This window comes from Ambystoma mexicanum, chromosome 14, assembly GCF_040938575.1.
Source record: "Ambystoma mexicanum isolate Mex_15411 chromosome 14, UKY_AmexF1_1, whole genome shotgun sequence".
Lineage (NCBI taxonomy): Eukaryota > Metazoa > Chordata > Amphibia > Caudata > Ambystomatidae > Ambystoma > Ambystoma mexicanum.
The window spans coordinates 607,547,327-607,674,284 of record NC_090940.1 but is presented as its reverse complement, the minus strand read 5'-3'; the positions used below and the strand labels follow the sequence as shown (position 1 = coordinate 607,674,284).

The following is a 126,958-nucleotide window of genomic DNA, read 5'->3' as shown; positions in this document are numbered from 1 at the left end:
AAGGGGCTATGGAGTGCAGATCCGATTTTCTTGAGGGCTGATGCTTGTTATCTTTGACTAAGGTATAGCCTAGATGTTTAAAATGCTCTCGTGCTCCCACACAATTTCCCACACCAATTGAGAGGGAATAACCAATCTGAATGTATCCAGATCATGATCGTCAAGAAACTCACCCTGCCCATTGTCACTTAATTGGATGGCCCTTAGGCCTGTGATAGTTGCCATTAGCCTTAGAATGTTGGTTCCATTTAGAATTGGTTTATCTTCTTGCCATCCTTTCATATACAGATATAAGCAATGATTTTCATTAATTTTTGACCGGCGGGCCTGGCTTAGCCCCTGCATTTTATTTGAGGAGACAATCAATCCTTCTTAGTTTATGTTCATACAAATCCCTAGGGCTTTCCGTTGAGGAGTCTCTTCTCTTTCCATGTCCTGTATTTAATATCTCATGCTTATCTGAACCCAAATGACCAGCATCATTACATAATCTATATCCTCTATCTGATCCTGGAGTATGCGATGCCTTTTTTGTTCTAATGTATAGAACTTTCCTGTGAGTTTCTCATTGTCCTTTAAATTTTCCTATTTAAGAATTTCCATATTGACAATCCAAAACAGGTTCTTGATGGGCTGAGATAAATAATAGGGTCTACATTAATTAAATCATTAGACTTTCAATCAGTGTACGATTCAATAAATCAACCTCCTGAAATGAAATCTCTCCTAAATCAATGTTACTCTGATTGGTCTCCAAGTTGCTATTTGTCCCCTCGTTCAAGACTTCTAACGAGTTCTGTTTTCTTTTTTTGTCTAGCTTGTTTGCCAGTTTTCTTTTTCTGTTTAGAGTATCCTTGGACGTGGAGAGGAGTAGCTAATACTCTTAGGACCTTTCTTGAACCAAACATTGTTGATTTCATTAACAAAGCTTGGTTCTTTGATTTCTTTTTATTCAAACACTGGGTAGGTTTTAAAGACACTCTCTGGTTGGCAAATATTTTAAATAGAGGCTCTTGTATTTCTAGCAGAATGTCCTTAATGTCTTGTCATCGATCTTGCTGCCTTGAGTTATTTCCTTCATCAATAATAGTTGCCTCCTGGACAAGTAAAGGAATATCGTCTTCCATAGGAAACACCTCTTCAGTCGGGGATCTGGTCTGAATCACTAGCGGTATCAAAGGATTTAATGTAGATGTATTTCCCTCCTGATGATGTGCCCTACAGGCGGTATGCCTTAATGCCATTTGTATATTATGCTCTTCAATATGGCTTATGTTTCCTAAAAGTGTAGTCCACAAAATTGTCTGGTTATCTCATTTTTTTTTCTATAGTTTCAAATAATTTTGTTAATGCCAAAATCCCATTATTCATAGCTGTTAATGTTACTTCCAGTAACGGGTTAGCCACTGGATTCAGACCAAATGACCGTCTTGTGGTAGGTTTAGCAAAAGATATGGAGCAATTTTTTGCGGAAGAGGACTCTGGATATAATATGGGCAATCCCGATAGATTTAATGGATGCACCGGTGCCCCCTCCATGGGTTGAGTTTCTTGTACCAGGACTTGTCCTAGCAAAGAGGGTGGAGATAAAGGCGTGATCGGGGAAAATAAATCCAAGTCCTGAGCAATTAGAATTTTTCCCAGTTATTTGATCCCTAATGGAGGACTTGGGTGTCATAGTTGAATCTTGAGAATAGAGTTCTCTTTGAAATGGACCCGGACTTCCGTGATCGCCGACTTGCGTGATAGACACCTAATCTCCTCATTCCCATTCCCCGGGATTATGTCTCTTAACAGTGTTTCTTTTCCCCTGCTATTTCGAATATTCTTTTCAACATGGTCCATTTGACTAGCTTACGTGAACAAAGCCGAGTCGGGTATTTCTTCAAAATTTATCAAAAGTACCTCAATGTCTCCAGCAAATAAAGGATGCTGTGGAGAGGTGGATGAGAGTACCTCTTTCGTTAAAGGAGCAGGCAGTTTTCTCTCTTCCCTTGGGTCAATAGCCTCCATTATCACAGGTCAGAGATTTACTCCAGAGCTCCAATAGCTCCGGTTTAAGTTGTGAGAGTAACTGTTTCCTGGAATTTTGCATATTCGCCACGGAAGCATTTGCCTTAGAGTGCCCTCTAGTGCCATGAGGGTCCCTTTGCGGCATCCCTGACTTTAATGTGTAGGCATATGACTTTATTCAGAACTCAGTTTAACACCTCACATAAACGTTCAACTGCACAGTATAAAACAACAATGAAAACTTGGCAATATAATAGTTTACGGCCATCCCAATCTCGACCACTTATGTACAAACGTAGTACTTGCAAAGTACTTTTTCACCCCAATACCAAACGATACAAGATCAGCTGCAAACACTCACGGAGTATGAATAGTAAATATGTACATGTTAGGTGCACGCTGAACAGCACTCATGGTTGCACTCCAGGGTGCGTACAAGTGTCTGCTTATGTACATTACGGCCAGCGGGAGCCTTGGCTACCAGTTCAATCGAGTGCAAATCCACAGATAATGTCCAAAACTGAATTAAATCTGTGATAATAATTAGAACAACATTCAAAGATGAATACATCCACGTCACAGTAGCGCTAGTTGAAGTAGTAGAAACATTCAGTTATATCGTACCTCACTGGACTTGGATAGAGAGTCTCCCAGCAGAACATCACTCGTGGTTGCACTCCAAGGTGCGCGCATTCCTATTCAAAGTAAACTACAGCATTATCCTTGAAGTGGAATTGCAGCATTTCTGTTCAAAGAGGACAGAAGGCATTACTACTTTACCAGGAGAACCATGTTGTTTGATGGTGGAAGGTATGGCAGTATTGCTTGATGGTGAACAGTGACATTAAGTCTCGAAGGTGGTCAGGCAGTGTTATTGGTCAAAGTAAAGTGGCTGCATTATTGTTCGGCTGGGCGTACAGCGTTATTCTTTAAAAGGAAGTGGCAGCATTATTGCTGGATAGGGAAGGGAAACATTATTGTTCAAAATAGTGGGGAGAGGCAAGCACAATCATTTTATTTGGGTCAAATATAGTTATTAAACCCGGCACAGGAGGGAAGGACGTCATCATCATCATACCTCGAAAAGAAGGTATCAGGTAATAATGTCCCCATACAAAATGTCACCGGGAAAAGCAATTTTTTGCGGGGACATTATTACATGGAACCAAAAAGAAGGGGGGGGGGGTGGCATAATTAAAACTCAGAGGGGAGGTCACCACAACCAATGGAAGATGTAGGGCCCATCATATAGAACTCTTAAGTTTCCCATGGGAGAATAGGTCATCCTGCCCTGATTGTTCCTTGCATTCTGGGACATGCAGTACTTAAGTTGGGGGGGCGTCATCGTTACATGCAAATGTCAGGAGTGCATCATTCTCATTCAACCCAGGGGTGGGAGGCTTCTTCCCACCAGAGGATGGGTGGCAACAGTGAACAGGGGGTTGGGTGGGAGACAATCAACACCTTTGGTCTGCTTTTACTAGCCCTCACAAGCTTGTGTTTTCACTGGAACAGAGGAGGGGGCAGGACAATGGCAGATGCCATGCTATAACACTCACATGGACTAACATACCTCACTGCTGGACCACTTTTCCACTGTCCTGACAAAACTCTCCACTCTACTGACAAAACTCTCCACTCATCCACCCTATCTATTCACTCACTGGGCACCTCATGGCACTTGGCCATATCCCTATTCCTTTGTCCCACTTATTTTATTTATTTATTGTGCATTTGTAAGGCGCTTATACATCAAGTAAATTGTGTTTCAAAGCGCCCACAGGCCAACGGGGATGGAACATGGGAATGAAAGACAGATATAATAACAATGAGAAAGAGAGTGGCAGTCCTATTAGGCCTTGTGAGCATTCAGAACGTGCAAGTGCAAAGAGAGAGAAGGGATGAGGGAGTGGGGGAAAGTGCTAGAAGTACCACAGAGGGAATTGCAAGGAAGTAAGATGCAGGCAGCTTTTAAGTGCCTGGCAGAGATCTCTTGGTAAGAGTGATCATCTGCCAATACAATAAGTGCAGGCCTGTGAGATAACACAGGCACGTGGGCGCCCAAAGGCAAAGTGCTGGGAGTGAGCAGAGGTTGTACGCTATTTGGGAGGGTGGGAGCCAGGACCCAGAAGGACACATAAGGGTCCTGGTTCCAATCTCAGCAACTGTGCTGTTTAGCGAGGGAGGCAGAGGGGGAGGAGGAGGTGAAAAGGAAAGTCTTGAGGAGATCCAGCTCAAGACGTAAAGGAAGGGGGAGGCTGCTCCAGAGGAGGGAGCCAGCCTAGGAGAGAGAAAGCTCGCCCACCAGTTTGCTGTTTAGATATGGAGGAAGAGTATTTGGTGAGAACAAGTTGTAGCTAGCGTGGTCCCTGGCCCAAGACAGCCTTATGGATGATGCATAGGGATTTGAATTTTATCCCTGCAACAATCGTTTTAGGGTTGGAGAGATGCAGTCCCTGGACTTGAGGCCAAGGATAAGTCTTGCAGCCCTATTCTGGAGAAGCTAGAGGGGACGTAGATAGGAAGAGGGTAGATTAAGAAAGACTGTTGCAGTAGAGACATTGAGTTTCTGGGGGAAAGTGGTGTAAGGAAGGATTCCTTTGAGGAGGTGGAGTTGAAAGTGGGCCTGCTTGGCAAGATCCTGGATGTGAGAATAGAAGGAAAGAGGAGAGTCAAAGATGACTCCCCGGTTTCTGGCATCAGATGAAAGAGAAGGGGGGAGAGCCCATAGAGGGTGGTCAGAGTGAAGGGAAGAAAGAGGTAGCAGGAGTCCCAATGGGAAGGATCTCAGTCTTGCGGACATTGAGGCAGAGATCATTGGAGGCACACCAGGACTGGATGGCAGATAGTCAGGAATGATGGAGGAAGTAAGGAGAGGATCAGAGGGAAGTTTGGAGAAGAGTTGTGTCTCATCTGCATAACACTGGAAGGGGAGAAAGTGGAAATTAGGAATTTAAGTGGAACAAGATAGATGTTAAAGAGCCAGGGAGAAAGGCTCAAACTCTGTGGGAACACCACAGGTGGAGATAGAGGTGGGAGAGGAGAATGAGCCCAGCATAACCTGGGAGGGACGGTTAGTGAGGAAGGAAGTCAGACAGTCCAGTGCCTGCTGTGAGATACCAAGGCTATTGTGGAGCCGTGTTATGAAGATCGAGAGGTTGACCGTATCAAATGCAGAGGAGAGATCAAGTAGAATGAGAACAGCTGGAGAGTCAGAATCAAGCTATTTGAGCAGTTCTTCATGGGTGTTCAGGAGAGCAGTTTCCGTGCCACAGGATGCTCCGAATCCAGATTGATGGTTGTGTAGGCAACCAACGAGCTCAGTGTGCTGGGTCAGACCAGCTTCTCCAAGAGTTTCCCAAGGAAGTGGGTGATAGAGATGGGGTCCGAAGCTGGCCGAACACAAGGGGTCAGCGGAAGGTTTTTTCTGGGAGGGGGCGCACAAGAGAGTGCTTGAGGGAGAAGGGGAAAGACCCAGTAGCAAAAGAGTGACTGCAATAAATCAGGGGCAAGAGAGCCGATATTGTCCTTAAAGGTTCTGAAAGAGCAGGGGGAGACCTGTTTGGAAGAGACCTTCATAGAGCGGACAACTCTAGTGACCTCATTGGATGGGAGAGGAGGAGGAGGAGGAGAGGCCACAGGTGGCAGGGGGATCGGGGGAGGAGAGTGGGCAAAGGAAGCAAGAGTACCCAGTGTTGTTGCAGTTTAGTGTGTGGCCAATGCATTGCAGAAGGCCTGAGAAGAAGAAGGTGAGGTGGAGACTGCGGAACGGTTGACTAGTTCCTAGCAGATTTTTAAAAAGTTCAGCCGTGTTGTTGGATGCACCAGAGACGCAGGGCTGGATGTGGGCCCTTTTCTTGGACCGAATGGGGAACCAGTATAGTCTTTGGAGAAGGCGACAGGCCAGTTTGCCAGAGGATGAACTTGAGGACTGCCACATTCCTTCTAAAGCTCTGCACTTGCGTTTTAGGACTGCAAGTTCAGAATCCTACCAGGTGTTACGCTTGCTGGCATGTTTCAGGCGGGGATCCTCATGACTGGGGCAAGAATGTCAAGAGTGTTAGAGATGGCAAGATGGAGGTTGCTGAGAGCAGAGTCTGAGGTAGAGTTTGCAGTGGGGTGGGGGGCGGTGAAAGTGGATGCGAAGGCAGCAGCTGTCACTCGTTTCATCGGACGGTTGTCCGAGAACACGGTTGGCAGAGCTGGGCGAGGTGCGGTCAAACTGCAGAGAAGACCCAGGCAACAGGAGAGAAGGGAGTGGTCCGACAAGGAGAGTGGGGTGGTGAGTGGGAGGAGAGCGATAGATCAGTGTGGATTAAAGCATAGAGAGGGTGTCCAGCTGAGTGGGTGGGACCAGAGGGGAGAATGAAGAGGGAGAGCGAGGTGCAGAGGTCATGGAAGACAGTGGATGCCGTGATTGAGCCAAGGTGGATGTTGAAGTCACCCAGGAGGAGTTTAGAGGTAGATGTGAGGAGTGAGGAGAAACCAGCCCATTCCGAGAGGAACAGGGTGAATGAGCCTGGTGACCTGTAGATAGTGGCAATGGTCAGGTAGGAGGTAGGAGAGTTTTGGCTCCCACCCACTATCCTAACTTCTTTACTCATCTGACCAACCTTGCTAGTCCCGTGGCCACCACGCTTTTTCCCCAGGCCCACTTCCATTCTGCATCACTCTAATAGGAGATGAGGGGTGGGGCCTTATTACACATGCAGTGGAGATATTAAGAGCATCATCGAACTAGGAATGTGGGTGGCGTCACTGCACAAGGAGAATAGCATTACACTGGAAAACACGCAGAGTGGTGGTCAACATTACAGGAGACAATAGAGGCTTGCAAAGTCTGATTCAATCAGGAGCTTTGCGAGGGCTTCATTACACCAGTGGAATCAATTACAAAGGTAGAGGGAGGTATAATTAATTGCATTAGGGAAGTGGGTAGCATCTTTGTACTAATGCATGGGGCAGTCTTATTGCACAATGGGAGAAAAAAATGGTACACACTACAGGGGGTGGGGAAAGTCGGCATTATTGTTAAGTAACAAAGGATGGCAATTATTATTCTACGAAGAGGGGGGCATTGTTAAATGGGGAGAGACAGTATTTTTGTTCAAAGGGTAGGGGCAGCACACCCCAGCTTCTGTCCATGACAAGGCATAACACGCAGGCCCACATTGGGCCCAGACACGTCAGATAAGAAGCCTACAAGAAGCCAAGTACTAGAGACAGTGAATCACGGTGATGCAATGGAAGTGTGGGGGACAATAAGCTCCCCCACGATTCAGAGTGACTGTGAATTGATAGTCTGTGCCTGGGAGGGAACTTCGATTGAGATTCCCAATCTAAAAGATTTGAACAATTAGGAGCAAGAAGGGGGGGACAGCTCAGAGGCAACATGTTTAAGTAGCAAGAGAACACTAAGCAACATGGGTTCGATACCCGGATCGCATTTAGAGGCTAGACTCCTGCATTAAGCGTGAAATAAAAGCCCAATTTAAACAAAACATAGTAAAACAAGAAGAAGCCATCCGGTTGTTGTCACTCAAGTTTTAAGTTACTTTTTTTCTGACTGGACATAGCCCTCTAACTAGCTCTTATAAACCTTTGTTAAACTATAACCTCTTGTGCCTGCTTTGTGCTGATCAGGCAGACTCACGACACACCTCTCCCAAAATGCTTTGTCATGCTGTCAGAGGACCTCAATGGGACACAAAGTCCACGTTAGCCTCAGGGAACATGGGTGATATAACGTCCCCGAAAATTATGTTAACACAAGGACTACTGTGGTATCCAATTGTATTATTATTTATTTTTTGTACATTTGTATGGCGCCTATACACAAGTGTTTACAGGCACCACAAGACAAGATGGGGGGGGAATTCTAACAAAAACGGTTATATTGGCCATGTGACAATCCTAGCATGCAAGTGCTTGAGAAGGTGGTAAGTGCACAGGGTCAGGGGGTATAGGGAGAGGTGCAGGAGTGGGGTGCCCCCAGGCAAGGGGGCAGGGAAGTGCTGGGGGGGCCCAAGAAGGTAAATGCCAGGGGAAAAGGTTAGGATGAGTGCGGTGGGCAGGGTAGACCAAGATGAGCAAGTCTGGGAAAGGGAGCATGAGGGCAAGTGCTGGCAAAGGATGCAGGGAGACTGGTGGGGGTTGGTCGGGCCACTGTATCACTCTGAAGGGACCAGTCCCCAGTCGTAGCGGCAGAGGGAGAGTTAGTACGGGACGGGGAGAGGGAAGGAAGAGGAAAAAAAAAGGAAAGTCTAGAGACGTTTCCGGAACTTTAGATGATCCGGCTCAAGTAGGAGGGGGCAAGGAAGGCCATACCAGAGGTAGAACCCTTCACAGAAATTGATCTACCTCTCACTCTCTGCTTGGAAAATGTTTGACCGCAGGAGTTGGAGCCGGAGGGCTGAAGGACTCTGGTCGGGAGGTATTTAGGGAGGGAGAGGGATATAAATAGGTCCCATGCCCCAGACAGCCTTGTAGATGATGGAGAGGGTCTTGAATTTAATCATTGCGGTCACCGGGAGCCAGAGGAAAGAGTTTACGGCAGGAGAGATGCAGTCACTGGGCTTGAGGTCAAGGAGAAGTGTTGCAGTGCCATTCTGGATTAGTTGGAGGGGGCGGAGGAAAGAACGGGGCCGATTGAGAAAGAGGCTATTGCAGTAGTCAAGCCTAGAAAGAACTAGGGCTCTGGAGAGGTTGAGCTTCTGGGGGAAGGCGAGGAAAGGTACAATGCCACTGAGAAGTTGGACTTCTTAGCAAGGTCCAAGATGTGTGGAGAGAAAGAGAGAGAGAGGAGTCAAAGATGATCCCAAGGTTTTTTTGCTTTCAGGTGGCCAGAGAGGCGGGAAAACAAGGAGCAGGCACCACGGCGAGTAGAATCTCTGTCGTACTGGCATTAAGGCAGAGATCATTGGCAGAGCACCATGCCTGAATAGCCGTGAGACAATCGGGTATGAGGAGGTGGTTGAGGATGGCAGCTTGAAGGAGAGCTGTGTGTCATCTGCATAACATTGCAAATGAGGTGCGAGTGTGGAGATCGGGTAGGCCAGAGGGGCCAGGTTGATGTTGAAGCCATGGCAATAGAATGGAGCCCTGGAAACGCTGCAGGTAGAGAGTATGGTGGATGAGAGAAAAGGACCCATTTTCACTTGGGAGGGTCTGTTTGAAATGAAGGAGGTAAGCCACGTCAGTGCCCTGTCTATAATGCCTAGGGTATTACAGAGACCGTTTACGAGGATGGAGTAGTTGACAGCGCCAAAGGCAGAAGAGAGATCGAAGAGGATCAGAACAGAGGTAGAGTTGGAATGCAGGCTGGAGAGTAGGTCTTCGCAGGTGTTTAGGAGAGCAGTTTCCGTGCCTCTGGCAGCCCTAAAATTGGACTGGTGATCGTGGATGCAGCCAGTTCAGTGTGGAGGGCCCATTGGGGGATGACCAGTTTCTCCAAGAGTTTTCCCAAGAAAGGGTTGATGGAGGTAGGGGCGATAGTCGGGCAAGAAGGGTCAACAGACAGCTTTTTTCGGAGAAGGTGCACAAGACAGTGCTTGAGGGGTTGGGGGAAAGAGCCAGTGGCAAATGAGTGGTTGCAGAGGTCAGCCAAGGCTGGAGGGAGAGATGTAATGTTGTCCTTGATAGTTCTGGAGGAGCAGGGGAGCACTTGTTTAGAGGAGGCTTTCATAGAGCAGACGGCTCTAGAGATCTCATCTGGCGCAATGGGAGAGAAAGAGGAGAGTATGGGGAGGGGAAGGAGGAGGAGGGGGGTGAGCGCAAAAGACAGAGGACAGGAGGTCCAGAGTTTTGGAGAAGTGGGTGGCCAGTGCAGAGCAGAGGGCATGGGAGGGGGAAATTGGGGGGGTAGAGGAGACTGCGGTAGGATCGGCAAGTTCTTTGCATATTTGAAAGAGGTCAGCTGTGTTGTTGGTGGCTCCAGATACAGGACTGGAAATGAGCCCTCCTTTTAAAGCAGATGGAGAGGCAGCATTGCTTCTGAAGGGTATACAGTCTTTATAACGAACATTGTATGTATACATGCACATATAAAGAAACTTTTATAACGAAAATGTATGTGGGGTGGTGTAAAGGGTTAAATCTAGTGGGGAAATGGTTGGGGTGGATAACAGGAGGTTGGGGGGACCCCCGTTATAAATGTTTCAGTATATGTGCATTCTACATAAAAATGTGTCGTTAAAAACATGTAACCCCTTTGGAGTAGGCGGCAGGCCAGTTTGTCAGAGGATGAGCTAGATGCCAGCCACTTCCGCCCTGCAGCTTTGCACTTGCGTTTCAAAGCAGCCAAGTCGGAGTCGTACCAAGAGTTGCATTTGGAGGCAGGTTTCATGCAGATCCTCATGACAGGGGAAATGATGTCCAGGGTGTTGGAGATAGAGAGGTGGAGGTTAGCAAGGACAGAGTCAGGGGGAGGAGGAGGGATGAGGGAAGAGGCAAATGCAGCAGCTAACACACGCTTCATCGGTCGAATGATGGAGAAGGAGACTGGCAGTGCTGGTGGAGGTGTCAATGGCTGCCGTCTTTGCTGCTAGCTTTCTAGGCAAGGGGATCACTGGCAGCGAAGAGTGAAATGGCATCCAAGGAAATAGTAAGAGGGCAGTCAAAGCCCCCCCTTACTCTGTCCATGGTAAAATAATGCAGCGTACTAAAGAATACCACTGAGAGGAGATAGTGGTTGCCACCTTCAGATAGAGCTGCTAGGGGACCCACCAATTAAGCATCTGTCTGTAGGAGAAAATCTCTCTAAAAATGTGGACCGTCATGGCAGATTCAGAAAATATGCAGTCTTATGAAAGGTAGAACAGGGCAAATACACCCTGTTTAGCTCAATGGAGTAGAAATTCAGTTTTACAGTACATGGTTGCCGTGCCTTTACAGCTGAAAGTGTCTTTAGAATTCAACTGTACAGACACAGCAGCCATCTCCTGTATAGCTGAATGTATACTTCCATCCAGCTAAACATGGCAAGTGTGCAGTTGTTTTATAATTTTCAAAAGACTGTGCAGTCTTATGAAAGGTATAACACCGCAGTGTGTGAACGTTAAAGATTCACTGCCCTGAGGGCAGTAAACAAATACGAGCTTCATCTAGCACACTGACGGGGGCTGGTGTTTGAGTAGTGCTGCCAGGGCAGTGAATGCAACAAACACACACACACGTCACAAAATGGATGCCTTCAAGATTTTCAGAATTAGGTCTTTAGAGCAAATTTAGTTCATTTTACATAAAAAAAATAATTGTAAAGAGTTGCATTTTTCTGGTGCAGCTATAGTTTACACCAATAACAAGCTAGAGTGCCCCCCACTTTTAATATGTGGCTTGGTTAATTCAGAGGCAATCCCCTTTACTGATGGTGGTACGTCTTGTTCTATATGTTTTTGAGCCTGCAGCCCTATTGGACTTTTCCTTAGTAATATGACCTCTCTTCTTAACTTCTAATCAACTTCTCAATTGTTTTTTTTTTAAAGGGGTTGTGTGCTTTAACATACTCGGATTAGTGTCTCAATTAACACAGTGCCAGGAGCTCAGAGAGTCTAAGCTTATCCTCAGTTATCTCTGCTGTTTGGACAACAAACCCCCTGGATGGGTAACCTCAGTTTAGTGCAATCTCTAGTCATGGGAAGCGTAGCAGGATTTTTAACATCACTCAAGAGTCAAAGCGATGAAAGGCTTGGGTGATGCAGACATCACCAAGGGAGTGTATGAGATTCCCACTGCCGCTCAATCCTCTCCACCACAGGCACTGCAGTCTTGAGCTAGGTTCCCAGCCTGATAGCCCAGTTACAGAGACTTCAAAGCCCAACTCAAAATACATAACGAATTTACAACACCAATCCTCGCAGTGCCTAATAAAATGGAGGTGTACTAAATCCATAAATGTACTCTCCACTTCAATACATTCCCCACATGTATCTTCACCAGGGTTCTTAATTAATTGTACTGCTCATGCGCCCCAGGCGGTGCATTCTACTGCCCAATCTGATCCCAGCTTTGTGGACCCCTTGGTGCAGATCTGGTGTCTATTTCACATAAACCATATACGTACAGGTGATTCGGCAAAAGGTATTTGAGAAACCTGTGTGCTATACTGGCGCTCTGTGTGATGGATGTTTGCCCGGTTACTTTTCATGTTATCATTTGTCGCGGTAGGGTAGCATTTAGTGCTGATGCTGCACATATTCTGCGCATTGAAAGTGTTGAGGTGAAGCCTGAGATGTGTGGGGGAAAGCTTGAACTTCTGCAAGTGCTGCATCCCTTTTCTCTAGTGCTGCGAGTGTTGACCGTTATGATGCGCTTGGCAGTGAATGTAGACGCATGTGATGTAAGGCGGTATGTTATGGTGCGAGTGAGGCAATGCTTGTGGTGAGGGGTCTCAGCCCAGGCAGCTGGAGAGCCCCTGCCTGGGTGATGGGAGCCAGTGGCTGTTCCTTGTAACTGTTCCTGATAAGCTTCCCTGATGCAAATATAAGAAGATGTAATAAAGCTAATGGAACTTACCCGCAGCCTAAGGAAGTCACTTTGTTACATTGACTTTATCTGTTTAAGAGAAGCTTGCATGCTCTACTGCTATTCGCGTTGAACTTGGTAAATTGCCTGAATGAACTTTATAAAGGCCATGTGCATACATGCTGTGTGCACTCGGTCAGGCCTATATAGCAATGCCCGAACCGCAGGACCAGCATTCTATTGTGGACTCGTTTTTTTGGTCAAAGTGGGACAGTTTGATGAGTTACTTCACTGTGCAGTTAGCAGTCTTGACCAGTGTTAATCAACACACATTCTTTAAAATGCACAATTTGCAACACATTCTACCAAAAACTCCCCTTTGGGTACTGCTCAACAATTTGTGACAATAACCACAACATTGAATTTTCATTGGTGGCTTAACCAATTCTAAGCCCCAGCCCAACCAATGGGAAGCATGCAAACACCCCTACCCCCAAAACATTTCCATCACACGCTTTCTAAAATGAAAACACTCGGAATTAACATTTTTTATTTTCAAACAGCCAAGTCTAGAACCAAAAATAAAAAAATAAAGCCAGACAAAAATCACAAAACCTATTCCAAACATAAATATGCAGTGACACTAGTAACAGTGGTCATTCTATAAATATATATCAAAACTCTTTTAAAAGTGTTCGTGAGACCATAAAAAAACATTCAGTTTGACATCAGATTAAATAAAACGTATGTATTCATAAGTCTATAATTATGTACAGGACTTGACACAATGCATAAGCAGCTATTTCACACTCAAGAGGCACAGGGAACATCACTCGTGGCTTCCTGCAGGGAACAGTACAAAGGGGAGCACAATACAGCACCTGCAATGAAAACGAGGGCACACAGACTATAGAAAAATAAAAAGTGTTCTCCCTCGGACCCTGTTGTGTATTTACGGCTTCTTTATAAAATGGCTTTAGCGGTTTGGACACACATTGAACACAGAACTTGCATTAAACGAAACACAGATTTCCTCTATACATGTGTGCTTGGTGGCCTGGGTACATAGATCCCAGTGATTGGTGCACATATTAAAATTCTATTTATAGATATACTGGCCTTCTCTCTATTTGAAGCATTAATTTAAATATAAGACACTAATAGCATAATAAGTAATCTGTATACTCAATACCAGGGTTGCCTAAAGATAAACAGCTGAGCTCCCCTATAGAAAATGAACATTACCAAAAGCCAACCTCTCCCTCTAGCCTTTCAACGGGAGCCCCCCCCCCCATGGCAAATGGCAAAAGGCAAATGCAGGTGGTGTGGACGTGGAAACAGTTTTTTAAGAAAGGCCCCTTGACATAGCTACAGACCTTTTCCATGGCCAATCACTGATTAGAGACAGACTGATCTACTCAAAGGTAGGGAAATTGACAAGAGAATGTTACATACGTTTTGAAAGGCTGTTTGCTTGGGATCAAATAAGACATTACTAGTCCAACCTCAGTACAGCAACTTACTATTGCATTCCTATTAACCTTTCAGAGGTACTGGTCTATTGGGAAGACTCTCCATACACCTATGGGCCCAGTCGGCCAGCAAGGCACCCCGACAAGTACAGTTACTGTAATTGCTCATAAACCCCTAGTTGTATTGACTTCCTTTCTTCTGAATTCTTGGGCAACCCCACAGTATGAGACCGGTATGAAGGACTTTGCACAGCAAACAGCAGAACAAGTATTAGAAAGCCTGAAGTCTTGGCATTGCCCCGTAGGTGCCCTGAACCCTACCCAAAGGTTTGACCGTTTACCATGGCCTCAGCTCTTCTAACCAATCCTACAGTACCAGAGACACTGATAGAGAGATGCGTTCAGTATGGCTGATGGATCGTCTCGAAGACGGAAGGCTGAACTGAAGAACTCATTGAATACAGGGTGGGGGCTGGGTGGAGAGAATTTAAGCGTGCAAAACCCAAATAGGAGGGTGAGCTGGGCAATTCTAAGAGATTGACTTTCAGAGGTAACAGGTTTGAAGGTTCCAGCGCTAGTTCCAGGGAGTGTAGAGGACTAAAATCTGTTGGACCGCCTGGGTGTCTACAGACATGGAAGGCCGACCGGGACCTACCAACTATTTAGCAGAATATGGAGATCAAGGGAACTGCAAGGCGAGCATGAGAGACATGGAACTCCTCCAAAGGCTCAAGAAGACATCCAGGGAGCTAGATACCAGTCTCTTTACAGATGGTCAGTACCTTCTATGGTGGGCCAAGAGGACATTTGCCATTGAAAGGTGTGCATCCATTTACCATTGCACACAGGAGCAGGTCAGCCAGGTCTGTCTGCAAATCGCGATTCCCTAGGCCATACTCCCGGCCACATGTCCCTCTAACACAAAGTGAAGATAGTTTAGTTTCTGGCAATTTTTCAGAAACATCTCAACAAATCTAATGGAAGGGGTTCTTGCAATTTCTCGATTTTCCTTTTCCACATTTGCAGACTGCAGCATTTCAAGGCTGCAAAATCTTGGGATAAACGTACAGAAGTGTTCACGCAGAACTCCAAGGCCCAGAAATCCACATATTTGCCCTTTTTGTCTAGATGGTAAAGACCTTGAACCTGGCCTTGTCACAGTGACCTCGACAACATACTACTGTTGGGGAGTGACGCACACTGCCTCTTCCAATATTCTTGTTTAGTAGTTATGTTTTACAGCCACTCCACTGTGTTGAAGATGTTGCTTTGCACTGGGACATATGACCCCTGGCAAGACCTTCTGAAAAACAAAAGTCAGAAACACATCTTTGGTTAGCAAATGATCCACCAATCCCAGGGTCATTGTGTCATCTAAAAGAAAATGAGGTCAACGCAAGTGCCTGTGCCCACTCCCCAAGGCAAAGAGTGAGGACACCTGGGGATTCATCCAAACCCTGGAAATGGAACATGGCTCAGATCCTGCTGGGCCTGAATTTAAGGCATAGTCTGCCACATTGGAACCCCTGAAAGGCACCCTTGTAGCAGCTGCCCTCGCTGGGTTGGAAATCAGATGCTACAAGAAAGTAAGAGCGGCAATCCGAACACAGATTCATTGCCACATCCCCCTGGCAGACTTGAACATGTGGGATAGAGGGGCAGAAAAGAATCCGGAGGAAACCCTCTTGGTGCCACTCATCTATGAGAGTCATATGAAAAGTTCCCTTCTTGATCACTTGGAGGAGATGAAGACTGGAATTCCAGATACACCAAGTGCTTAGAAACCAAAGTTCAGCCCTCCTTGGGATTAAAGAAACCAAGACTCCGGCGATTAAGTCCTCCAGGTTTTTGGAGAGGCGGGCCCTGGAAACCTTCTCCACTTTAGAAGAATCTTTTACGGCAAGCTTTACCAAGGGGGTGGGACAAGACTTATCTATGTATAAATAACATACTCCTCACAGAATAACTCTCATAGGAGGCCAACATACCAATTCAGTAATGCAGGATCAGAGATCTGGGTTTCAGTTCATTCTGCTGGATGGCCAAGTACCATTATCCCAGAATGACCCAGGTGCTGGTTTGCATTTGTATCACCAGGAACTGCCACCAATTCCATCAAGAGAATTACACTCAGACAGTAATATGGCTACATGCTTTTTAGGCCGTGACCCCACCATGGAGCAGATTTTGGTGTTAGGTTGTCTGGCAATCCTTGGTGAGCCTTGCTGCCATGTGACAAGGACTGCTCAGGACAATGCCCAGTGTTAGGCCTGGACAACGACTCAGGCCATCCAAGCACTTGTGTGTCTGGTGCATTCTGCTCAGGAATCCTTTAATGGTTGTGTATGGCTATCTGGGGAGGGGGGCAGATAAAGGGACTTTGTGATTGCTTAAATAGAGGCAATTTCATCACTTCACAGTGATGAAATCTCACAAATACCACGGAATACCAATTCCCAAGAGGCAGGCCACTGATGCAGATATTCTTTCAGAGTCCTGGATGAAAGAGGGCGATTGTATTTGTTATTTTAAGTTTTTTGTCACACACTAATGAGCCTGAAGGATGCTTTTCAGTGGGGAGCAAGTACATGAGCTAACGAGAAATGAAAGATTAAGAAACCAACGCAATGCCCAAGTGAGAAGGGAGAAGACAAACACATGGATCTTGAGTGCATCTTTAACTTTAGAAGATCCAATCCAAGGCCAGGTAGAGAGCCCCAGCTGCAGGAGCAAAGCTTATTCGAAGATCTACCACTAAATCCTGAGAGTCAGCTCGCAGCCTGCCTAAAGTGTTTAGGGTTTCTAGCCTTACATGTCTGGTAAGGAGGGAAACCTCTGTGGTGATCGTTTTCTGGAAGGTCAAGGTAAGCTTTGTGGGCCACCACTGACCTGTAAGGTAGATATACAGACTATCAGCCTCTATTAGGCTGAAGACGGGGCCGATTCTATGCTTCTCCATTTGGTATATAGATTTGCCCGGTGGCCTGGTAAAGCACTACTGAAATATTCATGGATAGTAAGGCCGACTGCTAGAACCAGCCCAAGCTTGTCAGGCATAAGCAGAAAGGCCCAGCACTTATTGGCAGCATTGATTTGCAGCATGGAGAAAAAGTCTGGATCAAAGATTACTCTTAGGTGGTGAGACAGCTTTCAAGGGCTCAGAAAGACTACAACAAAGTGCCCATGGGAATGATGGTCGGGCAGGAACTAGGGAGTCGAAATGCAGGAGCCCACACTTAGAGTGTTGAAGCAGAGGCTGCTTGCATACTTCCATGCCTGAATAAGAAAGGGACATTTTCAATGGGGCACCAACCCTTCTCCAGAAGCTCGAGATGCAATTCATTGCAGTCTGAATACTTGTCATAGCTGGCTGCAACAATGCATACGTGTAGATCTCAGGTACTTTTAGATGACTACCAAGCATCATCTACGACAAATGGAATAGTGAGGACCATAACATTGCAGATCTGGAAAATAAGTGAGAGCAATGGATTGAATTGAAGGAAGTCAACTGACATATACAATGACTGCCTTAAAGTTCTCTGTACCAAGAGGAAACTTCTTTAAGTGAGGAGAACACATTGTGTAAAACTATATTTAATCTCCATGAGCACAGAGAAAGGGCTGCAATCAGTAGAGGCAGTCAGGTGGGTTGGGCTATTCATGCACAAGGGCCTCCACACTGGTATTCTGCCTTTTTGCTGTGAGCATGTGCACCTATGCTTACCAGCAACAGGAGGGAATCCCATTAGTCTAGCAGTGAGGGTATTAGGCAACAGAGTAATACCTTCTACACACCATGATGCAACACATGATATAATGGCAGGAGTTCCAGGAGTGCATATTTCATTGTAGCTTTTCTTGTACTCTTTCCTAAAAGCAAAAATATAGAAAGTTTGATGGGTCATATTGAAAATAAAGCAAACACCATATCAGGCCTCGCAAAATCTACTCGACCACTAGCATAGTCGAGGGGTTTTTATGAAGGTCGGGGATGTTCGAAACAAACTGTTTGCAGTAAATGTCAAGTACAAGTTTCATTGTGCGTGGCTGGCCTCTGGGTGGAAGCCAGCCACGCATTGCACCAAATATGAAGTGGGTTTATGGGGACCTCTGCCATTTTGTATAAAGCGCTGGTAACATTTTTGTCACCCACAGTCAAGGATCGGGTGCATTTCTCTACAGCAAGTTAAAAGTTAAAATCGACCTGCTGGTCTAGCAGCATTTTAAAGAATGTACGCAGCCAGCATTTCCAAAACGTTTTCAATAACCCTGACAGTTCTACGGTCTGAGGTGCACTCGTTCACTGTTTTACAAGACCATAAAATCCCTTCTGAATCACTTACAGGGGACCCAATGTGATCAGGGCAACACCCCATCATTGTTCACCCCGAATTTACCTTAGCCCCACAGGCACTATGCATGTGAGACCCTATACATCAGGGAATGCCACATTACAAAATGCAAGCCTACCACAGAAACTAGCATCTCCAACAAAAACAAGGTCGTGGCTGCAAATTGCCATGACATTTCTGTTCTTCCCACATTTCCAGTGGTCATCCACATTGAGCTAAAGCTTTGTGTTCATTGGGGATAGCTCCCATTTTAAATCTTCTCCGAATGCTCCACTTCGGTTAAGGCTGGTGGTGCAGACGGCCCAAAGATGGTCCATGACACTACTGTTTTGCATGCTTGGCAAATAGTGTTTTATGGTCATAGATAGTTGATGCAAGAGTTTAGCCTCCATGTTGCCTTGCAGAAGTGCTTGTGTCCCAAAAACTAAACAGAGGCAAAACACCATAATCCGGCCTTGCGCCACTGCCTCTGAAAATATGCATCACCGCTAGCCACATGCTAGCGATAACGGACTCTTGATGAATACGAACAGGTTCTGCTTTGTGGATGTGCAGAATGGAAGGGGGCGAGTACATTTCCATGCCCGAGTAGTGGCATGCCACTTGGAATTTTGACTCCTGCTACTATCCTAGCATAAAGAGGCAGACACAGCTTCACCTTGAGAAACCCATTTACAACAAACAAGTGCACAGAGTCTTGTACTGATATCACAGCAATATTAAATGGGATAAACTGGATGTATGGCAATGCAGCGCAACATCATCATCAAAGGGAAAATACATCTGGAAAAATGGAAACCCTACGCACAGGTGAGGCAACACAATCCAACCAACGACGCCATATATTAGAGCACGATGCCTCACACATCAGTCCTATCTCACTGTCCATACCGCAAGATAGAGCAGTGTTGGCGAGTGGGATTACCTGGGCGAAGGGTGTATGGATGACCTAAAGTACACTTTGCTAATATCTCGACGGATCGGTCCAACGTTCATGCGTACTTTGTAACAGCCCAATGTAAACTAATATACAAAAACGGGCAGAGAGTAGTCCAAATGAATGTCCTAAAGTTGGTACCTAGAGTGACGTGGCACCACAAAGCTTCTGAAACCTTGCCCTTAGTTACGAAGACGCTATTAGCCTTTCTCATGTTAGGATGCATGACACAATCCGACAAGCAATGAAGACCTTACACGTTTGCTTGCGAGAAACATTATCACCAAAGTTTTTCTCTTAAAAAAAGCTATCGGAAGATGCAATGTCTTTTCTGTACTCAAAGTAGTATCTGAGAGTCTTGCACACTTTCAATTCATTCTTCTCTTGCTTCAAGGAAAGGTGCAGGAAATAAGGAAGGCAGAAGAAATTGTTGATTGACATCAAACTAATAAAAGCTTGGACATAAAAGGAAAGATCAATCAAAAGCACACATTTTTCCTTTTTAAATATTGCAGTGAGCTCACAAGGGAAAGAGGCACGAACATGCCTAATCCTACAGATGGCGATAACAGCAAGCAGAATAAAAAGCGCAGCTCACCAAGTTAAGATCTATGGTACTCCCTGAATTAAAAGTGTTATTAAGCAAACAGAGAAACGCACACGTGTGAGGAGACAAACATATCCATCCTCATTAAGTGTGACACGGAACTCGACCCACTTGCCTAGAAAAGAAGCACAAAGGTAGCTGACTAAAAGAGAAATCGCTGTTGGTCCCTCCGTGCGCTGAGACCTATGGATCCAGGTAGCCTGGACATTCCTAGAAAAGCATGCACGCTTGCTTGCTTGCTTACCATGCTGCTTTCTTGCTGACATGCCCCTGCAAAGCGGCCAAAGCTGCTTGAACTCTTACTAAGTGCTTGTGCAACCCTATAGAAGAATTATGCCTCAGTATAAAGCCCTCCAGGATGCAAGAGGCGACCCCACACATTCTGGCAGATGTAAAAGATTTGGCGCCAGGAGTAGCACGTAGGTGCTTTCACTGATTTGCCTTCTTTTGTCTGATAAGGGTGGCAGTCGGCGGTGCCTTTACCTTGATCACTCTTGTAATGAACAGAATAAAAATGCCTAAACAGGGTCCGAGAGTCCCAACGGAGATGAACTGCATCCTCCAGAAGCTCACTACCACATCCTCCGGAGGGCTACTGGTTGTATTTCTGGAATGCGCAGTGTGCCAAAATGATTATGGGACTGCCCCAACACCTGATCATCTTTTGCCTAAGTGCGACAGCCGAGTGTATCTGCCCAGATGGAGGGTGCACCTACTAAGTCAGCAGCTATTGTGAAAATACGATGAATAACCCAAGGGTGTTTAACCTCAGGGGTACCCTCAACATAGCTTTCGCAAGGCTTGAAAATTCATGGTGTAAGTTGCTAGCCAAGCATATAAAGTCCCCTGCCCGCACAATTCTATGCATACACACAGCACACAGTTTCTTACTCGCCAACCATCAATTATTACTACCTAGCTGCTAGTAGTGAGTACATATTCTTATTTCTCAGCCAGAGCTAGTAATCAACACCCCTTGATCGGTTCTAAAAAGGCAACAAGAACCAGAAAGATGATATGACATCAGTACCTTGAGGAGGGTGAGACACTTGTTCGCATACTCCAAACATCATGTGCCTGAAAAGGCCTCATTGTGCCTCTCAGTCACCACTAGTTTAGATTAATATTTCTCATGCACATCCCAGCCAAAGGGGCTAGGCGATCACAAGAGCACCAGAGTGCCAGAACCATGTGATACAGAAGAGCATTATTCTTGCAGATGTCTGTGCAGTTAAAGTTCTGGACAAGTTTCTGAGAGTAAAGGCTAATGTCCAGGCTCGTGGTGGGCAGGATTATGCTATGATGGCGTCTCGCATCAGACCAACGTACGTAATGTAGCCTCAGAGTGTGAGCTGGGGTGGACCGATTTTAAAAATGACTGACAGTTCAAAAGACAAGAATATGGTTCAAGGAGCCAAGGAGGACTTCTTTGCTTCTTGAGTTCCCATGAGCCAGTCATCGCCGTACAGATACATGTGTAGATGCATGTTCCACTGAAGCAAAAGAAGGTCGCCATTACCTTGGTGATGACTTTTGGCAAGATTTGAGACAGGGGAGATTTTGGAATGGAAGCACTGATCCATTCTAGCAAATCTAAAGAACCATGCATCGACAACCATTTCAGTAGGCTGCTAGCAGGATCCATTCCAAACGTTAGTGATTAGCCAATCCTGGGTTTTGCTTGGTCTTCTGGTAGCTCTAGTTTTATTATGAGGAAGGTAGAGCTTCAAGGCAGACAAGGCAAATAAAACAGGACTGGACAAACGCCTGCAGATTGGAAGGGGTCATGTAGGCAAGTAGATATCAGGATACGTATATATGCATTCTGCAAGCCTAGGGTTCAATACCGTCCTATCCCCAAGAGAGGTGATCTGAGCAAGGCTGACCACCTCGAACCTCTCGATTGGAAGGTGGTGGATGGTTTATGAGACCGCTTTGTCCTTCTTCAAGATTGCAAAAAAGCACAAGATAGTCCCTGTAAAACATTGGATGGAGGAATAATTTCCATTATGTTATTATAGAACAGTTTGGTCATTTCTGCCAATTCAATGAAAGGGGCTGAGGCATAGAGTGGGGAATAGGGCACTATTGTAGAGAAGGAAATAGACCTGTGAGTATTGCCAGGGCTTCCAAAATGAGACCATCCTGCCTCCTACAGTCCATGCAAGGCAACATGGACTGCAGTTTTGGAGGAGTTGCCTTTTGCTTTTGTAGGCCTTTTCAATGTACTACAGAACTATAGTCCGTTCTTTCAACTGCGGTGGCGTCTGCAACACGTGAACTCCAGTTTATGGAGATTGCCTGAGGCTGGCTGGGAAAGGCACGATTTTGAAGTTAAACTTAAGTGAACGTCTCCCAGCTTGGGGGATGCTGCAAAACGAGATAACCCTGCTGGACACTCAGGTCTCTCGCTTTCCTTCCCTATTAAGTAATTTGGTTAGTCTTTGTTATCAAGAAAAGTTAACATACCCCCTTCTTCAGAGGCACAGGCAGATTACAACCAAACTGTCTATGCATAGGGTTGGTCAGAGGAAGTCCAATGAATTGAGGACTTAAGTGCAACCTGGGACTGCGGCGAAAGAGGGTTTAAGTTGGAGTGGCCGAGAAGCTCTGGTTTTAGTTTGTCTACCTACTGCTCGTCATCTATTGAATAAACCCGTTTGCAGTTGAGTCCTCAGTCTGATGTGCCATCTGGCTAAGGTGGGATAGAGGGGAGAGGAAGGCCTAAGAGAACATTTTTTGGCAAACACACACCATAGGTTCTACAATGTTTGCTCGAGAAAATTAGTTAGAGGCCCATTTGCTCAAATTCATTTTTTACACATTTCATAGCAAAAAAGTGGGGGCAGGTGGTTCCACGTAACCTCCCCCACCTTAATATATACCTACACCTAGCCCCTCTCCCCAATCTACTTTTGAGTCAAAGTTTGCAACAAAAAAACCTCAAGCAAATGGGCCTGTGGGCAAATGAGTTAGTACCACACCGTACAGACCAAGACCCACATAGGCAAGCCGCTAGTCAACTAGTTACCAGGGGACATCGGAGATAGCTCCAACAATGGAAAGATACCAGGAACGTGCCATGGTGACAATTCCATTGTCTCCTAGAAGTGTCCAGTGAATGAGAAATCTGATCCAAGAGAGTTGCCTTAAGTTGAAGCAACAAAATGCATCTATGTGGTCCTCGTTCGCTTTCTAGGTTGGAGCCAGAAGACTCATCACACCAATCCTGGAGGTTACTAGGTTCTGGTTTGGAAGCCAAAAAAACTCCCAAAAGGAGAAACCTAGCACTTCTTTCTGTGACGTAGAAGAGGAAGGCTTCTAGTTCGCGAAAGCCTTCAGAGATTTCCCTGTCTTAGTAATACCCTTCTATTGAAAAACTTTTTCTGTAGATGAACAGAAAGGCTCTAGTACTGGGGTCTGCAACCTTTGGCTCTCCAGATGATTTGGACTACAAATCCCATGGCCTCTCCCTATTGACTATGCTAGCTGTGGCTCATGGACCATGCAGTCTGAAACATCTGGAGAGCCGAAGGTTGCAGACTCCTGCTCTAGTGCATCAAATGGGAAGACTGTCCACCTTGTTTTAAGAGATGAGATTTGTACTTTTGGACTGGAAAGTGGTTCTGATAATTTACAGTACCTTTCTTAATGACAGTTTTTCTAGCACCTATTTCTTAAGATCTTGCCCTCCATCAAATTGAGACAAATTAAAAAGTGATTCTAACAGGGTGCTGAAGGCTGAAATATCCAGAAGTAAATTACCTCTCTTAGTGCCAAATATATGCCCTAACCACCTGTGTCAAATACACTACTTTGTGCATCGCAGTGATTTCAGGAACACAGTAAATAAACGGGCAGCGTTACATTTTCCTTAAGCGTGGACTCTGGGAAACTGGCACATTTACAGCGATTCTACTGCTTGGTACTTATATATTTTTTTGTTTAAGGGTTAAAAAAGAAATAATCTTGTACATATTAGCACTTTACGTAGGTGATTAAAATGCAGTTTGGCCTTCATTGATTTGCAGTACAGGCTTCGGATTTAACTTTGTGAGAAGTTCAACCAACCTGTTCGCCAAAGAAACAAGGCAATAATGTAATCCTGCTGCTTTAAACAATTCAGAATGGGATTAAGATTGTTCTCGGAGTCATGGGGTATTTAGGATTGATCATCTTGAATGTTACTGCCAAGTGAGTACTTGGCTAGCAATGGAAAATCTGAATATTATGCCAAGCACCTAAAGGGGAGGCATATCATTTTAATGTCAAATGAGGTTTCTGCATCAAATGACACAGAAAGATACTCCACTGGCAAGAGAGATTTCTAAAGGCCTCTTACTGTTGACTGATGTGGTTTTTCATGTTGCTTTATCAGCAATCTGAGCATTTGGGATCTTTAGCTCTTGGACGTCGCTGGTATTCAGAGGCTACCTTCCTGGAACAGTCGCAGCATGTGAAAAAGTATTGATAACTTTACTTTGAGAAAACCCCTCAAAAATAAGGAAAACATCCACAGAATAAAAGTAATTTATGTAAAATAAAGTTTGGCAGATTAGCAGAAAAGGCAAACATTATTTCATAAGTGCCCATCAGAAAATAAAGAGGGACAATCAGAACTCAAGAAAAAAAACAACGAAGTATCCTAAATCCCAAGAATACAAATTCCCTCTAGAGGAGTCAAGAACGTCGGTGTTCAGAACTTCTTTGTGCCCGTGAAATGAGAACATAAGAAACCTAAGAAAGCACCTTAATGAGTGGGCTTCTACACACTTTGCCAAGTTATTAAAATTAATTGCACGTTTGCTCGCCTGGAAGCTAGAGCATCATTCAATCAAAATGAGTCTATAAGGAAGGATTGTAGAACTATTTAACAGTGTATTGTTGGATCGCACTGGCTCTGCCCAATGAGTATAGGCCTCAACCACTCTCTTGAACAGTGATAGCGTTCATGCAGATCGACTTCTAAGCCCTACGATAATCGGTGTTCCTATTATTACCCGTTTGTTGTACTCAATATATTGACCTTGGGGAAATGAAGTGCTGAGGTGCCTGAAAGTGGTATCAGACCCAAGTCATATGGCATTGTCCTGCTTCCATGGCAATATCTGCCAGGCTTACTCCAAAAATACAGACAGTCATTCAGCTAAGAGGCGCTCTTGATTATTACTATTCTGTTAATTTTGGAGCATCACAAGATTTTAAGTGACTTAAGAAACCTTACTGACCATCACTGAGTCAAATGTAAAATAATACAGGAAATTCACACTCACTTCTGTAAATAATTCTTTGACTTTTAGTGCTAGGAACATCACATTCTCAGGGTTAACGGGGCAGGGGTGGGTTCTGTGGTGGGGGAAAGAGTTCTGTTTGGGTCAGTCTTATTGAACAGAGGCAAAGTGGCTCACAGAGACATCTAGTTTGCTGACAGACTGGGGACATTGGCACAGTGATAGGTGGAATATGTCGAATCCCTATGGCTTCACCCATAACATGCTAGAGCTACTGAGAAATCTGAATTTTTCTACATGCCAGACAGTATGTTTGCCCTACTCCTTTAGATTCTAATACGAGTGATAAAAAGGTGAGGTTCTCTACGAGAACCCCTTAGGCAATGATCTAACTATTTGGAGGCGTCAAGAGTTCAACCCAAAAGGGGTATCTAAAACAAAAATCGCGTCTCCTCATCAAATTACAGATGGCTGCTGCAGGATTCATAAGCTTATACAAATAACTGAGTCATGCGTTTAAAGGATTGTGGGAGTTTTCGTTCTACCCCACTACCAATCAGAACTACAAGACTCAGAGGTACATAGACGGGCAATCACAAAGTCTTGTTCTACTGGAGGAGTGACCCGACAACATATTTTCCCGACTTCAAATCTGCAGATGGGATTTTTTTCTGCTACAATTTAAGCATCCATTGTCTTTTAGAAGAAGTAAATGCTCCACATTCTTCACATTTTGAAATAAATCATAGATGTAATTTCCTTCAAAAATCAAGTGAAAATGGTCTGCTTTTTCAGCATCATTCATTAGCCTGCATTTGTCAGGTAGAAAACCTGAGTAACCGGCCACCAAGAGAAGCTCTGCTGAAGGAGCCACAGAACAGCAGTGTCAAGTACAATTCTTACAATACACATAGATACAGAAAAGGTTTTAGCCAGTTCCTAAACAGAAACACGGATGAAGGGGTAATGTGGTAACAAAGGCGAATATATAAATCACACATAAAACAAAGAGAAAATATTCCGCCTTATTTTCACCTGAATTTCCTCCACAAGGCATTCCATAAAAGATCTATGAACGTGTAAATAACGTTAAAGGACCAAGAAGGCCCAAGAGCAGCTAGTGCCAAAATGGCAATGGGCATGTGGGGGTCAGGGGAGTGCAAGGGGTGGGTTTTTGGCGTGTAGAAGAAACCTGATTATGCAGATGCTATCATCAGCTCAGGTGCATGTGTCGCTCTCAATCACTTGTTGGATATCAGTGACATATCTTTCTGCCAAAAATATTTCAGGCAAAACTGAAGATTGAAGGGGAGCGGACTTTCAAAATGAACTCGCTCAAGAGTGATGGCTATTTTTCCCCCACATGGTATGCCACATTTGAGTTGCTACAGTGTTGCGGTGTGGGGCAGAGGGGGGGGGGCTTGTAAAGTACTGTGCAATCTCTGCACCATTACTACCACACTAGTTGGCTCATTTGAGCACGGGGCTGCTCCCAGAATCAACCTACCAACCCCCGAAAACTCCATGCAATCTGTAAGCTATGTGTGCAGTGTGCAAATGATGGTCCTGGCACAGCATGCCAAAGATCTAAACTGGCTCTTGGCTGGGCAGGCCCCATGTAGGTGCAGCACTCTCAGATTGGATGTCAGTGGTGGATTGGTAGGGAGGTTTGTGATTCTTGGGAAGAGGGTCTTCTTTTTATAGGTGACAGGAGACAGCCTGGACCCTGTGGCACTGAAGATGCCATTTCACCAGCCAAGGCTTCAGCTGAGCCAGTTTTCATTCTACCCCACTGTTGTGTGAGCTCTCATATTATTCCTATGCTCCCTAGAAAGTGAGGGCATAGCCAAGCCAAATGGTGGCGTGGGGTGCGGCAGAGAGGGCATGGTGTAAGATACTGTTATCAGCTTTCATTACAAACCAGGGCTTAAGTGAGTGATAGCCTCAGTTCTGTGTTGCCAGAAAGCAATGCAAAACCTTCAGCCTAAGGTGGCTGTTCTCTGTGAAACTTTGCAGTCCCTGCTTTATCCACCTTCACAACACCCTACTCCTATCGTCACGAAGGTGCCGGCCTCAGCTGGTGTAATACACATGGAAGTAGAGCACCTTGTTGCGCAGGAGTGAGTATGAGTTGTCAAGCTTCAGCAAGTATATTCCTTCACCAGGGTAGTCGTGGCTCCCGGCCTGCACTTCACGGTGACTGTCACGGCGATATACTGGCATGATCTCACCGTAGCGATTACGTAGGCGACTCTTCGAGCCTCTTTCTACATCTCCAACAGGAACATGCCCTGTGTCAGAGGAAAAAAAAAAAAAAAAAAGGAGGGCAGGTAAGAGGGGTGTGAAGCCAAATGCGCTGGGCAGAAAAGTGAACAGTGGAGCACTGCAATGAAGGAAGGAGAACGAGAAAACAGGGCCATCAAGTGGAGAGGCCAGCAAGAGTAGGGGGAAGGCAAGTGAGATGACAGAAGGAATACACACATGCTACTTGTGTAAATACAGACGCAGAGGATAACATTTTTTTATTTTAAACTCATATTGTGCGATTATGTTCAAATGCTTTAAGATCCAGGACAATAAACGAACAAATATTAAATCAATCAGCAACAAAAAACAAATGTATAAAAAAGCTGACAAACTGGGATCCCATCAAAGTGCAAAAGCCAATGCAAGCAACGCTCGTTTAAAAATGGACAGGAATGACATTTCAATGGAGACCAGGGATTTGAATTGCACTTTTGGCTCACAAATGCAAGGTTTAGAAAAGCAGATTAGAAGAGTGATTGGTGCATAACGCAAAAACACAAGCCAGTCATCAGCATGTCATCTTTAACAGGAAATCACAACTGCAAAAAGCAGGGTTGTGTCGCGCAAGGGATTAAGGCAGACCAGTCACTCTATACAAACCCCCTTGACCATCGCTCCACATCACACTGAATGTCTTCTAGAATGCCCGGACTGTGCTAAGGGCATTATGAACCATTTGCTTCAGTCCTCTAGTGCCCAATGCCATAATGCAACTCTATGCTCACTCTGGCACATATTTTTTAAATTTTAAATTTATTTAACATGATTTAAATGGTTATAGAACCAACAACCTTTAATCACAAATCTATCTTTTGTTACGAAAAGCAAGAAAAAACAAGTACAATGTTTAACAGAAATTCATCCATCATCAACTAACTTTTCCTGGATCACAATTAACAATTTCACCAAAGCCAGAGTTATTGGTATTTTGTCACCCGACAGGATCATCTTCCACCATACGTCCCTGGGTCTATACCCGTACTTGTTTACTACATCAGTCATTAGAAGCTCTCTTTGTGATGACCAAGCCATAAAATCTATTACCAAATGTTGCAAGTTTTCAATCCAGCCATCTTCTTTGCATAGTCTACATCTGAGGGGACCTGCCTCAAGGGCCCGTTGCAACAAGGTTTCCTTCGTCTTTAATACGTTCAATCGAAATCTAAAGAATTGGTCCCTAAAAAACCAGTGAGGAAATAATCGGAGATAGCTCGGTAATGAGTTTGGTTTTCTACTATCCTCCCACGATTTCCCATATGCCGTGTAAACAAGTCTATCCTCCTCTGTTCTAAACCAATCCTGAGAGTATAGTTTCTTTTTTACATTGTCAGGATTGTTAATCAGAGTATCAGATGATGCCCCCAAATTGTCTTGAAGATTTTGGCACTTTACTTCCCACTGAATCAATCCAGGTTCCCTAAATTTACTTAAAGCTTTTTTCAAACACACAGACCCCCCCCTTGGGCAGTTCATCTATACGTTTTCTTTTCTTTTTTAATTTGTATTTGGCTCAACATTAAGCCTTTACAATGTCTAAATTGGAATGACAAGAGAAAAAAAAAGAGACAGTTTGTTTTTATATATTCTTAAATAAACATTTTTCCTTTAACTCAACAAGCACAACACTTAAAAGGGGAAATGAGATTAAAAAAAAAGAGGAAAAGCAATATACCAGCAAGATATGTTTCCCTCGAACTACAAATAAATAAAATGACCCTTGCTCGAAATTTGATCTCTAACCCTTATATTTTTAACTTCTTTAAGTTTCAAATGGTTATTTCACACATTTTTAGCACTCGAACCACTGCTGATGTCAATGTGGCGTTATGTCCCAAGATCAGCCTTTGCCAAAAGGATTCTGAGAGGAGATCTTCCTCATGTCGCACATATTTCCTGAAAAGTGCCAGCCGCAAGTTCCACGTACCTTCACATTCCATCAGTAAGTCCCCAAGTGATTGCTTTGCTGGAACAGCACATACTTTACAAAGTTGTTTAGCTCTGTCTCCCTGCTTCCGTCTTACTAGTACTTCTCTACAGTGTGCCAAGTTTAGTCTGATCCTTAGGAAGTTCTTGCGTATCATTCTGTCCGGGAATTTCATGAGGCACAGAGCGACAACAGAGTTTCTTCTCACCCTGTAAAAAGGGATTTTTAGAAGAAGACATTCTAACCTTCTCAATTGTCTCTATTCAGACCAGTTTCCAATTTCTTTTTAACGTTTAATGGATTACATATTAGGGTATATTCATCTAGGTAAACCTTGTGCAGAGACTCACTTACTCTGCTTTGTAGTACTGCCAAGATGGCCAACCTAGAATGCACCATGTGACACCTGATGTCCCCGTAAAGAGTGGACTTATTTCCAATAACGATCTCCCGGTATAGCAAAATTATCTTCCAATTTGCCATACATCCCAAGGATTTAAGACTAAGTTCGAACCTGAGGCTCCAACTTGGAGTACAAGCAGGGAGACCTAGTGCCTTCTTTCATAGCTGAGCTTCAAATATGTTCCAATTAATAGACCAAAGCTGCGGTTTAGCTTGCAATACATACAGGATTACAGGGACTATTTTTAGTAAGTAAAATGTAACCAGCGGCAGAATCGAAAACTTACAAAATTTGAAATTCAGTTTGAGCATTTGGGCAGCACTCTGTGCTATTTGTAGCAACCTCGGCCTCAAATTTATAATGGGCAGGGGGGGGGGGCATAGATATTATATCCCAAGTATTTCACCACCTCTACCCTTTGAATCCTTTGGCCATCTCGGAAACAGTTTGAATATTTGATTTTTTTTTAGGTTGTCTCAAAACCACGATTCTTGATTTGATGGGATTTATTGAAAGCTTGTTTGTTCCTGCATACTCAGCCAAGTTGGTTAATAATCGCTGGAGCCCAATTTCTGTTCTTTCCAACACCACAATATCATCTGCATAGGCCAGCCAAAAGATCTTTCTTCCATTTAACACAGGGCTGGCCAATACAGACGATACTAAGGAGACACCCATATCCGCTAAGAAGAGGTTAAAGAAAAGGGGGGCACCCAGACACCTTTTTCTGATCCCCCTTTCTACCTCAATAGTTTCTGAGAGATGCCTTTGTTCGTCCAGACAGACTCTTAACTTTGGTTTCTCTATGAAGTTCCACCAGCATCCCCAACAAAGTTTCGGGCAGTTTGCTCCAAAGGAGAGCTCTCTCCACCTGGTCAAAAGCTTGCGAGAGGTTGACCCACGCTCCATACATGGATAATGACCCTTTTCCCCTCTGTCTGTTCACTTACTAGACTAAGAATCAGACCATTCAGAGTTGTTGACACATCCTTTCGAAAGCCTGTCTGAAAGTGGGGCAGGATGTTTTGCCTTTCTATCCATAGAGTCACTTCATTCAACAAGAGTTTCATAAAGATCTTACTTTCTATGTCGAGCAGGGCGATTGGACGATAATTCGCTGCTGTTCGACGATCCCCACTCTTGCAGAAAGGAATGACCAGGGTGACTTTCCAAGGTGGTGAAAAGGTTTGCCTTAAAAGGATTGCCCCGAATAACCGATATAGTGTGACCACATCTTGGGCTAATTGTTAAGGACTTGATATGTCAAACCGTTGGGGCCGACTGCTTTAGATGTTGAGTATTTAATAATTATTTCTTCAATATCCCCATCTTTGAAGTTCAATGGCCATGGTATGTTGGGCCTAACTTCAAACTGAGATCCATTGGAGTCTTTAAAAAAGGAAAGCATCTTCTATTCATCTATTGCCGCCAGGGAGGTCAGGCCCAATTCCATTCTAACAGCCTTTATGGGGGTGTCTTTATGCAATCTCAATGTCCTTTTCCAGAAACTACCCTCCAGCTTTCACCAGTTCTTCATTTCAAAGTTCAGAGAAGTTTCCACCCCATATGTTAGGATCGGAATAACATTGGATTTATAAAATTTGATCAAAGGAATTAGGCTAAACACAAGCTTGCCAAGTTTATAGCTTTTTTTGCTAGGACTTGATATCTTGGGATGTCCACCATACTCGTATTCAGGCAAACCCCCAGATATACAAGTGAATGAACCACTGGAATTTTTACCCCAAACAAGTACCAGTTCAACTTTTTGGCTCTCACTTGCCCTTTTTGAACACCCAGGGGCATTATGACAGATTTGTTTTGATTGATGGTAAGTCTGTTTTTGCTTGTATAGGCCTGTAGGGCATCTAATTGTCTCTGAAGGCCCACTGGGGTCTGGTCTATAAGGACCACATTATCCGCGCATATGAGTCTTCCTAATTTCATATCTGCTAATGACGGAGGGAAACATCTAATATCCACAAATGCTGAATCTACATCGGAGATGAAAAGATTAAATAGTTCTGGTGCCATCGGACACCCCTACTTTAGGCCTTTATTAGTAGATCTTGCTCTGGTTAGAAATCTTGCGTTATTGAGTCGTATTTTCACAGTTGTATCTTGATGGAAGTCCTTGATTGGTGCCAATAAAAGAAAAATAAAAAAAATAAAAAAAAAAAAAATCAGACACTCCCAATGTGAGTTTACACCATAATAAGGGATGCAAGATGGTATCAAATGCGTGCGATCGATAAACGCAATGTAGATTTTCTGATCTTTTCTCCTTTCAGTACGACTCTTTAATAGGTTTAAGATGAAAATGTTAAGAGCAGTCCCAATCCCTTTCACAAACCCTGATTGCCAACGGGTCCAAGTGGCCAGAAGATTCCGCCCATGCCCATAAAGATTTTAATATTAGAGTTCCAAAGAATTTTCCCACAACATCCAACAGGGCAATGAGAATCATTTGATGGTTCCATCCGACTTGCCTTTTTGTGAATGGGGATGATTATAGACTCTTTCCATGAGCAAGGGATCTTGTGAGATTTAGAGATGTAGGCAAAGAGAATTGACAGAAACCTGGCCCATTGCACTATATCCTTTTTCAAGGTCATGTTATTAAGTCCATTTGGGCAACAGGCTCTCGACCGGGACTATTTTTGGATAATATCTACAACTGCTTCCACAGAGGTGTCTATTAGCCCCCACTCCACATTAGAGGTACCTGATGTCGAAACTCTTTCTGCTGGATCAAAAAAAGAGCCAAAGTGAGAAATCCAAACCTCAGGTAAAATAGGAGTCATCATTAGTGTGTCCTTGGGAGTATCCAACTGGTTTATCAATTTCCACATCTCCGACATATTCGAGCTTCTCAATGTTACCAACATCTTCTCTGCATCGTGCCTCCCTTGCATCTTTTTGTGGCGGCGTAGCCAATTATGGTAATACTGCCATATTTTTTTCTTTTGTAATGTCGCTGAGTGGGAGCAATCGTATTTAGGATGTTGAGTTGTTGCCTCTTGAGCTTCTTTTGATGGGCAACCTGGCCATCCATACGCATGACGGTGAGATAAATTTCCCAACCCAGATCAACTGGTTTTCGCATCAAAAGATTTAAAGAGGCTCAAATAATTAATTGTTCCGACTGCCCCCCCCACCTGAAGATGCCTCACCGAGGAAATCAAGCCGTTAATCAACCCGGTCAATTTTGGAGGAGGAATTCTTAATCGATTCCTCCCTATCGTTACTTCCATTGTCCCCAAGTCAGTGTAGCTAAAAGGTATTTCAAACTGGCCTCAAGGTAACAGAAAGTAGGTTATGGTCGCTGTCATTCATATGTTCCACTACCATCTTATTTGTTGGGGAAATCATCTCCTCCGAAATACATATGTATTCCAACACTTGACCTCCTCCACGATGTTTCCTTGTTATTTTTGCAGGAATCTCTCCCAATGTGGTACCATTGAGGATGTGCAGATATTTGGCTTACGCAGTTGCAATCCATTGGTACCCTCTTTTTTCAGCTGGTGTGGCTGTGACAGTCACAATTAAGGTGCTCTCCCCCTTTATCAAAGCAGTTAGAATTCAGGACTCCACATATCACACACCAGGGGTCAGGCCATTCTAGCCTGCAATGGTCAATCCATTTTTCCACCTGGTCTGGAAATCTTAAGCTTTCCATGCTTCCAGGATTCCAATAAAGATTAAAGATGACAAATGTCTTATGGGTTATGGCCTTGTTGGTTTCTCATCTTCCCACTAAGATTTGAATTAGACGGGTCGGGTTTAATTCCTCCACTATTATGATCTGTAATTGATTTTTGATAAGAATTAAGAGACTTGACATCGGTCTTCCTTTATCACCCTTGACTGCCGGATTTAAAGGGCTAGAATCTCCCTCCACAATTGGAGGATCACGCAACCAGGTTTCCTGTAGACAAAATATGTCATGCTCTTTGATTTTATAACCCCCTTAAGTAAAGAGGTGAGTAAAGCCCCTTGTATTCCACGATGCAATTGTCAGAGGCTTTACTGCAGTCGAGGTCGTGGCCTATGGCATTTTAATCTTATCCGCCACCAGGCCCCTCAGCTACTTCCAATTTTCTTCTGTGCCCTTTGACGACAACCTCTGATCTTCCCTTCTTGGTGAGTTTCTAGTCACATCTTCCCTTTAAAGACGGCCTCTGATCTTCCCTTCTTGGTGAGTTTCTAGTCAGATCTTCCCTTTAAAGACGGCCTCTGTTCTTCCCTTCTTGGCGGGCTCCTGTATCAGTCAGTTCTTCCAGTATCAGGGGTTCGTCGCGAATAGTGGTGCAACCCTTCCCTCCCTTCCTTCTTGTGGGAACGCCTCTCATGAACTTTGCTTTGCTTCAATTCTCTTTCACTAGGATTTCTCCTTGGCGACCACCTACGTCTATTGATAGGGCTTGTGTTTTTCAAATATTTATAGTCCGCCCTTGTTGGTACATATAGAGGTTTAGACAAACTAGGTGGAATTGTGGGCTGTGTAAGATCAAATCCCAATGATCTTAATTGGGTTACTTCTCGTTTTAACAGCAGCGTTATTAGCAGAGTCATTGGATAGATCAATACTCTAGCCCTCTCCTTTAACATCTCGCCTGGTCGCGGATTCATGATTTCCAACTCCACACCAGGCTCCACAGCACCTGTTCGAAGATCCACTAAGGTAGGCCGCCCTCTACCGCTCCGAACAGGTCACCACTGCTGGATTGGGTGGCAAATATTTTCCAACAGTTAGTTAAACGAACCACGCCGTCCCGCTGTTGTTCTCCACTTCGGCCGGACACTCGGCAAAACACTCCGCCACGCTGCGCTGGTGGCAAGTGTTTTGTTCAGCTGGCTTCTCCTTTCCTTGTGGACAGAGTTAACAGACTCTGCAGCAGGACTCCCACACAGGACGCAGGTTGCAGCACCAGAATCAAAGACTAAGCCACACTCAGCCAAACAGTCCGCCACTCTGGCAATATCCTTACAACCTCTCCCTGCCCTACAGCGAAGACTTGTCCTACGGGCCTTACACTCCCAAGAGGCTTTACCGCACCCCTCATGTTTCCCTCAGAGGTGCCAATGCTCATTCGCTAGACGATGCAGAGAGGTGTTACCTGAGAGAGAAACTGCCAAGTCCCTCTCTTAATACTAGTCAGTCACTTCAAAGACATGTGCAAGGGCCATTTCATGTGTTGCATGTATTACAAACTGAATGGCTTCTAGGTGCTTTTGCAAAAGGATGTAGCACTTGTGAAAGGTGGCAGGCGGACAACACTGTTCCTTTACAGCAGTGCAAGATTCTCACCCTGCTGACCAATATCTTTGAGTCCTCGCCAGCTAAACTGATCACCTCCTTTTTGAGTGCGCAAACTCGGGTTGGGGTGGGGGGGTTTTGGTGTGTGTGTGCGCGCAAACTCGGGTTGGGTGTGTGTGTGTGTGTGTGCGCGCAAACTCGGGTTGGTGATATGAACAGATTAGGTTTCGTCATATTGATAATGCACTAGAATAAATCCTCTTCAGTTTGTTAGAGTTGAACATAGCGGGCTACCATAGGTGCTTGAATATTTTTAGTGCAGATTTTGGAACGCGGGACGGGTGGTCAAGCCAATATAGGGTTTCTGGCATGGACAAAGAATGACGTAAATGTTGTTCTTATTCTGTCCGTTGGGGAGATTTTTCAATTGCCATTTAAATGTGCCAATTGTAATTTCTGGTTGCCCTGCAGTAAAAAAAACGCACACACGCACACTACCCCCGGGGAAGATCCTGAAGAGGATTTATTCTAATGCATTATCAATATGAAGAAACCTAATCTGTTCAACTTGCCAACCAGTGTACGATTACAGAAACTTGAACAACATTGGCTACAGAGGACCAGTCATATTGTCAGACAGAATGACAAGGATGAACAGTCAATGTTGACATACCACTGTCACGATACATCCCGATTGTGTACAATGTGTTGTCATGCGAGTTCACTTTCATCTTCTATTATTTCCACGCAAAAATCACCATCTGGTAATAGTTGTGTTGTCGAGACTTTACTAGGAGCCTCCTAGTAAATACACCTCCCTCGAATTGTAGTTCTGCACTGGAACTACACTTCCCAATAACACAGGCATACAAGGTAATTATGTCACGATATTCTGAACGTCCTTTTACACACGCCAATGTATTCCCATCGCCTTGATCCCTCGTACTTGAATGCCAAAGCGTTGCTGAATCTTTCAAGTGCAACGCGGAATGACAGGACTGCCACCGAAGTGATATTGAACTTCTAGAAGAGGAATTTCTTTACTCTGCAGACTCTCTAAGTTACAATGGGTACTGTGACGATTCACATGGTGTCGTCACTTCTCCCCTAAGGGGATCCCCTTCATTTGAGGCTAGGGAGGTGAGGCTGCTACCAAATAGTCCCCATAGGGGTGGTTTGATGCAGGAGGATCTCATGGGGAGAGACCCCCTCCTTGGGGAGGAGGACGACCATCTTGGGGTTAGTACCAGGGCATAACAAAACACCTCCAAATGCTCTAGACCACCCTTCCATCCCCAACCTTCTTGTTGAAAGTAGAACCATTTACTACTGTAATGCAAAAGAAACAAATGGCCTCGAAAAGGAAGAACACATAGAACACAAAGACTGTTCCCAAAGCAGGTACTAAGACGAGGTAGCCCTGAGGAGGCATAGAGCTCAATCTGTCAAAAGTAACAAAGGCCTTTGACAGCCCCCCCCCTCAAGAACGGGCTGCATTATAGAAAAATGGACAATGGGCTAGCAGTCGTCAACCCAGGAGCTTAGCTCCTTCTGGGAGAAGCAATAGACGTGGAGAGCGTTCGGCGCATGAAATCCAAAAACTGGCTGCAGACCCGAATAAAAGAATGACCGAGGATGCTGGCGGTCAGCCGCTTAAGTCCTCACAGGGTTCCGCTGGAGCAGGCACATGCATAACACTAAGGACAAGAAGAGTTGAGCGGCCCAGCAGTCGAAGACGCAGTAGAGCCACAGAAGCAGACAGGGACAGCTCAGACAGCCGAGAAGACAGACCCCCCCCCCCATCCCTGGAAGCCCCGGTGATGTACCAATGCCGAATGCAGGTAAAGGGTGGTACGAAAGACCCAGAGGGGACGCAGGCAGGAGACGCACAAGCAATCCCTACCTGGCTTCATACAAGGCATACCGATGACAGACTCCCGAAGGGTCAATAATGCATCCATCCGCCTCCTCCTCGTACCAGCGGGGTAGAGAAGCCCACTGGACACCGGGGAAGGGTCTGGGACCCTGTCCACCATAACAGTGGAAAAGAGGAGAACGCTGGCCATAGAAGAAGGGTATGGACCCCAACAGAAGTAAACCAAACCGTTGAGGAAGTCATCCTCATTATAGTGGCGAAGATAAGTCTACTAGTTACAAGAGACGGGTCCAAACTGAAGGAGTGAAATTCATGAGGGATTCCTCCTCGTCACAGTGGTAAAGAGGAAACTACTAGAACCCAGAGAAGGATCTGGGACATTGTTGAAAACAAGTCACAGAGACAAAGTGAATATCAAGCTGAAAGCAGTAAGAAGAAACTATCAAGCTATACTAGAAGGGAGTCGCTCTTCTGGTACCAAAACATAAGTTGTGATAGAGATACCAGGGGAAAGGAGTCAATTCCCCCTGGCTTTGTGTTGAACTGTGTAAAAGCAGACCAAGAGACGGGAGGCATTCTCTTCGTCCTGATCCTAGAGTTGCGGCGAAGAAGCCAGCGGAAGGGAGTCATACCCCCTATCCTTGTTGCAATTTGTACAAAGCCACACAAGGGGAAAGAAGTAATTCCCCATGGTTCTATTGGAAATTGTGCAAAGCCACAACTGGAGAGGGGGACATTCTACTGGAGAGACCATTGTGTAAAGACTGCCTGAAACCTGTTAGCAAGGGAAAGTGAGTAATTCCCCCCGTGGTATATTTGTTTTGAAGGAACATTCCGATAAACCCCATCCAAGAAGCAGGAAAAGGGAGCCATTCTCCTTAAAGAAGGAACGTTCTCTTAGTCATCTTTCTAGCTGTAGTGTGAGGGAGAGAAGTAGGTTTTTGACAAAGGACGGCGGAAGTTACTTTGACAGACATTCGGACAGAAACCTTTAGTGTTAGTTTTGAGGCAGGGAAACCCCTCTTAGAAGTTAGGGATAGTAAGGATCCTTTGCTTTAAAAATAAAAGTCTATAACCAAAATCATGCCACCTTTGCATCACCCCTTTCTTCGACACCCTTACAGTACTCAGTGATGATTGTCATTACTGAAATCGGTTTGAAACAGTTATTCTTAGTCTAGTGCTTTTTCTAGTTTACTATCAGCTAAGAAAAAAGCGATTCCTGTGACAGGAAAAGCAGGTCTTGGCTGTATTTCTATTAAATTACACTGGCTTTCAGATAAAAGGTATTTTACGTTTATTTGAAATTCACATGGCTGACTATTACTTACCTTATGCTACCATTACCACAGGTGATTTCCTGCTCATTGACAAGCATGTACATAATCCTATTTTTCTACTAACAGGTCTTCTGTTAGGATTCTAATCAGCCGACAGATCAGGGGTGTATCGGGAACTTTTACTCCCTAAAAATAGGCAAATGCTCCCAAAAAATTAAAATAGTGAGTATAATGCCCCCAACAAAAAATAGGAAACAGACCTTGTGCCCCTGCTTTCACCCACACAGCTACATGGATATGTTTGGACCACTAGTGTACCTAGTACCACAGGAAGAAACTGCTATTATTACTGATTGGAAGAAATAAACTTGTAACTTTGAATGTCCATGAACAACTATTGCAAAGGAATTATTGCAAAAATATTTTCATTTTCCAATTAAAACATTTTTACTCGCTTATAAAATACTCCCATTTGGAAATGATCTTCCATTTTTACGCCCTAAAAAATCATTTTACTCCCAACTTTAAAAAATAGGGAGTAAAATACTCCCACTTCAAAATCTTATCTGGAACACTTATTGTAATGGTCTGTATACCAGATGGGGTTAGTACATTAGTAAATATCAAGACGAAATTAGTGAAGAGGTTGCATCAAGGGCGAGGATCGTCGAAGATTCCAGAAGGCCATCGGGCCTATTTCACGCCCTCCAGCCATGAGGGAGGAGAGGGAGGAGGGAAGGTCCCTCTTCACACCCTGCACCAAGTGCGGGCTATGGAATGTGCTTGTAGAAGATGAACACCTGCAATGCTACTGCTGCCTGCCCCCAGACCATAAGGAGGTGGAGTGCAAAAAGGTCAGGCACAGTAGACTGGCGGCGGGCCTTAACGCTAAGGCCTCTGCACTGTGCTCCGAGCAGGGTCATGCCTCACCCAGGACTGGCCGTATGAGGAGCAGTCTTCTAAGTCCTTTGAGGGTGCCTCATCCGTGGGGGCCCCAAGACAAAGCCAAGAACCGCAAGTCCGGGTTCTCCGCGGAAATGGGTCCCAAGGTGGACAGGGCACAATCGGCATCACCCTCCGCCTCCACTGCCAGCCGGCAATCGAGCTCCTCGTCAAAAGGAAATCATCTAACCCGGCTAAAATGCGGGAAAAATCCAAGAAGCCACGGACAGAGGAGAAGAAGGCCGAACAGCCCAAACAGGCCCAATCGGCACAGGCTAAGACTTAGTCGACGACAGAGTTGGTGGCAGCTGCTATCATGACTGGTAAGGGAGCCGACTCTGGGAAGGTATCCCCCGCAGCACAGAAGGTATCCCTGCCCCCAAGGCGCGACACTGGCACAGTGACTGGCAAAGTCTGCTGGCATGCCAGAAGGAGTGAAACCAACTGGGGCCCCGGTTCAATCCCCGCAGGGGAGGGGTGGTGGGGAGGGAGAGGGGGTGCGGAGGCCCCGAAACAGGCCACCCAGGCTGTGGCCCAAGCCATGGAGGTCTTGTCCACGGACGACAAGGACCAGGAGTCCTTGCACACGGTCCACAAGGACATGGAAGAGGAGGGAGACAGGCCTAGTTTTCCAATCCCGCCAGCTCAGCCGAGGGATGTGTCCCTGGACATTCTGTAGACCCTTCACACCTTGGTGTCAGAGATCCAGAAGAGGATGCCACCGGGCCCGGTTCCAGTAGTCCTCCAGACCCCTGTTCAGCCTCCAACGAAGAAGAGGAAGCATCATCCGACACCCCTGTTTCAGCCTCCACATCAGGCCCCTTCTCCCCCAGCGAACACGGGGACGGATATGGCCACGACTACAGATGACAAGGATATCATTGCAGCAGACGGCGAGTCTCTGCATTTGGATACACCCCCTAGGGCGTCCCCACCGGACGAGGTGAGGTCATTCCACTCCACGATCGCCAGAGCTGAGAGCTATTTCAGCTTGTGCCTGAAGAAACCAGGAAGGAGGGCTTCTTGTACCAGAGGAGCAAGGCCAAGAGGAAGACGATCATGGTGGTGCCCTTTCTAGACAACGTGTGGGGAAGAGGCCCTGACCCTCATGAAGAACCCTTGCACGGCGCCAGCCAAAACGGGATATGCTGGAGAAGTAGTATCAGGTGCCAGACTCTGCACTTAAGTGCCTGAGGTCGCAACCATCACCGGACTCGGTGGTATCGGCGGCCGCGAGGAAACGGTCGGCTAACCTGTCCTTGTCATCTTCGATCCTTCAGCGCGGGGGAGGAAGATGGACGCCATAGGAAGGAAGGCGATTTACACCTCGGGGCCCACTATCAAGGCAATCCAGGTACGACAGGGAGCTGTGGTACAAGCTAGGGGCTTATTCTGGAGTTCCTCCCAGACGATAAGAGGATGGAGGCAATCGCTCTTTTCCAGGAGGAGGGAAGTAGCATCTGATCACGCCATTACGGTGGCGTTGGACGTCGCCGACACTGGGTTCCAGCAGATGGGGAACAGTGTCTGGCTTCGTCGACAAGGCTGGATGAAGGTCACACATTTCCGGCAGGGGGTCCAGGCGAAGGTGTTGGACATGCCCTTTGACTGAGAGAACTTGTTCAGGAAGGTCGTCGACGAGTCCCTCCAGGCCATCAAGGGGGATACGGAGACGTCCCATTACCTGGGCACTCTACAGCAGCGCTCTTCTGTTCGCTCCTCCAGGGGAAAGTCGAGCAGGTCTTCCAAAGGTTTCTCCTCTTTGTACCGCCAACCCTCCAGATCCACGACTCAGGAAGCCTACAGAGGCGGTTCCCAGGCCTATGGTAGAGGAGGACAGCGTCGCCATCGCCCGCAGAACGTCGCCCGGGACGTTGGGCCCCAACGCGTGCACCCCGGTGGGCAGCCGACTGAGGAGGTTCGTCGGCAAGTGGAGGAAGATTACCACTGACAGATGGGTGTTGGACGCTCTTGCCCAGGGAGAACACCCCGGGGTTTCAACGCAGGTTTCCGCAGATCCCTCTGATTACCGTCAGGAACAGCACATCCCTCAGCTCCTGGAAGAGGTACGGGCCATGATGTGAAAAGGGCGATAGAGCTACTTCTCCAATGGCTACGGGGCTCCCGAGTCTATTCCAGGTACTTTCTGGTCAGAAAGAAGACAGGGGGCTGGATGTCCATCCTAGCACGTGCTCGGCCAACTGGAGGAAGGAGATTTCTTGACGTCGCTGGACCTGGAGGACACATATTTCCACTCCCCATTCACAAGAAACATCAAAGGTTTCTGTGTTTCGTAGTGCAGGGTCAGCACTACCAGTTCAATGCTCTGCCTTTTGGATTGAAGTCGGCCCCCAGAGTGTTCACAAAATGCCTGGCACCGGTGTTGGCCCATACATGTATACCTGTACCTTGATGGCTGGCTCATCCAGTCCCGCTCGTGAGAGTTGGCCGTCGGACACACGGAGGCGACCGTCCAGCTACAGACAGATCTGGGATTCTCCATCTCCATCAACTATCCAAAGTCCTGCTTAACACCAAAGCAGAATGCACCATTGCTAGGAGCCAGACTCAATATGGTGTGCTGCCTGGCATCGCCCTCTGAGAGGGTAGCAGCAATTCAAGGAAAGGTGCAGCGGCTGTAGGCGATGAAGACAGCCACGGTGTGGACCATCAAGTCGTCGTTCGGCATGATGTTGTCCTGCATCTACCTCATATGGCTCTGCAGATTGCAAATGCAACCTCTAGTTTCTGGACGCTCGCTGGATACAAGGCTAGGGCGTCATCGACTTTCAAGGGTTACGGGCACAAGTGGCACCGTTTCGAGACTTGGTGCCGTCTCCGAAGATTACCCTGCTGAGGGTCACATCCCCGCTGATTCTTCCATACTTGCTATCCTTGGCCAAGGCTGGACTGGCGCACGCCTCTATCAAAGTACATCTGGTCGCTATCTCTCGCTACACCAGGTCTCCAGGTATGTCTTCACTTTGGTCTCATCGACTCGTCAAGGAGTTCCTCAAAGGATTTTTTCTATCGTTCCCGCTGGTGAAGGCTCCTGCCCTGGCGTGGGAGCCAAACGTGGTTCTGATGGAGTTTATGGGGGCGCCCTTTGAGCCTATGCATCAGGCCCCTCTCAAGTTCCTCTCATGGAAAATGGCTGTCATTGTGGCCACCACCTCCGCCAGGAGTGTGGGTGAGATCCAGGCCTTATCTTGCAAACAACCATACCTGACTTTCCACTAATCAAGGGTGGTGCTGCGGATGCATCACTCTTTCGTGCCGAAGTTTCCGTCGGAATTCCACCTCAACGAGCCCTTGGTGTTACCTGTTTTTTCCCTGAAGCCTTCGTCACCGGCTGAAAAGGCCTTGCACTCACTTGACGTTGCTTGTGCCTTGAAGTTCTACGTGACACGCAAGAAGAGTTTTTGGAAGACTTCACAGCGGTTTGTGAAATTTGGTCCTGTGAGCCATGGGAAGGCCTAGTTCAAGGCTTCCATTTCAAGGTGGCTCTCCAGCGGCATCGCGCACTGTCATCGGTTGGCGAACCGACCGGTGCCAGGCTGTCCGAGAGCCCACTCCACCAGGGCGATTGCTGCAATGACAGCGTTCCTGTCTGGTGTTCCCCTGCTGGACATCTGCTGGGCTGCTACGTGGAGGTCCTCGCACACCTTCACAAATTTCTACTGCGTCAACAGGGACTACAGTGTACTACTATTGGAGGAAATAGCTTCCCGGTAAAGGCTGCTAAAACTTGGAACTCACTACCACAAGACTTCAGAGCGGACTTGCCCTACCTTTGTTTCAGGAAAAAAGTCATTCAATTCCTTACCTCGACTGACCGCTGTTGACCGGTGTTACCTACCTCCTACTGATATTAATCATTAGACCTTTCACTCTACACAGCTGTAATGCTGATTGACCTACTTGAACCTGTATATTTTGTAATTATTTGTGTGACCTCATTGTATTTTCTAATGTACATTTTGCTATGATGTAGCCTTGTAAGTTTCGCATTCTCTTGCCACTGCGCCCTGCTACCCCTGGGTCTGGCGCGCACAAAAAGTGAATAAAACAAACAAAGAAACAAGGGTGGAGTCCAGAGTCGGCAAGCAGTGCTACGCGACCTGTTCACTTGAGCTGAGTCGGTTCCAGAGGTAAGAGATAATTGCTTCTGTTGAGCCTTGCCACCTCCAGTGGTTGTGTAATGTTGTACTGCTATGCATTCATTATTCATGAGCATGTGATTCCATGCCAGACCCCATGCTGTAGAAGGAACAAGTTACTTACCTGTAACTATTGTTCTCCATCATGGGTCTGGCGTAGATTCACACGCGAACCCTCCCTCCGTCCCCTCTGCGGCTCTTTTTGGTCATACTGCCACTTTACATGCTTACCAAATCTGAAGATGGCTGCCAGAGGAGGGGCTAAGAGAGAGGACTGTCATTGGATGGAGGCAGTATGACCCAGAGGACAGTGATTGGGTTAAAGGAGAAAAACCGTTTTTAAGAGAAAGTGAAACTGTTTTTTCTTTTACGGAGGATTCTCAGCCTGACGACAAGGAATTTTCATGAGCATGCGAATCCATGCCAGACCCATACTGGAGAAAAATAGTTACAGGTAAGTAACTTGTTCCTTTATTTGTTGTTTACATTTGACAGAGAATCTTGTCTGGATCCAATTTTGTTCATTATACTCTGTCAGTTCTTTGTTTTGCCCAGTGCAAGTTTCTTTTTCTGACAATACTTATACTTTTTCTAAAATCCTTTCCTGATTTTTTTTTCATTTATACTTGCATTTTCAATTTTGATATTAAAGTGGTTTAATTGTTTCTATATATTTTTTTGATAATTATTTATTCCAGAAAACATGTGCGTTTGTTACAGATTGCCGCATTATTCTAAATGTTACGAATAGGGGGGGGGGGGGGGCAGACGCATGTTTCTTTAGGCCATCTGTGACATTGAGTTCACCTGTGGCTCCTCAGGAGACCCCAGAATCTTCTAAACCGCTGGCAGCCATGTCTTCCCATGGACAGGTCTCCTAAATAGGTCAACTTAATGACTGTTACATTCCAAGTGGCAGAATATTTGGTTGGCGGTCTAGAGACAGACAGTCCCTAAATGGCCTCTGCATTCTAAGATTACATTTTTCCATAAAATAATGCTTTTTGTTCAGATTATTTTTAACGAGCGTCACGCTTTTAGGTTTATGTAGTCACATTATGATCAAAAAGAGGTCAGTGCGCCCCTCTGCAAGAAATAACACGGCATGATAACCTGTTCTGTGGGAATGTTACCACTCAAAAGTCCACTGCCACATGTTTTAGCTCACTGGACCTTTCATAAAGGAGGAATATCCATTTGCATAGCAGTCTTGTCCCGTCCACTTGAGCAGTCCAGCACCGAAATGCTAGGAAACCCTCCTTTGAACAACAGCAACCCCAGACACGTGTTTCGGCCTAGTCGACCTCATCAGTGAGGTGGAGCTGTGCCTCTCCGAGCACAGTGAGCAAGGGGTCCGGGTCTGAATAGCCCTAGATAACTTAGTCATATTCATTCTGAGTCTTCTCTGCCTCCGCTTTCTCGTTCTAGATGACAGACCTTTAAACAGCAATCTAGAACCCCCGTTATGAGAAGGGCAGGCAAGTGGGGTAAGGGAATAAGAGGAATGAGAGGCATTAGCTAATGCAGCTCTGCTGTGCAGGCTGACCCATGCCACTGCAGGGCCTACTTTACTCCTGCAGTAGTGTGAACTGCCTCTTAATGAGCGTACACCAAACATCAAAGACTCCATATTTCAGTTGTACACTTTGGTTCTCGAATGCCACATCATTTCCATACAATTAATTTCGTAATACAGGTGACCTGCACAACCTAGATAATTAGCCTAGGAAGGAGTTTGTAAAACATGCTCTGGGATCTAACCAGCCAAATAGGGGGCTTGTACATTTCTTGAAAAACCTCTTATACTAAAGGTCAGCAGTTCTTGCTGCACAGGTTCAGCCCCATGGAGGCATCACATGAATAAAAAGGCACGCCTCACTCACAGTTTCCCTCAATCTCCTCCTCATCTTCATCTTCCTCATCACTGGATTCGCTGACCTGCACGGTAATGGCAGTAGAGGTAACAGTGGCCCAGTCAAAGTAGAGGCCGAAGCCAATATCGTAGTCATCAGTGGCAAACTCCCAACAGACGCGTTTGCCATCTGGGTGGGTGGGCACACGGACCGTCACTACCTCCCCTCGCCTCACCGTCATCTGTGAACTTTTATCCTCTGCCATCTTGGCCTTGAACTCCTTCATCTTGGGTGACGTCCAGGTGGTAGCCGGGGCCAGAGGAGGAGGCTGGGCTGCAAACACAAAAACAGATGGAGTAGGATGGTACAGAGAATTAACAGGCTGGCCCTTTCGTTGTCACCAACAGATATCCATGGTGCAATTTTATTAGACAACAAATTTTCCTGGCTTTACAATATGCTATGTGCAATCAATACACCACTAGATTTAATGCAGACTCAGAAGGATGACTCCAAGGTGTAGCAGAGGCTGTGACTGGTGCATGAACTAGCTGAGCGAATAAAAATCTGTGAGAACATTGTACTGATGCCCTCTTGCCTTGTCTATCAACTGGTTCAGCTTTATCATATAAAACATCTACTCCACAACCTTGCCATGTGCACCAGCCACTAGGATCTACTTTTTCACATGAGGTGAAATGCAAGGCCCAGTTCACCTGACCCTTTGCCCTACTCTCTTTAAAGTTTTACCATTGTCCCATGAAAACTCCCACCCTGCCTAATGACCTTTAACTGGCTCATCATGGAACCCTGTAGCTGAGTGTGGGCATCTTCCACTCACGTCTTGCCCCCTCACACTCCTCTTTTAGCTGGTACTTCTTAAGGTCCCACAGCAGAGCCTTGACAATGCATGCTGCCTTATACTCACCTGACCCCTCTGGTGGAGAATGGACAAGGCCAAGGCTATGCAAGACTCTCTCCTCACCTTTCAGCTGATCCTTCTCAAGATCCGACAGCTCGGCCTGGACAATGTCCACCTTGCCGGTGTGCTCTGACTGAATCATCAAAATGTCGCTGGGCACCTTTGGAACTTGGTAACAGGCACTGCGGGCATCAACCTCCTGCGTTGGTGAATAAACAGAAACAGAAAGAGGCCCAAGCTTGAGTTACATCACAGAATATAAGTTGCATGTGCTTCTGAAGATAAACTAAACCCTGCAATAAACTTGTGCGCCACTGGCATGGTCTCCTGGGATACAGGAGAATTGCCTGGGTGCAATACAGCAGAATAATTTCTTCGAAGGGTACCTTCCGTGACTGACCACAAACATACTGCAAAATGAGTCAGGGGTCTGTCTGGTAGGCTCGGTCGAGTATTGAGGATTTCTAGAACATGCAAGTCTGCAAATTAAAGCAACTTCTTTTCCAAATCCTCAGATACACCAAGGAGAAAGGGATGTTTGTAATGACAAATAGATACTGGAACAGCAGAGCAGATAAAACTATGAGCATATAAAACTATTGCACAGAAATCGAGACATAGCTACAAAAAACAGATCCAACTCCAAGACCTGAAGAAGACCAGAATTCCCACTAGAAGCCAGCAGTGGAAATAGCTCAGAGACATGACAATTTTCCTAGACTTAGTTTAAGATGCCTAGCTACAGCAATAAAATGTGGATTTCTGAATACAAATCCATTTTGGGAGGCAACTGGAGAACCTGTATTAAAACAACCTTGAAACAAGCTTTACTATCAGTGAACTGTGCATGTTACTACACTTGGGGTGGGTGCTCAGGAATACCCATACTTGACAGGGTCCAGCTTGTGAAAATTCATGTTCTCAAAAATATGCTTTGAACTTGTTGAGTAATAAGTGACAAGTCCCACTTTTAAACAACGAGAAGATAAAAAAATAAGCATAAGTAGACAGTATAAAAGGCCTCAAAATGTGCATTCAAGTCACTAGTCATTGGCTAATGAGAATTGACTCTTGGTGAGGAAGAAATGGTATGCTGTGTGTATGTGGTGATTTGAGGGGCAAGTGAATTTTTATGCTGGGCTAGTAACTTGCAACTTGAAATGTGTAGCCCCTCAATCCCTCCCCGACCCACCGAGTATAATATGCACAGCCATTCTTGCATATGAATGAGAAGGGTGTTGCTAGGACTAACTTATGACACCCTTTGTGTGTTGTCATTAATGTCCCCATCTGGTCATCAAGCAGGGACAATTTAAGTGGTGTGCCATGTGACGAATCCTTGGATGTCGTCACCTCTCCCCGAGGGGGGGAGCCCCTTCCCATGAGGCCAATGAGGGAGGCCACTAAGCAATAGTCCCCCTGCCGGTGGTACTCTGCCGGAGGATCAACTATCCAGGGATAATGCGGTATACTTCTCCTCAATTCCCATCACCTAACCCTCCTTTACCTTGCCATCCCATGTACATGTGTCATGTACAATGTAGTAGCTAAAAAAGCCCATTACAACTCCTGAATTCTAAACTGTAAAAACCCCAGCGAAGAACTCCACAAAATCATCTCCGAATTCACCAAACCTTCATGTACCACCACCCTACCGACCCCCTCACAATCACTATGTGACTCCCTCTCTCTCCACTTCTTCACCAATGCTCTCAAAAGAACAATCTCTCTAACCAACAAACTAGCCCTCTTACACCCACCACGTAATCCACCCACCCTACCTGCCATCCCACCGTCTGAAACCGCTACCCACCCGACCCGACCCCTTCACTGCAATATCAACCGACCAATTTCTCAAACTTCTCTCAGCCCGCAAACCATCCGACTCCCCGCTGGACCCCTGCCCAGCCACAACCCACAAAGAAATATTTGCTTCTACCTGCGCAGGAGAACACGCAAGAACCATCATAAACGACTCCCTGTCCTCGGGAATCTTTCCCGATGCGTTCAAAACTGCTCATGTCAAGCCTCTTCTAAAAAAAAAAATAAACTTCCCTCGACCCTCTCGAGCCCAAAAACTACTGCCCCAACTCAAACACCATGTTCCTTGCTAAACTCATTGACCGAACCGCCTACTCCCAACTAAAAGCCTATGTCGAAGCCAACAATCTCCCAGACCCTGCTCAATCGGGTTTCAGATCCCGACACAGAACCGAAACCACCCTAACCTCAATCTGGGATGACCTCAAAAACACTGCAGATTCTGCGGGATGCGCCGTATTAATCCTTCTTGACCTATTCGCTGCCTTCGACACAATCAATCACTCAATCCTCCTCGACCGCCTCCACTCCCTGGGAATCTGTGGAAATGCTCTCAAATGGATAGCATCCTTCCTCAACAATAGGAACCAAATAACCTACTCTCCCCCTATGCTTCCCACACCCGACCTGTCAATTACGGAGTCCCACAAGGAGCATGCCTATCACCCCTCCTATTCAACCTCTATATGTCCACCCTCCCACAAATAATCCACTCGCACAATATCCTGTGCTACAACTACACCGATGACACAACTAATCCTAAAACTCCTTAATTCAAAACCCAACTGCCAACCAGACCTCGCTGCCTGCCACCTTGACATAGATCATTGGATGACCACAAACCACCTCTTGCTGAACCCCTCCAAAACCGAAATCATGTTATGTGGCAACACCGAACTTCTTCCGCACCCCATACCCTGGCCACCTGCCATGGGAAATTCCGACACCCTCAAACTCAGTATAAAACCTTGGATGCACCCTAGACTCTGACCTAACCCTCTCGCTCCAAGTCAAGAACGTCTCTATATCCTGCCACTACCACCTCAACACTCTTAGGTGTATTTTTCCATAACTCACCTTTCCCAATAGACTCTCTGCGGTCCAATCAATTGTTATGTCAAGACTGGACTATGCTAACCCTCTCTACCTCGGAGTCCATGCGTACCAACTGACTAAACTGCAAAGAGCACAAAATGCTGCGGCCAAACTGCTACTAGCACTTGGTCCAAGAGATCACATCTCCCCAGCCCTCAAAACACTGCACTGGCTTCCGGTTGCCCGAAGGGTGACCTTCAACACCTTATGCATCTCTCACCGAGCAATGCATAAACCGGACCTCAATAGCTTCAGGACAAACTAAAACCCTACCATCCACCACACACTACAAGATCAAGCTCTGCCAGCCTCCTAGTGATACCAAAAACCAACTCAGTCAGGTTAGGTGGATCATCATTCTCGGCCCTCGCCCCCACCCCACATCCAACTCACAGAGGACCTCTGGTCTTTCCGCAAATTACTGAGACCATGGCTCTTCCCCTAAAATCGACCCTTAAACTCAAACATGATAACAGCAACAAAAACAGTAGCCCAAGGTTGCTATATAAAAAATATAGAAAGAAAAAACCAGCATCGAGATCCGAGCGAGAAAAATCTAAAATTAAATCTGCTAATGTAAATTAAAATGGATAAACCGAATAGAACGAGTGAAATCGATGAATGGAGTGAAGCGGATGAATGGAATGAAGTGAATGAAATGAATGAAGCGCAGGAATGGAATGAAGCGGATGAAATAAATGAAGTGGATGAAATAAATGAAGTGGATGAGAGGATTGTATTAGATGCAGTGGGTGAAATGGATGCTACGGATGAAATGGATGCAGCGGATGAATCAGATGCAGTAGGTGTAACGGATTAAGTGGATGGAAGAGATGAAGCTGATGGAACGGATGAAGTGGACGGAACGGATGAAGTGGAGCGGACTGATCAAATGGAATGGCTAAATGGGACGAGTGGATGGATCAAATGGAACGCAAAGAGCGGATAGAACACATGCAGGGGATGGAACGGATAGAGTGGATGTAACGGAAAGAGTAGCTGGAAGGGAGGGTGTTGGTGGAACGGTTGGAGTGGATGGAACGGATGAACTGCATTGATCTGATGGAGTGCTTGGAACAAATAGAACGGATGGAGTGCATACAACGGAGGGAGTACATAGAATGGACAGAGTACATGGAATGGACAGAGTGCTCGGAACGGTGCATGGAACGGACAGAGTGCTCGGAACGAATGGAGTGGATGGGAAGGTTGGAGTGGACAGAAAGGATGGAGTACATGAAACGGAACGGATGGAGTGCATGGAACGGAAAGAGTGCATGGAACGGATGGAGTGCATGGAACGGATAGAGTGCATGGAACGGATAGAGTGCATGGAACGGATAGAGTGGATGGGTACATGAAATGGATAGACGGAGCGTGTGGGACAGACAGAGCGGTTGGAACCGATGAAGAAGTTGGAACCGATGAAGAGGTTGGAACCGATGAAGAGGTTGGAACGGGTGAAGAGGTTGGAACGGGTGAAGAGGTTGGAACGGGTGAAGTAGAGGGATTGGGTCAAGTGGATGGATCGAATAGATTGGACAGATCGCATAAAGTGGCTGGATCGGATGGGGCGGATAGAACGCATGAGCTGATAGAACAGATGAACGGACAGAACGGACGAAAACGGATGAAACGGACAGAACGGACGGAACGAACAATGCAGATGGAACGGACAATGCAGATGGAACGGACAATGCAGCCGGAACAAACAATGCAGATGGAACAAACAATGCAGATGGAACAAACAATGCAGATGGAACAAACAATGCAGATGAAGCAGATGGAGTGCATAGAACGATGACACGGATGGAGCGCATGGAATGGTTAGAGTGCATGGAATGGTTAGAGTGCATGGAATGGATAAAGTGCATGGAATGGATAAAGTGCATGGAACGGATTGAATGGATGCAGTGCATGAGTGGATGAGTGCATAAAATGGATAGAGTGCATGGAATGATCAAATGCAGGGAATGATCGAATGCATGGAATGGATGGAACGGATGGAGTGCATGTAGAGGATGGAGTGCGTGGGACGGATGGAGTTCAGATGTCCAGTAAGATCCCAAGCACTTTACTGAAAACCACCATATCTCATCACCAGGCTTACTCTCTCCTACACACCCCCACTCAACTAGAACACAGCGATACTATGACACAATCAGTACAGCTGTTCTCATACTAACACCCGCCACATACTCATCATTCTAATTAAACAAAGCTGGCTCAAGACACCCGCTAGCCTATGCGTCTCCTCAGGCCTAACGCAGCAAGAAATCAGTCTGGGTATCAACCCACCAGAATGAACACATATTCCTGATCTCCCAACCACCACACCTACCGCTAAGAAGCAGCTATCATGCAAGTGCCACACCAGCTGCACACATATCCGGTGCACCCACGCACCGTATGACACTCTCTCTCTCTCTACTGAGCTGAACTACGGTTCCCAGGGGGCGTTCAACCTACCAGCACCTTGAGATCATACCAATGATACATAAGGCGCTATATAAATGCAAAGTAACATGACATAACATAACAGTAGTGGGAAAATGAAGAACGTAGTCGACCCAAGAGAGATCTGTGGCAAAGGTACTACGACGAAGAGCCATTTCTAAGCCAGGTCTACCATAGAGAGAGTTCTCAGGGAAATACTGAGACGAGGAGGAGGTGTGGAGGCATGAAGAGCGATCCTCAAAACACCATGAAGCAGTCTAGTTTTCAAGAGTCCCGATTGGCCAAAGCCAATACAAAAAGAAGTGGGAAAACGAGAGAGAAAGAGAGAGAGAGAGAGAGAGAGAGAGAGAGAGAGAGAGAGAGAGAGAGAGAGAGAGAGAGAGAGAGAGAGAGAGAGAGAGAGAGAGAGAGAGAGAGAGAGAGAGAGACACACACACACACACCCTGGAGAAACCGCTAGTGCAGGGGACTCTTGGCGCGAAGAAGCAACGTGGTTGCTATATGGAACCTAGAAGACCTTTCGGAGGGGTCCCAAATGGGGCCAGGGAGGAAGGACCGACCAGCTAGCGAGGAAGCCCCCTGTCGAGGAGAAAGCAGCGGTCGATGCGTGCTGCCGAGGGAAGCTGCACAGCCCCAGGGGAACGGAATGCTGCAGAGTCGCTGCAGCCCCCAGAGAGCATGGAGAAGCACACAGAAAAGCCCAAGACCAACCGAAGAGGACCAGCAAATGCCCTAAAGGTACCTGGGTGACCGGCACGGTTGGCGAGGCTGAAAAAGGGACAGAAGCACGGATCTGGGACTTGCAACCAAGAGAAGAGCATTGCAAATACTCTTCTTCGGCTATGTACCTGGTAGCGGTGTGAGCCAGGACTAACAAAGTCAGAGAGAGAAGGACAAGTCTGGGAACCGTAGCCAATTGAGAAGAGCATCATGAATCCTCTTCTTTGGCAAAGCACCTGGCAGGAATGTGAACCAGATCTGCCAAAGGAAAGCAGCAGAATCCTACAGATCTGGGACCCACACCTACAGGCCCATAAAACAAGGTGAAAGGAAGACCAGGGGAAGGGAGTATTCCCCCTGGCATTGCAAAGTGCTTCAGAAAGCCTGAGGAGGGCCTGGTGAAGGGAGTCAATCCCCAACCTTTGTGAATTGTGATAAGGAGCTTGAGAAGGGCCCGTGGAAGGGAGGTAATCCTCCAGCCTTCGTGAACTGGGATAAAGAACCTGAGAAGGGCCTGAAGAAGGGAGTCATTCTCCCATCACAGTGAAACGGCAAACCCACATAGATCAGGGGAAGGAAGCCATGCCCCCTGGTGTTGTGTATCGTGAAGCAAAACCGAAGAAGGCCCGGTGAAGTGAGCCATTCTCTGGAACTGCGAAAGTACTGAGAACGGATACCTGGAGAAGGGAGGCATTCTCCAGGAACCCAATGGCAGAGAAACCAAAGTGTAATAAGGAATATTGAAGTTTGAGCTGATATTTTACTTTTTGAGTTGAAACTGAGAACTTTACAGCCTCACCAGCTGGAACTTTGTTTTATATCTTGGAAAGGAACCAAGACCTGAAGAGGAGTCATTCTCCGAGGTGAAGTTCCCACCTGAAATTGCAACTATAGATCATTGTCCAGAAGAATGGAGCCATTCTACTGCACCAAGAAGATCTACTACTGCTTTACTTTTAGTGTTAGGGGCCAGAAGTAGGCATTTTGACACACGCCAGCAGACTGTTCATTTATTTGAACATTCTGACATAATCCTTAGTTCCTTAGTTGAGGCAGGAAACCCCTTCTTAGGGTGTCTTTGTGCCAGTCACCCCCTTCTGCATGCACCCTTACAGCCATTAAAAACTGTTCAACACATTATTTTATGAATTTCCTGCCAAAGGTCAGTCACAAAACCTGCATTTTAAGTTACTTGATTTTTAGAGCAATCAAATGGTAAGTAGTGCCTCCTTAGCATTAAGACAGGAAGGAAGATACAGTAATCTCTACTTACCACATTAGAAAAAGAAAAAGACGTAACCTTTAAAGGAAATGGATACAGGTGTCCAAAACTGAAAATTGCTGTTTAATGGCCTGCTATATATATATATATATATATATAGTTCCAAAGAAAGTCCCAGAGTATAAGAAGTTACCACACTGGCCCATTCTTTTACTAGGAAAGGCCAATAAGAAGAGGAAATGAATAAAACATGGAGTTTGCGGGTATATCGTGCAGACATGTAAAGATTTAAAAGATGGGCCAATTCCATGAGAAGGCTCTGTGGCGCATGCGTGCACCATTAACAGGTCTCTATGGCATTGTCAACCAATGTCAGAAGTGAAATGCTCTACGCTCTGCAGTCCAACTACCAACAGCGATCCAGTATTCTGCAAGCACTGGAGGCAACGAATCAGGTATTTAGACAGAGCCATGAAACAATGCTAGAGCAGTCGAAGTGGGATATGACTAGCACATCAAGCGCTTGGGCTTAATGAGAAAAATATAGGAAAGATAACAATTTTGATTACAACTGAAAAATGAGGCTATTGAGTAAATTTAGCGTCCTTCAGGACTCCCAGGTAAAACAGAATGAGGTCAGAGTAGATCAATTTGAACATTGTTTGTTAGAAAGTAAGGGGGAACACATTGTGAATAAGACTGACCCTGACGGTCACTTTATGAAGGAGGATGAATATGGGTAGATGAGGGAGTTTGGTGGTGTTCCGCATTAGAGAGGAAATATGTAGTCCAGTTAAAGGAAAGGTACTAGACTCTGATGAAGTAGGTCCAAAAGGATTTGGTGAATGGCTGCCAAATTCAGCAGACCAACCTAGCAAGACCAGCAAGCCAACATGATCAATCTTCTAGCTTAGCTTATCTATAACTGACACCAACTAAGTTACTTTTTATGGGCAAAGAAAGGTGAACACAATCTAAGACACAGCTATATTCTAAGAAAACGTACAAGACACACCATCACCATCAGGTAAGTTTGAGATACGCATACAAAGGGCTTAACCCTCTGTTGCAAATGTTTTGTCGTTGTTAAGGACGTTAAAAACATTTTGTCAGTGGTGGGAAATGGTGAAAGGTGTGACTGGTGGTTCCAGTGGCATGTTAAAAAAGGGTGACTGAGCAGATTTCTTTGAGTCTATTCCTTCATAAATGTTTTTGATTATAGATCAGAAATATTTGAAAAGGGGGCTGTAAAGATTTTGTCATAGAATGATCTTAATCTTAATTATCTTAACTATCTTGAAGTACTGTAGGCTTCGTCAAATTATTGATGACAGCATACCAATATTTTTGAACTGCAGATAGGTTTGTAATTCTGTTGAAGGATCAAACAATTGTTTAGCTAGTTTTAGATGGAATTGATACATGCAAGTCACCATAAGTATTTCAAATTGTTACTGTCATCTCTAAATTCTTGTTAGAGATCTCTTATCTAGCTGGTTCTCTCCCCTCCCTCCCCGCCTTCTATGACTGAAGTGAATGGGGATTACTTGAATTTCACAAACATATCTAAGAACATACAAGATATTCAGTAATGTGTCTGCAGTGGTGTCTTATAACGTCAATAGCTCAAGACATATATACCGTATGCCGACCCCAATGGGTGAAGCCTTCTGACCTACCTTCCTGTTGTGGTTGGGCCCAAAAGGGCTTGCTATAGTCCCACTAGGAACACACACTCTAAGAGGACTAGCCAAGAGACGGTGTTGGTTTCCTGGCTTAGTCAGACAATTTAACATGCATATCGCACATCTGATAAAAGAGAATCCATGGAAGTGTTCTGTCTCATCTCTGCACTATAAATACAAGGGTTTAAAACTATTGGTTTTTGATGTCTGCAGCAAAGCATTGCGCGGGGAACTGCGCAGATAACATGGGCTGGGTTCCCAGGTCACCTGTCAAATTCTATGCAACTCAGTTCCAAGAAAGAATTAACTAGAGCAGAGTTGCGGGGAAAGCTTTTCCTGTTAATTCAAATTTAAACTAAATGATTTAAACATTTCTGTTCCTTTAATGGTTAAACTCATGGAAAGTTAAAAAAAAACATGCAATGTTCTGTGTCTGGGACAGCCCTCCAAATAAGTTGCATATCAGGCCTTTTTACGCACACAAATCTTGTCAATATGGCCCTTTTCATTCTTCCGTGCATACAGCTTACAGAGGATATTTATAGCAGCACCCCCATACATCTTGGAGGTCACTGGAGACAGGCTGGCTAGCAGCAGCTTGCAAACCCACTCTTTAGTTTAGCAACTGACACAGATCTTTGAAAGAAGCAACTGGGATGAGTCCTGGTTTATTTTTCTTTTAACACGCTCCGTTAATAATTTTAACAAGATAATACTTTCCGATTAATGTAGAAGGGAATTTGCGTTTTGTTCAACTGCCTGCATTTTGTAGGTTACTGTGTTATTGAAGCATTTTGAATCATGATCGTGCTCTTCACATTGCTTTAGGACACATGTAGTATTGTGTAAAGTGAAAATGGTCTTAAACTAGCGCTGCATTTCTGCTTAATTTTCCTCTGTTTTGATCAGCTTTAATAGAGGCAGCGTAGTTGCAGCATCATGGGCTTTTTATACTTTTTTTTCTTTTCATCACACATCAATTACGTTTGATGTCACTACGTTTTATAAACAGCCTCCCAGCAAGCAGTTGTTTGGCATTTGTGCGAAGGAAAAGCTTTTGGTGTTCTATATGACAATGTGGTTTATTTAGTCTTAAGATTGTAGGTGTCCGCATGCATGCATGAAAGGGCACTGTATATAGTTTGTTGTCTTGGAGAGCAAAAAAAAAGCTGGTTATGTAGTCTGAACTTTACTTTAACTCCCTTTCTGACCACTCGCCCACAGCAAGCCGGTATAATGGATGCAGGTAGAAGCAGTGCTATATACAATTTTTGTGGCGCAGATTGTACAGGTACCTCTGAAAACGACTGCTATATAGTCAGGCAAAGTAGCCTAATTTATCAGCAGTGCTGCTATACGCATGTCATGGCACAGCGCCAAATATTCACAGCAGGGCTGATTGCATCATGCCCACATTTCTTAGAAGGGCTGCTATGTTTTGGGCAGTACCTGAATTTCTTAAAAGTGCTGCTGCAATGACAAAAGCACAAACATGTGTTGGCATTTTCTGCAGTGAGCTATAGTACTGAGCAAGAACCGTGTCTGAGCTCTTCCCTCCGGTTTCATTACAAAATTCCCAAATCCCACTACTACGATGTAGAAACCCTTACATGGAAAACAAAATGTCCCCCAAAGAATAGATGGGGAGGGGCGTTGGGTAGCGGTATTTAATAAGGCGGGTGGATGTGGAGGGGGTGTGCTGCGAGCAGTCTCCTGCTTTAAAAAATACATAAAATGTGGTTTTACATGCAGGATGTTTGACATCGCAGTAAAATAATTGGGCATTTTCACGTAGATCCTTCCCACTGCCCTCCTGAGGTGGTGTGATGCACACTGGCAGACATTGTGAGAAATGGCAATGCTGTCATATACTTCAATCACTCCTACTCTGCCTTGCGCTTTTCAAAACTTCTGCTTCTCACATGTCACATTACTGAGTCCCACTACCAAAAATCTAGCACATTTCAAAGGCTCATTATGAATCTACCGACTCATGTAGGATAGTCCAAACAGACAGACATTTTGACAAGCCAGTTATGCAAGGCAAGCCTCACTGGAACTGCCAGTGTCCTAACCATATGTGCCTTTCCAAGCCAACAGCCTGTTGGGGAAGGTAGCTCAGTTGGTCAATAACCCTGCTGCAGAGATCATTGTGTAACCTGTTAGTTCAAATCCTATTGATAGGCGAGCTAATGCGTCTGCATCAGAGGTATGTGTTTAAGATGAAGGTAACATTCAATTGTAACAGACTTGACTTAGCTTTTGACTTATCAAATGGACTACTAAATGTTCAGTGATTCAGAACACACACCCCTCATCAGAATTATACAATTACTGCACCTTTTTTACGGCGACCACAGAAAATGTATTTTTTATTTCGATCCATATATATATATTATATATGGGGTGATGGGCATAGTATATAATGAATGTAGAGGGTAGCGGGGGGGGTCTCCCCCTGCATGTATATGGGGTGAAAATGGAAATTTTTATTTTAATTAGCATTTTTGGTGGTTGCAGTAAAAACGGCACAGTTATCACATATATCCCCTCTCATCAGGCCTGCTATACCTGTAATGGCTCAGAACACACACATCCCACCAGGGTTGCTATACTTGTAATGCTTCAAAACAGACACCGTCAATCAGGCCTGCTATACCTGTAGTGGCTCAGAAGAAGCACATCCCATGAGGGCTGCTATACTTGTAAAGGTTCAGAACAGACACATTCAATCAGGGCTGCTATACTTGTAATGGCTCAGAAGAAGCACATCCCATGAGGGCTGCTATACTTGTAATGGCTCAGAACACACATCTCATCTGGGCTCTCATACTTGTAACGGCATACAGTGCTGGTAAAGCATCTGCATTCAGGCAAGTACTGCATCTGGTGAACACACCTCTAAGTCTATAATTCCCAGCCTAATGGCCAAAAGAAGGTTTGTACACGTCTAAAAAAGGAGCACCCAATGGTAAAGCTGCACTGGATTTGTAAATGGGAAAGGCATTTTCAGCTTTTTAAATATTTATTAGTGCTATGTCTGAATCTAAGCAATACAGGAAAACAAAGTGAGGGCTGAAGGAAGAGGGTGCGAGAACAAAGAACGTATTAGACAATCCAAAACAGGGATTCGAGCAACAGGAAGAGAGAGACCCATGAGCTACATAACAGAGCAACAAAGAAAGTGAGAAAGGAAACGGGTAAATAATAGGACACACACACACACAATACGAGTGAGGGATAGAAGCAGAGCAAAAGAGATATAAGACAGTAAAATAAGAAAACACAGATCAACAGCAGGTGGAGAGATCTGAAAATAGAAAATTCAGATTAGAGAATGGCAGGCCTATAAACACAAGTGGCAGCACAAGAAAGATAATCAAAAGGAGTAGCAACCACAATAGTAAAAATGAAAAAACAGATATAGCTAGAGTAATGACTTGAGAGAGAAAGAGGAGTTATATCAACAGATACAGAACAATGTAGGAGGGAAACAGCAATAGTAGAATGCAGAGGTGGGAGTGGAAGAGTGAGAGCAACAGACCTCAAAACGTGGCATAGCAAGAGTGAGAGGCAGATCATCAGAAAGTGAGAGACCGGGGAAACAGAGTAGCAAAGGGAAGGCGAGATGGAGCAAAAACATGAAGTGGCTGTCAAGCAGAAATTGCCAGGCAGCAGAGGCAGAGAAGTGATGCTGGTAGAGTGAGGGTGATTTATGATGTAACTAGCTGGCATCTGTAGGAGTTCTTAACATAGTTTTGGTGTCCAAGTATAATGAAGATGAAGCTGGGTAGTACTTATCCACAAGTTCATTATCACTAATGTTTTCGAACACAGTTTAATTTTATGCACAAATGGATAGTTGTCAGACACTTTTTTACTCTCTTACGAAGGAGAAACTCATTTTTTACGGTTCCATGTAATAATGTCGCCACATAAATCTTGCCACGCAAAAATATCGCCGAAAAATGGCCCATTTTTGTGGCGACATTATTTCCCGGCGATATTATTTACGGCGACCATATATATGGCGATATTATTACCCGATACCATTTTTACTCTCTTGAAATTGGATTTACTCTCCAGTTCTACAAACTGGGAATAAAATACTCTCACGCCAAAATCCTATCTGGAGCACTGGTCGAGGATAACATTAATTGGTGTATTATTGCAGCCATTCTGTCGGGCACGAGATATTAAAATATGTTTCTACTAAGCACACCCATTCAAGAATGCAAGGAAAGGATGAAAGAAGATGCGGTGAGTATTGTAAATACCACAATGATATCAATGGTAGAGGGGGCCATTTCTTAAAACAGAACAGTCATTCAATTATTAGTTACGGGTCCCAATGGAGGGCCATTTAGGCCACAAGTGAGTATCAGAACGCTTTGCTATACTCAAGCCCATTTTCAAATAATTACGAGAAAAGTATTGCACATTAATTGGAGGGAGGGGGAGATTTTCATATGATCAGTGCTCCAGATAAGATTTGGAAGTGGGAGTAATTTACTGCCTATTTTTTTTTAAGTTGGAAGTAAAAAAATGTGTTAGTCCAATTCCCAATGTGAGTACTTTATAAGCAAGTAAACATGTATTTTAACTGGAAAACAGAAATGTTTTTATTATTTCTTTGCAACAAGGTATTCATGTACATTAGAATATACATGTTAACTTCTAATCAGGCTTAAATAGTAGTTTCTTCCTGTGGCACTACGTGCACTACTTGTTCAAACAGATCTATGAAGCGGTCTGGGTGAAAGCACCTGCACATGGTTCAACATGCATTTCCTATTTGTTGTTGGGAGTATTTTTACTCCCTATATTTGCCCCTTTTCAGGGAGTAAAGATGGCAGATACACCCCTTATCTTTAGGGCTGCATATGATAGAGTCATTCACCAGATCGGGGATCAGGGACCATGCATCTCATACCTTCTTAGTCGATAAAGTCCCGTTACTCTGCGGCTCCTCCTTGTCAGCTACAATTGGCTTCTCTGAGACATCACTAGGTTTAGGTTTCCCAGCATCCTCTGAAGAATTCAATGATGAATCAGTCTGTGACCTGTCAGAGAAAGGCAAGACATTACTGGGAGACCACAAAAGAGAAAGGGTCAGTAGATAGCAATCTCAATAGGACAAAAACATTTATTAGTATCGGAATAGGTCTCTCACACCTACTGGTGCATGGTTTCACCCAAAGTGGTAAATTCCGTTTGCTACAAAACAAGCCTATCAGTCTTCAAAACTCTGGGCAACTCTACCTGGCAGGGCTGGAATAGCTCCCTACCACAGTTAACAGAAAGGGAAGCTCTGGGGTTTAAATACAGGCACTTGCTGAGTTCCTGCAGGGAGCAGGCAAAAATACAGTGCAGTGACATTCAATGGTTCAGTCTCAATTTGGTATCTCTTCTAGTCATGCAAGAGCAGACAGTAGTGCAGCAGCACCCAGTGGCCTGGAGCACTATGACATTTGCTGGGATACAGTTGGGCTCCTGATGCCCATAGGAGAGAGTTCAGAAATCACATGGGCCTAGATGAAGCAGACATCACAGAAACCCAAAGCCCTGCCGAGTCATACTAATAAAAAAAAAGTAAACAAGAGATAAGTGGGCAACATATAATGGTCAGTCCAACATATGGTGAGGTCTTGCAGGACCTACATTTATTCATGTATACATAGATAATTTGTATTCACAGATAGTTTCATTAAGTGCAGACCAGGCTCCAGAGGATTTCAGAGCATTTTACAAAAAGTGTTATAGCCACACACTTACCTACAACATATTCGTAAGGCTCAAAGAGCTGAATGTGGAACACACAAAACTTAGCTTGAACAGAGAGCAATCATATTGAGACTCACTGATTAAAGGCACAAGTAACAAGGTATTTGTATAAAAAAAAAAAGCAGAAGACAAAGTTCGGAGATGGGAAAGAGGTTTCGAAGGTGGGCTAAAGGTTAGGGTGGGAGAGAGAGAGAAAAACACACACACACACACACACACACACACACACACACACACACACACACACACACACATGAAGGAAAGGAGAAAGAAGAGCATACCAACAGAAAACATAAGGATGGGGTGGTAAAAGAGAGTGGTAAAAATGAAATTAGCCAGGAAAAAAGGCAGTCGCTGGATCAGAAGAGGGTGTATTGGATGTAATAGAAGGTAGATAATGTGTGTAGAAAAGGGGAGAAGAGCAGGCAAGCAAAAAGGCATGAGCATTTAATGGAGGGCAACAGAGTATGCAAGCACTGAAGTCATTGGCAGAAGGATATACACTGATTAACCATAAAAAGGATTACTGTCAGGTCGCAACTATGCGCATAAAGGAGAGGAGTGTCAAATAAGACAAAAGGAAAGAGGGCGCAGAATTGGCAGGCGATTTCTTAGATGGTAGTTCCTTATTAAGAGAGGAGAGGTGAAGGAGAGAGTACTTAGACGCTAGACTTTATTTCTTGGCCATCAGTCTATACTAGGAAGATGGGAAAGGAAAATAAGTGACCTGCAGCCCAGCGTTTGAAAGATGGCAAGATGATCCCTTAGTGGTTGTGATGCAGAGGTGCGTGGTGTACATTGGTTAAATTCAATATTGTGAGTGTGCTTGGATGGAAAGAGCATGTTACGAAGAAGCCATAAACTTAGTTCTGATAGCATCTCTCCAGTATCTGCCCATAAAGTACTATGTGCTGAGCAGGATCTGCTTCCAAGTGCCGCACTGCAAGGTATTCCTGATGCTTCCAAACTTACCCTTCAGTTAAAGTCTTTTGGGTGGAATCCGATGCCGAGAGCGTGGCCATGTGTGCTATGGGTTCAGAGTAACTGTTGGGACCTGCATCTTCTGCTGTAAATTGCAAAGAGAACAAAAAGAAAGAAGATGTACATGTATACCAGTAATGTAAAGGGAGGACAAAAAGATTGTTACTCACAATTCATTTAAAATTTATAAGAATGCATGCTTTGATGGAAAGATGTAATTTTCGTCTGGGCGTTTAAGTCTCTGCCCACAAACTCAAATAGGACAGAAGTTAGAGCGGTATACATTAACTGGAAAATGACAGCGCAAAATAACCCAGTTGATTCTGAGCCTTTTCATTGATTTCCTTTCTTACAACTTATAGCTATAATATTAACTATTGATCAGATCTAGACTGTCAGAGTTGTTAATATTTCACTCTTTGAGAACTATAATTACAAATGAACACTCAAACTGTCAGTTTGTCCGGTTTCTAGTCATAATTTGTAATTCATGCAATCCCTAATTACAATGTAACTTTTTTCATATTCGCCATAATTCTTATTCCAACCTTATCCAAAACAGTAAATCCCTACTGGGCACACAAACCCATTCTTTAAATTGAAATTGATTATTTGTGTTATGTTGTATAGAGCCAGACCTGAGCGTGGAAGGTACAGGAATCCTTGTTAGAGAAAGAAAGACTGTTCACATTGGGATCTATGAACCAGGTTTAAATGGAGAGAGACTTGCTGGTGAAACCCAAATCAAGTCCGGGCATCCCTGTGAGAGAGACAAATACTGATGCATGTTGGGACCCGTGGCCACGTTGGGGCTGGATTATGTGCTCAGAGCGGGGTCATATATCTTCTAGACGACAAAGACATGAGACGGCTAGAAGATGATCGCCATGCTCTCCAACCCTCTCTGCATACAGGACGACACAAGCCAATTCAAAGTTACTGGTTTTATGAGTGTCGGAAAGATCAAATCCTTTACTTGGTCATCCAGGATACAAACTTGTGACCCAATGCTTGCACATAGATATCTGCAGAAAGTGAATCAACAAGTGAAGGACGCAAGGCGTTCAATTAATCAGAACCACCATCATTGCTTTGCAAAGCCTTCCATATCATAATTATCAGCCTGCCTAAGTATGCTGTGACACAAGGAGACCGGCCAATACAAATCAGTCTGGGTTGTGTCATCAAAAAGAGCAGACCAAAATGAGCTGTATTGCCATGTGCTTTCTGCACAGGAATAGGTAACCCCGGCTAGGTTTTGGCAATTGTAGTCTAGCAGTACAATGCCACCAAAGGCTGCCCAGAGCAATGCCTTCAGTTAGGATTTATTAAAGGTTTTTCATCCAATACGTTTTAGCTTTAAATGGTCTCTCAATAAAGTGAAAGAGTGCATGTTTGGACACGTGTCCCTTGCATGTTGCAACCTTATGGATTACGTCCAACAAGGCAGAAACATATCTGTGGTTGCTAGCGTTCATATACTGAACATGGCCAGGAGTTCTGACTAGTCTATTCACATTGGTGACAAGTGTCTCAGAAGGCAGTACAAACGCTCAGACTTCGAAGGATGGTGCAAGGGTCTTTATTTCTCAAACAGAGAAATAATATAGCATTTACTCTGGTTAGATTGCCGGGTGGGTCCACAAACTTGCTTCACTCGCTCAACCTCCCCTGGGCTCCTTACAACCTATATAAGCATTTAGGAGAGATCCAGTTTCTGGGAACACCACCTCCAGGGATCAAAGAGCACTGGAAAAAACCCAAGGGGGAAGAGAGGGAGGTGATGACCCTGGGACCTTGGTCCTGCAGTCAGGTGAATGGTGTGTCTGTCGCTGGGAGAAACAACCACCTATACACTCGTTAATTTGTTCTAAAACAAAACAGAATTTTAAAAAAACATTTTGATGTGAAAATCACAATTGACTGAAATTCAAAATACAGGAGATTATTTCAGCTTTCTTCATATAAAGTTGTGACAAAAAGAATGTTTTAAAGGGAAAAACAACCACTCGATAGTGACAATTAAAACTAAGTTTTTTTATTTTTGGTCACAATACAGTGCCTCTATAAAATTATTTACTAAAAAACAGCAATACATGTGCACTATGGCTGAGGTGAAGTGGAATCAACATACCAGATTGACAAATTAATATCAGTGGGATAAGGTCATGGAAAAAGAAAATAATAAGGACCCAGTGGGTGAGCACTCAATGACCAACATCAATCAACTGGTGAAGGGTAGAGCATTTATAGATCGGACTAGCTCTATCATGTGAGAGAAACCTATGATATTTGTTAGGTTTAATTTTGTGAAAGTCGACATATGTTTCGGCTATTGACACCAAAAGAAATCAGGCAATGCACAAAAAACGTTGTCTGTTGGTGCAGGTGTAGCCGTCTTCAGGACAAAGGAGAAACGAGATGTTCTAATGATTTGACAGTGTTGAGTACTTCATAAACATCGTGTTGTGTCGTTAGAAAAGGCACGAAACCCACGTTGTTGTTCTCGAATGATCTTTTGTAAGATCGAGAAGAGAGTGTAAAACTTTTTAGAGTTAATTGGTTTTAGTGCGCCATTGTGGACACTGAAAAAAACGTTTTCAAGCCTTTAAAGTTTCTTGAACGTAGGCTCGTTTAGGATGATAACTATAATTGCAGCTAGTTAGCTTGAACGTGACCTCTAAAAGAAAGTCAGCAAGGCTTCGCCTGTACGAGCGCGCCTATGCTGCACTTTCAAACGCGTCTGGAGCCTGGGATGTCCGTGGAGTTACTGGCAACAAAGCCAGTGGAGCCGTGAAGCCGTGTCAAATTAGCTGCTCGGAGCCTGCGACGGAAGCATGCAGGCTCCGAGCAGGTAATTTGACACGGCTTTGTTGCCAGTAACTCCACGGACATTCCGGGCTCCAGACGCGTTTGAAAGTGCAGCATAGGCGCGCTCGTACAGGCGAAGCCTTGCTGACTTTCATTTAGAGGTCGCGTTCAAGCTACCTAGCTGCAATTATAGTTATCATCCTAAACAAGCCTACATTCAAGAAACTTTAAAGGCTTGAAAATGTTTTTTCAGTGTCCACAATGGCGCACTAAAACCAATTAACTCTAAAAAGTTTTACACTCTCTTCTCGATCTTACAAAAGATCATTCGAGAACAACAACGTGGGTTTTGTGCCTTTTCCAACGACACAGCACAATGTTTATGAAGTACTCAACACTGTCAAATCATTAGAACATCTTGTTTCTCCTTTGTCCTGAAGACGGCTACACCTGCACCAACAGACAACGTTTTTTGTGCATGGCCCGATTTCTTTTGGTGTCAATAGCCGAAACATATGTCGACTTTCACAAAATTAAACCTAACAAATATCATAGGTTTCTCTCACATGATAGAGCTAGTCCGATCTATAAATGCTCTACCCTTCACCAGTTGATGTTGGTCATTGAGTGCTCACCCACTGGGTCCTTATTATTTTCTTTTTCCATGACCTTATCCCACTGATATTAATTTGTCAATCTGGTATGTTGATTCCACTTCACCTCAGCCATAGTGCACATGTATTGCTGTTTTTTAGTAAATAATTTTATAGAGGCACTGTATTGTGACCAAAAATAAAAAACTTAGTTTTAATTGTCACTATTGAGTGGTTGTATTTCCCTTTTAAAAAATTATTTTTGTCACAACTTTATATGAACAAAGCTGTAATAATCTCCTGTATTTTGAATTTCAGTCAATTGTGATTTTCACATCAAAATGTTTTTTTTTTAATTCTGTTTTGTTTTAGAACAAATTAACGAGTGTATAGGTGGTTGTTTCTCCCAGCGACAGACACACCATTCACCTGACTGCAGGACCAAGGTCCCAGGGTCATCACCTCCCTCTCTCCCCCTTGGGTTTTTTCCAGTGCCCTTTGATCCCTGGAGGTGGTGTTCCCAGAAACTGGATCTCTCCTAAATGCTTATATAGGTTGTAAGGAGGCCAGGGGAGGTTGAGCGAGTGAAGCAAGTTTGTGGACCCACCCGGCAATCTAACCAGAGTAAATGCTATATTATTTCTCTGTTTGAGAAATAAAGACCCTTGCACCATCCTTCGAAGTCTGAGCGTTTGTACTGCCTTCTGAGACACTTGTCACCAATGTGAATAGACTAGTCAGAACTGCTGGCCATGTTCAGTATATGAACGCTAGCAACCACAGATATGTTTCTGCCTTGTTGGACATAATCCATAAGGTTGCCACATGCAAGGGACACGTGTCCAAACATGCACTCTCTCACTTTATTGAGAGACCATTTAAAGCTAAAACGTATTGGATGAAAAACGCTCTACCCTTCACCAGTTGATGTTGGTCATTGAGTGCTCACCCACTGGGTCCTTATTATTTTCTTTTTCCATGACCTTATCCCACTGATATTAATTTGTCAATCTGGTATGTTGATTCCACTTCACCTCAGCCATAGTGCACATGTATTGCTGTTTTTTAGTAAATAATTTTATAGAGGCACTGTATTGTGACCAAAAATAAAAAACTTAGTTTTAATTGTCACTATCGAGTGGTTGTTTTTCCCTTTTAAAAAATTATTTTTGTCACAACTTTATATGAACAAAGCTGAAATAATCTCATGTATTTTGAATTTCAGTCAATTGTGATTTTCACATCAAAATGTTTTTTTAAAATTCTGTTTTGTTTTAGAACAAATTAACGAGTGTATAGGTGGTTGTTTCTCCCAGCGACAGACACACCATTCACCTGACTGCAGGACCAAGGTCCCAGGGTCATCACCTCCCTCTCTCCCCCTTGGGTTTTTTCCAGTGCTCCTTACAACCTAACCCAGGCGTTCCTAAAACCTAGGTTTTCTAACTAGCTATCTGGGTAACACCTACTATCTAAGGTAGCTATAGTTCAGGTGCTAAAGGCAAATGCCCCATCTTTCTGGCTCCTTATGGGGTTCTCCTTACCTAACACTCGAAGTTTCTCTATAGGAATGATGGTTTCTATTGTGCCAATGACAGACCCTGTTCCATTATCTCCCTCAGTTGCTCCTTTTCTCTCTTCTCCCTCATCTTACAATTCCCTCAGTTCTACTCCACTCTCTTCTGGTCCTTTTTCAAGCCCTCCATCCATTTGCCCTCTTCTTCTGTCCATCTGATGTCCACACTAGCCACCCTGTCTCCCAACGCCTCGCCACATCCGCTCTCCTCGTGGCTCTGCTCATCCTCTCTCTGCACACCCCTCTGCTCTCGCCACACCCCTCTCCTTGCACCCATCTCCTCTCACCGCACACCTTTCGTCTCGCTGAATCCAACACCTCGTCCTCCTCCCTCTACAATCACTTTCACACATTCACAGCCTCAAACTCACAAACGGTGCCACTCTCTCTCACAACAAACACCTCACCTGTACTCTGCACAAGCTCTGCCCCCAACTCCTCAGCACTCTTCTCCACTGTCCTTCCTCCACCAGGTATTTCAGTCCACTTTGCCCATACAACACACCCTGGCTCACCCTCATTCGCCTTTTCTACTGTTCCCCTTCCTAATTCTATCACTCCACCCCCTTCCATTGGTCCCAACGCTCACCTGATCATGTGGGCCATTTTATGATTACTCTAGGGTTAGGTTACACAGGTGCAAGGCTTTTTATTAGCCTTGCCACCTTTCCACAGCGGAACCGACTGACGATTCTATGATCTGCTGCTTGTCTGAAGTTTCTGGTTCTCTTTGCCACTTTGAGTTGTTTGCATGTTGTGCGCTGCTTCGCTCTCCTTCTGCTCGCTTTGTTCATGTTCCGCCACCGGGATCTCTGGTATTTGATGTCCGAGAATGCGAAAGACAGAACTCTGGGAAGAAAAGGTGCTGGGAGGCATTGTGTGACAGAAGAAGGTAAATGTATTTTTCATTTACAGTACGGATGTCTGTTTCAAGGACCTGGGCCTCCGCCCACTCCCCTTCTCTGGGACAGGGCTGGTTCCGCCCGAGGTTTGGAGGGGTCCACTCCGTGATGGGGCCCAGTCACACAAGACTGGTTTGCTAATCGCTGTTCCGCTCCCGTAATAGTGTAGACCAACTAAAATAATTGAGCTAGTGAAGGTACCTAGAGAAAAGCCATTGTTTATGATTAATTCAAAAACTTCAATCTGCATCTTTTAGGTTTTGGTGGAAGCAAGGGCTAAACATTGTGTCATTGACAGGTAAGTAACTGGATGTCACAGCCTGTGATGTTACTCATATGGCATCACTTGCGTCAAAGGTTTTGCCATAAGGCTCGCCTCCACTCGGTTAAATAAAAAAGTTGGGATCCCTAGCTAATAGTGCCATACAGGGACTGGAGAGACTGGTTCCCTTGGGATGTCACAGGCACAGGTGCGCACTTACCTGTCTTCTTGTATCAGCAATGGAAGTGGCTTCACAACAGGCGTCTTTACCTTGCTCCGGCTATCAGCGCTGCCCTCTACAAGAGAGCCGCCAGAGGGCATTGGTGCATGCCCCAATGCCACCACCAAGATGGCTGACTTCCAGTTCCAGTGAGCAGGCGTATACGGAAGCCAGAGAGTGTATCTGACTGCATACTTCAATCGGCAGGCATTCCTGCAGTCGCGTTTCCTGTTTATCCAGTCACCCTGTGGAGTGCTTCCTTTCTGTTTTCCCTTGTTGTTCTCATTCACTCCAGAACTCTGTCCTTCTGTCAGTCTCTCTCTACTCCACTTCCAGTGCCTCCCTTTTCCATTCAGCGCCCCTTGTTCTCCTACGGGAACTGGAAGCCTACCAGACACTGCTTTGAACTTGACGGGAGGTTTATTCTCTGTGTGGGCTTTTCCTCCTATTCAACTGTTCCTCCTGACAATACCTGCTTCCCAGTTGCCCATACTGATGGTGGCACAGTGCCATCCAGGAGTAGCAGGCCGTATCTTAACGATCCTAGAAATTCCAGAAGATCACAGGTGAGAAACTTTGATGACAAACTGCAATGCCTCCTAATACAAGAGTCTATGGATTAAGTGCAGAAACTGTAACCGTGCAGGTCCTCGCCTCGGAGGTCCAGGTCCTAAAGGCATAACATTCCACTTTATGGCAAGCCCTGGCAGCTGGATATCCATTCATACGGACCCTCGACATGAAAAACTGTAGTTAGGAACCTATGATGGCTTACCAATAAAACTGAAAGAGTTCTTGGACATCTGCACAGTCATTTAGATTCAGGCAACATAATTTCAATACCGACCAAGCAAAGGTGGGGTACTTGATTAATAACCTTTCTGGAAATGCCATAGCTTGGGTCACGCAACTCGTCACAAAAGGAAACCCTCTGTTGGATAATTACCAAGGGTTTCAGGAAACCTTAAAAGAAATTTCTATTAGCCAGAACTGGTGTATACCACCCAGGAATCTGTTAAAAGTGTCTCAAGGTACCTCAGATATCCCAAATTATCCAGCATTTACAGCAGAGTGGAAAGGAGTGTGATTGGCCTGAGGGGGCCCAATTCACTCTTTTTCGTTCATGGGCTCTCTGTTAGGGGGAATTCTCAAAATGTGCTAATTCCGCTCTACCTTATAGACCCCCAGCTCTTTTGCTGAACTTGGGACTCTGTACTTTTTAATTCTGTTTGTTTTCTGTGTTTATTTTTTTTGATTATGGAGATTTAGATAACTCCATAGGCATCATATTTTCATGTGTGTTACACAGCACCATCAGTGAAGTGACACAGGGATGTCTTTTTAGACTTGCCAAAGGTTTAAATACTCTCTGTGGGATAAACTACTGTTTCCCAGAGAATGCAAAGTTAAATTGACTTTACTAGTCTTTTTAAATTCCTAGACCCAGCACACACTATCTTCCTTTAGAGTGTTGGAGGGGTTGCCTAGTATCCACTGTGTCTAGAAACCCATGTAGCAGTCAGTCAAATGCTACCCTTTTCTATCGAAATAGCTGGTGGCAATGGTTTTACAACAAACTACCAAGATTTTTCCCGACCGTGAACACTGGTAGCTAAAAATCGCAGAATCCATTTTTCTCAAGATGGCACCTCAAGCCCCTTTGTTTAAACAGGTCCCGGTCTTCTTTTTTAACCATATATTTTTGGAAAGGTCCTTCTAGTGTTTGGTCCCTTTGTTGCCATGCCTTTGGAGGGCTTCAGGACTGAAGACCGCCTCTGGCGTCTGAGTGTCTGGGGTGGGAAGAAAGTGGCGGAGGTGCCCGAAACGCCCTGTGATTGGTCTCCTAGGAAACCCAAATGCACTCTGGCTTGATTGGCTGACTCACTCTCCGGCAAGGACAGCCACCCTACTGGGTGAGTGGCAGCTAGGCTGGAATGAATGGGAGAAAACTGTTTAAAAGGCGAGTCTCTTGGACTGGAAAGCAGAGTCGACCACTGGAACGAAAGAACCAAAGACGAGCTGGAAGAGGACGGCTGCTGCAACTCCTGGACCGTTGGTTTGCCCGAAGCCCTGCTGCAGGTCCGAATCGCCAAAGCTCCTTTCGACAGAGAAGCCCCTTCAAGGAAGACTTCTTCCTTTGAGTTGGTGGGTCCAATCAACTCGTAAGCCACCTGGATACCATTCTCAAAGCTGGTTAGGATTAACCTGGGGGGGCGGGGGAGGACACCATCTTGTGTGCTTGAATTACAGCTACTGGAACTGAAGTGACTCAATTTTGTCAGCGTTTTCCGACGATCCTGTGCAGTGCAGGAGTCCCCCGACATCCTTCCTCTTGTCCCCACGACTGAGGCTCAGGAACAGTGAGATCTGCAGGAACTCCCAGGAACCATTGTTTTCAGCTGCATCTTTTGCTTCATACTAAAGGTACTGTGCCGAGAGAACACCTCTCTCGTGGTGAAAGTTTGTGGAACGTTCCCAATTTACAGGCCTAATCAGCTTGGGACCCCACAAATGATTATTTTTCGTACAAACTACTTCTGAGAACTTTTGCAAAGACTTTACTGTTTATTTCAAGAACAGCCCTTTCCTATCCAAGACACTAGTCCATTGACTTTGGCCTAGGCCTATTGAACTGAATCGAGTCCTCTAGTGAACTAAATCTATTTGCACTGCCTAAGAAAGTATTTGTGATCTATTCTGTTAACTTGTGCCTTTTTACTCCCATTGAAAGTAACTGGAATGCCATTTTGGTCCTATTTCAGGGGAGCCTAGTTTGTTCAGAAACTCATTGGTTTGTTATAGAAGTGTGTTTGAGCATAATAATAAGTTGCCTCCTTCTGGTGAATGTTTTCTAAATGATTGTGTAATAGATTAATAAGTGTTTTACCAAGAAACCTTGAGTGTAAGTGTCTACTTGAACCACTGTGATTGTAAGACCGCTGTGTAACCTCTGCTCACATTCCCTCTTGAGATAAGCCTGGTTGCTCGGCTGGCTACCACAAAACTGTGTAGTACAGACTTATACCAAAGTTTGGTTTTGCTTCACCTGTAGTCCTAATTGTATGTGGTTGTTCCAGAGGGTACTGCCTGCAATTCTGCCTAACACTGGTGGCAAGCGGTGAGGATAAAGTATAGTTGTTACATTTAGAGTGCTGCTCTTACTTAAGTTAAGCACCACTAGAAGAGAAATTGTTTTATAAGGCCAAATATGGATAACTTCAAACAGGAAGACCTGATCATTCTTACAGTAGATCAACTGAAAGATATGTGTAAAGTCAGGTCTCTCTCTGTTAAAGGCAAGAAAAATAAATTGATTGAGAAATTGTTGAATCGTCAGACTGGGAGGTAGAGCTATAACCCCTAACCCCCTCAACAAATGTGGATAGTGTTGATGAGGAGGATAATGATTCAGAGTCTAACTCTAATGTTATTTTGATGAGCTAAAAGAGTCAGGGGAGTCTCATGCCGTGAGCCCCACTGCACCTTTACTTGCTTTAGACCCTCAAGCTATAGCCACAGGGACCCTACCAGGACCAGTACCTAGTCCAGAATGTGTCTCTCCTGAAACAATGAGACTGGAGTTAGAGTTCAAAAGGCTCCAAATGCAAACTGAAAGTAAACATCAAGAAATCAAACTCCGAGAAATGGAAAAGCATCATGCTCTTGAAATGAATAAATTGTCTCTTGAAAATGGTTCTATCCCAGAGTCTTCTAGGTCTTCCAGTCCCAAGAGGCTTCACAGGTCTAAAGAAGCTGTGAGTATGTATGAGGTGAGACTTGATAGTTGTATTCAAAAGCAGCCAACCAATCCAAAATATGGATTCAGGGTTTTACAGGGAATCAGTTGATTACTTGGCGTTTGTCTAGGCTCCCCCAGGTCGTAACTAATTCTGTAAGGGAGGTGGAGGGACCTGAAAGATTGGAGTATGAAAATGTGAAGCTAGCTTCGATAGCTAGATTTGGGAAAACTCCTTCCCAGTACCTTAAGAGGTTTAGGACTCTCAGACAGCATGATGGTACCCCCTGGGCTACCTGGGTGTGTGAATGTTTGAAGAACTTAGATGGTTGGGTAAAGGGTTACAGACTTAACACCTTTAAAGGATGAGAAATCTGTTTTTATTGGAAAGTATTTTTGATGTGTGCTCTCCTGAGCTGAGACAGCACTTGGCTGACTAAGGAACTTGATCCCAAAAAGTTAGCAAGAGAAGTTTACTCACGGGTAGCCAACAGGGCTACTCATAAGGATTCTGGGGCCACTCACAAAAAGGATGAGGGGAAGCAGCACAAAGATGAGAATAAAGATAATTCTAATTCCAACCAACCAGAAGAGGCCCCCAAACCACATAAGGGTAGATCCCATGGGAAACCTGGTAGGTCTAGTGAATCCTTGGTATCCACCCAGAGGGAGGTCAGCAGAAACTCCCATTTCAGAGAGCATTTGGTAAATGCTATGTCTGTGGGTCCGTAGACCACGTGAAAAGAGATCCCAGATGCCAGAGTAAACTTGCAGGGGTCAGCACTGCCTCCTTATCCTTCATCCCTGAGGGAGAAGGACAAATGGCAGGGTGCCCACTTTCACCTATTGGCTGAAGAACCTATGGGTGTTCAAGCCAATGTATCCTTAGAGAACCTGGGTCTGGGTAAGAAACAGAATATGGATGTGTACAACTCCATTCCAGAGAACTTTAGAGGGTATTATATGGACAGTGTTATTGTAAACGGCCAGGACACCCCTGCCATGAGAGACACTGGGGCCAGCAGAACAGTAGTGGATGAACGTTTTTTCAAGCCTCAGGATGTTGCTTAGGTACCCAAAAGTCGCACTGGGTTTGCTGGAGGCCCTGTCCAATTGGTGCCAATTCTCCCAGTACTCAATCAGTGTAACAGCATGACAGTGAGGATTCCTGTCAGTATTCAGAATGATGTGCCTGGGAGAGTCCTCTTGGGGAATGACTTACAAACTCTAGGAGTGGTGTCCAGTCCCCCCAGGCCTCCCAGTGAGAGGAAACAGAACCAAACCAAATTGGCTAGAGAGGCAACCTTAAGAGACCACTCTGAGCCTGTGGGAACCTCTACAGAGACTACTTGAACCACTGCGACTGTAAGACCTCTGTGTAACCTCTTGTACTGCTCACATTCCCTCTTGAGATAGGCCTGGCTGCTCAGCTCGTACCACAAAACTGTGTAGTACAGACTTATGCCAAAGGTTGGTTTTGCTTACACCTGTAGTCCTAATTCTATGTGGTGGTCCCAGAGGGTACTGCATGCAATTCTGCCTAACACTCCCCGAAGAACTTTGGTCTGTGTACCGAGGCCTACTTCCTTAAAGGAGCTGTATTAACCTGTTTTTGCAATTACAAGGAAGCAGAATAAGCTCACTCTTCCCGATATAGCAGCATCATCAATGCCTTCTCACTCACCCAGAGCAGAAGAACCTGAGCTTATGCAAATCGTGGCTGCCTGAGGACCCTTATTGAAGGAAGAGAGGCGCTGCCGGAAAACACTAGGGCTTTGTATGTACTGCGGGTTGAAGGGACACCTAGTGAGATAATGCCGTCTGGCTCCACCCACGTGTTTGTGAAGCGACAGCTGCTGGTCCCGAAAGGGACCCAAGATCGAGAGAAAGATTAACATTCCCAGATACAAACCTTGTCTACTGCAGAGATCCCCAACACTGCTTTGCTAGTTATCAAGATGGTCTGCCAAAGACATACAGACTATCGTTTTGGTCGACTATGAAGCTGCTGGACTTTTTATGGGCAATTCTTGGGCCATGCATCACGTCATTACTTGAGAGGTAAAAGAAATGCCACAACTCACTGAAGAAGTGGATGGACAACCCCTTTAAACATTAATTGTGCTAATGATTTCTAAAATTAATTACCGATATTAGATTTCTCTGATTATTTTTAGCACTTGTTAAAGAATATAACCCTGAAGAGAATTATTTCTCGAAACACGTTGGGTTTTGTTTTAAATTAAACATTGTCTGTTTCATGACAGCAAAACTGGATGCCAAGAAGAATTTCTTTCATGAACGATTGTCAACGAAGCATGTACTTCACACACAGCTTTATGAAAACATAAATGTATACTTTGTATAGAATTACTTGGCTTATTTAGGTCTAAAATAGAGTGCAGGGGATGAGAGTTCCCATACATTTGGGAACTTTATTTTCTTGTCTACAATTGTACAGTCCATGTGCTAGGACTGTGTCTTCTCCCCTGCACCTCTATACATTATAAACTATTTTCAGATCCCCGGTCGTGTTTTACATAACTCTGCATCAATTACTTGACAGTGGTGTGCACTGTGCAGTTTTTATTGTACCAATCACGGAACACACCACAGCTCTGGAATAACAATCGCAGGACATCAAGAGACTTTGGTATTTGATCTTACCAAGGCTGCCCATTTTCCCTTACTTCTCTGGATTTGATGGCTAAAACGGTAAAACCCATAAAGCATACCTCCTCGCCTCCGAATTACCCTATTAACCAACCCGTCATCTGCCTGCTAGCTACCATGTTTCCCTCGCCTCTAACCTGCATCTGTCCCTCAGTTCCTCTACTTCCACTATAGCACTTCACCCATCATGGCCACACCCCCAGCACAGCTGTCCTTAACACCTACCTGCATGAAAAAATATCCTATGTTCTTGACCTTAATCTATGTATGCCCACTTATGTATTGTCCCCGGGGACTGTTCCATCTACTCCCCTTCGCAACCTGCTCAGAATAGCCCTCAAACTCCCTACATTGTAAGAAGCTCACGCCTTCCAGTCAAATCTGACATCTTATCTATTATATGTTCTTTTGTGATCAAAAGAGCATCGTTCCATCTGCATATAATTAAATAATAAATCGTGCATATAAATTGGGCAGCAAGTACCCTATTTCTCAGTTCAGAGTTTTGTGTGCAACATTGTTTATCCGATCATGTTTCTGAAAAGCCGAAGAGTGAAACCATGTCCTTAGTGCCTTGCCAGTGGTTCAAGTCAGCAACATGAATAAGATACATTTGAAATACCATGAGTATTTAGATGGGTTCTCAAAACCGCTTGTGAGTGAACGCCATTGCATTGCCCCAGGACTGCACCATTCAATTGCAGCTTGGTGCAGTCGTGCTCTTTTGCAGGATGTACATCCTCTCGGAGCCCAAAAAGGCAACCCTTAAGGAATACTTATAGAGGAACCTCCAACATGGCCTCATCACAAGATCCAAGTTTCCTGCTGGAGCATCTCGGCTTTTTGTGCCCAAGAAAGACACCACAGATCTTTGGCTGTGCCTAGATTACCAGGGATTAAATATCCCTTGCCTCTGATATTTTGGATGCAGTTAAGGGAGCACATCTATTCTCAAAGCTAGACCTGGCCGAAGCATACCATCTCATCCGAATAAGATCCAGGAATGGATGGAAGATGGCGTTTAAACACCCTTTGGGAACTTTGAATACAAGGTTGTGCCATTCAGCCTTGTGAATGCCCCGACATCTTTCAGCGCTTTATGGATCATATTATTTACTCAATTACCTTTTTTAACCACTCAGGATGAGTATACTTTTCATGTGAAGGAGTTCTTGCAGCATTTGAGCACACACAGGCTTCTCGCAAAGCCAGGAAAGTGTGAATTTGAGCAGAGATCTGCATCTTACCTTGGATATATATTGTTCAAAGATGGCATTGCTATGGATCTATCAAAAGGTACCCATCGTACTGGAATAGTCAACTGACATCTGTCAAGGACAGCAAAGATTCCTGGGTGCTGGCAAATTTCAAAAGGAAGTTCATCCCTTGTTTTTCTGAGAAAGCAGAACCCCTTAACCAAGTCATTAAAAAAGCAGGCACCTTTTTCGTTCGTCTACTAAAGCAGAACAACCTTTCAACCAGCTGAAGGAGGCATTTACTAAGGTCTATCTTGTGTCAGCCTGATGCATAAAACCCTTTATTATTGAATCGGAATCCTCCAATCACGCAATAGCTGCTGTTTTGAAATAAGTCCCAAAAGACCAGGAAGAACACCCATTGGCTTATCTCTGACAGACTTTAACGGTCAGTGAGGCACATTATTTAGTCTTACAAAAATAACTTCTTGCCTTGAAACAAGCACTCTTAGAATTGAGACATCTTTTACTTGGAGCTTGTCACCCTGTGAAATGTAGGACGGATCACAGCAACCTCAAGGTCCTCTCAATAATTTGAGTACCGGAATAGTAGACAGGCACGTTGGGTGTATTTCTTTGCTCAATACACCTCTTTTTTGACATACACACCGTGATCTAACAATACAGTAACAGGTGCCCTTACCCGAAGGTATCCGTAACAAGCGATACCTACGGAAACCCCTGAAAAGTTGTTTGCAGATAAAACTATAGTATTGCAAAACTTTTGGTTGCTACTATTTTTTAATCGAAGAGGAGACGCATCGGGTTCCTAAGCTCGTCTCGAAGTACATCTTTACGTGCATGGGAGTTACAGGGAACTAACAGCCTTTTATTCCACCACTGATGACTGTTTATTCCCCCTGAGAAATCCAGACAATCAGTTCTCTCCATGTGACATGATACTCTTCCATCAGGAACAGAAGTATAACAGGTACCAAACAAATAATTAAAAGTCGTTTGGTTGTTTTCCATGAGGCAAAACACCTGAAGATATGGTTTGTCGTGTGAGGTCAGTATGCAGGCCAAAACTTCTAGATCCAAACACTCTAGTAAACTCTTGTAACCAGATTTGCCTAGCATGCCATGAAAAGAAATGTCCACAGATTTTATTGTGGGTTTACCCCCCTCCAAAAGGACGTACAGGTATCAAGCTAACTGATTAATAATTTACAAAGCTTGCTCAATTCTCTCTGCTTATCAAGACTCCAACTGCTCTCAGAACGGCTAGGGTGTTTCTGACTGGTGTTTTCAGATGACATGGATTAGCAACTACCATCATCGCCGATAGAGTATCCCAATTCAGGTCGAAATGTTGGACTTGCCTCTGAAAGCAGATGGGAATTCAAAGAGGCTTATCTTTTGGTCAACATCCTGAAACAAATTGGCAAATAGAAAGAACCAACCAGACTTTAAAACAATAGCTGAGATGTTTTACCACTGCCGCTCAGGACAACTGGCTGGACTTGCTACTCACTGCAGAATTTTCCTTAACTAATGCCACGCATTCAGATACCGGTTACAACCCCTTATTTGCTGCTACTGATTTCACCCTCGGGTGTTTCCTACATTGCCTTGTTGGACACCTTGCTACCCTCGGTGTATGCCTTGATTCAGGAACTTCAAGATAGCCATTAGACTGCCCATGAACGCCTGCAGTCTTCACGTGCAGACGTGAAAAAGTATGCTGATAGAAAGCGCCAAGAACCTCTGCAACACCACAAAGGTGAAAAGGTTTGGCTGTCTTCTTGCTCCTTGCCAAGAGACATACATTCCACCAAGCTCTCATTCAGATACTTTAGTCCTTTTGACATTGTACAACCAATCAATCACGTAGCCTTCAAACTCTGTTTGCCCAAATCCTGGTTTCGAATACATACCGTTTTTCTGAGTTCCTTTTAAGAGATTCCACGTAAACACATAACTTCATCGCGTAAAGTCTCCTACTCCTCCTGTGAAGCAAGATGGTGTGCCTGAATAGGAGGTATCTGCTATTTTTGATACAAGTTCTCGTCACTGTTCTCTACAGTACTTAGTTGACTGGAAAGGGTACAGTCTTTGCAAAAGGTCCTGGGAACCTGCCAGTAATTGCCATCCAGGAACGCCTGGGGGTGCCTGGCTGGGGAGGGGGCATGGTGTAATGGGCACAGGATCGCATTTACCTGCCTTTTTGCATTACCGATGGAAGTGGATTCACAACAGGGGACTTCGCCTTACTACAGCTAAGCGTGTTGCTCTCTCCAAGATGACCACCCAAGGACATGGATGCGCGCCCTGGTACCACCACCAAGATGACCGACTTCCTGCGACTCATCATACACAGAATTACGAGAGTTTATCTGACCGTGAACTTTGATCGACAGATGCGTTGCAATGCTGCAGGTAACTTCTATGCCTGCAGTAGACATTTCTCATGTATCCTGTCCCTAAGAGTGCTTCCTTGCTATTTTCCCTAATTGTCCTCTTTCTCTCCGGGACTCTGTACTTCTGCCAGTTTCTCTGCTCAACCACCAGTGCCTCCCTTTTCCACACTGAGCACTAATATTTTACTCCGGGAACAGCAAGACTAACAGGCACTCTTTTGGCCTAGACAGGATGTCCCCCCCCCTTGTGGGTTTTTCCTCCTATTCGGCTGTTCTTTCCGACATTACATGCTTCCCTCCTGACATTACATGCTTCCCAGTTGCCTATCAGGCTGGTGGCACTGTGGCATCTGGGAGTAGCAGGCCGTACCTTAATGATCCGAGGCAATCCAGAAGACCACAGGTGAGAAACATTGCTGACAACCTGATGACGACTGCTCTAGTATGGAGGCTCCTAATGTCCAATGTCCAGTATACTTTTTCTTATCCATTGTGTGCACCTTGATAAAAACTAAGTAAGCAGACTTAAAATCTTAACTGGCGTTTCTTTGCTGACCAAGGAATATCATGTGGTTACTATACATGAACATTGTATGTGTCTAATTACGATGTTTTATTTCTTATTTCTCTGTATTTCTTTATATTGCTTTACTTTTCTTATGTGTGTGTTTATATGTACAATTCTCAATCGGAAAGGAATTATGTCCTTGATAAATATGATGGTGTTTAGCCCTGCGGATGGATATGAATCCGAAATGCATTGGCTATAAGAACACTTTTTTTGGAACAAGTTATAAAATAATAATCAGTGGAGATGTGATTCAATATTGGAGAGGTTTTTAAATAATTTGAACTTGCAAATGAATTTTGTTACTACCCCAATGGTATCGGATTAAAGAGAGCGCTTGGTAGGTTCATAGGTCACTGTGAACTTTTTTTGTTTAGGTTGGTATCCTGGTGCCAAATGATTTGTTTGCTAATACGCTCCATGAACATTATGTATTGCTTAGAATATTCTATAACCACGTATTTAGCAACTAAGTGGTGCCAACCCTCTTGTACAATGGCCAATGTCCCCATTTTAAGACTTACCACCCATGGTGCAGACAGAAAGGATTGCATTTCATTTCTTGTAACACACACTACATTCTTCGGTTCTTCCAGGATGGTTTCTACTTGAATCTATGATAAGGACATTCATTTCTAGCCCTGGAGTGCCTGGTTAGATTGACACCAACTGTTAGTAGCTACATTTGGCTTCCGGGGCCATCTTGCACCATACAACCATACCTATGTGACATTAACTTTCTATATTTGGAAATGTCTATAGAGAATCATTCGATACATCTAGAAGGCATTCAAAGCATCATGGATTGTATAAAATGGACATAACGTTCAGGTTTGCATCTCACATAAACGTTTGATTTGCGGCACGCTAAATACTAGCTCCAGGTTCACTAGGTGTAGCTCCTGTCTACTATGTGATGCACAAAACCCTGGAGCTAGTTTTAGCTCCCGCTCAGGAAATATTAATTTTTACCCCAGCCTTTATATCTGAAGGAATTGCGGAGCGCCCTTTGGAGCCCATTGTCTATCGAGTTTACATTTTTGACCATCCCAAACATTATTTTGGTTGCCATCAACTGTATAATGCACACTGGAAAATTGGGATCCCTTCCTGTTTATGCAACTTTACCATAGAATGTTTACCCAAGGCTGTTATCCTTGGGTGTGATATTTGCTTCCATCCCCAGCCAGATCGGGTGTCACTTCATCACTCACAGGAGATTCCCATTCCCTTCTTTCCAGTCGTATCCTGTACAAAACAGAATGTTGAACCTCCACTACTACTCCCAAGCTTGTGAGAAAAAAAATGAGTTTGTGAACAAAGGTTGCAGAACAGAAGCGTCCTCCCCTCCCCCATGTTCAACTGTAATGAAGAGCTAACAGTGGCGTATTCGGCACACACACACACACAATTAACCTCTCAGGAGAATTCAAGCGAACAGCTGTGCAACAACCTACAGAAAGGAAATGATGTGAGAGTGATTAGACATCATAAAACCATACATTTTGCATTTCCACGAAGCCATCAAATCATCAAGCAGCAAAATGCGGTCAAAGTAAACAGACTACATCCAGTATTAGGTCATTCTGTTTATTTCAAGTTAGTCATTAAAAAATGGATATAATATAAACAATTGCACATGTTCTACAACATATGCTTGGCACATAAAACATACATAACGGCATATGATGTCATCTGCACAAGTCCTGGAGTCCATTAATGTATTTGAAAGGAAAATAATAGATTTTTTAAAAATGTTTTATCAACTACAAAACAGTCTCAAACAGAACACCAACATACTCGCACCTCAAGTTGCAAAACTATGAAAACGTTGAGTCGAAGCTGGCCCATAAAGAGAGGGCTTGTAAGGAGTATTTCTCCTGCCATGCTGCGACCATCTAGAACTCAATTCCGGCAGAGGCTCGAGATGCCCCCCCACACCCAACCATCTTCCAGCTCAGCAAAACACCAAAAACGTGGCTCTTTCAACAATGTCTTCCAGACAAATACAAATTCCTCTCTCCCTCCACCAACAGTACTGTGATGCTGTATAAATGCAAATCCTCTGCTGGCACCCTCCTGTTGTAAAGTGCTCTGCTGATCTAGAGCTAGGTTCAAGCTATAAGTAATAAAAATCAATAAAGCCAATAAACCATCAAACTTTTAAAGATAAAAATACTGTAGGAGGTCAGAAAACCCATCCACATATTGTAAACCACCAATTGAATCTTTTGTTTGTTGCCTTTGGGGATTCTTTGTCCACAGGAAAAAGGCAGCTCATCTACTCGTGGTATCCAAAATTATAAGCAGTCATACATTGTTAACTTAAATCCTGGAAGATTGGGCACAAGAGAAGAGCTGAACGTTGTCCTATCAGGCAACCAAACACACATCACCTTTTTTTTTCATTGCCACCTCAACGAGACACTTTTAAAGACTTGATTTAACCGATTATTGGTTTAGGTGGGCATGATTGGTCTGCACAAGCTTGGCAAGAGTATATCACTAAAATATTTAACTATTTCTGACTGGAGCGTAAATTGCCACACAAATCCAGAGTGGCGATGATCAGCAAATGATGAAATTGGACCAACCTCAACGAATCGAAGGCAATCAAGCAGGCAGAGAGCAACTTTTGGTCAAAATGGAGAAGTAATCCGAATTTTTAAGCTCGAAAGTCTGCCATCGGACCACAGGCTACCAGAAGAATAAACATCACTGCTATCTGGAGGGCAATAAACTGAATTGCTGGATGCTCATTCTGCGTCAACAGATGGTGCATGGGATTAACATAGCAAACAGGTAGGCTTTTTGTGACTCAGTCAGCAACTGTTTTCAGATATAAGTCATCAATTACTCACAAAACGGTTATCACTGACGTTCTATTTGAAATTGTTGCTGAAGTATTCATGCGACCAGATCTCAATTTGCTTGGAGAACTAACAAAACACTAGGATCATGAGTAAGCATTTCAAGTTACTAGCCACTTGCCAGGCATAAAAAGTAATTTGCCCCCTCAACTCTCTAAATGCACACTGTGGGCCATTTCTTCCTCACCATTCTTACGCCACGCCTGGATGACACACAATCTCAAACTAACCTCAACCAAAACAGAAAATGATCCCCCCCCCAAAAGGATAACGCAACAGACCCACAACTGAACTGGCCACCAGACATGGTACCGGTTCTGATGTGATAAAAACCTGAAAATACTCATGGACAACGGACTCTCACTGGAACCAGAAGTCAACGGAATAGCAAAGAAATGCTTATACCTCCTACGACTAATTAGAGGGATCCTCCCCGACCTCTCGTTTCCACACAAAGCCCTTTCAATCATCTCCTTAGTATTATCAAGAATCGACTATGTGAACAGCCTCTACATTGGAATGCCAGAACGTCTCACTAAAAAACTCCAACACATCCAAAATACTGCAGCAAGGATACTCCTGGGACTAAATAGAAGAGACCACGTCACACCAGCCCTGAGAAGCCTACACTGGCTGTTAACGAGAGAAGAGGATCCAATAATGGGAACCCTCCTACACTGGCTCCCAGTAATAAAAAAAAAATAAAAAACGCATTAACTTGAAATCTCTCTGCATCGGTCACAAAATGCACGGACAAGGAGACTAATTCATCCAAGCCAAAATCAACCGCAACCAACCAGGTAGAAACCTAAGATCAAGCAACGAATTCCAAATCGAAACACTACGAATAAAGGAAATTCAGAGGAACCGCATATCTAATGGCCGATCTAAGAACCTCAATCCCGAAGAGAATAAGGACAGAAGATCCTCTTACGTTCAAAAATTGACTGAAAATCGGGCTATTCAACTCACCAAATCTACAATAAAACGGGCACCCCCACAATCTCACTGTGGATCCCAAACAATGAAGGGAGCATCTTCCCTCACTAACCTACCCCACCCACTTTCTTACAGATCTGTGTGAGCACCTGGAGATCAGGCAAACGGTAGCGGTGCACAGTAAAAATCAACATAACATAATCACGTACCAATGCCGAGTGTAAGTTTTGAGGCCTGCGAGGAGCATTAAAAAAAGTTAATGATTTGAGGCGACAGAAACTGGCTAAGGATCCTGCCAAGCTACTAACAAAAGGTGGATGGTAGGAACCTTTCAAATTCTTTGTCAGGAGTAATTGTTCTATTTCTAAAGTACAGTCAATAGTAGTACTGGGCACAAGGATGTCCTTTGCTGCAGACTCTCTGCCGACACATGCATGACACGCCATGCTTTTAGATCAGACGCCGTGGAGTGGATGCACCATGAACCAATCGCCACACCCGAGAAAAAGCTTTAAATATGATATTACGTAAGTATCTCTAGTAGGAGATATTTATGATATGATATATGGCATTTATAACACACCTATAGACAAGTGTTTAGAATCCGACATGTGTTACCATAATCTCAGCTTCGTTATGGGTGTGTTTCATCTCTTTGGTCCAAGGTCAACCTTGTCTATCGCTATTTCTCTTACATCACTATGGCTTCTACTAGCTTTCAATCCATGCAATCAAACAACTGGAGTTATTAAATTGACTAGGATGGAACCAAAACAATCTTTTTATGGGACGCTCTTGTTTTGTATGTCATGGCGCCGGCTAAACACCAATAGCCCATCCGTGACAATGTTGTGTTACTGGGAGTTAAACTGCGCATTGGTGCCATTTGCATGACCTGCAGGTGCTCTGGCACATGTTATGTTACTGGAAGTAATAGTGCGTGCCACTAATTTGCATGGTCTCCAGGTGCTCTGGTGCACGCAAGAAGAAGTAAAGCTCTGTTTATAAGAAGACGACAATCTCCAACATATTTATATCTTGGGAGATGTCAATGGTCCAGCATGCACTCAGTGACAGGGGCTTTACTACCACCTTGATTCCTAGTTGAACCCACTAGCAAATATCTTCCTCACTATCTGATGAATTAACTCAATAGTCGGTCTATTGGTTACATTAGTCTGACAATGACAGATGTCACTATTCCCAAACACAATATTAATGATTGTCACTAGGCTGAGTGAACCCTGCTAGGGTGCCAGTGTGCACACAGTCACATCTCTGCAACAGAAACCGCAGCGCACTCTTACAGGTCAGTGGGGAGAAGGTAGTATACTAATTGACCTCGGGAGAATTGACCTAATTTAGAAGGTCAATTAGGACATATATGCGGGGAAACCCCCTGCAGCCCCCCAGCCAATCCAAAAACCCCTGCAACCCACCCATCCAATCCCCTTATATTATTTATAATCCAAAACCAACCCATATATAAAATAATATAAAGGTCAATTGTGCAGAAGGTCAATTAGGATCACTATAATTAGGTCAATTGTGCAAAAGGACAATAGTAAAAGGGTCAATTTGGGTAATACCGGGGAGAAGGCTGTGTTTTGAAACGCTCAGACTTATGCGCGGGGGAAGCAAGACTGAAAGTTGATTGCCAGTGGTTATGACTAACTCAAAACCTTCCAGTTCAGTAATTATCAGGTTTGGGGTAGCAGGCCCTGATTTTGATAAGGGGTTCAGTCACTACCTGGGTCCGAGACTGTGCACAGAGTGGACACCCTGGACTTAATATGTTGGGGGGGGGGGGGGGGGGTCTGCAGTGATACAGTCTCAGGCTGACCTGGGGTGGGACCCCCTGAAACTCTTCCACTTATATTTGGGGGGGTGTGTCTGAGCCTGCGCAAGGGGCAGGAGGCCACCCACCACCCTGATAGGTGGGAAATAGGGGGAAACATTCAACCCTTCAGAATAAAGTATGGGCCTCACTTATCCAACAAACACCACTCCCACTGGCAAGGTGGGGGCGTCCCCTCCTCCCTACCTGTAGAAGGCCGCGCCTGCCGCCCCACCACACCGGCCGCTTCGGGTACCGGCTCCAGCCCTTGCGTTTTCTCGGGCCCCCAAACGCCGCTTCCGCCTTGTAGGAGCACCCGGGGACCCACTCCGGCAGCTGTCAATGTCTGCGACATCTGCACGGGACCCACTTCGGCAATCTCCGGGGACCCACGGAAAGAGTCGAAGAGAGGAGCCGGGAGTTCGTGATTTTCCGGAGGCCCCGGACGCGAGGCACAGGGATAGTTCGGGAATTTCCGTAAAGGCGTGACATAATTCGCGGCCATCTTGAAACGGCGGCATGTCATTAGACCATGAAGTCCCCTGTTCTGTTGTTATGACAATAAAAGCGCACCCGAAGGCACATCTTACGATCCAAAAGATACAGGAACTAAAGTAGCTCAGAAGCCACATGCAAACTATTAAGGCATTGCATTCTTAGTTTGCAGACCTGTACCTAAAACAAGAAAACACATGTTTTTAAATACATTGCTGTAGACTGAAGAGACAGACTGGCTGAAGGTGCCCCAAGAGTCGTGGCCCATTTGGCAGCTGTGTTCCTTCTTTGACTCAAGCATATCCCTGTGTAAACCTCGTACTTGGCCGCACCACCTGCTCACAGGCATACACTTCAAGATGGCCGCCTCCGCTGCTGCCTGTGTGAGCCTGGACCTGCGGAGACACCCACGTCGAAACCCGAACGCTGTTGCCATGACACCAAATGATGCCGAGACATGGAGGTCGACTGCCGGGCCCCCGAGTGTCTGCGCTGGAGCTCTGAAGATGTGGCTGACTGGGTCGCGAGCTGCGGCTTCCCCCAGTATCAGGTAAAGAGAATGGCGAGCAAGCTCGTGCCAGCAGAGACAGGAACCACATCAGGTGCGAGTAGATCACTTGTGATGTGGTATAGTTGTAAACTTGCTCAGAACCCAGAATCTCAACTAAGCGGCAGACCCCTGCCCTAATATACTTTTTTGGTAACATTAGTGGCAGATGGCATTTAACACATAAAAAAAAGAAAACTGCAGAATCATTACAGATGCAGGGAACTAATCTATTAGAGCTCTGTTCAGGCGCTCTGGGGCAAAATCCATGCAAACCTCCATATGTGCATATGGATTGCACCAACAGAAGTGATGTCACAGAAAATGACATTTCAAGGAGTATCATCAGTCATTGATACTTAGAGGCACTGTGGAAGTGACTTTAGAATAAGTTGCCATAAGTAAGCCAAGTGGCCATCCTTTCCCCTCACTCTCTGGCCGACCTCCCTTGGCCCTCCTCCTAACCCCACCTGCGAGGCTAAGAACCTTGGGGTCATCTTTGACTCCTCTCTTGCCTTCTCCGCCCACATCTCTGATGTCTCTAAAAAGTCAAACTTCCTACTGCACCTCCTCAGAGGTACTCTGCCTTTCCTCTCCTTCCCCCAGAAGCTCATGGTATCCCAAGCTCTGGTTCTCTCTAGCTTGGACTATTGTAAGAGCCTCTTTCTAAATCTACCTGCCTCTACTCTCTGCCCTCTGCAACTGATCCAGAACAGGACTGCAAGACTTGTCCTTGGCCTCAAGCCCTGGGATCGTATCTCTCCAGCTCTGAAATCTCTCCACTGGCTCCCAGTAGATGCAAGGATTACATTCAAAACCCTCTGCATTGTCCACAAGGCTTTCTGGGGCCCGGGTCCAAAATACCTTCAGCTATCCCTCCGCAAATACCTCCCCTGTCGAGCTCTTCGCTCCTCTACCTCCAACAAGCTCAGGGTCAGTCGTTTTTCTAAGAAACAAGCTGGAGGTAGATCTCTGTCTTTGGGTGGGGCCTCCCTCTGGAACAGCCTCCCTGCCACTCTAAAACTTGAGGAGAACCATCTCCGGTTCCGGAAACAACTCAAGACCTTCCTCTTTTCTTCTGCCTTCGCTCCTGCTCTCCCCTGCTGATCTGTTCTCTCTTGGCACCATGCACCTGGCCACTCTCTGTCCTTTGGGCCCAGGTACCTGCTCATCCTGCCACCCTCCCGCACTGCCTCCGCGCCACCCCTTGCACTGGGGTCTGTATCTGTACCCATATAGCCCCCCCTTTTTCTTCCTGCACTTATCAGACCTACCCTGTCTGCTGCCTTAAACCTAGCACTTGCAAATTGCTGGCTGCATTACCACTGTTTGTTGCCTTTATTATTTATTTATTATTTATCTGTTTCTCCTCTGCTTCGCACTTTCCACCTCTCCCCCTTCCATGCACTTTTCCCCTCCCCCCTCTCCCATGCACTTGCGCGTTCTCAATGTCACTGGGCCTAGTAAGATCGCTGTTTTGTTCTCCCCTGTTCCCCCCCTTGCCTTGTCGCGCTCTGAAACACTTGTGTACGAGCGCGATAGAAATAAAATAAATAAATAAATAAAATATCAATCAATCAAATAACTTTGTGGTGCAAAATACCTAAATTGCACTATAGTTATAAATGGAGCAACCCTATAGTCAGGCTTTTTAAAATAACAGCATGACATATTAACATAAGCTCTGAAGTGAACGACTTACAGAGCTGCAGATAAGACCAGATCATGAAATTATCTGCCCAGGATCACACGCTTTGGTGAAATGGTGAAACCGGGATGTGGACAATTTAAGCAACTGAGTACAGAATCACAAATGTAGTTGCTATAGATATTTATTAAGGTTTCCCTTTGCATTTCATGTGCTTCAGATAATACTTAATTTATAGCAATACCTTTTTAAGCAAAACACATTACATAATAAACTATCCTTTCATAATTAACTTTACACTATATCCATCATCATAGAAAAAGATTGAGCAATAAAAGGATGGCTTTAATTTTATTCTCCCCATCCCATCCTGCATGCAAGGTCACAATAGCACCATGCAGATTAATGTGAACCTAACAAATCCCCTTGGGTTAAGCGATAGTCATTATTTCATAAAGCCTGCAGCTTTATGCACCCTTTTCACTGCTAATCACTCAATCCAATGCACATTTCTAAGGGACAAAAGTCCCTGCTAATAATCCCCCCCTTCCTCCCATCAATGCCTAACGGCTGAAATTCTAATGCTCTGTGTACACAGAGCAACGTGTCAGAGCCCCTCTGCTACCCAGAGCTCCTTGGGGCATTGTCCTGGCAGCGGGACACCTTTCCCGTTGGGCACCCTCATTGAGGTGCTGAACAAGGGAAGTGTCCCACTGACAAAAGTCCCGCTCAGGCTCTCAAAAGAGCCTGTGCGGGGGCAGCTTGCCACCCTTACCCACCGCTCAGTACACCACTGTGCCCAACACCTCTGTCGCACGACAAAACCCCTCCTCAATATCAATAAATTATTTTTTATACAAATTCAGCTGGTTTAATTACATTGTAATTTAAGTACTTTAAAGGCGAAATCTAATGTGAAAACACAGCGGCTGCTGCCCAGCTAAATGACTCTTCTGTCACCTGCTCTTAGGGAAGGCCTTGCCTGAATGCAATTTCAAACTGTCGGTACTAGCACACTGCAGTGTGACAAGCCTGCCGGGGTCTGAGGGCCCACTGGCCCTTTGTTGCAGGAGTTCTGTTCATACCACCTCACTTGTATTTTGCAAGGGGCAATACTAAACTAACCATATGAATTCTAATAGAAGGTTATCCTTCCAAGGTGGACACTCTGTTACACTTCTATTTTACTCTTTCAAAATACCTCTATGAGAGTGGGAAAGGGGGTAGATGGCACCAATGAGTGTTCCTGTCCGCTTTGCATTAATTTACAGAGCATTTCAGAAATATAACAGTGATCAGCGATCTCTCTATTTGATAAACAAGTCTGTATTAAAGGGGTTGTATGTGTGCATCTCTAAATACATAACAAGCACATGGCGTTGTGCTCACATCACTGTTCACAACACTCCCCCTTACGTTTGTAACCATGAACCATATATACTCATTCGGACAGCTTACGTTTTTGGATGTGAGTATAAAAGTGCTGCCACTCAAATGGGGTACAAGGGCTCTTTTGCTTCTTGTTTCTGGAGAATAGAGAGTTATAACTTCAGACAGAAAAGGGTACCCTACAAGAGACATCCAATAAACAATGCACAGAAAGGATATACAAAACGGATTGTACCCCTTACAAACTTTAGCCTGACCAGTAAAAAGCTGATGAAGCGTGTTAAACAAAACTGGCTTCTAATGTATGTTAAAGGGTCCACAGTTCCTCTGCCACTACCTCCTCGCCATTACACAGACCCCAGTGGTTATTTCTGCAAGAAAGAGCAGTCCCAGGCTTTATCCAACAGAGCTGGCATTAGCATCTCTTATTAGTGCTGGCCTGCAGCTAGTGGGACTGTGTAGAAAGGGTGTCTGGCCTAGAGGATGTACAATTTGAGGCAACTCATTTGATTGCTTTATGTGATTTAGTGTGGGCACAGTATGGCATAATCTTCAGAGCCACATACACAAAACGTTCCAGTCTTCTATTGTATGGACATGGGACACATCAGACAAAAACAGGCATATGTGCTGTTACTTAGAGTGTGAAATCAAAAAGAAGATATCGAGGCTGAGTACCCCAAAAGGAAATACACCAAACACGGGTTACAAAGAAAGATACAAAGATCTTTATTCTATACTGAACAGTTTCAAAGGACAAAACAACAGATAGCTATCGGCCCTCAGTACAACACAGCGAACTCCAGCTCGGTTCGGTGTGCTCAGTGAGTGGGGCTGTACATTAGAATAGTCGTGCGTTTTATGCAGTCCAAAACATGATGTTCAGCCCACCTACAAGTTAATACAAGTTAATACATCACGGATCTAGGGTTCGTGCCGAGTTCATGCATTTATACATTTAGGGTTTACCTTTAATACATTCATCAACAGGTCACAATGGCGACAGTATGTCTTAGGATTCCTCGTTAAGCCTTCTCATACATTTCTGTACAATATAGTTAAACAAGTGTTCACATTTCAGTATTTGAATATATTGTGTTCAACATGTGCTTGCGGATTAGCTTCGTTGACACAGGTAATCCTCTACACACAGGTCAGTGAAGGACAAGGTCTCAGTTCATGACCCTAACATGTGGCCTGCAGGCAGGTTACATATTAGCTTATACAAGAGGTCAAGACGGCCATATTACATTCGGAATGACACTGTCCACCATCTTAGAACACAGGGTGACTTTAGAGAGTGAATCTAAAATGGCGGATAGATCTAAAATGGCGGCTTACTCAGATCTAAGGTCAAGACCTTGCAACGCGGATTTCTTCGTAAGTGGCTTGTAAGCAGCTTGGCGTAGGTCAATATACATATAGTATAGGAGGCACGATATGATTTCCAGTTCGACAAACCCTCCTTTTGTCCTATGCCAAGCTCTAAACTACTTCTGGTCACTTTACAAACAACTCCACGTCTCAACGTCTATACACCCTGAATCACTGTCAGAAATATCTATTGCCATTAGATCGGTTATCAGAATCTCTTTCAACACATACTCTTTGGAGTTCTTATCTGGAGCATATATCTTGTGTCCTAATGTACCTATCGCCTGTGCGCAACATCCCCCTAGCATCGAACATATACTAGGTAGACACTGTATACAGCAACAAAGGAACAACAGAATTCCCAAAATGATCAGCAAGACCGAAAGCACCTTGCAACCCCAAGATCACAAGAAGTCCCAGAACCAAGCGCTAAGATCCAAGTTTCCTTCGGGAACATGCACTTCTGAACTAAGGACGTGCAGATTCTGTATTGCTTTGAAAATAGTTGGGGAGGAATCTGGCACGAAAACACAGAAAGCGTACCCCACTAATTTACACACTCCACCATGTTCAGCCAGAATGACATCTAATGCCATCCGGTTCTGAAGTGCTACTAACCTTATTGCTTTCTGTTCTAACGTCATATTATAGAGTATGTCTGTGGTCTGGTTGATGGTTCTCTCCAGTACTCTCGCTAGTCTCCTGATGTCTTCAGAGTTCGCTATTTGTCCCCAGAATGGCACAAAGGATTTTGCTATGTCTCCCAGAACTTGTGCTGGAGTGTCCCCATTCTCGTCCCGTCGTGGACGAGCCTTTGAAACCTCTACAGTACTGGCTATGAACACCCCCGGTAAAAAGATCCCTAAATAACAAGTTCCCTGCCAATCCCTGGGTAACCATGGAAATGCTACATTACCGCAAAGTAGACAGGTTCGCCTACATACAAAGGTCTGTCTTCCCCAGTCAAATTTGCAACGTTGGCGCAACCTTTAAAATTTCCCATTGACTGAGTGCCATTCCCTTGTATGCAGAAAGAAACTGAATCTGGGCTATGGTTAACAGTGTAAGAAGGAGGTGTGGCATCCTTATTGCCTATAGGAGCCATCTTGAAAGAAATCAAAGATTGAAAAGGACAAGACAGTCTATCAGAAGGCCTAATAGAAGCTACGTTAAGCTTGCTCCTATTCGCGAAAAGTGAGCATCCCAGGGACGTAAGAACACGTTCCTCAAAACTATTCAAATTAGTACTGTCAAAGTTCCCCGAGATGCTATTGTTCCATTGGCCAAAGAACAGTGCTCTAAGAGAAGCATAACAAGCAGTTGTCAAAGGTAAAGGATGAATATACCAACCTAGCGCCTTATCCCCGTGTTGCGGTAAATGCGAACACTCCCAACAGTTGTACTTATTAAAAATGGCATGTGTAGCATTCATGATGAGTAATAATGTATTATTGTAGTATCTCTGTCTGTGCTGAGAGTCTATAGGAAATAAAGTATGCAGATGCACAAAAGGAGTAGAAACAGTAGGTACAGTTTCAGTCGGTAACACATTTTCTAACGGATGTACTTCTTCTAGGTACCAAAAGCCTAAAACAATGACTATTATAAAACCAATTATCATTATGAAAAGACAGCAGTACATTCTCGGGGCCCAAATAGTTTGTCCATTCTCACTGCTGGTCACATGTTCATTTATCAGTCCTTTACGAGCGGTAGCGGTTGCAGGCATTGCAGTCTTCAACCGGAAAACCGCCAGTGTTTTTGGCTGGCGACCTCCCGGCCGTGCGACTTCTTAGTCCTTCCACAACCCTAGCCAACAGAATCCCCTTTTTCAAACAATTACTTGGGCAAAAAGCAAGCCCTTAATGATTTTTCCTCCTTCTTCGAATGCACAGCCGAACCGTGGCGTAAGTCTATTTCCTTGGATGCAAATTGTACCTCGTTGTCCCTGGTACTGATTGATCCAAGAACAATGTGTCGTCACTTCCCGTTGGAAGCGATGTATCAAGAGCAAGTGAAGGTGCAAGATCCGGAACAACAGCTTCCGGAAACAAAACTTTTGGAGAGTTTGGAGACAAAATGGATGATTCCCCAGGCCTCGCGGGCTCAGAGAGAGACTCTGATGCACTTTTGTTGCTGTTTACTGCTTCGGGATCGTTGGTTGCAGTATTGGTGAGCAGTTCTGTTTCTTCTGTATCGTATGGCACCGGCTGTGGAATCCTCTTGACATGCGTCGCGTGGATCCAGTTTTTCCTGCCTGCGACCCGCACCGCAGTTTGTGTGACCAGCAGGACCTGGAATGGGCTCCGCCACCGAGGTGCCAGGCAAGAGGATCGCTCAAATGCCTTCGTCAAAACCTAGTCACAGGGCCGAATGCTATGACCTGGGCCCTCATATCGTACAGGTAAAGCCTCTTGCACCTGGTGATAAATCAAATACAGGTTTTTAGTCAACTGGCTACAATAGTCTGAAAGAAGTACATTTTCAACATTTCTCAAAGACCGACATTTTTGGAAGGTTCCAGATATTAGAAGGTCTCCCCATTACCACCTCAAATGGAGAGAGCCCAGTCTTAGTTTGAGGGGTTGTACGCATCGCTAGGAACACGATCGGTAAGGCGTCCGGCATTTTAGTTTGGTGCCGGCACACGTCTTAGCGAGCTTTTTCTTAATGATGCCGTTGTGTCTTTCTACTAATCCGGCACTCTGAGCGTGTCTGGCCGAATGGAACCGTTTGTCGATCTGTAGTGCCACACATATCTGCAGAATTACAGCAGCGACAAAGTGTGGACCGTTGTCCAACCAGAAGACTCTTGGTAGGGCGAACCTAGGAAAATATTCCTTTAACATAGTTTTTGCAGTAGTCATGGCTGTAGCGTCTTTAAGAGGAAAAGCCTCAACCCATTTGTTAAAAGCACAAATGACAACTAACACATATTTCAAGTTATTACACCGTTCCATTTCGATAAAATCAAAGTGTATGACCTCAAAGGGGACAGAAGGTGGACCGAAACTTCCCTGGGAGTTGATGTTCCCTTTCCCACATTGTGCTGTAAACAGATCATATAGTCCTGAACACATCGCTCAGCTGTTTTAGAGATTTTGTCATTTGCCCAAACTTTCTCCAACATTTTTGTAAGCTTTCGGGCACATATGTGGGTAGGGCCATGAGCCATGACGACCATCATCATTATGTATGCGTCAGGAAGTAACCATTTCCTTTCAACTATGTCCACCCAACACCCATCATCATCGAGTTTCCCCAAGCTTTCAGCCCATTTCTTGGACTCCTCTAATGTGGCATCAGCTTGGATGTCTCTTACAGAGTCAACACCCTCATCCATTACATAGGCATTTACAGTCTCCCTTGAAATGTATACGTTTGCAGAGAAATCAGTGGCAGTCTGTTTAGCTATCTGATCAGCGAAAGCGTTCCCCTTTCCTATATCATCTACAATCTTTTGATGTGCTGCACATTTTACAACAGCTAACTGAGTGGGGAGTGCAAGCGCTGAGAGCAGTTGTACTATTAGGGAGCCATGCTGGATCTTTGTACCATGTGAAGTTAAGAACCCTCTTTCTGACCAAAGTCTACCAAAGTTGTGAACCACCCCAAAGGCATACTGACTGTCAGTGTATATGTTCACTGTAAGCCCTTTGGACAATTCACAAGCTCGGGTCAATGCTATAATCTCTGCGGCCTGCGCAGAGTTATGCGTGATTCTCTTGGATTCCACGACCGTGCTTAATGTGGTGATTGCATAAGCAGCTGTGGATGTACCATCCGGAAGTTTGAAGCAGGAGCCATCGCAAAACAGCTCCCCTTCTGGATTGTTCAAAGGAGTGTCTTTTAGATCAATTCTATCCTTTGTCTCTTGTTCGGTAGTGTACAGGTAATCATGTGACTCTTCGTCACTGCAAGCAGTACCTTTCGGGAAAGGTAAGAGTTCAGCCGGATCAAGAACACAACACCTCTTAATTTGTATGTGAGGAGCAAACAAGATCAATTCATAGCTCGTCAACCGTGCAGAAGTGAGGTGTTGCGTTTGAGTTCTGTTCAATAGAACATCTACAGAGTGAGGCACCATCAGGGTTAGAGGATGGCCTAGGACCATTCCCTCGCTCTGTTTTACAGATGCAGCAGCGACAGCTCGCAAACATCTTGGGAAAGTGCATGCTACAGGATCAAGGGCGGAAGAAAAGTAACCGCATGGCCTATTCTTCCCTCCATGTTCCTGCGTTAACACAGCCAAAGCACATCCATCACATTCATACACAAACAACACAAAGGCCTCTTCATAGTTTGGTGTGCCCAAAACCGGTGCCGAGCACAATGCAGTCTTGAGCAAATCAAATGCTTGCTGGTGCTCCATGTTCCACGGCAATGGCGAAGAAATGCCCTTCTTCGTCAGAGCCAACATCGGCTTAATCACTAGTGTGAAATTGGGGATCCACTGCCTACATTAAGAAGCCATACCTATCAAGGCTCTGACTTCCTTCTGTGTATTTGGGACAGACTTGCTAGGAATGAGTTTTATCCATTCAGGTGTCAATCTTCTTCCCTCCTTTGACAGGAGATAGCCTAAATAGGCGACCTCCTGACAACAATATTGAAAATTTTCAAGCAAAGCTTTGTGTCCATGTTTAGCCAAGTGTATAAGTAATACCACAGTGCCCTCCTTACAAGTGCTCTCTGAGTCAGCAGCTAAAAGCAAGTCATCAACGTATTGAAGCAGCGTACAAGTGGAGGACAATTCAAGGATATCAAGCTGTTCTCTCAAAGCCCTACTATAGATGCTAGGACTTTCCGTGTAACCTTGCGGTGCATGGGTAAAGGTGAACAAGCGTCCCCCTAAGGTGAACGCGAACAGGTATGTACTGTCCTTGTGTATAGGGATACTAAAGAAAGCATTCTTCAGATCCACAACACTAAAGTAAATAGCTGAAGCCGGGATCATTGTCAATATTGCTGTTACATCAGGCGCAATTGGAAATTGTGGAGCGACGATCTTATTGATGGCACGTAGATCAATTATGAAACGAAATGGAATTGCATTATTGCCTTTTTTGTACACGAGCAAAATCCGACTATTGCACAAACTACCTGCAATTTCCTCAATCACCCCTCGATGCACAAAATCGGGGATGATGCATTTCAAAGCTTGCTCGCCCTCGACTGAGATCTTATACTGTGGAATGCGTGACAGCTTAATTCCATGTTTCAAGACTACTTTAAAAGGCTCGATCTGCAAAACCCCGACATCATTGTCGTCAATTGCCCATAAACACTTTGGTACATCAATGAATTCTGGCATCAAAGGTCTAGTCAAGAATTGAGAGACAGAAAATTGCTGTGGTGAAATCGTCAAACGTACTCCATCAGAAGAACAATGAATTACTGCATTTAATAACTTCAACAGATTCAACCCCAGCAAATTCTCTCCACAATTCAAAGTCAAAAGGAATGGACAGTGGTCCGTAAACTGACCCAAAGAGATAGGCACCGGCAAAGAAACCGGACAAACAACTGGTGTGCCACTGGTGTGCCAGAAAACCCTACAGAAACATTGTTTTGCCCTGACAGTGGAATGTTTGGAACCCGAGAATGATCAATGGAACACTTTTGTGCCCCTTTATCTATCAAGAATAGATGTTTCCTATTTCCCACTATCATTTCAACGTAGGGGCCTTTCTGATTAACAGGAATAGGCGTCGGTTCCAAACCCTGCTTCGGGCAATCCTAACGAAACAGAATATCGTCAAAAGGAAGTTCTTGAGAGAGGTAAGCGGCAGAAGGATGATCGTATATGTTTCTAGTATCCACACTCTGAGCCTGATTATCCTGTGAAAAAGGTTGCTGTGGATCCTGTGCAAACTGACCTCTGCTAGGGCCCCCTACCCCCGTGCGACCTTTGGATCGTCTACCCATATTTCCAAATGTGTTATTTGACCTTTGTCGAAGGACCAGGCATTGTGCACGCCAATGACCTTCTTGCCTACAATAGGCACACTGGTTAATGTTTACAGGACCCAAGGGCACATTTCCTTGTGGAACATACTGATCTCTAAACTGCAAATTACCCCCTCTTGGGCCTCTAACAATTTGTTGTAATAATACTTTTGTCTTCAAATCACCTTTTCTCTTTTTGACTCTTTCCTTTTCATTATTGACACGATTTCCATAGTACTGAGCCATGTGCAATACTTCTGACTGAGACTTTGCTTGCCAAGCGCTCTCAGAAGACATCATTTACCTGTTCGAACCTATTAAAGAACTCGGTAGCACCCTCAGACTTCCCTTGGACACAGGCCGTAACCTTGTCCCAAATAATTCTCTTTTCGGGAATTCTGGTTTTCAATTTCGCAATGGTTCTATCAGGTAAAGTTAGTATCACCTGAGGCGGTCTCTCGCCAGCTGGCCTTTCTCCATCGAGTCTAATTATGTTAGCCCATGTATCTCCTAACCTTGCTACATCATCTATAGTCCTAACCTGTTTCCACAAATCTACAGGCAGGAGTACAGGAAATAACAGATCAATATCACTTAAGGTAAATACTGAGGATTGCAAAACAGACTCTATTTCTTTATAGAACCCTGTCGGATTTTTCCTAATATCGGGAATAGATTGTCTAATAGTGTTCACTTCCTGTCTTGAGAACGGGACATGAACAAACTGCGACACATAATGTGCGGGAATGTCTCGAGCAGGTGTACCTGCTGCAGCATCAGCGAGAATCTCAACTTTTGGGACAAATGTCGGAGGAACCTCTCTCATAGGCAACTGAGAAGTAGGCAACTCCGAACGCTTACTAAGCAACAGAGCCAAATCGAGCACTAAAGCAGTCGAAGAAGTGTCAAGTGAAAAAGCTCTCTTATAAATACTTAATAACTCTGTGGGACAACAAATCTTTCTCTTTACACATTCATCCTGCAGGTACTCTACCATTACCTGTATCACTTTCCTCTGCATTTCTGGCGTATACTGACTATAAGTGTATATACTTCAACTGGAGTTATCGACGTTTCTGAGATCCATCTAATCGCATCTTTCGTGCAAATTCGTGTTTCCTCAGATATCGATTTACGACAAGGAAGGAACCGTTTCTGTACATACATACTATCCTCGTCATCATCCTCATTCTGTAACCTTTCCAACTACTTTCTATACTCAAATACCCTCTCAACATGCTCTTGTACTTTCTCCACAGTGTCTCTAGAAAGTGCTAAGGTGTTCAGATCCCTCAACCCTTGTGGGAGATTTGTATTGTTTAATCTGTCCCACATTACGCATAAGTGAATCCCTAATCCTTCAACAAAAAAAATGTTCTCCGGAAAATTGTCCATATTAGAAAGTGTGGCAAAAACATTATCTTGATCATCTCTCTCCATACAATGCTTAGCCCACGCAATCAAGTTACGTTTCTTCTCTGGAGGTACAGTACTGCGAGTGACAACCCTCGATCCCGCTCCCTGATCTACTACAAGTGGTGCAAGACCACTTGGAAGAGGAAGAGCAGGCAAGTTCAACGGAGGTACTATTACTGGCGCAATAGGAAGAGATGGAGGAGCAGGTGGAGGAGTAGCAACAAAAGGAGGAACAACGACTGGAGGAAGAGGAACAGTAGGAGGAGCAGCAACTACAGGCGGGGCAGGAGGAGCAGGAATAACAACAGGAAGAGGCAAAGCAGCAGGAAGAGGAACATACGGAGGTGGCGTAGTGGCACCAGGCCTTCGTTCATTTAACAATTTGTCGATAAGTTCAATCGGAAACATGAAAGTCTTTAGAAGGATAGATTTTCTGAATGCCAAGTGAGAAAGCCCTATCCATATTCCTAGCTGACTCAGACTGTTTATCTTGGTCATATAACAACGCTTTTTCAGCGTTCATCTTATGACGGCGCGTATGTTTTTCCCAACGCTTAAGCTGCTGTAAAGATTCTTTTTTCCAATTCTGTAACACATCAAATGCTGCAGGTCTAGCCTTTTTCTTTAATAAAATTGACTCTAAATACTCAATACGAGGGATTTCAAAACTACCATTGATCAGCCACTGAAGTTTGGAAGCCTGTCTAGTTTGTCTGTGCCAAATATCATTAAACACTATACTACCAATGCCATGCTTACAGTACATAGTACAAGCCGGGGACCCCTCCTGTGGTGCCGGACAGCTAAATTCCAAAGATTGTCCATCGCTGCGGAATAACGCCCTGAAGCAGGTAGACAATTTCAAAGGGAATATCAGAATACTGGTGTTACCTGGTCAATAATTGTATTTGCAGATACAATGCGCCAAAACAAATTATCAGGCTACTTAAGAATCGGGTCACGACTCACCTGATCAATCCTATGGAGGTCCGATCGGATTCCAAAGTTCTTTTCTAACAAATTTTACCTTGTGTTTGGTGATTTCGGAAAATCTGCCCGCCTCGATAAGTGGACCCTCGTCAAGATGCCGACTCGGACCGCAAGCTCACCGTCCAAGAATCGGGCCGTGCAGCGCTGTTGAGGTGTCGCGTCTCTTTCAGAAAGGGGCTCCTTTTTGTCACACCGTCCGATTCCGGTCCGATAGCGTGCATCAACCTTCAACAAGCTGGCATCAATCTTGAGGGTCCCTGTTCGGGCGCCATCTGTGAAATCAAAAAGAAGATATCGAGGCTGAGTACCCCAAAAGGAAATGCACCAAACGCGGGTTACAAAGAAAGACAAAAAGATCTTTATTCTATACTGAACAGTTTCAAAGGACAAAACAACAGATATCTATCAGCCCTCAGTACAACACAGCAAACTCCAGCTCGGTTCGGTGTGCTCAGTGAGTGGGGCTGTACATTAGAATAGTCGTGCCTTTTATGCAGTCCAAAACATGATGTTCAGCCCACCTACAAGTTAATACAAGTTAATATATCACGGATCTAGGGTTCGTGCCGAGTTCATGCATCTATACATTTAGGGTTTACCTTTAATACATTCATCAACAAGTCACAATGGCGACAGTATGTTTTAGGATTCCTCGTTAAGCCTTCTGATACATTTCTGTACAATATAGTTAAACAAGTGTTCACATTTCAGTATTTTAATATATTGTGTTCAACATGTGCTTGCGGATTAGCTTCGTTGACACAGGTAATCCTCTACACACAGGTCAGTGAAAGACAAGGTCTCAGTACATGACCCTAACATATGGCCTGCAGGCAGGTTACATATTAGCTTTTACACAGAGGTCAAGACGGCCATGTTACATTCGGAATGACACTGTCCACCATCTTAGAACACAGGGTGACTTTAGAGAGAGAATCTAAAACGGCGGATAGACCTAAAATGGCGGCTTACTCAGATCTAAGGTCAAGACCTTGCAACGCGGATTTCTTCGTAAGTGGCTTCTAAGCAGCTTGGCGTAGGCCAATATACATATATTCATACAGTATAGGAGACATGATATGATTTCCCGTTCAACAAGAGAACCGCATAGACACCATTACCCAACAGGGTGGTGACTTGTGCAGCGCACAAATCATTGCTGCAAACATATCACTGCATTGATTTGCCATGGACTACTGTCTGCATGGTGGCACACAACGAACCCTGCTTTCCTAATCAAGGTGCCAAGTCACACTGAGAAGCCATCTGGTGTGTGCTAGGCAGCGGTTGGCTGGTTAAGAAAATTAAAATACCTTTGATGCGAGCTGATGTACTTAGTCCATGTCCCAAAGCAACCACTAGAATACTTCAGCAAGAAAATGACAGTTAACCTTCCCAGGCATGCACCATATATAACAAAAACGAAATATACAAAAACATTGTTTTGGTGTGTCAAAAAGACATGAAAACAAAGAACATAGTTTAAAACTTTTTCTGTGTGGCACATTTATTTTTGGAAGAATGCATAGCTTTGGTCAGCTTACTAATGTATTGTGCTTCCCTTCAGAATACAAATGCCCATGTTCAGTGCTTAACACTGAAATGTTAAACACATACTGTGTAAAAACAATGGCTTGTTAAATGGGCCATCACTTATAAAATGCCACCACTTTAAAGGCATTCAACACAAAGGGTGAGGGTGCAGGAGGTGTGTCCCCAGAGCAGTACGGAATATTAATTCCTAAAGGAATGCATATTCCGTATTGCTCTGGAGACACTTTCTCTCAGCGGCAAGCCTGCCTATGGCAAGCTCATAGGCAGGTGTCTGGGTGGGTCCCATCCTGCACCATGCACCCCCCAACCTCCTTGAGCGAATTAGCTCTGCTCCCCGGGCACCCACCCGCCCCAGGAATCAGGTCTGCCTGTGCCCCACAACCATTTGAAGAATTACTAAATTCATTAGCAAACTGAGCTATCTTATTGTGACAGGAACCAGCAGGCAACACGCCGATCTCTGCAGCAGGCACCTGCTATGTGGGTATCTCACCAGCTTTTACCCACAGTGGCAGTCGTAAAGTTTTGGTATGGCTTGAGGGCTAGTGTTCGACAGCTTTGTATTCAGTGCTTTATAGAATCACTGGAGTAGTGAGATGAAATCTCATTTCTGATGTCCATTTGTGATAACCTCTCTTGAGGCTGTTGCTAAGAGCTGTTGTTAGTCTCTATAATAGCACTTATTCTACCAACCTGTAAAGGATGACAGGCTGACATGTGAACCTCAGGGAAAGGGATTTGTGCGTTTTGCAAACCTAACATATATTGCACTCTTGATGCCAAACAAAAAACAGAACTGGAGGCCAGGGGGTGCTTAAGGTGTGGTAGCTGATAGGGTTAAGTCATAGGTGACTATTTAGTCTGCTTCGAAAGAGAGATAATAGTCCAGTCGTGATTTTAAATTCTGCTTTCCCAGTCATTTAGTTCTGGGTTTATAGTGGGGAAATTCAGTACTACGCACAAGACACAGTTAAAAGTAGGCCTGGACATGTGTATCCCGATGGGCATTGTGACGAATCCAAGGATAGTCCCTTTTTATGGGAAAACAAACACTACTTCATTGGTTAAAATACGACATGACCAAAAGGGTTTTTACCACTTCCCCTATTCTTAACACTCATGTGCCACATCAACCAATAGATTTATGTAAAATAACACCATTAACAGGTATATATAACACTGACACGAGGAGGCCCCCTGATGCAAGGAAGACACTACAGAACTGTTTTGAACACTCTAGTCTTTCTTCATTCAATGAAACCAATCTGTGAATAAAAACTGAAGAAGGACGTAGCTCAAGAAGAAGTAGTTGGAGTCGAAGTAGCAGTGGCACTAGCTTGCAGAATGGGGAGCGATGTGAGAGCGATTACACCAGAGAGAAAGCCCAAAAGACTTTCGCGGACTCGTCATCACTAAAGGAAACAGAAGACTGGAGGAAGAACCCAAAAGCTCTTCACTTGGAGAAACGCCTCGAGTGGCGATGCCGCCGATCTGAGGCAAGTCACCAGAGCCTCAGAAACTTCAAAGTCTTGGGAGCCCGCGCTAGATGGCTGCAGAGGAAAATTGGGGGAAGCGTGCCAACGGAAGCTGGTTGAGTGGAGACACCGACAGCCAAACATCAAAGTCTTGCTGTTTCAGACATCCCCAAACCACCCAGCAATAATGCAGAGAGCTTAATACTACTGGGTAGCGCAAAGATCTCAATGGGGGAGGATTTCTCAAGACAATGAGAACCACAGTTAAATAGGTGGGCAAAAATCAGTTTCAAAGGAGGAATTTGGGGGTCCAATGTTCACCAATAATACTGCTTTTCCTCATCACAGTTTTGGGAATTAAATAAGTAGAACTTCGCAGGTGAGTAAACCAAGTCTACTGTAAAGTAGAAACTAACTGAAAGAAGCTAGGTAGACACCCTAAGCTTAAGAGTGAGAGAAACCAAGACAAATAAAATTGCACCTTTGAAAGGAGAAAAGATATTGTAAGGAAGGCATAGTATCAAACAGTGAAGACAGACACAAGTGATCACAGTTCCAGGGTGTTTATTGAACTTCAAATGGGTTGGTTGAATGCCTATCTAAACCTAAATCTAAATATGGGAGTAAGCTACGACCATCAAATAATAAAGCAGTCCTAGTGGAGTCTCTGTCAAAATAAGAGCCTATACTAATAAACCTATTGCCAATCCTTACTCCCAAATACAAATGGTGTGGGATCATAATGTATGCAAAAGAAAAGTGTTAAGAAAGAATGTCAGGATGGTTGAGAAGTTAACTTCCCTTCCCTGCGTTTTCAGCAGTGGGCAAGGTGGCACGTGCAGGCTTCGCACATACTCTGGCTTCTTGGTCACAAGGTAACAGTTCAAAACATAGGCATCAGGGCCTTCTGCCAAAGTCTCTCCCCCAATGACAGTCTCTTATTGCAGAAGCCTGATGTAACAAACAAAACACAAAAGTTTATTTCCTTTGTCAGGGTTTTCACATTCACAAGTTCACAACTGGTCTCCCTTGTTATGGGCTCAGACCACGGATACCCCTTGTTCGTGCTCAGACCCTCTTGATATCAAAATTGAAGACTTTTGAATGTGCGATGGGATTTACTTAAACGAGTCACAGGACTACTCCGATTCACAGAATGGATAATTTTGGCATGTATGATGGTGTCACCTTCATGCCATCAATATGTTCACTATCCTGTGCTTCACAAGGCCCACAAATAACTCATTGCCACAAGTTCCGCTGAAGATAGAAACTCTTTGTATGGGAGTATGATCGGCTGTGGTGTGCTGCAGCTTTAATGAAATTAATGCACACAACCCAGAAAGTGGTCTCACGGTACAATCATCTCATAAGAATTCTCCGATAGTGACTCTAAACCAAAGTTCAGGATTGTTAGGGAGAATTCTCAGAAATGTGCCAATTCCCTCCACCTTAGAGACCCCCAGCAACTTTTCTGGATTTTGAGGACTTGATTATTTTAATCTGGAGAGAGTGTGATCCTTTTTCCCACCTTCTCGTGTATTTTTGTGTTTCTTTTGGTTGTGGAGTCTGACAAACTCCATAGGCATCATCTTTTACATTGGGTCACATGGCACCTTCCCAGGGAAGTCTTTTAGATTTCCCAAAGGTTTAAATACCTTCTCTTGGATAAACTACTGTTTCCAAGAGCAGTGAAGTGAAATTGACTTTACCTCCATTTGTAACTTTCTAGACCCAGCACACACTATCTTACAATAGGGTGCTGGAAGGGTACCTAGTATTCCCTTTGTCTAGCGTCTCATGTAACATTTTTATGTTACCCTTTCCTCACTGAATGGCTGGTGGCAGTGGTTTTGTTTTAACTACCATGGTGTGCATTTACTGCGGGCTGCGTTCGCAGCTGCAGTAAAGCACCCGAGGGTGCAATTCTTGTCAAAATGGCCCTGGTCTTCTTTTTTCGCCATTTCTTTGTGGAAAAGCCCTTCTTGAGATTTACTCTGCGCGCCAAACCAGGTTTGGTCCCATTGTTCCCTTTGTCTTTGGCGGGATTCACGCATGAAGCCTGCCTCTGGCTCCAGGGTATCTGGGGTAGGCGGGAAGTGAGGGAGGTGCCCGAAACTCCCTGTGCTTAGTCTCCTAGGAGACCCAAATGCACTCTGTGGTGATTGGCCAGCTGACTGTCCAGCAAGGACAGCCACCCTACTGGGTGACTAACAGCTAGGCTGGAATGAATTGGAGAGAACTGAAAAAAAGGCTAGGCTTTTTGCTTGGAAGGCAGAGTCGACCACTGGATGAAGGAACCGAAGAAGAACTTGAAGAGGACGCCTGCTGCAACCCCTGGACCATTGGTTTGCCCGGTGAATCCCTGCTGCAGTGCCAAAACGCCAAGTTCGCATTGACAGAGAAGCCTTTGCAAGGACGACTTCTCCCCTTGAGTTGGTGGGACCAATCAACTTGGGTTTTTGTGAATTGAACTATTCCTGCCTGATGCCTCACTGACTCTTCTGCCATTCCAAGATGGCTGTACCATACTGCACCCAATGTTTCTTCTCTCTGCCTGGCCGACTCCTCCTCCCATTGGTTGCCTAGGCCTGATAGACCAATGAGAGCAACCAGGAGGCGGGAGCCAGCCGGAACTACTAAGGCCCACGACGAGGCCCCCCTGTCTCATTTCTTCCTGCTTTACAACATCTACATGAAAGAGCATTGTTGCGAGTGCTGCAGGTGACCATCCCTGCCCGAAATCTACGTCTTGGAGAGTGCACACTTTGTGAGGGTAAGACCCTTCATTTGCTCGTGCTCACAGCGCTCGTTGTGGAAACATCTTCATTTTCCGAACAATATTGCCACAATTTACCAATGCAGCTGGTGGATAGGAACAATTGATTTGCCTGCCTGCCTCTAACCCCTCAAGTGGGTTTTTGTGAATTGTACTATTCCTGCCTGATGCCTCACTGACTCTTGTGCCATACAAAGATGGCTGTACCATACTGCACCCGATGTTTCTTCTCTCTGCCTGGTCGGCTCCCCCTTCCATTGCTTGCCTTGGCCTTGATAGACCAATGAGAGCAATCGGGAGGTGGAAGCCAGCCGGAACAACTAAGGCCCACGACAAAGGCCCTGTCTACCCCTGTCCACCACGGTACACCAGTCGCCTTTGTCTGTATGCCCCCCACGCCCTCCCCTGGTCACCTGTGTGTCTGTATGCCCCCCCCGCGTCTCCCTCCTTGGTCACCTGTGTGTCTGTATGCCCCCCCCTTGGTCATCTGTTTGTCTGTATGCCCCCCACAAACCCCCTTGGTCGCCTGTGTGTCTGTGTGTCCCCCCTCCGCTGTTGCCAGTATGCCTGTATCCCTCCCCCCACCCCCCTGTTGGTTGCTGTATCTCCCTGAGTGCCCTTCACTCATCCCAGTAGTGTGTGAAGATGCCGGCAATACCTAGAGATTTGCTCCACGTTACTGCCCGTTGATCTGCCTCTGTACTATTATGTGCCTGCTACAAGGGCCTGGCACAATACTACTCAATGCTCACATTCACCTTGCATATATGTGTAGCTTGACTCCTCTGTATTTTGTGCCTGGCTACACACACCTACCTATAGACTCATACCTTGCATCTGTGTGTTGTTGCTGCCATGCAAAACGTGGCTGGCACCATGTATATGCCCACTAATTATGACCATGCAATTGTTTGTAGCTGCCACCATGTAACATGTGGCGGGCACCATGCTCTTGCTTAGCGATTCTGACCATGCAACTTCATGTAGCTGCTGCTGTGTAGGATGTGACTGGCACCATTTACTTGCCAACCAATCTATGTAAGTACTGCAAAGCACTTATTGTAACTGTATTAAGCAACATCGATGTATGTAGGCCGCGTAAAGCACTTATGTAGCCAAGTAAGCCTTCTTTATAGCGCCACGACGCCCAAGGGCAGTTGGCGCTTTACAAATGCAAATAAATAAGTAAATAAATAAACTCCAAAGTCAGCCACCTGGACATCCATCTCAGAGCTGGTTGAATTTCCAGAGAGTTGCTGCTGGAAACCGTATAGCCAAGGAGAGGAACACCAGATTGTGTGCGTTGCTTTTAAGCTGGCCAAGATCTCCAGGAAGATCCGCCGGCCTCCCAGTAAGCAGGACTGACCGAGCCTGAGCCCCCTCAACAGAGTCCGGGACCCCAAAAGCAAGGAAAGTCCATCTCGGCAGCCAGGAACCACAGTGTTGCTATTTGCGGTAGATGCTAGGAGCTGAAACACTGAACAGCCACTGAAAGTGAAGTTTGCCAGTTGCAAGCTTTGCCCGCCCAGTGCATTGCAGGAGTCCCCCGACGTCCTCCCTCTTGTCCTCACGAATGAGGCCCAGGAACAGTGAGACCTGCAGAGCTGCAAAGGAACAGGAGTCATCTGCTGCATCCTTTCTTCATTTTAAAGGTACTGTACAAAGTCTGAGAGAACTTACCTCTTGTTGTAGAGTTGCTTCCATCTTCTACCACTCACAAGTCTAATCAGCTTGTGGCCATACATTTGATTCTTCTTTTCTTCAAAGACTTCTGTAACATTGTGCAAATACATTTTCATCACCAGAGGGGCTTCATCCTATATAAGACTTTTGCCCATTGACTTTGGCTTAGCCTATTGTACTGAATGACTCTTTCTGGAGGGATCCAAAAGTATTTGCCTGCTTAAGAATATTTGTGGTCTCTTGTATGTTCTAGATAATCTTTTATTACTATATGATCCTAAATGCAACAGTGATATATTAATGTCCCCAGCACCCTAGCAATTGAAGTCACCTGAGGGTGTAGGTAGTTTCTGAGGGCCATCCCAAAAGGGTATCTACTGATTTAGAGATATTAAGAGTGTGTATGTCATGAAGTGTATTTGAGTGTTACTATTATACTGCTCCCTTCTGAAGAAGGCTTATTCTAACTGACTGATGAATAAATTAATAATTGTTTATTCACAAAACCTTGAGTGTAAGAGTTTATTTGAATTCTTGTAGCTGTAAATCTCTGTGTAACTCCACCACAGCTCACATTGAACCCTCTTGAGATACGCCTGGCTGCTCAACACGCTACCAAAACTGTGTAGTACAAGCTTATACCAAAGTTTGGGTTTCCTATACCTGTAGTCAGAGTTGTTTGTAGTGTTCCCTGAGGGTACTGCATACAAACGTTGCCTAACAAGGATGAACAAAAGAAAGTGGCTGTGCAGTTGGCTAACAAGTGTTTGTAGCTTTCTGTCTCTGTGCACAGTTGTCCCGGCCTGTTTCTTTTAGCATGGACATAGGTACTTTGAGGGCATATGATTAGCTGTTCCTCGACAAACCCCTATATTTGAGATTTTCAATCCACGTGGAAAGGGGAACTGTCAAGCTAATGATCTTTGTTCCCAACAGGAATGCTTCACTGAAAACTTCATCAACGGGCGCAAACTCATCTTTGTGAACTGCTCAAATCTCCCGCAGATGGGGATCAACGACTTCGAGCACATGAAGGTACGGGCAGCTCCATCTCTAATATCAGCGTGCTGCACTTTCTGCTTCCCTCCAATTTCTGCCTCAACGCGTCCTTCAACCTGCTTTTGCTTGTATATTAATTTCCCTTTCTTCAGTGTTAGTTGTAGTCTGTCTTCTTCGCATGCCTACATATTTGGTCTGTCTCTATTGCTAACTTTCAGTTTCTGTCATTGTACCCTTTTCTCCTTTTATGCTACTAAGGAAGGCCACTACTTCTTTCTCGTTAATTGGCATCCACCACCCTGCTGCCCTGCTGCTTTACAATCTCTTCCTCTTTACGCCTTTTAGTTTTCCAATTTAGCAGTCTTTCATCTAGCTATGTCCCTCCATATTCACAAATTCATCATTTCCTCGCTCTCTTAGTTTCTTCCTGACACAAACATCTTTCATTTACCACAACTGCCCTACACACACCATATTTGTTTTACTCCTTAAAGTGTAACTGGGTTAGGACAGAAATAACTAATATATGCTAAGATGTGTCTTAAAAATGCTCGAACATCACACCCCAACTTTACACCAGCATCAGTAAAGTTTAATTTGAATAAAGTAGAAGCTCATTGCACTGTTTTCCTGTGGGACATTTGTACTGAATAAGAAAGAGTACATTCTGGGACATGTTGAAGTCACTGTACTGAGTAAGGTAGAATGCATTTTGGAATTTGTAGTTCTGTGGGGGATTATGTTCTCAGCGAGATTGCATGTGTTCTGGCTTGTCGGTGACACCCGAGCCTGCAGTGACAAAATCTGGCATTTAATGCTAATACCTGGGCACTTGAGGCTGAAGCATGTAAACAATCCTGTATATGGAGCTCTTGGGTGTATGACGGTTGTACCTGCATGTGAGGCTACCCATGAGCATATGAAAGATGTAGCCGATCATTTGAGGTCACGCCAGGCACATGATGGCTGCACCTGGGCATCTGAGGGCTTCCCTACATGTTTGAGGGCTATAGGTGGAGACAAAATATCAAGAGGGGAAGAGATTGCCAACCCCGCAGATAAAGTCATGGGCCTGCCCTAACATATAATACAGCTAAAAGGCACCTTTGTGTGAAACTCAGAATTTCGCTGTAGGTGTGGCTAAAAAAGGCAGGGAAACCTCTAGGACAACGGAGAAGTTCAAGTCGCTGTCACATATAGCCCAAGAATCACTTCAAATTTCAGGGGCGGTTTAAGGGTTTTTATTGAAATATCAATGGGCCCCGTCTCTCACTCTCTCATCGTAATTCACCTCCTCCCTAGCCCAAACATTGTTAGCCCCAGGTTAGTATTTAGCGATTGTTTCATCCTGAATATGCCAATCACTAAATGAACTGAGATGTTGACCAGAAGACCCTTGGCCTTATCTCTGTAACCTCCCTCTGGGATTTCCTAACTTTTTCCCAACTGTAGCCATTGGCTAGTGATTTGGGATGTGTGCCCTGCAGCACCCTGCTTTAATTCAGTATTTTCCTCTCATGCCGGCCCTCTACTCCCCCTCCCTCTTCCTATCTTGCACCACTCTCCTTTTTCCCACTACACCCTCTTCTGTTCTCTCCTCTCCACCATAACTCCACTGTTTCTCATTCTTCTCCTCGCATCCACCCTTTGATGTTCCCATCTCTGCACTACTACTCTCTCCTCCACAGTACAACTACCCCAACTCCACCCACCTGCTACTCCATCACACTCCTGTCACCCAGTTTCTTCCACGTCAGTCACTCCTTACATTATACCACCTGTCGCCACTCGTCCCACTATCACGCACACTGACACTGCAGTAGCACTTTCACTCACTAACCAATACCTCACCTTTTCCAGAAAACACCTCCACGCTGCTGCTCCTTCCTACCTCCTGCTTCCATCTCCTCCACCTCACCCGATTAATCAATGCTTCCAGTGGTCCCTTTTTATCCCCTTCCGTGGGTTGTTTTTCTGCCCATGGCTAATCACATCCTAGCTTTTCAGCCCGGGATGCTGCAGTAATTGGCAAAGTTACAAGTAACAGGCTAAGCTCCACCCACTTCCATGCGGGCATGCTGTAGAAACATTGCAGCCCGTGAAGCTGATTTTCCTTGTTCGTGTTGGGTTGGTCAGGTTCCTGGCAACCCCAAGGTAAGTCCCAATGTTGCTAGGGTATGTGGTATGTGGAGGCAGGTTTTCAGTAAGGGATATTATACAGTATGAATGCCAGTGCTTTGGGAAAACTACCCAAACTGAATGGGGACATGTTTTGCATAGTGGAATAGTATGACACCAAATGGCCCAGACACACAGTAACTGTCAATGTCCTTCATCATTCGCTGAATTATCAGTGTTCCTGGCGTGAGCCCCATTACCTAAAACAAAATCCTATTCCTGTGTTCAGGCACTGCACACAGAATGGCACAGCTCGCTGCGATAGAGGGTTGTGTGATCTCAACGCGGTGTAAAAGTCTGAAGGTAGTGCACCTGCGCTAATACTGGTGCACCTCCTCTGCCACACTGTCAGCGTTTGCACACATGCATGCAGGGTAGAGTTGGACAGAGGCTGGCTTCCCCCATCTGGCCTAGGGGTGCAAGATGTGACCCCAACCCATATCCTCACACCCTGTTGATAGACCTTGCAGCGATATCTGGGAACCGTCTTGCCCTATCTGATACTAAATATGCGCCACCTCTCGATTTGCCACATATTCAGCACCCCTTCGCCAGCATACGTGGCTTGTTAATAATCCCAACTACTTCTAGGACATGTAGGATTGGCAGCAATACATTTCCTTAAGCACATTATAAAGGCCCAAAGGAACATTAGTTTGATATGTTGTAAAAGTCGTTTTTCAATGAAATAGGTCACTCTCAAGAGTCAAGTAAAATGAAGTACGAGTTTATTTAAGAAATTATCTTTTATTAAAACATATAGAAACAGTTATACAATTAAACAAGTCGAATACAGAGAAAGACATCATTAGATCACATTTGCAAACACCTATTGTTCTGTTCAAAAACATGTCCACCATCAAACTAAGTTAAGAATGAATTTCTAACAAGAGCAACCCTCTATCTTAAGCAATTTGTATGCGTAACTGCCATTAGCAAGACTACTCAAGTCTCCTTCGTGCCCCTCCTCATCTCATGAAAGCTTAGTGTGTCATCTTTCTGAAAATATGGAAGATTGAATTTATATACATCTGTTTTGTAAAACCGATTTTTTTCTGGTATTCCTTGCATTTTTCTTCTCTACAGGTCTTATGCTATTACTTGTTTCTTCAAGACCCAGCTCAGGATTTGGGGTCCCCACATATTACCACATAGCGGTTACAGAAACATAGATCACTTCTCTTTAAGAAAGCTTTGAGGGCTGTTAGGTCATACAGTGCCACCAGAAGTAAACGGCAGAAAATGTCACGAGAATTGACAAAAACAGCTAACAGTCTTTTTTTAAGTCCAACTCCCATTTATAGTGGTCAACAGTGCTTGCCACCAATGGCCCCTTTATGCCCTTCTCTTGTACCTAGAGACGTTTATCCAATCAAGTGAGCTTGTCTGTTCAGGCGATTTTTCTTTTCTTTTAGCTGGGTTTTTTACTTGACAGAATTCATAATTAATGGAGGGTGAGGGTGTTCATGTGACAGCTAATTTCTATACGTTTGCATGGTCTCCACAAAGGACATAATCTCAGGAATAGAGTGTGTGAGGAAGGCATGGTATCGAGCAGTAGGCACAGACACAATGGATGCACGTTTCAAAACCCTTTATTCATGAATTTAGTTGGGATGGTAGAATCCCTAACCTGCCCTAACTCTATAAGGGGAGTAGTCTCGACCATCAAACAATAACAATAACAAATACGTCCAAGTTTGTCTGGTCAAAATAAAAAGGCCTATTCTAAGATTACCTAACCTTGCCCTCCTTTTCAAGATAACAAATAGCTGAGGAAAATGTCAGGAGTCCCAAATGCCTAGTGTAGAGTCAGTAAAGAAAGAGGAGAGGTTGAAACATTGCTCCACTTGGTAACAGTGTGTAAATCATTAAGTGAAGTCAGAAGCCAATTCTTAGATAGGAAAATGTATGGATGTGGGACACTGGGACCTTCACAATGGTGGGAATGGGTTCTGTTAGGGGAGTAAACAAGTCTTATGATTGCTATGATGAAGATGGTGGGATTTATTCTAACTAAATGTGAGGAAATCGAGGGTGATCAAATGGCAAAAGGTCCTAAAGTGATGTAAAAGAAAGGACTGAGGTTTTTCCACCTTCTCCGATGTGGTTTGAAATCCATCTTCTCCCCTTTATTGCTCTTCTTTTCTCTTTCTCCTATCGTATCCTGTGGTAGGATTGAAATGGATTCTAAGGAAGTAGTAATTGACTACAAGATAGAATGAGTTTTAAATGAATTTATAGATTTTTAGCAAGGGAATGTGATGTTTGATAATGGAGGATTGTTATGTTAACGGTTTAATTTGTATGTGTCTTTTAAAGCAATAAAACATTAAACAAAAAAATGTATTAAGGGAATACAAAAAGGGAAATTGTGTGTCAAAAATAAATGTCAGAATAACTTCAGTGGCAACTCCCTTGCCCATGTTCAACCCCACAGGGTCAATTCAAGAGTCTCTCAATAAACAATGGATAGTTGGATGGCACAGTTCTATCAGTTTTGCACTCTTTGCCTTACTGGGACAGTTCAAGAGTTCAATCCTAGGCTATTAACTCTGGGTAGTTCAATCACTTCTGTAGGCATCTGGCTCCTTACCATCAATACTTGGTTCATATTCTTATTTCTCACAGTTATGCACAGGCTTCCCTCTGCCAGGCTAAAGCCTGTCTTTTCGTGGGGGTTCCCTTCCCCAAGTTTTATTCAAGATATCTTTCACTGTTGAAGACTTTCGAAAGTGCAAGGAATTTATCTAGACCTCTGCATGACCACTTTGACCTGCCTTTCAATATTCATAATCCACACTCATTTTATGATACCAGTACTTCTTGCTATTTAATATTCTTGCTCTCTTCAGTCTGCCCTCTTGGCTTGTTAAAAAAGAAGTTTGTGTGTAACACCCATACCTCTTGGTATTTCTTTTCTCATTAATGCTTCTTGGCACTTGTAGTTCTTATATTTTACTTTTGCCCCCTTGGAACATTTCACAATTCACATCTTTCTGTGTAGCACCAATGCCTCTAGGCACTTGTAGTTCTTATTCTCTTTCACTTGCCTTCTTGGCCCTTTCTACAATTTACATATTTCACTTACTTCTTATTCAACTTTCTTTCCTTTGATCTCCGCTTGTAATATCTTTCAAATAATGTTCATAACATTACACAGAGACTTTCGAATGTGCAACTTCCTTGCGCAGGACCACTCTGCTACTTTGTTTCCTTTAACAATTGTCCTCTTCATTTGCGTTTTATCGGCACACGAGCAGCCTTCAAATCACAGTCACTTTCCGTTTAACATTAACCAGAACCAGACTTTTGTTGCTCTCGTTAACTCACTGGTTGTGCTAAATGATGGTGACGTGTCGGAAGCGTCTGTGTGAGATACGACTCATTGAACGAGACAGTGCGCTCGACACGAAACTCGCTGGTCTCTAGGGCCTTTCCTCTAATCTCTATTGTACGAAAGCACAAGACGCTAGTACCGGAGAAGGAGCGGAGAACCGCTTTAACGTTTACTCTGTGGCAAAAAAAGCCTGAAGTATTGAGAGAAAACGGAAATCTGAGACCCTGAGAGCCCACTCACCCCCACCGAGGCACCAAGGTTCTCCACCAAGGTTCTGTCTAGCTTTGCTGCCCTCCCCGATCCCCGGTGCTTCGAGCTGAACGAGGTGAGGCGATGTAGGGGGGGCGAAGGGGTGAGAGAGGGGTGAGTAGTGGGGGACGGGATGCTAAGGGTGCTAAGTGGGGGCTTTGGGGGCACTGTCAAAGGGGCCGCTTGTCCAGATGTACCGAGGTGTTCCCTCTGATCAGTAGGGGCGCAGGGTGTATTCTCAGTGGAGTTTGCAGGACTGGCTGGCTATTTCTCATACAGCTATCTGCTGGAGTGTGATTGAGTGTCCGGCACATGCTGGGATCCATTGTTAGAGTTATTTTTGGAACGTTATCACTGCAGCAACTTCAACATAGCAGAAAACTGTGAGGACAGTAAGAAAAACACTGTGAAGCAGCACACATCTGCATTTGCATTGCATTGGAGCCTTTCCTTCCACAAAACCTGTGGGAGTCTTTCCTCCTTGGACACTGTGGCACCCAAACACTCCTTCTCTCTAGGTCCGCTTCCATACAAAACCAGAAGTAAAGTGAAGTGTGACTGAGAGTCCGGAGTCAGGTGGCAGTGACAGCGAGCAGAGTGCATAAGGACCGGTACCAGCGAAACCAGAAGGTAAGAGGACCAGGCCATAGAAATGGCAACTCCAACTATACCTCGGCAAAATGATGTGCTGTTGCAGGAGGCTCAACTTGAGTCCCCGCCCTCATTTAGTGGGGTTGAGAATGTGGCTTAAGCGGCGGAACTAAGGCAGATGCGCCCCAAAAAGGGGGGATAGATGGGGCCCAAGAAACCGCCTGCTCAACACCGTCATGGGCAGCAGAGGCAGAGGGGGAACCAACAGAGGGCAGTCTGTTGGTACCGAACACCCAAAGTATCTGCCCTTTCAACATTAACATTTCAATTGGTGAAAGTGCAGCACTTTATATTGACAATCTGTCCACTTCACGGAACACAAAGGCAACGATAACTCCAATGGACCTGGGTGGGTGGGGGGCTGGACAGCCTAGAGAAAGTAATCTCCGACCTATCCGAGTGGTCGACGCCCCTCATGGATAAACACCTTGCCGTAGGCACAAAAGACCCGAGGCTCCCAGAGAATTCTGAGCAATCAGCAACCCCCCAGGACCCAAAAGGCAAGGGGATTCTAACGCAGGGTCTTCCAGAAATTATTGCGGACAGTCAGGGTGTAACAAAGGTGACAAGCAACCAAGAGTGTGAAAATGGACAAACAACCACCCCCTTGCAGGGAAATGGTTTACCAAAAGCAATCCTGAAAAGGAAAAACTCAACGGACCTCAAACTCGATGAGGCACCTACAACCAATTCACCTAAAGTGACAGAGAAAGTAATGGTGAGTCCCCCTTCAAGATACACGGTAAAGAGAACAAAATATGTTACTCGGAGGGATGGCCCTGATGGCTATAACAAAACATGGAACCCTTACAAGATGGGGTGGGCAGCAAAACACGCTAGTCATCAGGGTGCTCCAAACTCTAAAATCTATAACCCTTGGAAACCCTTAATATGAATGAACGAACAATCAATAACTAGATTCCCTTTCGGCTCGGAGCGATTGAAGCGTATGATGGTGACATCCTCACTCGCAAGCCTGGATGGCAACAAGGATGAGATATCTGATGACATCCTGCTCGAAACATCATTAAATGTGGAGAAATCGGATTTAGAAAATAGCTGAATGGCTACAGACAAAAGAACCAACCAGATGCAGCAAGAACCACCTGCACCGAACAGAGAACAGGCAACACAGACCAGCAGCGAACATCTCTGCACGGACCAACAAAAGGCCGCCACACTGGGGGCACCGGAGAAGGAATCGTGCAAGAAAGCCGGGAGGTCGGAGGAAGAAAACTTCTTTGTAGTTGCAACAATGACTTCCATTTTGGCTCCTTTTATGAAACTTTACGAGTAGATTGCAGGAACCCTGAAAGACCAATCACCTTTACTAGCAATGGTTCATTCAAGAACTATATTCATGGAAGGGTTCATAACAGCTATACAAAGTAACCTGGACAACAGTACTGCAAGCGTTTCACAGCTCTTGCATGACATAATTGAACCTATAATGAAAGAGAAAGAAGCAAGAAGGGAAAGCCAAATAGTACAAGTACAGTAAACACTTGGGGGAACACAGCGGTACTGGAGACGACTAAAGTAGATTCGAAGAGCTCTAAAGCAACAATTTCGGAAAGTACCAGGGACGAAGAGTCTAGAACCCAAGAACCAACCCCACAATTAAACCCCAACACAAGACAACTGCTTGGCTCCCAAAAATTGTCAATCATGGAGAGAATAAGCATGGAAACTACAACACTGGTAACCGGGGAGAACAGCCCCTCAAACTTGCCTGCTTGCACGAACCAACCTAGCAAGAAATTGCAAGTGGCCAACAAAAAGAAGGAGCAAACCCTTAAGTACTCGGATAGTATAGCGACAAAAACAAGAACCCAAAAAATTAATATCAGTGCTCCGAAAGAAACCAGTAACTTGGGTGTATGCAAGCTCTTAAAGGGAAAAACCCTAAACATGGGGAACAATATACGAGAAGACGTCCCAACACAGAAAAAAATGGCTGGAACAGAGAACAAAAAAAAAGAGGAGGGGCACATCAGTGTCCAAGCAAAAAAAAACAGAAAAACCAAACATTACCAAAAAAAATAAACTCCAACAAAAGTCGGGCATTTATTAAAAAACTGTCAGTACCAAAAATCAACCGACTATAATGGAACAGTTAATGATCCCAAAGAAAAAGGTCAGGGCGGAACAGCCCATCAACGGAAACACTACCCCAGAGTTTGGGGACGATGAATATTCGGAACAAGACCTAATGGACCTTTCGACATAGTCAATATCAGATGACGAAGAGAGGAAGTGGGAGAAAGACCAAAAAGATGAGTCTATAATTATTGAGGACAGGGAAACGACGGAGAGCTCAGGGAGCATCGAGAGCGAAGGGCCTACATTGAATGAAGATACTGTGAACCATATTCAGGAAAGGAGGGCGGTCGAAAGTGACAAAGAATGGAATGAGGGTGGAATAGAAGAAGAAGTGAGTGAGGGTGGTAGAATCCATAGTTGTTCTCTATCTACGGCCCGAATAGCCCTAAATGTTCCGAGCGGAAAAATGAGAAATCTACTGCGAAAGAAGTCCCCTGAGATAAAGTAGCGGCGAAAGGGATGGACTAACCATCTTGCCAAAGTCAGAACCCTGAAAAAGAGGTCGGACCGTTCCACAACGACCTCCAATAAATTGGTGATCCAAGAGAAGGGGAGAACAACGAACGACAAGCCGAGAGAAACCACAAGCCAGCTGCGACAGCAAATCAATCATGATGACAACCGAACCTTCAGACAACCGGGACTCATTCTGGAGTGAATACTGCACTTAGGGGACGGACTGATCCTAAAAAGGGCAAACGTAATACACCTACTTCATCACATCCCAGCATTAAGGCTAATTACAACCAACGACCTAGCTATAGTGGAATTCGTTAACGAAACTAGTACAGACAAAGTCATCTTACATACAGTCTCAAACTTGGTCAGGCAACTGCTCTTGGAGGAAGCCCACCATTTAAGACCAATAGGCTTTGACCTTCAAGAAAGTAACGAGACAATGAAAGACCCAAAAAAACATCTACTTAGGCCGAACAAAATGCAAAATGAAGGGCCCAAATACCAGAAGAACGATAGGTTATCACCAAGAGAAAGCCATAATAACGGCAAAGGAACCAAAATATAGAAAAAGCAAGAGCATCCAACGACAAGGAAGCAGCTACATGGAAATGGTTAAAGAACTTAATAGCAGACAAAACGGATTCCCAATAACAACCAGAGAATGAGAAGGAGGAGTCTTGGTCCCTTGGAAGCTGGAACACAAGAGGCTTCAACCATCTTTTTACTCCGGGAGAATTACAAAAGGAAAACTTGAAAGTACTATGCTTGCAAGAAACATGATTGTTACACCCACCTCGCTGGACGGTTATTTGGTGATACTAAACCCTGCAACCAAAGGAAAAAGAAGTCGCCCTATGTCAGGGCTTCTGGTTGCAATCAAAAACGAACTAAATTGGAGAGTGATGGAGATGATAAAAAAAAAACTCCCATTGTATTCAAATGGTGGCCATAAAACTGGACAAAGCTGAAGCAGAGAAATCAAGAGTCCTGATTCTGTTAAACCTGTACTTGAAACCCACAAATGAAACCAATGAGAACTTCCCAGAACAAATAGCATGCTTATTAGACGAGCAGCGAGAGAAGTGGAGGGACCCGATCTGCATAATGGTGGGCGACTTAAACTGCAACTGCCTGAACAAAGGCAACCAGGCCTTGGTACATGATTTGTTGGAGGTCACAACAAAAGAAAAAAGAGGAATAAGACGGAGAGACATGATACAATCCAGAGACTGTCTGATACTAAATGGAATAATCCAAGGGGACACCCCGGCCCGAACAACTTGGCAGGGTGCCCAGACAAAAGAAATCCTAGATTACATATGCACATCAAGTAACCTGTCGCCAAATATTCTAAAATTTGAGGTGATTACAACCATCGCAAGCGACCATAACTTGATGAAACTTACCTGTAGGAACATCTGCAACAATAAGATCTGTATGTACAAGCAAGACATACAGCCCTCAAGAAGAGGAGTCAAACTCAAGATACGTCTGGAAAGAATTGAAGGACTAAACCTTAAACTAAAAGACTTGATCTCAGACTTGGAACATAACTCAAAAACAAAAAAAAAGAATTGACTATACGCCGCTCTTTCAAGGCTATAGAGCGGATGGGAAAACAAACATGAACCAACTGGCTAAGACCCATGCCCACGCATATGATAGTCTGGTATGAAAAAAGAAAAAAGATCTGAGGAAAAACATCACCTGCTTGAATAAGATCCGAAGCTTGAACAGTAGCATGGAAATACACAAGCTGAAACAGAACTATCGAAACTGGCTTTATCTTCACAAGAAAACCATGCTCAACCAAGATGCAGAAAGAATGTTAAAACAAATCGGATCAAAAAACACAGCAGAGATATGGGCAATTATTAATGAGACAGACAATAGGCAAGATGTGTCTTTGTCAAACCCAATTAGTGCAACAGCGTGGTGTGAGTTTTTTACCCAGCAGCAAGAGGATAACATTGCCCTTTACAACGAAGACCAGTGGCAAACACAAAGAAAGACGGACCAGACATCTGCACAGAGTCAATTGAAATTATATTAAAGAACTTAAAAAATTCCAGAGCCCCGGGACCAGACGGGTTGACAAACGTCACACTTAAAAGTAACATACCAGAGTGAGCTTGGTTCCTGCATCAAGTGTTTAAATACGTGATATGGACTGAAAAAATCCCGTAGTCTTGGAAGGCGGCGGTGGTCGTTCCAATTTAGAAAAAAGGGCTGAGCACATCTCCCGATAATTACAGACCTATGGCTCTCCTGGACGTGGCTGGAAAAATATTTGCGTCCACATTACTGAAGGCCTTAACAGAATGGAGTATCAGGAAAGGTCAAAGAGATCCTTGGCAATCTGGGTTCGTGAAAGGAATAGGAACCATATTAAACATCATTCTGATTAACCTGCTAAAAGCCAGAACTGCCAGAACCAAAGAACAGAAAATGTACATTGCCTTTATTGACCTGTCAAAGGCCTTTGATACAATCACAAGGAAGAAACATTGGGACAAACTGGAGAAGTGGGAATGCCCCCAAATTATTGTGGAGAATATCAAAGACCTTTACTTGGACACAAACATTCGAATAAGGCTAGACAAGACAGGGTCACTGTCGAACCACATATCCATCAAAACGGGGCTGAAACAAGGGTTCCACTAGCATCGGAGCTCTACAACTTTTTTTCATCAGATATGGGAGAAGAATTCAATCACATCTGCAGCTATCCTCCTAAAGTTGCTGGGGCTCCAATAGGGAGACTATTTTTACACAGATGACATCTTGTTAGTAGATCAGACCCAGATAGGCCTGTAAAGACAGTTAACCGCCTTACAGTCATATGTGGACGCAAATGATTTGACTATCAACCCGGAGAAATCAAGAATAATTAGGTTTCCGAAGGAAGGTAACAATGGTAAGATCAGGAAAATGGATTGGATACTAAAAGGGAAAGAAATCTTGGAGGTAAACTCGTTTACTTACTTGTGAGTTTGCATTAACAACACCAACAGCAAAGCACCCAGAATCGAAGGGCTAAGAAGAAAAGCCATCAACTTAGCTTCACAGGGGAAAATCATTCATGAAAGTAGTATCTATACTGATTTACGGGGCAGAAACATCAACATCCTTGCCAAAACAAACATGGCCGACTCTGGAGGGTTTGTTCTGGTGGAAAGTGCTCCAACTCCCTAATTCAGTGTCAGTACAAGTAATAAGGAGAGAGCTGGCCTTGACGTCGCTGAAAGCAATAGCCGACTGGAAACAAATGTCCTTTTATCGTAAATGCTTGGAGGAGAACGCACCCGGAGGCTTCAACGTGCTGAAAAAAGCCTTGAGAGAACAAATGGACCAAGTGTTAACAGAATGGCAAGAAAGCTGTCAAGAAAAGCTAACAACTCTCAATGAAACAGAGGCGGACTTGTCAAACAACTCAGACAAAAACAAAAAAAAATTTTACACAATGGACTGGATAAAAACTCAAGAGCACAATAGGAAATACAAGGACTATGAAGATTTCTGGGCTCAGCCAAGAAAATTGAACCTGATATCAGGGTATTTGGCACTATTTCCTAACTGGTACTTCAGGTCAATTCTAATGAGGTACAGACTTAACGTATTGCCGACAGGAGAGATATTGCAAAGAAGAAACATCTTGAGCAGACACATAGGGTGCCGACTGTGTGAACTCTCGGGAGAGAATGAAACTCTAAAACATCTAACTCTTTTCTGTCTGGGCCTTAGGCAGGAACATGAGAACTGCCTAGGGGAGACGTTTAGAACCTTTCCGACCTGAAGCACGGACGATTGGTGGAGAACACTGATTGAAGGAGGGAACACCAAAATCAACAAAGCCCTTGTAAAACTGGTGGTTACAATGCTCAAGAAACTAGATGCACAGGAGGAAGAAAGACAGAGGAAGAGGCTCTAGTGCATTGGATTACTAGTTTTTAGTTTTTAGTTTTAGTCTTCTTTTTTTCCTTTTGTGTGATGGAATTGTGGTAATTGAAATGAAGGGTTAAAGGTTTTCAAAGTGTAAACCAAATGACCTTGAATAAAAAATAAAAATAAATGATTTGCTTTCATCTTTTCCCTGCACTTCAAGGCTGCTGCCAGCAGATCCTCTGCTCCTCCCCAGCCCTGTTGTTCACCCAGGAGGATAGCGGGCCGTTACCTGGCATCTGGAAGGTTTCTTGCCTCTGCTAGCCCTGCTTTGATTTTCAAACACTCGCAGCTTCCCGAAAGCTTGGACATCTGGCATGGCTTATTCTCGATCCTCTCAATTGCTGATCAGCCCGTTGGCCTTCCGAATCCTAGAGAATGGTACACATCAGCCTCAGACAGAAAAGCTGTTTCTTCACCTATCCAGCCCCGCTCAGTGTGCTTGTGCATGCCACCTTTTATTTTCACAGGGAGTCTTAACAAGTGGTATGTGGCTGACTCTGCCTGGCCTCATTACAGGGGCAAGGCCAATGCAAGCCAGGGGAGGTAATCCTTCTGACCTCATTCCTCATTTGCTTTGGTGTATTAATTTTGTCAAAACAAAGTGGGGAGGAATTATGGGAGTTGTAGTTTCCCATAAAATAAACAGGGATAGGGGTTAGATGGGTTTTGAAAAAAGGGGAATACCATGTCTCACCATTGGGTGCTTCTCCCCACTCCCCGATGACCAGGTGATCCTCCCTCGTTTGTCCACCCCCAGGGTTGGGATCCAAACGCGATGGTCTTTCCCTTGCCACCTGAGTACGGGATTTCCAGGGACTAGGCTGTGAATCACCCTCTGGTTATTCACAATTGAGACAATTGATTTTTACAGTTTTGTGGCATAAATTGGCAAACTTGTAACTCAAATGAAGTGTCCGAATGACAATCTCCCCGGTTTCTCAAAGGTCTTCGGCTCACAAGTAAATAGCTCTAAAACGTGTCTTCCCAGTGTCACTCACAGTATCTTTTTCAAACACAAAAACCTCTTTTTGTATTCTGTCAGTTCATGTGCTCCTGCTCTAGTCTTTACTTTCAGTGTCCAAGTCTGCGTTCTGTGCACCATGGCTGAATGTAAAGAATAGACTACACCACTAGTCCCAAGGTCTGATCTTCAAAAGCTCAATCCATTCAATGTTTTTATAATAGCCACTGAAAGCACATTTGAATACTGTTTATCTAGGTTAGAGTTATATACATGGCCTCTGGGTATCCCGAAAACCCGGTGTGGTTGAGTTACTGGACTTGGAGAGCCCTGCACCAGGCCTTCAGATCCAAGCCCAGCAGAGCTATATCTGCACAGGATAAAGAGCAAGAGCTTTTAACTCTAATTCCGCTTTGGTTATGTTGAGGGTACAGTCATCACACTTCCTCTCCTACAATTTCAGATACCCCCATGACTCCAGCCTCAGTTGAGATGATTGGACCATTATAGTCTCCAATACTGTGTCTCTTACAGGCCGTCATTTTCAGGTGTAACGTTTAAGGCAGTAGAATTTCTGACTGTACAATCCCTTGAAGAAATGTCAAAGCTAGAGTTCAATGGCCTCTCAGAACTACCTGTGCACCATTTCCAACCTACACACACACAATATTGTATCATCTACCTATCAGAAAACAGTCGTTGCCCCAGGACCAACTCCATCATCATGGGATAGTCTTTGAAAGATTCCACGGTTTTATGAGGACTTCAAAGACAACTTAAGGAATATTGCTAGAAAGGTCATTCGTCCTGCTCCTTTAGCAGGAATTCTCCAGCACCACCTTCTCCATTCACTGCAGCAGCGACTCTTGCCCTATAGCCTCTTTTGCCTTTACCAGAGCCTGTAACAACAGTTATGATTGCCATGCCGGTACCAAAGCCATATTATCTATAGGGTCACCAGTGCGTGTCATACCTCTACCAGCCCTCAGCAATGTCTGATGACACCCGAATTCCCCCCAGGGTCCGTCTTCCCCTCCAGATATGAACATTGACAAGGAAGAGTGGCCTTTGCCAGGGAAGGCATATCAGCATTGCCTGATTGTGATACTGGAAATCCTGAAACGTAACATTCCAGATGCTCCACTCCATAAGGAGCTCTGTATTTTCCGGCATTTACTAACATTGTGAACGTTCTAAAGAACCCACCTAATAGGGAGCCCCGAGTCTGCAGGAATGGCACACTTGAAAAGGGATTAATGTTGTGATAGATGTGTGAGTTGTGGAAACAGCAAGTCTGTGCATAAGGCAATAGACTCACTGTATGATTAATGCACAGGAGACATAAAGCAATACTGAGAATGAACAGAGTTGGTATTAAAGAGTGAAAGTGTAACGAGCACTGTACATATTGCACGTACATGTGCTGGTGTGAACTAAGACCAGGATATAATAAAGAGTGCAGAATAGTGAGAGAATGGTTCAAGTTTAAATGTTAATCTGTGGTGACACTGAAGGGATGACCCACTAGTGTCAACACAGATACAAAATATAAGTTATAAGTACAATATTCCATCACAGGTTAACCAGAGGTTTGACCCAGTGTCAATGCAGCAGGAGCCTTGGAGCATACGTTTTCCCAACTTCCCACAACCCCTCCACAAGAAAAAAAGGACCCGCAGTATCTTTCTATCTCCCCCCCCCCAGCCTTCTTCCTCGTGGATACCAATGTTCAATCCATTGGTCCGAAGAGAGAGTCAGTCTCTCTCCCTCTCCCTCTCCCTCTCCTGTGCAGCTAGACCTGAGGTGCCTCATATCTGCTGCAGAGGACAACAAGCATATCAGACTCTGTTCTTATCCTCTCTGCTGTGGCAGCTCACAAGCAGACCAGTTGTAAGGGTGTCTTTTAGTGAACAGACGTACAGTCGAAAGACTGAGCTCCAAGTTCATTAAAATCAATACATGTCACAAACACACTGAGGGTGATGACTTAATGCTACTGGGTGAGCTGGGCCAGCTCTGGATCGGTCATCAGCAAGTGAAAGGGACTCTAACCCACAGCAGACTCATCCCGTACCCCACTCCCCTTATCTTGTATTATTGTATCACAACTCTTGCCTTAACTTGGTTCCTGTCATATAATTGCAGGAGATTTCCAGACTGGTGCGTGAGCTGCTAGGCATTGAGGAGCCTCTCTTCAGTCGAAGTATCTCCTTTCCACGTCGGGACAACATGGGCTTATTCTTAGAACAGAAATCTCAGACCGGACCTCGAGGCGATGCCCTGACCTACATCCAGTTTGTTAAAGAACAGAAACTATAGGGAACATTGATTGCCAATTGTGTTGCTCCAAATAAATGTCTCTGCATCAATGATGAGTGCTAAATACCAGGTGTTTCCATGCCAATATAGGATCTACTGATGTGTTGGAGGGGGGTGGGATGGAGCATGTCTTATCGCTAAGGACAGATCCACCTGATCAGTAGACTGCAGAGGTCTGGTACGCATGGGCTAGGATGATTGGATGGCTCCAACCCACAGGGGCACCAGGTTTCCAAGCCAAGACTATCCTCACACAATTAAAGGCATTCAGAAGTCCAAACAGTTCCATGTAAGTAAGCTAAAACCACAACTGTTAGAATGCATTTGTTTGCTTAATGAAATTTCATGGCTAAAAGAAATGGCCACACCATTGATTGGAGTGGTCTGATCAACCTACGTCAAGCCTACGCTGTGCCAAACAGTGCTTTGCTACCTGTCCTGTGGTGGTTGTGCCCTCTTGTTTGGCATGAAAAGCTGTCCCAATCCTTTAAACCCACCCATTACAAGAGCAGTTGAAGGTGATCTTGATACATCCACATTGTAAATCATACATCAACATAAGATTATCAATCGCAATGTGTAAAAAAATAAATAAATAAAAAGTTGATCAGATTTACAATTGAGAAAATTCAGTATGCAAAGTTGTTAAGAGGAGGATGCTAGGTTTAACAGTACAGTACTGCATTTCTTCCGTTCAGTTATGTTAAAGTTAATGTTAAAGGATATTTGTACCGCACACCATCACCGCCGGAGTGGTCCCTTGGCGCTCTGGCGGCTTTGGAAAACAAAAGGGACGGGGGGTGAGTTAGTGGGAATGAGCTGGAAAAGTGTAAGAGAGCAGTGATGTGCTGTTGGCAGTCTCAACCCGGTAACTCCGTTGGCTGGACTTGGATTGTTTCAGGTCGGTAGCCATTGTGTACTGTTGTGCGAGTCTATGTGTGGTTTGTTTTGTTGTTGCAGTGTAGTGAAGTTTGTGCGGATTGTTGTGTTTATAGGCTTGTGGTCGTGTTTGGCTAGAGTGTGAGAGGTGTATTCAGGGGTGAAATTGTTAGTGGATTGGTTAATTGGCATAACTAACATTCACATTTCTATCTAAATGTGGCAAATGCTAACATTCATATCTCTAGATGCATCACCTAGTGTCTAAGATTCCATCTAAGTGTGGCACATGCTAACAGTCACATTTCTATCTAGGTGTGTTACATGCTAACAATCATAATTCTATCTAGATGTGATACAGCTTAGTGTCTAAGATTCCATCTAGGTGTGGGACATGCTAACAATCACATTTCTATCTAGGTTTGTTACATGCTAACAATCATAATTCTTTCTAGATGCAATGCAGCTTAGTGTCTAAGATTCCATCTAGGTGTGGAACATGCTAACATTCACGTTTCTATCTAGATGCGATGCAGCTTAGTGTCTAAGATTCCAACTATGTGTGGGACATGCTAACATTCACGTTTCTATCTAGATGCGATGCAGCTTTAAGATTCCATCAAGGTGTGGGACATGCTAACATTCACGTTTCTATCTAGGTGCGATGCAGCTTTAAGATTCCATCAAGGTGTGGGACAAGCTAACATTCATGTTTCTATCTAGATGCAATGCAGCTTAGTGTCTAAGATTCCAACTATGTGTGGGACATGCTAGCATTCATATTTCTATCTACATGCGATGCAGTTTAGTGTCTAAGATTACATCTAGGTGTGGCACATGCTGACATTCACATTTCAATCCAGGTGTGACACATGCCAACAATCACATCCCTGTCCAAGTGCTGCACATGTCAACAACCAAAATTCTATCCAGATGCGACACAGCTTAGTGTCTAAGATTCAATCTAAGTGTGGCATATGCTGATGTTCACGATCCTAGGTAGGTGCGGCACACGCTAATGTCTAAGATGCCATCTAGGTGTTACACATGCCAACAATCACATTTCCATCCAAGTATGGTACATGCTAACAATCACATTTCTATCTAGATGCGACTCAGACCAGTTATGTGAAACACATGGGGGTCTTGCTGTACTTAAAGCGGATATGCAAAGGAACAAAGATAGTACAGAATGATGCAAACAAGATGTAACCATTACAGTGGGAAATACTACACTACATACCTCATGCCATGGACACAGCAAAACAAACTCACGGATACCAACCAAAATTGTGATAACATATCTAATTATAGTAAAATAAATAAAGTAGCATGTAGAACTATGAGACCTCAGTGGAAGAGGATTCTTGAACATAAGGACAGGAACGGTAGTGCTTATTGTTTTTGTGGTTTGATGCCCCAAATAAAATAAACATGGATTGTATTAGTTTTCCTGAAGATCAGTTTGGTTTATGTTAGTTGTGGAGGTGCTACTATGTGATTATAGATATAGAAAGCCTGCTCCCCTGAACAGCCATTCATCCAACCCGCTCAGTTTCTACTCTGGGATTGTCAACATCATGAATGTATTGGTACTGGTGTGGCATAGGTTTCTGAATAGGCAGGATTATTTTGATTTTCCAGACATATGGAAATGATGTATAAAAGATGAATCAACAGTTGTTCAAGACAGCAGGGCTGTTGCATAAATACTTACATGTATCTTTGACAACACACCAATGAGCTACTTATGGTCTCAGCCTTTATACAGGCATCACTACATACACAAACGGGAGAGACAAGGACATGCTCTGTAACCTTACAATTTCAGAGATGTTTTACACATGGGTTTTACAAAGAGTGAGAAACATGTGTGATGTAAGGGTGCTGAAGTAAGACTCGGACACAATGCATGTCTCTGGTTATAACCATTTGTTAAATAATAAAAGATTGGAAAAATGCCTCTCTAACCCTAAAACTAAGAGGGGGTTCCCTACCTCAAAGGAAACTAGTGAAATTGTCAGGAAGTCAGAAAATAAAGAGTCTGTCAACTGTTGTGTCTAAAAACCTACTTCTGTCCCTTAATCTTTTAATCTAAAGTCACTGTGCAAGGATGATCTTTTTTTAAAGTAACAAGTGTTTTTGTGCTTTCACTCAACAGGAAAGTTCCCAGTCTCTCTGGTAACAAAGTGATGAAATAAACAATGTTTAAGACAGCAAGATTCCCAGGTTAGGGTTGTGTTTTTTCCCCGTAATGTTCTTCTCAGTTTCACTCCTTTTGGGGTCTTGAGCCCCTTTATCTTCTTAGGCAAAGGTCAATGGGCAATCCACAAGGATATGTTATTTAGCTTCACAATCCACTGTCTATTAGCGCCATTGGTTAACGCCGGTAACTTACCGAATCCGCCATGGTGAAATGGGGAATTACCACCCCATTCCAAGGTTGGCGGGGCGGTAATTCCCCATTTACCATTGGCCCTTCCCCATTCCCCATAGGGCTCAATGGGAATGGGGAAGGCGGTAATTACGGTACCTCAAATTGCGGTACCGTAATTGCCTTCAAGGTCCCTTTGCGGGTCCCTACTTTAACAGCTGGTACAGACCAGCCGTTAAGGTCGGGAGCCGCAAAGGGACCTCGTAGTAAGGCGTTAAGGGGTTAACGGCGCCGCAACCTTTTACGGCGCCGTTAACCCCTTAACGCCTGGGTCGTAATGAGGCCCAATAAGTTCTAATCTGGGAATATGTCTGTGTCCAGAACCTATACTTGCCCTCACAACTAATCTTATAAAATGTGTACATACGTCAGTAACCAGCAAAATAGTTTTCAATATAAAGTTCAGAGCTTTGTTCAATTTATAGCAGCTCACTTCACCAAGTATAAAGTAGTTCCTATAAAAAGTCTGAAGATTGCCTTGAGTTTCAAAGTGATGTAAAGTTGAGCAATTCTCACGGTTCTCTTCTCCAAGTTTCAAAACCCAGTTCGAAACACAACATATCTTCAAGACAAAGAAACAATTCCAACCTTAAGGATCGCTTCCCCAAGACACAATTTCAGTGATGTATTCATATGAGGGTATTTTCCGATTTCCTTAATGCTCTGTGCCACTCTGGGGCCCTCTGCATATTGCTGGTCTTTGTAGCACAAACAGGTTTTTGGTTGAAACTGATAAATCATTTCAATTCACCTTTTTACAGTTCTTTT

The 126,958-nt window shown here is 44.6% G+C and overlaps 2 protein-coding genes across 3 annotated transcripts; one reads left to right on the top strand and one right to left on the bottom strand.

Moving 5' to 3' along the window:
* Nucleotides 1–13,007: 13,007 nt before the first annotated feature.
* Nucleotides 13,008–84,775, bottom strand: TMED8 (transmembrane p24 trafficking protein family member 8). Of its 2 annotated transcripts, none has more exons than XM_069637998.1 (6): nucleotides 84,582–84,775; nucleotides 61,763–61,856; nucleotides 59,940–60,093; nucleotides 46,070–46,205; nucleotides 45,115–45,417; nucleotides 13,008–27,367 (listed from the first exon to the last, which is right to left on the bottom strand). In XM_069637998.1, the coding sequence occupies exons 1-6, from the start codon at nucleotides 84,727–84,729 to the stop codon at nucleotides 27,150–27,152; spliced, it is 1,053 nt and encodes a 350-aa protein (XP_069494099.1). In that variant the 5' UTR covers nucleotides 84,730–84,775; the 3' UTR covers nucleotides 13,008–27,149. The 2 variants fall into 2 exon arrangements, with proteins under 2 accessions (XP_069494099.1, XP_069494100.1); XM_069637999.1 differs by having other exon boundaries at nucleotides 59,940–60,069; nucleotides 84,582–84,774.
* A 496-nt stretch (nucleotides 84,776–85,271) lies between these two features.
* On the top strand, nucleotides 85,272–122,927 carry SAMD15 (sterile alpha motif domain containing 15). The gene is made up of 3 exons (XM_069637996.1): nucleotides 85,272–85,419; nucleotides 106,610–106,708; nucleotides 122,704–122,927. The coding sequence occupies exons 1-3, from the start codon at nucleotides 85,327–85,329 to the stop codon at nucleotides 122,875–122,877; spliced, it is 366 nt and encodes a 121-aa protein (XP_069494097.1). The 5' UTR covers nucleotides 85,272–85,326; the 3' UTR covers nucleotides 122,878–122,927.
* Nucleotides 122,928–126,958: the final 4,031 nt, after the last annotated feature.

What these genes read in the sequence shown, in the direction of transcription:
- TMED8 (XM_069637998.1), bottom strand. Translation starts at nt 84,729, where the DNA reads ATGTCGCAGACATTGACAGCTGCCGGAGTGGGTCCCCGGGTGCTCCTA. An exon ending in GCAGGCGCGGCCTTCTACAG is followed by an intron (nt 61,857 to 84,581) that starts GTAGGGAGGAGG and finishes TGCAATTTACAG; the next exon opens with CAGAAGATGCAGGTCCCAAC. An exon ending in GGACTTTATCGACTAAGAAG is followed by an intron (nt 46,206 to 59,939) that starts GTATGAGATGCA and finishes TCACCAACGCAG; the next exon opens with GAGGTTGATGCCCGCAGTGC.
- SAMD15 (XM_069637996.1), top strand. Translation starts at nt 85,327, where the DNA reads ATGGAGGTCGACTGCCGGGCCCCCGAGTGTCTGCGCTGGAGCTCTGAA. An exon ending in GCGGCTTCCCCCAGTATCAG is followed by an intron (nt 85,420 to 106,609) that starts GTAAAGAGAATG and finishes TGTTCCCAACAG; the next exon opens with GAATGCTTCACTGAAAACTT. An exon ending in ACGACTTCGAGCACATGAAG is followed by an intron (nt 106,709 to 122,703) that starts GTACGGGCAGCT and finishes ATATAATTGCAG; the next exon opens with GAGATTTCCAGACTGGTGCG.